The 103,367-nt window shown below is 41.0% G+C and overlaps 3 protein-coding genes across 4 annotated transcripts; 1 reads left to right on the top strand and 2 right to left on the bottom strand.

The window, feature by feature from the left end:
* Nucleotides 1–3,714: 3,714 nt before the first annotated feature.
* tln2a (talin 2a) lies at nucleotides 3,715–94,191 on the bottom strand. Of its 2 annotated transcripts, none has more exons than XM_058628756.1 (58): nucleotides 94,005–94,191; nucleotides 67,850–67,897; nucleotides 51,675–51,846; nucleotides 51,001–51,098; nucleotides 49,685–49,814; nucleotides 49,410–49,562; nucleotides 49,068–49,210; nucleotides 48,575–48,702; nucleotides 48,333–48,396; nucleotides 48,134–48,238; nucleotides 44,261–44,416; nucleotides 43,477–43,578; nucleotides 42,836–42,912; nucleotides 40,761–40,941; nucleotides 40,520–40,633; nucleotides 40,262–40,370; nucleotides 39,356–39,564; nucleotides 38,104–38,202; nucleotides 37,439–37,606; nucleotides 36,611–36,745; nucleotides 36,138–36,297; nucleotides 34,038–34,204; nucleotides 32,538–32,666; nucleotides 31,853–31,966; nucleotides 30,687–30,800; nucleotides 30,145–30,279; nucleotides 29,636–29,764; nucleotides 29,310–29,412; nucleotides 25,885–26,093; nucleotides 25,111–25,230; nucleotides 24,790–24,987; nucleotides 24,571–24,710; nucleotides 23,924–24,017; nucleotides 23,213–23,302; nucleotides 22,980–23,102; nucleotides 22,720–22,863; nucleotides 22,080–22,241; nucleotides 21,822–21,962; nucleotides 21,533–21,714; nucleotides 20,220–20,352; nucleotides 19,898–19,999; nucleotides 18,974–19,144; nucleotides 18,447–18,593; nucleotides 16,384–16,485; nucleotides 15,552–15,671; nucleotides 15,210–15,356; nucleotides 13,196–13,362; nucleotides 12,411–12,594; nucleotides 12,154–12,279; nucleotides 10,990–11,106; nucleotides 10,653–10,838; nucleotides 10,338–10,445; nucleotides 9,803–9,908; nucleotides 8,888–9,012; nucleotides 7,194–7,382; nucleotides 6,930–7,112; nucleotides 6,663–6,788; nucleotides 3,715–6,068 (listed from the first exon to the last, which is right to left on the bottom strand). In XM_058628756.1, the coding sequence occupies exons 3-58, from the start codon at nucleotides 51,808–51,810 to the stop codon at nucleotides 5,940–5,942; spliced, it is 7,629 nt and encodes a 2,542-aa protein (XP_058484739.1). In that variant the 5' UTR covers nucleotides 51,811–51,846; nucleotides 67,850–67,897; nucleotides 94,005–94,191; the 3' UTR covers nucleotides 3,715–5,939. The 2 variants fall into 2 exon arrangements, with proteins under 2 accessions (XP_058484739.1, XP_058484740.1); XM_058628757.1 differs by lacking the exon at nucleotides 94,005–94,191 and adding an exon at nucleotides 80,821–80,880.
* Nucleotides 94,192–96,839: 2,648 nt separating this feature from the next.
* On the bottom strand, nucleotides 96,840–98,948 carry ddx28 (DEAD (Asp-Glu-Ala-Asp) box polypeptide 28). Its single transcript, XM_058630413.1, has one exon. The coding sequence runs from the start codon at nucleotides 98,756–98,758 to the stop codon at nucleotides 97,022–97,024; it is 1,737 nt and encodes a 578-aa protein (XP_058486396.1). The 5' UTR covers nucleotides 98,759–98,948; the 3' UTR covers nucleotides 96,840–97,021.
* On the top strand, nucleotides 98,932–103,090 carry LOC131460111 (trichohyalin-like). Its single transcript, XM_058630414.1, has 3 exons — nucleotides 98,932–99,326; nucleotides 100,308–100,474; nucleotides 101,253–103,090. Exons 1-3 carry the CDS (start codon nucleotides 99,098–99,100, stop codon nucleotides 101,679–101,681), a joined length of 825 nt encoding a protein of 274 aa, XP_058486397.1. The 5' UTR covers nucleotides 98,932–99,097; the 3' UTR covers nucleotides 101,682–103,090.
* Nucleotides 103,091–103,367: the final 277 nt, after the last annotated feature.

The following is a 103,367-nucleotide window of genomic DNA, read 5'->3' as shown; positions in this document are numbered from 1 at the left end:
TCAGTTAATACATGCCTGAAGGTTACAGCTCAAATGGACCACAGTGGATATAGAGTGTCATGCACAGTGCAAGACACGGGAGCTTTCACATTTCAACAGGCCCCTCCATTTGTCTCTGTGATAGGGCCATTGGCACAAGCACAGCTGTCACACACAACCTCTGTTCATTGACTGGTGGATGGCTGAGTAATAATTGATTGTTAACTGTCCACTATTCCACAACAATTAATGTCTTTACATGTTGGGGAAATGAGACCTTAATGAGAAGTGGGTGTCACAGTGCTCACGTTTATAACAATAACTTGACTTGTAACCGGAGGGTCGCCGGTTCAAATCCCCACCCGGCCAAAATGGGCTGGGGTACCCCTGACCAAGGTACCCAACCCCCAATGCTCCCCAGGTGCTACTCAGTGTGGCAGCCCACTGCTCCTAATTCTAGGATGGGTCAAATGCAGAGGAATACTTTCCCTAAGGGGATAAATAAAATTCTTTAATCTATACTTTGAGTTTGATGTTAATCTCCAGTATTTCAGTTATTTTGCATCCTACTTTCATCTCTTGTCCCGTCACTTCTGCTTGAATATTTTTGGGTTCTTAGTGCAGGAAAAACCACCTGCTGGACTCAGTTCATGGCCCCTGTATATACCCCCACCCCCACCAAATCTTAGCCTTCTTTTCAGATTAGATCATTGTGGGATGGTGACTTTCAAACCCAAAATGACTTCACTTTTACTAAATTTGCTGAGCATTGATTAGATATGCCTACATCTTTAACTGATTCTGAAGGTCTAAATGCTTCCTGGTATGGACCGCTGAAGAGGAAACAACAGTATGACCTTGGATTGTTTTAGGGTGACATTTGACAAGTGCTACTTTTGAAATAACAATCAAAACTGCTTTATTATTTCTTGCATTTTGTATTCTTTTTCCCTCTGGTGGTCTAGCCTAAAACCCTTCATGTGGTGCTTTTAAAGCAGTCAGCTGTCACTGTGTTGTCATCCTGCCATGTGTTTTGTGGACTGTTTAGCAGCCAGCAAGGCATTCCTGTCATACACAGAGATCAGAGAGGCTCATGGAACAATCCATGTCACCCTAGCACCACGGATAGATAGAGAGATAAACATCATCGCGCTGTATCCGTCCAACAATAATGATTTATTAAGATTAGGTCAGGGATTTGAGGAATTTTAGTTGAGGTAAAGTGTTTGGGTTTTTTTTTACATTCTCGGGCATGAGCAGTTATTGTCCTGTAACAAAGACCACAGACAAGTTATCATGTATGCAGTGTCCTTCACACTACTCAAACAGGGAAAAGGTTAACTTCATCATGTTTCTCAATAAGCACTGTGCTTTCACTCTAGTACATGTTCTGTTCTGGTCGTGTCAATACTTTGATATTAAGGCATCATGGTATTTATATTCTGCGAATTATACATCTTGTGTTACCTGACTGGATTGTTTTGCAGCTGTTATAACACATTTGCCCAGGAAACATTTCCCTGTGGGAGCAATAAAATATATTTGATTTGACTATGTTGTTTTGACTTTGTCTGTCCTCTAAATTCTTTGGATCTTCAATCTTACATTACACCAGCCACACTAAGTAACTCTAAATTCACATTCTTTTACTGGCTGTTTCCGGGACTTGAGTGAATGTGTTAAAACAGGTAAATCATATAAAGTAGCTCATACCATTGAGGTATTAAACCTCTCATTGTTTCATATCCTCTTTATCACGCTCAAAAGAGGAAATCGACTTTTGAAGTCACAAGTCTGTTCATCAAGAAGTTCCTTGTATTTCACTAAAAAAAAAAAACAGCAATTAACATAAATCCTGACAAAAATATTTCAGTGTGAGGGTGAGATTATCCTGTTGAAGCATTGCTACAGACAGCTGTAATAATGTAAGCAACCCTCAGTATTCCCCAAATCCCTATCATGCTGGAGGTTATCACGGCGCTCTAACAATGATTCACATTTCATTAGGTGGCCATTGTCTGCCGTTGGCCGTGCACTCATCACTGTTTTATTGTTGTGAGAGAGACATAACTCCAGAGACAGTCACAGCTCCACATAATTTGTGCTTGAGAAATCATTACAGTGTTGTAATGCCAAAAGTATTCAGCAATTTCTTTGGCAGTTAAGTTGAACGTTAGTGTTAGACCACAGTCAAAAGCCAGTGCTGTTCCAGCACTTCATATAGAAGTGTTGAGACAGCTGGGTGAGCAGCTCCCAGACAAAAATGGGAGTACCGTGATGATTTCATTGTTTAAGTCTTGACTGGAATTTCTCACTTCCTCCTCAGTACTGCAAGTATGGTGGAGGAATAATGTCAGCGTTGCAACAAATCCTTCTGTGACAAACCTAATCTCATCATCACAGTGTGGTAATATCAAACCATGATAAATGCATTGGCCTCTGTGCACAATTCTTATATTATTAATCATTGCGGTTTTCAATAGCATAGCAAGAATCGCAATACTGGTTGTTTTTATTCAAAATAATTGTAACAAAATAAAATAGTGAGTGTAAAATAAAGTGGTAGAGAAGAAAGAAACAAACTGTCCCTGTGGCACCTACACAGGTCAAGGTCGGTCATTGTGCTTGAAGCCTCTTAGTCATCAGTAACTGTACCCGCTTTGTGACTTTTATTATAATTAGATTTAGGACATAAAAATAATGGATTGGCTGTCATTAAATGCAATGTTCTTGTCCTTTTAGCCAGGGTGCTGGTGCATGGGTGGCCCCTCAACCAACTCAGTCCAACTGTCCTCATGAGATGTAGATTCCAGGCACTTGTAAGAAACACATGTTGTAGTTAAACAATAAAAACCTTCTTCATGAGAAAATGTCAGGAAGTTAAAAGCAGCGCTGTGAGCAGCTGTGACACTGGCACATTGGCATCGCCTGCTCAAACTTTAGTGTCAGACAAATTTAGCACAGGTCTCGGTTCATAGCCTGTACTCAGTATAGCTTCAGGTTTAGCGCCGACTCAGAAATACCCTCCTGCCTTGACACTAAACTAAGGAGACCTTGTTCCTTTGCCAAAACTCACCTCTCTGTTATTCAATAGGACTGGAGAACTCACAGCAGTTCAGCATCCTGCATCCAGCGCTGCTGCTGAAACACAATCTCACTGATAAACACAAAGAACTACAGTAAATGTCTGCCATCTTGTGTTTGATCGTAACATTGTAAAAGTTTTGGAGTGTTTTCCAAAGTGATAGGAAGACTCTGGTGGAGAGTCTTGACAGGAGACCTGTATTTAGCTATAGAAGAAAATAATTAAAAAAAAGAGTTCAATCTAAGTAAAATATTGTGTCAGTAGTGATTTTACATCTAGAACTAGTTTGCCATCAGGATGACAAAATGTAAAATAACACCAAAGGTTTGCAGTTAAAATCCCAAGGAACCCTGGTATACTCCGTTATTGTGGTTACAGATAATAACCACAAATAATTAGTGTATCAACCATAAAGAATTAAATATGCCAGGTCTAGACAGCTAAAAAGCATCTTTCAAATTGTATATCATTTTTAAAGAAATACTCATATTTTCCCCAAATGCTAGTGGATCATTTACATTTCAGAAATTTCAAATCTTCTTTTTTTAATAAGCCAAAAACTGAGGATCGCAAAATGTAATTCACACTCAGTGGTGAAAAATGGTGTTTGCTTAAGAAATCACAAAAATAAGAAATCCAACACACTTCCATTGAAATGCTTTGCTTTCAGTGAATACAAAAAATAGTTTTATTGACGGCAGATAAATATCTTTCATACTGTATGTTATCGCTTATCTTAATTGTCCTAACTTCATTATTGTATTTCTGTTAAGGGGGCGAGAAACACACACGGAACACTTCAAATACTCCATATCGTTGAAATGCGCGACAACACCTTGCTATGGTGCCAGATGTATTGAAATGCTCTAATCACATTTATCTTATCACAGAGGTTTAAAAGTACAGGGAGGAAAAAAAAAAATGTCCATGACTTCATATCATACAATAAAGCAGTGAACAAATCTAAATCTGCAGGCTGTAGAAATTTAAAAGCACTGTGGTCCGTGCCCATGGTGTGCAGTACAAAAACGTGTTCATATATATGTAGACTATACTGAGAGTACACATTTTTGACAGGCAGTTCCTCTATCATACCTCAAAGGCCCGACATGTGGCAGAGAGAATAAGAAAAGATAAAGGGATGCAGTTGGTTCAGCACTTCAGAGGAACATTACGTTAACAAGGGGGACAACAAAAACCCACGGACATGAACCTACATTCCCAAACGAAACATCCTGTCCAGTACCTTCCTTTGACCAATGAGGTGAAGCAGACCAGACACTGTATGGGCTACAGACTAAGGCACTAATCATAAACACTACAGACTCAACTGATGAGCAGTGGATTAACCCCCCACCCCCGAATCCCACCTCACACCCCACCTTCCTTCAATTCGCACATTAAAAAAAAAAAAGATGCTCGACAACACATCTGAATTCAGTCCGTCTTTAGCTGCTTGTCGTGTTTTAGTGTCTGTATGTGGAGGTCAGACCCACTCAGTGCATCTTTCCAAACGTTTGCTCTTTCGCTGTATAAACAAGAGATGCCACTGAAGCACAAAGCCATGCATTTTCACAGCTACACATTATTTCTGTCCTGTGATGTTGAAACACAGCCCATATATTTGTCAGACATGGGAACCAAACGCACTACAATCAAACTCGGTAAACAAAAAAGGTTCTTCTATTGCAGCAGTTAGAATATTCATAAAGTCACACAGAGCACCATTAACTTCAGAGACGAAAGAAGAAAGGAGAAAGATTAACTGCAGTGTTTCTTCAATTCACTCCTTTCATCCTCAATTCTTCCTTAATTTCTTTGTGGGAATAACTTAATTGGCAAGTTATTTTCAGATTTACATAATTGGAGGTGAATTTGGCTATGATCAATCCATGGCAGTGGTTCAGTATTGCTGGAAAGTTTTAATTAATTTAATACATTTTGGAGGGTGTAAGGCAAATCAATACTGCCCCCTTAAGCTCAATCTGTGTTGTTGCATCACAATGAAAATCAATTTACTGTCTGAAGGTGAATACCCAGCATGATGAGGAATAAAATAAAGGCAGGATCGGGGGAAGATCATTTGTCTGTTATCCACCACAGACTCTGCTAGTGGTGGTAAATAAGTGAGGCTATTTCTGCCCCTGAAATATGCCTATCTGCTAAAAAATATACATGAACAATAAATATTCTTTCCACGGTAATGCGTTGTCCAGTGTTGAAAAGCATTCACATTTTAACGCAATTCTCCCAGAGGCTGTAAATGATGACTCGCATATTCATGGACATTAACAAAAGACGCTGAATTTGTTGCATCTTTAAAGAAAAAAAAATTGATTTTGCATGTGAAACCCATCAGTAAACGAAATCACCATTAACTAACTATCCAATATTGAAATGCACTCTCTGAGTGATGTTGCAGTTAAACGGCTGTGTGACTCAATCTGCATTACAATCAATTCATCATCTTAAAAAGTGTATGACCTTCAGCTGAACATGGTAAAACAAAACAATGGACAAACAAGTGTATGAGTTGCACCGTCATCAGCACGTCACATTCCGGTTTAGGTTACATAAGTTAAAGAAGTTATGCTTCTTGGGAGGACAAAACAAAAAACAGTTCTTCAGGCAAATCACCACAATCGTAACGTTGTTTTCAGAGTGTCGTCAGTTCCAGACAGTAGTCTTTAAAACCTCCTTGTAGAGGACTATGATCTTTCCATGTTATGTGGACATGATTTCTATCTGAAGGTGCTGTAGGCCACATATGTGTCCAAGTGTGCCATTAAAAGAACACAAATTTGCACACAGACGTATAAAATGTGCTCTTCACACTGCTTCAAGTGAATGCAGTGGGGATAGTGACGTTGAATCCTTAGTTGTTGTCCTCTCGTAGTTCAGTGGGCAGGAACTTGTACTGCTGCTGTCTGATCTGAGCCAGTTTCTTCCTGGCTTCGTCCAGCTCTCTTTCCTTCCTCAGCATCTCCTCCTGTGCTGCAATAATCTGGGCAAACAGACAAAGCACAATTTTCGTTTTCATACACCTAATATTCTTTGACTACTGTACATGTTTTCTGCTTCAAAACATGCTTTCTGGAGTCTTTTCATCTAAATATCTTTGTAAATGAGATGTTTTTCTCCACTTGGTCAAATGAAGAATACACTTTAAATCATTATGATGGTGCTGTGTATGTTTAATTCACATTCTATTACAGAGTCAGATTACATTTTTTTTTGTGAATTTGACTTATTATTTTTTCAATCACAATGTCCTCTATTATATTTTAGATCCACTCAGATGATTGAATAACACATTTATCTCTGGAAATTATTTAAAAACACTCATATTCTTCCCACAGATTACTGTACACAATTGCATTATAACAATTTGGGGGAAAAGCAATTAAAACTGCCATATTTGACAGTGGTGTTTAGAGTTAATCTAAAAGTTAGTTTGTCAAAGAAGTTTGAATATATGTAGAAAAAGAAAAAAGATGGTTTTACATGTTGACACCAATACATGTGGATGAACAACAGTAGTAAAAGAAACAAATCCACAGACTCTCTTCATGATAAATAAATTGTTCAACATTCATACCTGTGCTATTCCACCCACGAACTTTGTCTTGACCACCACGTTGTCTTCGTCTGCTTTGTCAAACGCTGCCTTCTGTGCTGCTCGCACCAAGTTGTCCGACGCCTTCTTCACAGCATTACCGGCAATCTGAGTGGAGCAAAGAGGAACACTGAGTAACACTGCAAACAAAAGCACCATGTGGACTTTTATTGAACACTAGTGAAGTTGTGAATCTAGATGTTATGAGGGTCAATGCTGGTCTTTTTCTGAATGAGACCAAAACTGTACCTGAAGTCTCCTCATGGCCTCCGAGTCCTGGTCAGCCTTCACCTTACAGGCCACCAGCAGCTGAGCAGTGGACGCCGCCACTTGCTTGGCTGAGGAGATGAGCTTCTCCTCGCTGGCGTGACCCTGCACTGATGCATTGGCTGCCTCACACAGGTTGCTGGTCGCTGCCGCTACCATGCGTGCCTGATGAAGAAATTTTGATTTTTAAGTGAAATTGAGGTACTTTTGTTTGCAAAATTGTGCCTCACTCTCTGTTATACTTACTGCTGAGATTAGTCCCTGTGACCACTGTCCATCATCCACAGCATTAGCAGTGATGGAGCCCACTTTGCCCTGAGCCACCAGCTCTCTCTGAGCAGCCGAGGCTGATTTGACCAAAGCACTGGTGGCTGCAGCGATGGACTTGGCTGCCTCCAGGATTTGCTCCTCAAAGTTCAGAGTCTCATCTGCCAGCTGGGGGGGACAGAAGACCAGTCAGTCAGACAATTGTAGTTTTCAGTGCAGCTAGGATTTTAAGTCAAACACAAGTTGGTAGGACCCTGGTCGACTCAATCTACTACATTTGTCACCAATCGCACAATAAATGTCACTGTAACTTCAGCCGAACAAACACATTTTACAACTTTGTCAGAGATAAACAACCTCAAACAACATCACACAGCCACAAACAGCAAAGCATCTGATTAGACTGCAACAACCGATGAGAAGCGAAAAACAAGACTCTGCACAAACATTATCTGTCAGTCCTGCATGTTCAATCATATTTACAATACCCACAGACAAAAACACACTTTTGCACACAAATACATTCACACCACAAGTCTGAAGACAGAGCGGGACACTGTAGGAATATGTTTGATATATAGTTGGGACTGAATAACAACCTAATATATCAAACATATCAGACAGAGCCCTGCAGAGAAGGCCTCCTGTGGTGGGGGCAGGCAGGGAGAGAGGGGAGGAGGGTTAACTGGGAACCAGGCGACAAACTTGGACAGGCTTTAGCTACAACTAGCACAGATGGATATGGTGTGAGCAGAAGGAAATGTGGCAAATGTGTTTGGTTTCATGGAAGATTGACAGACGGCTGGAGAAAATGCAAAAATGAGGAGTGAGTGTTCACCACCAAAACTGGCCACAGTGATAAAATCCAAAAAAAGGTCAAATGTAAAATGAGATTCACAGCTATAATGAGGAGAAAATGTAAAAACAGGGAGGAGACAGCAGGGGACCAACCTGTCTCAGAATGTCACGACAAATGGTGTGATGTGTTATTGTTAAATGGCACCAACAACCAATTTCAACTATTAACAGACACCATTAAAAAAAACAAAGACATGGACAAAGGCACATGACACCAGTAAAAGAAAATATTATATTATCTGCAAAGATTGTTTTGTTTTTTTATGACAGACATGTTAGTTGGTAAACACAGGTGTTACTAATTACACTGATGAGGGCTCTGGTCTCGCTTGGTACAGAGCCTTGATTAATGTGATTACTAACACCTGTGTTTACACCCTATTTTGTATGTCAACATTGGCCATTTCTAAAGGTATATATTAGATATAGAGAGCTGTATTCACTGTAAAATAAATAACTATATATAGAACTGTTAATTGTTGCAAATGCTTATTATTTGAGAATTACTTTCAACATAAAATATCAACCTTAGGTCTAAGATCTCAACCAACCTTACACTCTGAATGCAATGTATGACTTATTTTCAAGTCAGACTTTCAAATGCAAGGCTTTTATTTGTCATTCACTACTTTTTGAATAAGCTTCTATTCAAATTCTATGACATAGTCATAGCAAAACCAATCTTTGTAGTACTATTACTACTACAACTGCCTACGTTCTCTGCATTTATTTAACAAATGTAATGAGAACTTGTGTTTCATGATGAACACACCTCTGAATCACAGTTAAGGCCTTTCAAAAGTCGAGTCACCCACCTTGGGCTTGGCTCTGGGTTTGAGCTGCTCCAGCTTCTTTGCCGCTGCTTCGATGGACGCCGCCGCTCCGAGCAGCTCCGTTTCTGCAATCACTGTCGGGTCCTCGGGGTCCACCCACTCTGAACCTAAGCCACGTGTGCACATGAAACATTACAAATCACAATTCAAATGTAAAAACGGGATTTAAATAGATAAATAAATAAATAAACAAATCACAAAGCAGTGTGTCAACAGAACATGCCTCATGACAACAGAGTGACCAAACAGAGGAAAAAAGCCAAATATCAACACATCCCATGCATAGCTGATGAAGGCCACAAACTGCCACTCACTGCAGTGAACATGAGGTATTTATTAAAATGAGATGGCGCAAAAAAAAAAAAAAAAAGCGTGACAGATGGAGCTGACTATGTAGTTGAGAAGCAGCTGGATTTCAAAGTGAGATGAAATGAATCAGAGTTAGCGCTGCGGAGAGAAAGTGTTGAACAGCTCACAACTGGTGAGATCAGACACAGTAGAGAAAACAATGCTAACTTACCTCCGTCTGTGGCAAGAGAAGGAGGACAAGGAATATTACTATAGGTTTGTTTTAAAGGGATGTTTATATTTCTAAACGTGTAGTCACCTAAGTTTTTTGCTAGAAAATAAATAATAATCATGGAACAGGGAAATTGGCGGAGTTACAGCAGCAAAGACAGTGAAAAGTAAAAATAACAATCATACATTTTATCATCTAACAATATACAATATGGAAAAGGATATTCAATATTAGGATGATTAGCAGTACAGACAGTGAGTAACCAGAATATATTCAGCATGGGTTTATTGTTTACAATGTTAACATTTTTAAAAGAGAAGTTATGATGTACATTTGATGTGAAAGAGGTCAGTGTGTGTGTGTGTGTGTGTGTTCACCTTTCATGGCCTCTGCGCTCTGGATGAGCTCTGTAACGGCACCTGCCACCCGTTTAGAGCAGGCTGCCAGCTGCTGCTTCTGCTCTGCACTGGGCCTCTGCAGGACCTAAACACATTACAGCAATATATTTTGTCCTCTTACTTTCTTTCTTGAAACTCATGTTTAGCAGAAAATCATTCATACCCACAAACCCATCACATTTTATTATTAATAATAATAATAATAATAATAATAATAATAATAATAATAATAATGAACAAAATCAAGATACCAAACCCATCAGGTTGAAATAGGAATTGTATTATTCATAAGTTTTGTATTTTATTAAATTGCGCAAAACTAATGGTGAGGATCATACAATATACTGAGTTGAACCAATCAGATATAAAGTAAGATAATGTGTCTAGATCTGAATGAAGAAGGAAATCAGGTTGAAATCAACCATTATAGAAGCATGACGTTTTTAGACAACAAACATTTTTACTTGAATGCTGGCAAAACATGGACAACAAGAAAACAAATATCTCAACCCACCAGTAGGACTTGTTCTAGCAGATCGATGTATCCGGTTGTGCACTCTGATCCGTACATCAGCGCTCTGTGCTTCACCTCCTCACTGACCTCTGGGTGATATGCAGCTTGCTAAAAGACAGGAACACATACAATACACAACAGATTTAATGGAAATACATGATACTTACACTTTTATTACTTATACATAAGGAGACTATGAGTTTAATTCCAAAATGCGATGTTTGTTTTTATACACATAGTGTACAGTACATCATCAGTACAACATGAGAACATTATCCATATGATATTTTTTCTGTTATTTAAATGAAAAAGAACCTTGCAGGTGGTGAGCATGTCTGAGATGGCTTTGCGGCTCAGGTTGGCCGTATGGATGACATCCTCCTGTCGGGCAGAGTTCCCTGCAGCCACTGCTTTAGCTGTTGCCATTGTGATGCCTTTAGTCATGCGAATAAACTCCTCAGGTGTGGTGGTCTTGTTGGGAGCATCCCTGGATTGAAACACCTGGGGATGACAGTCAGAGGGCATCATTAATAGTAGTAAAATGACCAAATGGTTAAATCAGTCATGTATAATTGTTTGGATACTGGTAATGCTGCATTACTGTTGCCCAACATCCATTCATGCACATTCATAGCCGTCCACCTGTCCTTACCGCCAATTCCTGTTTGATACACTCGATTGTGGCCTCCAGGGCTCTGGTTCCGCGAGAGGCCTCGTCCTCCACAGCCTTAACCGTCTTCAGCAGAGACGTAACGTTGGTCACCATCACCTAGCAGAAACAGGGACAAGTCCAGGCCAAAAAAAATCTAATAAACATAAAATCATTCAAGTAGATTAGATCAAAAATAATGCACTTCATTCACTGAGAGTTTGCTTTTGCTGAAGCAAAAAAAGATCAGAAAGGACTGCACATCTAAGATGTGATGTGATTGCTGAAGCAGGAGAAAGGGTCAAGTTAAACAACAGATCAGGTCAGTCCTCAAGATGATGAACACAGGATTAAATATGAATCAAATATGAATATTAAACAGGCTACAAATACAAAACACATAATATACTTTGATACTACCTACACAGTTATTTAAATACCCCGTCAACATCTCTGATAGTGTCTTCTGTGTTTAAAGCATCACAACACAAGACCATTTAAGGGTGTACTTCATCTAAATAGAAGACAGGTGGCGCACAGCGACCACACAAAAAAAAGCTAAGAGCCTTTGTAGGACTGGTTTCACCTCAGGTTTTAAAAATCACATAAGAAGGACTGTGACGCACTGTGCAGCCACAGACTGTGAAAGACACTTTTTTAAAATAAAGAAACTTCACAGCTCGAGGTGATAATGAGCCGTTGACACCATCACCATGAAAATTTACACTACATAAAACAGCACACACATATACAGCTAATTTACTTTGGCTAGAAATATTCCCGTTTCCTCTTCTCCTGAACATCCATCTACTGGCTATTTATATAACCGAGACGCAGCGTTCAGTTTAAGTCATGTGAAGGCTGTTTCATAATGACACGACGGATGTTGTAGCTCATTAAAGACCCTGCCTCAGGAAGAGGAGGATATTTGCTGTGCATAAATACATAGATTCTATTTATGTTACACATTTTATATTTAAGATAACACTTGGAATGGGGGAAAACAATTAGCATAAATGATTTAGTTTCTTGACTGATTTCTTAAATATTAATATAACATGAAACTGAGCAGACTTACTACAAATCATAATCAACTGTATTTAAGTCAACGGAAGGCCTTTAAATTGAATTCAGGTTTCATGAAGAGCAGACTCGTGATCCCCTCACCTTGGCTGCACTCTTCAGCTGGTACATGGATGGATCATCTGCAGCTTTCCCGGCAGCACACTTGGTGGCACTGATGAGCTCGGCCAGCGCCTTGGCCACGTCTTTGACAGCATTTATCAGGACCACCTAAAAAATGGAAGCACAGAGAAGACACTCGAGACAAGACTCTAAACGTTGACGGGATTTCCAATTCTCCAATTTCCATATATTTTGGTGATAACAGGCACAGAGAATTACGGACAAAATATCCATCGAACCTGTGTCTCAGGGTCGTCCGAGCCAATGCTAGCAGCTCCGAGTTTGACCACGTCTGTGAGCTGGGTTATGGTTTTGGCAGAGGACTGGGCGGCATGCGCCAACTTGTCCTGTCCAGAAGCTGCACCAGACACCAGCATCTTTGTGTCCTCCACCAGGGCTTTGGCTGTCTTCAAAATGTTTTCTCTGAGAGGAGAAGATCAGGGAAGACACAGACTTTCAGTGACTGAACCTGACCTACCGTAGATCTCTTTTACTACCACATCAAAGCTCGAGTAAACACCACATGGAGCACAGGTGAGGTTATGCAACAACTTGACTAAATTTCAAGGGAGAGCCTGCAAAGGTTGCTGAATGACAATATTTGAAATATAAAGCACATTTCATACAGTGAGGTTCACTACAATTTCAATAACAAGCTTTATGATACACATCTTTTTGAACTTAATAAGGCCTGCACATTTTAACAATGTCAGATTTCACAGAAAAAAAATTAAAATAAATATTATTCCTAAACCTCCAAATCATTTACTTCCTTTGGAAAATCACACCTCAGAGTGAAGTTTTTAATCTTCAGAGCAACAACGCCTAAGAAAAAGTGGCACTTTACTCAATCTATCACAGCCTGCAGACGGTAATTTGTGGTTTCTACCCGCAGAGATTTCCTGTCTCTGTTCACCAGTAAATCAGTCATTCTGTCAGGTGTGGAAGATAAATAACTCAAGGGCAGAGTTTAGGCTCCAGTAGAAATTGTATGAATAGAAACATGTCATCAAACAGCTCTCACCTGTGGTCAGCGAAGGACTCGTCGTTCTCCGTGTTCAGTGTGCCGGCAGAGGCAAACATGATGGTGGTGTCCAGGTCAGCGATGATACCAGACACCGCACTGGCTGCCGTGATGCAAGCTTGTGTGCCCTTGTTGCCTGCCTGGAGAGCCGAGAGCACCAAGGACACCTGGAGACACACGCAGACACCACATCCCATTAACACATCAGTGAAGGTGTGCAGATATCTGAGGCACAAACTGGATGTTTCATTCCTGAACTAAATGTACATGTATTCTGAATGAGTTTGCATTGATTTCTGACTCTAAGTTAGAATGACTGTGTTTTGTTCCGTTGCAGCTGAAATGAACACACATGTGTTGGTCAGAGCGGAGCTGAAACAAAGCAACACACCGCTCCACATTGTGATGAATGTTTCCATTTCGCTTCGTTTGTGATAAACAGCTCCCTTGAAAGATCATAAATGTTGCATTCAAAGTAGACGCGGCAGTCGTAAGAGGATTTGAAAATCTGCTGTGGTTGCAAAATACTATGTCGGTGCAGAGCAGTGAGCAACATCACTCACTCAGTGGAATGAGTGAATGTCAAACTGGATTCAAATACATTTGTTTTCCGCACAGAGGCCCCAGAGGCAGCCAAAACTGAGCGAAGGCGACATGTTACATGGACGTTATTTTCATCATGACGTTCAACACGGGTGACACTAGCTTTCACATTAAAGCCATTGACTTCCCATAATTAAACTGCTGCCTCCAGAAGAATTGTTTACTTTCACAGGCCAAAATTGAACAGTGTTGCCAGAATGATTGGATATGATCCGCGCTCTAGTCAGGCATGAATTATTAAAACAGATTGGAGAATAATGGCATTTTGCCAAGAACTACAAATGAAAGATTCCACCTTTAAAGCATAAACGCAAGGGCTCTCTTCCAAAAAGAGTAAATAAACAGTGCTATAACTCATTACACAACTGAATTATAGCTCCCAAGTCCTCTTATACTACTGAAACTAGGACCCACTCAAAGTTAACTACACAGCTAGAGAAACTGTTCTTATTGTTACAGTGAAGACCAAAACTGAACAGACTTAAGTTTAACGTGGATAATCAAGGTTGAGAAGGAAAATCTCTCCAACTATGAGCTACAAGTTCTTGTTGTTGTTGTTTAAACTCAGCTGCACAAAAGTAGAATAAAGAAATTCAGAATATCAGAGAAAGTGGGCCTTAACCTATGCAACCAAGTTGGCTTGGTAAAGCCAGGTATAACTTATCTTGAGGTCGATCACAGATTTACTGATGTAAACAAGCAACAGATTAAATGGGAAACTTATGAAGAGGTGAAACACTCAATACGTAAAAACATACAATACAGCCACTTTTAATAAGCCTGGCAGATCATTGCAGACAGACTCAATGTAGTCCAAAAGAAATAATTACTCAATAATTTGCTCATTTGAGCAAAATAACTGTTTTTATAATGTTCTTCACTCAAAGCACCTTTGCAACCTCAGCCATTTCTAATCATCTCAACAGCATTTTGATCAAATCTATATAATCCATATAAGAGTAATAAGGACTATCACAATAACATTCAATCACATGCAATCATTGTAAAATGTTAATACAAAGATCATGGATAACTGTAAAACACGTTTGGTTCTGATCAGAGTGACGGCTCACTGAACAGACTAGGAACAGCAGGTTTAACAAATCTTTGTTCTGCATAGAATAAATTGCCATGGTGATTTATGAGCCACTACTTTTGCACAAACAACTTCAGGCTAAGTTCAGGCAGGATAAGCGACATATCCCTTATCCTAGTTTCGTGTAACAGAAAAAGGGAACACGAGTTGTTCCTTGTTTTGTTCTTATCCTGTCAAGCTTTGAGTTGCACTGCTATAAGGTGCAATAAATAATGTATGATCTAATGATTCATTGATTCATAATAATTCTTGTGACAAATTAGGAACATAAAACCATGCGCATTCTAATCCTGATGTCTGACGTCGGGATATTACCTTCTCTGTGACTGCACGGGCACAATCTATGAGTTCTCGTTTAGTGAAACTATCTGAGGGTGTGATCTGCAGAGCTCCAGCCTTCTGGACCAGGAAGATACAGCCATGGCCGAGCTCCTGCACTCGATTCTTGATTTGGAAACCGATCTGGATAACACGGAGGAAACGTGATTACAAGGTGAAACAGGAGAGGAAAAAGGTGATAACAGAATAAAACCATGTCCACTCCACCGCACGGATTCCACGTGAGATTACAGTTGACTTTTTTTTGAAAGTATGCATTTATAATTGGCAATGTTCTTTCATTATTGCTTCAGTGAGATTTACCAATGACCCACTCACCTCCTCTGGCTCAGCTGTGTGAGCAGCCAGTCGACCCTGGACGGCCAGCTGGCTGTAGTCCACGGTCACCTGGGAGGCCAACCCTCCCAGCTCATCTGGACATGTCACTGATTTGGTCATCTGAGGGACAAACACACACACACAGAATGTTAATCCACACTAAAACACAAAATTAAAGTCAATCTAGGGCACATTGTTATTGATACTGTGCTTTATGGCATTAATAAGCAATTGTATTCGATGATTGATCTAGATGTACCGTAACAGGATATTTTTTCTGGTTTTTAATACTCTTACCAAAATGGGAGTGGATAAATATGTTTGCTTTATGCAAATATGTTCATTATTATTACTAAAACACATCCCATCTCAATTGCCCTCTAACAAAATGACGTCTAAGGTAGAAACATCATTTAAAATCGACGGCCTGCAGCACGTTTTTTTCTTCCCTTATAAAGACTGTGGTGAAGTTACCACGAAGAAAATAGACTGCTAAATAGTCATTGTGTGAGATATTCAACTTGGGACCAACAATCACAGAACATGTGTATGTTAATTGCAACTGAAAAAACATTAGTGGTGTTAAAAGTGTGAACGCGTGTTAGCACATTATTATCGCGTTCATTTTGACAGCGCTAATATAAAACCTTATTTATGTTATTATGTTAAGAGGAGATAGTGTTAATTCACCGATCACACATTTTAAACACGACCAAACAAATCCTGTGTATAAAAAAATCAACCATCATAAGGTGGGTTATATTGCACATATTTAAACATAACACAGTTCTAAAATGGTTCAGTGGTATCAAATGCAAATTTGAGAATTTACCATTTCCTGAGCAGTGACAGCAATAGCCTTAGAGTGTTTCACCATACTGGTTTGGTAATCCACGAATGAACTCTCAGGTTCAGGCGGTGTACCTTCATCCAGCTGGAGGGAGACAGACAGACAGACAGACAGAAAGACAGGTTTTAGGTGAGGGTGTGATTTCATTGAACGTCTTCAAACATTATTTTTTTTTTGTAAGTTAGAAGACATGTTGAATCTAATCTACCCCTCAGTTTTAATAGATCTGCCACTTTTGTAGCTGTAAATCAATATTAACACCATTTATATTCAAACAAATACTCAGTGGTAATGCTAAACACTCATTATAAATGAAAATCCACCAAATCTACTCAGTAATTACAGCTTCAAAACAGCGGCGGCTACAAAAACATTTGCTTCGTCGTCGGCTTTCCGTGCATTTCTACTAAATTAGACTGTTCTCAACACATCCGAGTGGCGAGAAGAGCGGTGTGGGAAAAGCGTGCATATGGAAAGGCCTCACAATATTGCAAGTACATGATGTTCACTGATGTTCACCTTCTAATTTAAGTGTCTGGACTACGCATAGTTCTTTAATTAACCTTTGAAACCACAGTGTTGATCCAGTGGACCTCCTACGAGGATTATCTGTTTCTGTTTTTAACCTAATACTGTGCACACTGACAGACACATATACACTCAACCTGCAGACTTAAAATAAACCACTTTCATCATCAACTATTCATGAGACGCTACACAAATGTGAGTTGCTGTTCCTTCTGTAGAGCAAACACAGGAGGGTTTTTACTTTTTCCATAATTGTCACTAAAGGAGGCAAGGAGGAGGGATATAATTAGTTAATGCTTCTCTGTGCCTGTGCTTAAGATTAAGGGCTTTTGTTTTGTTTGCCAACCGTCTGGCTGGTAATTGGAAAGATAGTCCAAATTGCTGATCAGTGGATGAGAGGCACAGACGTCAATTTTCCTCTGCTTCAGTGGTTTGTGATTTACATTAAATTGGTAATCATTGCCTTTTTATGGGGTCTCGGAGACACTTTGTAATCTGGATTTTGCACACTGCAAAAGGGAAATTGTGGCTAAAAAACAATTTAAAAAAAATCCTAATTAAGAAATTATAGTTACATAAGTCTCTCAGTAAACCTGTACCATCAACCACAATGAGCCATATTATCTAGAATAACCACAGTTATTACAGAACCAAAACCCTGCCAAAGCAGACCTTCAGCAGAGTGATCCCAGAAAGTGGTCACACTCATCTCAGGATAAGGTTTAGAGACATGCAGCTTTATTGTCTTGTAAAACTAATAAAGACAGAATAGAGCCGTCGCCACGTGATAAATGACTGTAGCTGGGTCTGAAGGTCGTAGAATTAAACACAGACTATGTGACATCAATCAAAACAATACCAACAGATCTAGTTTGATGACAGGTATTGTTTGTGTTTTTGTGGCGGCAGAAGGCAGTTGTACAAGCCGTGATCAATTACTCACAAATACACACATTGATAAATGTTATAGCAGACACAGGTGGATTAAAAGGTGAGCAAAATGAAACAGTCTGCTACCTTGGACAGACATTTGACTGATCACTATGGATTTATAAAGCATTGGAAACATTGTGGCTAATGTAAGTACACTTCTTAATAAAATATATAACATTAGTTTGATCACTTTTTAATACTTTAACGCAGGAATCTCACATATATTATTAAGACACGGTGATATAGACACAAGAACACCTGTCTTGAGTCATTTTCATCTGTGCACAGACGGATGTTTCCTGTATCCTTTCCTCTGGAGAGACTATTTTAATCCTGCCTGACCTGGGAATAACCCAGAAAACTATGAGAACATGGGTGAGGAAAGGATGTCAGGTCTAATTTGCTCAGCTACTACTGATGAGGAATAAGAGTCAGCAGTGTCTGTCTGCAGCTATGGTAAACTCTTATTCAAAGACCTGAAACTAATCTAGGTCTTAAGCACGGAAGTAAAGTTAACAGGCATGTAGATTACTGTCCTTTATTCTTTCTAACCACCATTGTTACCCAAACATTGGATGAGTTACCTTGGCCATGGCGTCTGCAATGGACTCCACCATTCCTCCCACCATTCCCACTTCACTGGCAGCTTCATTCAGTGTCACCATGATATCATCAACTGCCTCCTTCATGAGCTGGGCTGCCTCGGCTATGGCATCATGGGTATGAGATGCCTGTGAGGTGCGACACGAGTCAGGATGAGCACACACATGTGTTTGTCCCTGCAACTAAATGAAGCCAATATCCTGCAGGCACACATGACATTTTCCCCACTGAATTATGGAATCAATGCCTACTTGATTAGGATTACACCAGCGGTTCTCAAACTTTTTTATTCCAAATAGCACTATTATCGACAAAGTTAAAATACAGTGGTGTAAATAGGCCGAGCAAAGTCTTTTCACAGGATTTATTCCCCATAAGATTATTTGCTTCTTCCTCACATATACTTCAGACACCAGTATAGTGAAATTTTCTTCCAAGTACCACCAGAGGAAGCTCCCACAGTTTGAGAACCATGGGATTAGACCATGACGTATAAAATGGAGCGTACCTTTGGGTTTCCTCCACCCTCCTTGGCAGCGTAGAGCATCTGCAGAGCAGACTCAGCCAGTGTCTTGGTTTGGTCCAGGAAAGTCATCTGCTGCTGGTGGTCCCTCAGTTTAGACGCCACGCCCACAGACGCTGCGATCAGTGGTTCAAAGTAACCAGCAAGTTGAGTCACCTGAGGGGGAAAAAGGTACGTCAGAGGAGAGTTGGCTTTGTTTACATACGGCACATGATTTGTTTACTTGCTTTGAATGTATTTTTTATGAAAAATGAAAAAAAATACTATATTAACAAAAGATTGGTGAATGTATCTATGTATAATTTAGTGTGGAATCAATACTCCAAGAATGAGTATTAGTATATTATCCATAAGTGATAAATATTAGATAAATCTCTCTCAATGAAATGAAGAAACACAACACGATACACTGGCTAATGTAGTACCAACATTTGGTTTAATATTCCCTTTCACAATTTGATGTTTGATAGAAATTTGTCCCAGTAAAATAATAGCATAATAACCTATAAACTACAAGATCTCCACGTTTCCCTTTGTTTAAGGATCTTTTTACAAAACTTATTATCAACCGGAAATTTCTTGAGAAGAATAAGTGCAATTTCAACAATATTATGCTTGAGTTTACCATTCACACATGTGCGGAACAACTTACAGATCACAGTGGATCTACAAAGACACGAAACATTTAGTCACAGGTATCTAAAACTGACAAATATAGTATTTCACATTAAATTAAATTTTAACAAATTCATCCTTTACTGGACTTAAATGTCACTATCAGATATCAACATTTAATGCTGTGATAAAAGAACATAGTTTTACCAGTGAATATTAATAATTGCTAAAAGTATCACTCTGTTGCTCCACAGTCACAGCATTAAAGTAATTAACTCCCTGCCCTATATACACCTTGTGTCCTAGTTGGGAAGCCTCGCCTCTGGCAGCAGTGGAAATGGGGTCAATTAGGTGGCCAATTTCTTGCACAGTGGACGTCAGCTGCTCTTGTAGTGCCTGAAGAACAAAGAGAAGTTTTTGTGTTGGAGAAAGAAGTGGCTTTTTATGAGTCAGAGGAACCCTTAAAAAACTAAATGACACATTAGTTAAAAGGATATAAAAATACAAGAAAATGGAAAGAAGGGAGAATAAAAAAAAAGGTGATAAATAATGAAACAAGAACAAACATCTGGACAGAAATGGAGTAGAAAGTAGAAATTGTCTGACGGTTGCTTACTTCCAGTGAAATGTCGTCCCTGCTGGCTAAGTTCTGGCTGACCACTGCCAGAGAGGCCTGTTCAATGTCCCGGATACATTTGTTGATGTTATCAATTGATGAGTCACACTCTCGCTGGCCTGGGGCCTTGTCCCTGAAAATAAAATGGGAACAGGAGAAGAGGAGAAACAGAAAAAGGGGAAAAATTGTTGGGAACAAAGTGAGAGAGAGTTGAAGAACGACATGATGACGGAGGAAGAAAGAAACAGATGGCGATGGAAAAAAAAGAAAAGAAAAGATACACACAGGAAGAGAGATGAGAAGAATAAATTTGAACCTAACTAAAGCTTATCGTGACGCAGACAGAAGCCAGGATGTCTCAAGCGTTTTTTCCTGCAATTTCCCTCATCTCATTGATGTTCAGGTCACATCTGCTGACATGTGGCCTGTAGGGTCTCATCTCTACAGAGGGACATCATGCCGAGAAGCCGAATTAGCTGTGAAGCCGCCGAGTGGTCTGTGGCAGTGGCCTCACGGGTTGAATAAGTTTAGTTAAACATCTATTTCTATGCACAGTGGCACTGAAAGAAAACCTCACCTGTGTGCGTAATGAGAGTGAAAGATTTTTACAGGACGGATTAACTGACACCGCAGTGTAACACTGACAACTATTAAAAGCCCAGGCCAAACTCCCACCTCTCAATTTGCAGTCTTAAGAGAAGAACGGTGATAAGGGCAATAGAACTGAGAGACATGAGAAGTCGGCTTCGTGTGAATGCTAATGTGCAGCGCAGAGCAGGAAACTTAGAATTCTGTGGGTTTGACACTGGGATTTGGCTCCTCGTGGACATCAGATCAAGGTCAGAAACAAAGGGTTTTTTACAAAAGGTATGACAACAAGTGTTTGTCACACCAAGGTGTTGAATGCGAGCAGAATAACTCAAGCACGGTGAAAATAAAGTGCTTTTTATTTCTGCTGACTCAGTGGTCACTGAGCTAGGGATGAACGCAGGGCCAAAATAACAAACGGGCTGGGTCAAATGAACAGGATCCAAATGAAATTGAGAAAATATTACCTGAATTGCAGGTAATATTGATTAACAGAATTTCCAAACTGGCAACTGCTACTTTAAGCTGTCTAGTAGAAAGATCACGATTCCAAAGGAGAAAACTACTTATAAAATTTCCATTATATGATATATTGCGATATGTATACAGATGGGAAAGAAAGCTGTATAACTAAAAAGATTTAATTCTCTTCTTAATGTGAAACTGCTCCTTTCAAAACCTTCGGTAACTTCATTTGAAATCTGAATAAAAGCTTAATCACTGACCGGATGGCCGTGATGAGGCTCTTGATGGAGTCGGAGACGGTGCGAGAGTGACCGGCCAGGACAGACCAGGTGGGCGGGTCTTTGGGGTTGATAACCAATGAGCGTGCAGTCTTGAGCAGGTAGGTGGAGCTATCAAGCATGGAATATGCTGACTGGAGGATGGGCTCCTGAGCAGCAGAGCCCTACAGAAAAAAAAAAAAAACCAGGATAAGTCATGTATGCACCGCACATTTATAAAGGACTTGTTTCTGTGGAATAATTGCTAAAATCATTACGCTGATGTCAATACCTCGGCGCTGATTTGAGCTGGGATGCTGGCAAACTCCGGGTTCGAAGCAAATGTTGTCAGGTTCTCCACAGCCTCGATTAGAGGATCCGTGGCAACCCGACACTTGTTCCTGTTCTCATCTGAGAAATCACCATCTAACGCCTAAACAGCGAGAGAGACAAGAGTATAAAAATAAAAAAGGTACACAAAATCTGCCCTCAAATGTGACTTAAGGTGAATCACTCAACCATCAATCCTTCAAAAACAAGGAAATCTTACCTTAATGGTTTTGACCAAGTTGGCAGTGCTGTTCGCCACCTCTTTGGCCGACTGCACAAAGTGCCTCTTGGCAACTGGGTTGGCCGCTCTGGAGGAAGCCAGGCGGCAGGCGTTGCACAGCGCTGAGGTGTGCTTAGCAACAATGGTGGCTGCAGACAGGACCTGCCACATTATGAACAAGAAAATGAGAAACTGAGGTTTCATTTCTATGCAAATACATTTTCATGTTCGACAAACGACTGCAAACATTCTGGAGAATATATTGGTGGACACATACACAACTGTTAGTCTTGGAGATTGCAGAGGAGCAATAAGGCGATTATGAAATTAACTCAAAAATTAGACTCTCACACCTGGAGTGAAAGCATCTGGCTATAAAACATTTCTACCTGGTGTTTGCAGACAGTATTCAACAGTTTTGAGAGCAATAATGTCAGCATGAGATAATGGATCAGGGATATTTATATTCACAGTGAACCCAACAAACCCTCTGTCAGCAAAAGAGAAGGAAATAACCACGGCCACATAAAAATACTCATCTGCAAAGAAGTCAGGAAACTGTTTAAACAATCGTGCTGCAAATCCATAACACTACACGATTGATAGCCTCACCAACAATAACGTTGACTTTATAGTGTACCTGGGAGGGACTGCTGTCTGGGTCAACAAGGTTCTGACAAGCCATCTGAATTGCCTGATTGGCTTTGGCAAACTGGATGGGATCCACCAGCCCCTCGTGCCCCGCCTGACTGTTTGGGTCAGACACACCCACCAGATAGGAAGCCTGAGATAAAAAGAACAACAACAACAATAATAATAATAATAATAATAATAATAATAATAACTTGCATTACTATAGGAACTACTGGGTAACTTTGTGCACAGGTTGATTGAGTGTACCTGTCCTGCAGCTTCAGTGAGGCCACACAGAGCCTTGGAGGCTGATCCCACACAGTCTCCAAAAGCAGGCACATCACCGGTCTTGCAGTTCTGGGAAATCCCTGCCATGGACTCTCCGAGGACCTGGACAGAGCGTGAGCAAAGCAAAGACAGAAGATGATAAGCTGCACAGGGTGTTTGATGCTCTGTGTTTTAAAACACTTGGTTGAAAAAAAAAAAAAAAAAAAGCCTACCTTGGAGTTCTCCATCACACTCTCAATGCAGTCAAAGTAGGAGAGGTCACTGACCGGCTCATTGGGGTTGTGCAGCATTCCTCTGACAGCCTGAGCGATGAGAGTGCAGTGAGAGTTTAACACGAGTATTTCCTGTCATTTCATTTGAAATTCTCTAAGATACTAAGAGATACTAAGAGGATCAGACACTGCATCCTTGCAAAAAGATGTTCAATAGATGTTCTGATTATGCGAAGAATTATGCATTTATTGTACACCTCTGCATGCGGCACATTGTGGACAAATTATAAATAATCCAGCATGCAGAGACGACAGGTGGCATATAATCATAAAATGATGCTCTCAGAATCTACTGAAGAGGCCAAGATGGTGCAGAGCCAGCGAGTCGTTTGTGTCAGTGCGAGTGAATGTTCTTCAAGCTGTTTTCAGGAATCTTCAGCTGATGACCAATCACTGTGGTCCAGTATCAGACTCATTGTTCGTTATCACTCACAGTTGTGGAGATATTAGTAGAGATATTAGTGTACTTTTTGGTATATTAATAGTTTTGGTTTATGAGTCAAGTCTAAATTGAATTTAATTGAAATTAGGTCTATTACAATCATTGTTTTTATTTGGATACAGACTGTGACCATAAACCTAAATATAAAAGTTGTCACTTTGCTGCTGAATGTTCCCGTTTCATTAGAAAGTGTCAGGGGTTTTGTTTACCTCCAGCTCTCTGAGAGCGTTGTCACACTCCTTCTGTCCAGGCGCCTGCTGTGTACACAGTGTAATCAGCTGGTTAATGCTGTCAGTCACTGCTCTGAAAGGAAGAAGCAAACAGAGACGTCACACACACACACACACAAATCTTCACATGTATCAATGTTTGAAATCCTATTATACTATTTTAGGTCTTTTTGAAGATATTGGGGATTCCTTTGCTATAATTACAATGTCTGAATGCAGGTGTGCTGATAACTTCACAACATGGTTGCCATATTCAAGTGCATTCAGTACAATGCATCACTTACTCCATAATGTTTTAAAACACTGGAAAGAGAGGAACAGACTATGGTATTACAATTAAATCTCATTTTTTTTCTTATATTTAATGGTAAACACCTGGCATTTCTAAGTATAATTTAAAAATAGCACGAGATACATGGAGTTGGCAGTTTATTAAGTACATTAAGCGGAAAGTAAAGTGGCGGAATATGTAATTCTTACCATTAATTCTGCGTTTATGAAGGTTCAGTTTGTTATATTTGCTCCTTTTGGAGGCTGCATTTTAAGGTGCCGTGAAATGTAATATTATTTTAATACAGTTGAAATAATTTCACTTAAATATAAACATTTAAGCGTAGGTGTGGTACCTCGCGGCAGCAGACAGCAGGTTCTTAGCGTTTGCCGCTGCGGGGTCGACGGACAGACTCTTAGCAGCCAGCAGCAGCTTGCTAGACGCCATGGAGATGTTCTTCAGATTACCAATCACCTGCACCTGGTCATCCTTTTTCTACAGAGGGTTCAATATAGCATAACACTTTAACATCGTCAAAGATACCGCTAAGATGTGAAAGAGCAGAGCTACAAACCTGAGTGTGCCCAGCCATCTCGATTCCAGCATCCAGGAACTCATCAAAGTCTTGACTGAACTTCCCAGAAGCCATTGCGAGGTGGTTGCTGGAGCCTCTGGAGGCGTGGACCACGTCGCCCGCTGACTGGTTCAGGCCTGCTGCTGTTTGGTTCAAATCACTCTGGGCCTCCTGGAACGACTTAGAGGCTGGAGGGATCTGAACGGAGCAGAGGAGAGGAGAGGAAGTTTCACGAGGGAAGGCGACAGAATCCGGTACCGCTTTTCGAACGGTGAAGATTTGGTAAATCAACATCCAATAATAACCATTATGCAAACTCACAGTTTCAATCAGCAGTTTCTTGCTGGCCTCCCCGATGCTTTTGAGAGCCATGTCCACATCTTTTTGGCCAGGCAAACAGTTGACGCAGTTATTCAGGGAATGAGACACAGCTTTGGCCACCTGGAACACACGACGTTTACCTTAGCCTGGCTCAGAAAGTGCCATCTATATATAAAATAGTGATGATCGAGGATATGGAGCATCAGATTTCACCAGTCTACTTGTTCTGACCAATAAGTTTCCCATTACAATTTTAGTTTCAGTTGAGTAGTTGTCTATTGTCAAGATGAAAACGCACCATCAAATACTTTTTATTTTTGTGTGAATTTCCCTACATTGCATTCCAGTATCATATCATTTATTCATTGTGAAGAGTGAAAAATGATGATGACAAGGCATAAATAAATAACATACTTGGCCCAGAAATATGGCTCCAGGCTTATTATAGGAGCCCCTTGCACTATTTGACAGGTGTTGATTTCATGTATTATTGAGCAGCACCGTTGCAAGATTTGGCATGAAAAGTAATTTATGCGCAACATCTATATAAAAACACATAGAAGTTTGAGTCATCGCAATAGTTCAGCATCTTAACCATTGATTTCTGTTTAAGGCTTTATTATGATTTAATGTTGTTGACACAGGTGCATTCACCTGACAGGAGAATGAAGGATATACTGAAGATGCCTCCCAGGCTGCAGCCAACAGTTTTGAAAAAGAAGAGACAAGCAGAGTTCACTCAATCCCCCCCCGAGCAATCATCAACAACCTCACCTGTGCGAGCCTTTGCTGGCTCTCGGCATCTCCAGGACAATCCAGCGCCTGCTTGGCCTCATGAATGAGAAGTGCTGATCCCTCCATGACATCACGAGCAGAGTCCAGCATGGCGGCTGCAGCCTTGGGGTCCGTGGTGGAAGCGGCGACACCGCGTGCCGCCTGCGCCAGTGTTTTCAGCGCCTGAGCCGTCTCCCTGGCGGCTATTCCTAAACAGAGGACCAGAGGTGGGACACAACTGTAGTCGCGCGCAATGACGTTTTCATTTTGGCACCCAATCGTGAGCGAGATTTGTTTCATTTACTGAAGGTAACTCCTCCGTCTTCGCAAATGAGTTACAACATGAACAGAACAAAATCAAAGGTTTGGCTCCCATTCAGGGATGAACACAATAAAAGCTTCATGAAAAAAATACATCAGATGATGGGATAAAAGCAGTGGAATTAAGTTATTTAATGTTGCCGGTAACAGGATGACTGGAGGAAAGTAGAACATGTTCCAGCTGATCAGAGCACTTTTCTCCACTTCTATTGGAAACCATGAACTTCTGGTGAAGGATTTTAGGAGATAATAAAAGCTCTCCACAGTAACTGTGGTGATCCTGTGTATTCCAAAAAGGGGCTCACACTGACTCATTCACCTTCCTTTGGTATACTATATCATGGCTGTCAATCAATTAAAAACAGACACAACAGGAAGAGAAAAATGAATATGGATTATGGATGCTACATATCCATCAACAGGACTGGAAGTCATAACTGCAACATGAACTCTGTGTTAGGAAAGCAGTGACCTCACTGGGCTCTTTAAAGTATTAGATTACAATTGTATGAAAATCTGCACTGTAACAAATTTCTGTAATTTCTACAGTAAAAAATTACAGAAGCTTGTTGTCCTATCCTTTTACAAGGTGTAACTGTAAATTGCAATGTATTATGGGTAAAAAATAATTACAGTAATTTAAAGCTGTAACACATTTTAAAATTACAGCATGGTTATGTTTTCACTTGGTTCTGACTGTAAATGATACATTTACAGTTAAACACTGTTAGGCTAATATTGGCAGTTTGCAAGAGGATAGGCATTTGATGGCGGGAGGAGGAGAGCGAACCCAGCCTTCATCCACTCAATAAAGAGTAAGTATTATGTTATTAGTCTAAACTATTAAAGAGAAACTAGGCAAGATTGTATGCATGGTTATGTTACATTTTACCCGAATTAAACAGTAATTATTTTAGTTTTTAACAATATGACTTTAGTAACCTTTTTTGAGGCTATGCCTTTCACCTGGCATATCATGGCTGGAAACCAACCTTGCTAGTTTCTCTTCAAAATGTGATTCAAGTAATAACATGCAATATGATTTAATCGTGTGTCAGCCTGGTTTGCACAACTAAAAATAAAGTTAGCTCAAGAATATTTTTCAGATTTTTAGAACGAGTGTAATCCCAGGCTCTGCAGTTTAATGGAAGGCTAAAATGTTAGGCTAACATGCCGCTAGCTAAGGTAGTTAGGTGCTACTGTATGTTGTCTAAACTCGGTGTGAGAAAGTTACGTGTGTCGCCGACAGGATCGAATCAACCTTGAAGTGAGGTGAGGAGAGAAAGCTGCAAAAACAACATTTTGGTAAGAATAATGTTTCCTTATTTATTTGTGTGACTAACAGCATTTGGCATCATTTTATTCGCCTTAGTTGATATATACGGGGTGTGGGACTCAAAACTGCACTGTTTTTTGAAGATGTTAACCAGCAAAAACCACAGAACAGCAAGATACACTAGAGTGTTGTAACTGCTGGATTGTATTATGAAGATTTGTGTGGTACAATTTAGTATTATGGGAATTATTATTACGATTCTTTGTCGCGAACTAGTTCTCCTCGTTCAGTTTATTAAAAGGACTTGCGAATCACGAATGAGCCATTCTCTGACTGCTTCGTCTGGTTCACTTCTGTAACTACTTTCAGACCAAGAATACATCAGATGTTTCAGTGCAGTAGGCTTTGGAGCAGTGTGTTATGTGCACAAAACATTTTTTTTTCACAGTAATATCGACCACTATCATCATTTATCTGGTGAAGGTAGTTAGTCAGAAACTTCCTATCGTTCACGAATCGTCCATGAACTCAGGGTGGCCGCAGGTCCTTAAAAAGTCGTAAATCAATTTTCCTAAAAATAAGGCCTTAAAAAGTATTAAATTGTCTTAAATTCAGATGGCATGGGTCTTAAATATTTGTGTGTCATGTCACCGCGAAAATGCAGTCAATCTGTTCTGCTATTTCGATTTTTTTTTTTCCGGTAGCCGCTGCGTTGTTCAGAGGCTGTAATGCTACGCACCGTTGGGTGACAAGTGAAAGACGAGACCCAATCACTACCGCTGATAGAGTCTGGGTCTCGTCTTAAACTCGTCACTAGCCTAGCCTGCACATCTTTTGATGACTTAAGCTAAAGCGGTGGTCGGGGAACGCAGGGGAGATCTATGGGTTTTGTCTTTTGTAAACAATGTATTTCATTAAGTGTCTTTTTCCTGATTTTGTGACTTCAGATGCTTCCTGGGGATCAACCCAACGTCTGGCACAAAGGCCACAAAGCGGATCAGTCCAAGAAGTGGGAAGGTGCAAGAGAAGTGGAACAGCAATGTCAACCTTCATGTCTCTGCACTTCTAAAAAGGTTAATGGACTTTGAATGGCTTTGAGCCCGTTTGCAAAAGAAACAATAATGGCACACTGTTTTGTATAAAAAAAACAAAAAAACAATGGTTCCAAGATGTGGTTATTTTTTACACATTTGACTTTGTTGCTGCAAATTACAGTAGTTAATTCAAAGTTACACTGTGTGGCTGCAAGTCTTGTGCAGTCTGGTGTATGTTTATGTGAGTTTGTTCATGTCTGTGTGAGTTTGAAAATATACACATCGGGTATTGAGTGTTAATAAATGTTTTGTATTGTTGCAGCACTGACTCTTGTTTTATTATTATTGTTAATAGCTGAAAATAATTACAATTACAAAAAAATGACAGTGCTTAATTTGCAAAACATGACAAGCAAACCTATATTAGCTGTAAAAACATTCTACAATAAAATAATGAATTATGAACAAGTAACAGCTATTTAGTGGCAAAAATAGTTGGCAGGTAACTCATGTAATTTGAATGGGATACAAGATAATATTGTAAATTAAAATACAATAAATGGTTGTTTATCATATAAAACAATACATTGTTGTGTTTTATATACGGCAAAAACCTGTAAAACGTATCCAGTAATATGTTGTAATTAATGTTTACAGTAATTAACAACACTTTTACAGCACTTTATTGGCAACTTTTTTGCCTGTTCTTTACTGTAAATTCTACAGGAAATTTGTTACAGTGTGTTTTTGTGCTTTTGTGCCATTAGTCCGTGCCGCACATGAGCGTTACAAACCTGTGTAGTGTTCATTTCCTTGTGCTGCACAGGTGAGCAGCTGAGCCATCGAGGATCCCACTGACTTGGACGTGCTGCCCAGATCCTGAGCACACTTCTCCAGCTAAGGCGGAGGCAAAGCACAGTAAAAAAAAAAAAAAAAAAAATAAATAAATAAAAATAAACCAGAGGATTCACTCACATGTCAATTAAAGCAGTGAGTAAATAAACATTCTGTGTCAGACAGGACACTAATAAGCTGTCCTACACTTTCACTACATTTTCCATGCAACGTTTGGAAGAATGAAACTTGGGTTGACCCTAATTGGGCATAAATAGCCTCTTACGGATTCTCCAGGTAGAGGTTTGAGTTGGGCATTCACAGCAGCCAGCTTGGCATCTTGCAGCTCACTTCTCAGGGTCTGGATGGCAGTGAGCGCAGAGTCGATTTCCATGGGGCCGCAAGCTTCATGTGCCTAGAATGTAAAACAAAGTAAGTCTAACTATTGTTTCAGTTTAAGCAGTTTACAAAAGTTATATAATGGTATGTGTGGTCTTTTAGAAGAAACATATTTCACTACTAGATATAGTTTCAAAGTCAGGTGATGTCACTTGGTTTAAAATACACACACAGAGGGATTTAAAAGCCTTGAAAACTGCAGTTTACGCCTCAGACACTAGTCTCGACAGTCACACTGTACTACACGTGGGTCAGGTGTCTTTATTTTGGTCCGTACCGTATCATTATATCATTACGCAAGCTTTTGTTTATGATTGAGAGAGGCACCGGGTCTCTGTGAGGCCATGCCATGTGTGTTTAGGTTGTAGTTGTCATGATTTTGTTTCTGCGCTCTACCTTCTGTGCAGACGTCCTCAGCTCAGCCAGGCAGGTAGCCAGATTCTTTGCACACTGACCAAGCTGCATGGCTGCAGCCTGATCCGTCACCGTGGGAACGGATGACTTGGCCGAGGTCACCATCTTACTGCCAGGCTGCAGAATGAAGAATAAAGAAGTGTTTAAAGCCAAAAAATAAAAAAATAAAAACATTTCCCTTTGAGGCATTTTGAAAATGTTGCTCTGAGCAACAACTGAATAACAGTGGACTAATTTAATAATATTTGCATATATAGAGCAATTAAAGCCTTACTGGGGTATTTAACATATATTATCACCACATCAGTGATTCTTTAACAGCTTGCTTCCACCAAAAAGAGGCTACAGGCCTATTTTAATGCCTCCACCTAATAGAGAACACTATTTATACTTCGCACAGCCTAGTTCCCAAAGCAGAATTGGAGTTACTCAGCTTCACGATGTGCATATAAAGTTTTTACAACCCGTTTTACAGATTAAGTGAGAAAAGATGAGTCCATGGTGTGAGCGAGTGTGTTGTGCACCTGCAGGAAGTTCTGACTGGCAATGATGAGGGCTAGCTGTGCACTGAGGTCCTCCGGTTTGGCCTGACTCCCACGTACGCCCTGGTTGAGCTGCGGCATGTGGTCCGCCACGGCCTGTACACAACAACACAGAATACAGATGCTCTTTAGTGTATATGCGAGATTCTAATACATATTTCAACAACAGTTTTCTATGAATTAAGCAGTTTGGATTAACAGTGGCATTAAATAACGGACAAACGGAGCCCTACAGTCCCAGAAAGTCTTATCATTTATCATTACTTATGTGAAAGGATGGCATATACGGTATTTATTGTAGCATCATGTAGACTCCTATAAAAGAGGTGCCAGCTCCTTTAATACAAAGTGAAATTCTGGTCATAGGACTCAACAGGGACACACGTGGATCCTGGCCATGGTGCAGTAGTGGGATTTTCCCTTATCATTTCCTGGACCCCATTCAGTGAGTCGGGAGTTAAAATAATAGCATATGTTATAGCAATGTAGCCACTAAAGGTTATAAACACAACTTATCCATGTGGTCAACAAGCTACAGTCATATCACTATGCCATGTTGCGATTGACTTTTTGGCTGTCTGTCATTTTGACGGATAGGATTGTAAAAAATCCGTTGTTGTCTATTTTTATCCATCATGTTAATTTAAAGTTTTCAGGCACAGAACTTTATTCAATGCTTTAATTTTTGACAGTGGAGGGAGGCCACGAAAACAACGCAGCGCGATGTCTCGGCAAAGAACGGCGCATACAGAATTAAGACAATCACAATGAAAAGTGGGTAAACAAGCAATGAAAGTGTACCCAGCTGACCATCTGTAGCCTGCCCTCAGTGCCCTAAATGAACTTTAAACCTTCCTCCTGCTCTGCTGGGACTTAAACATTGTGCTCGCTGTGCTCAGCGTTATCAAACACATCACGGGAGACTGCTGCAGAGGCCTCTATGATCAATCTGTCAAAATGACGGACAGCCTTCAAATGTTCCCGTCACGGTAGAAAAATATCCATCAATGACGGACAATGACTCCTGCGCACAAGATACAATATATAGACATGATACAATATAAAAAAAAAAATATCGGCCTATGGGACTTAAAGGAGCTCCGTAGTTCAGTGATTCTTTTAAAAAGAAAACAAGAGTAGATCCTCACCTTACAGCTCTGCACCAGCTGCTGATGAGCAGCGGTGTTCTTGTTAGACGCGGCAGCATTTTGAGCAGCGGCGATGGTTTGTGTGGCTGCAGCCGCGGCTTGTTTAGCAGCATTCTGAGGAACACAAAGTACATAAACACAGACGAACAATGGCGTTAAATGGTAAGTGTCCACTTACGGCAAAGGCTACATGTTCAAGACTCTACGAGCTGTGAAAGGAGAGTAATTTAACATTAGAATTATAATTGTGCGTTTTATTTTTGGCTAGGCATTTACGCATGTAGGGCACTTATTTGTACTCGTTTTACTCGACTATTCATATTTACATTTTCACGAACATTATAAAAACCTAATAAATCACTGTAGATAATAAGGTAAACTGGATATAACATTTAGTTAATTAACAATGAGCATGAGGCTGATATTTTACATATTCCAGGACCATTTTAAAAGATAGACACTACAAAAAGTGGCCTGACATTTAAGAATGAAACACATGCTGAATCCTAATCCTCACTAATCTTGCCTAGTAATGGTGATACGGTGTCCTGAAAACTGAAATGAAGATGGTGACATTTAGGATTGGCTTTGGTGGAAATGTCATTGGATCTTGTGTAAATATTTTTAATATTTTCTGAAGGTTTTTCCCCCAGATAAAAAGGTGGCTTTGGTCAGCATCACTCACCTCCAGTCTGTTGATCAGTTTCTTCTTGATGGCATTCTGAGCCGCAGCGTTGGTGGCCACACGCAGACCCTCCGCAGCCTCCCTCAGTCTCTGCTGCTGGTCCTCATTCTCCGGGTATGCTGCGGCCCCCTACAAATACACACACGGGGGTCATGAAAACACAAGGATCGGCAGGTACCCGTGCATACAGGTGAACTTTAGAGCTTAGTACATGTCAGCGATGACAGATGAGCACAGGTTTCCTGACTTTCTACAATCATCGCACCCCATTCTTGTGAAGCTGGGGACACACTACACAACTTCTGAAAAGATTTGGAGTAGACATGTCTACGTGAGTGGCGGTTTAAAATAGGTGATGTTTGACTGACTGCGACTGACAACCTAGGTAGCACACACTCATCACCTCACACACCTACTGATCGAAGCAGCTGTCAAACCCACTCACCTGCCAACAATGAACTCTGGATACTCAAACTGCACTCATATTTGAAAACGACGTAGACAAAATTGACTTCTCTCCACTCAAAAAAAAAAAAGAAGAAAAAAAACAAACATGTTTTTTTGTTGACTTAGCTCTCCTGTTTTCCAGCATCACAGAACTGGCGACTCATTTCACTGAGCACCTCCTCGTCCCCTGCTGCTGAGAGACAGCGAAGCCTGCTGCCATTAGGTTAATTAACTGGGAGGTTGGAAGCTACACACGCAGCTACACAAAGAGGTTGGTAGGTGTTCGACTCAAAATGAACGCCATTAATGTAGTGTTAAACCCCACGGCTACTACGGACAGGAATCACATTAACAGAGACCACTAACAACAAGGCAGACAAAAGGAAAATAAGATTTTTTTTAAGATGTTTTGTTGAGCTTTAAGTCACCACAGCTTTCACCCATCATTTGCCTGCTGGCAACTGCTGACACCTTTAAAATAGAATAACCAATTTGCATAATATTAAAATGAACTGCTTTGAAGAACCAAATGTGTAAAAAGATAGCGTCAAATAATTCATCACAGAAAAACAAGTCTGGCTAAAGCTCGTGTCTGGTTGAAGGAAATCCTTACCGGCCAAAGGCTCTGAAGTCAAAAAAATGCACCTAAAGCTGTAACGCATGTCCAAAACATAAACTGCACATGCTCAATTAATCAGTTTCCAAGGCAACGGCTGGTTGAAGCCTGTGCCTACACTGACAGATGAATATACAGCTGTGACAGCAAAATGCCTGGCATCAGGCTCGACTAAACAGCTGGAGGGCATCATTTAATTTTCAAGGTGGGAGTGGGGAGTTATTAATATCAATGTGTGATTCTGTAGACAGATAATGGAACTAATGTTGAGAGATTAACTGTTTGGATAGAAGAAGCAGCAAAGCTGAGCTGCTCCTTTCCGTTGAGACGGAAAAAGAAGACGGAATAGATCACAAATGCAAAAACTGTAGTTCAAAAAGCCTCTAAGTTGTTTTGTTTGTTGACAAGATAAACACAGGCGACTGCATGCCGTTTACCTTTGCTGCCTCCACCATCCTGGCAGTGGCGTCAGCAAGCAGTTTAGCAGCTGCCAGTAACTTCTTTGAATTTTCAACATCCACCTCGGCCTCAGCGTCGGACCTCATGGCGTTGACCAGATCGGAGGTTGCCTGAGCCAAAACGCGAGCCTGGCGGACCATCTCTCCTGAGAAGACACACGGTGGACGAGAGAGGACGGAGGTGAAGAAAGTGTGAAAAGGGGGAAAAAAACAAAGAGACGAGAGAATTATGAGTCGCATGTAAAGAAAATCCATTCTTCTTTCTTCAGTCAGCAATATAAGAAAGAAAGGAGAACATTTTTTTTTTTTATTATTATTATGAGCCATTGGCAGCACAATGATTTTAATTGATATTAATTCATTTCTATCAGTCGCAGAGAGTTTACTTGTGACAGTAATTTGACTCGAGTTGTAACTGAAGTTGAAAATAATTATGGGTTTCTTTGGTAGGGGTTACAGTGTCTGTATCATACATAGAAAATGTTTAATGGGGGAAAATGAAAAATGATTTAACAACCAAAACATAGTTGAATTTCTTACAAATGCTTTCCTGATCAGATCTGCATCTCAATGAAACCTGTTCAGAAGGGCTTGGATGTTACTATTTCACCAGCTTCTTTGATTCAGACTAACAGAGAAAGACAAGAACGATGGGAAAGAGACTGGCGTTTCTGTTCTCTCTGTTAAATCAAACCTGGACACACTGAGCCTCTTTAATTCATGGGAATGTGTCGGCTTCACTGCAGCGGACTGACTTATTTCTGTATCTGACAGCCGGGGGTGATGCGGCTCGACATATCTGACACCAGTTCAAAGGTCTGTTTTCTCGCCCCGACTGCATTAGTTCAGACCGCAGCAGAGCAAACAGTGATTCTGCTTGTCCATCAAGCCAATCAGTGCAGCCGAGCTGACCACCAGCAGTCTGCTCAAACTCACCACCACGCCAAGCTCTTTGAGATCAAACCTCAAGATCGATGGCTGGTTTTTAGGAGTGTGGTAGACAGATCTGATTCATGATTATCCTTTTACAATTTATTAATGAATAGCTCTTTAAGGAGTTTGCATGTAGTCCCTGTGTGTGTGTGTGTGTGTGTGGGGGGGGGTTTCTCCGGGTTCTCCGGTTTCCTCCCACAGTCCAGAAACACGAGGATTAGGACACTCGGAATTGACCCTAGGTTTGAGTGTGAGAGAGAATGGTTGTTTGTCTCTATGTGGCCTTGTGATGGACTGGCACCCTGCTGGGATTGGCACCAGTGCCCGCCGCAAATGTAAAGGATAAAAGGGTAGAAGACGAGTGAGTGAGTGAACAGCTCTTTGAGATTAACCATCTAGCCTTTGAGGAGGGTCCAACAAAAAAAAAATACACTACAACACATTGACAAAACGTCCAGCAAGTGACGCACAACCTGACATATTTACATAAAATGACATAAAGGCCCTAATTTCCTCCTCATCAAATGAAACACACTGGTTTGTTTAAAGTATACCACAGAAGCTGAAATGCTTTAAATAGAATACAAACAAAACGCTGTTTCAAAGTGCCCCAAAAATGAAGAAATGAGGGCAATCAATAGGAAACAATGGTAAATTACAGGTCACACAACATTAAGGAAAATTGAGCCACCGACTCCCTCATGAATTGCTTATTTTGGCTTCAGACAGCATCACCAGGGCAAGATGCACTGCAACCATATCCACATTGTTTTTGTACAGAGGGAAGCAGTGGAGACGAGTCATCCATGTTGATGTAGTAATATGGATGTGATTTAATGGTCCATGTGACCGCGCTCTGAAACAGCAAGCATGTGTACTCAAACACTGCCCGACTTCAGTAGGTTCCCTTCAGTTTGGCCAGATGACTTTATTTCATCAAATGTCTATTACATGCTAATTCCCTACATTATCTCCATTGGCTGCTGTAGGTACAACACTGAATGCCTTAACTGAAGTACTTATCTAATGACAGATAATTACAACTAAATTGGTCATTCATTAGCCCGTTTCATAACATACTGTACACACTACTTTCTGAATCAAAAGGTGTTTTCTTCTCCGTGTGACATCGTGTTTGGGCCTCACCTGCGTCTCCCATCGAGCTGAAGATATTCTCAGTGACCATCATGATGGTGTCTGTGGCCTGGTCGTAGCGTCCGATGGGCTCTCCTCTGGCGGTGTACTGACGGACGTGTTGCAGGAGGTCTCCCAGAGACTGACTCACCACACTGGCTGCAGCACTCACCTTCAACACACCAGAATCACATCATCAACATAAGTGCCGAGTCTCTTAAGCTTTATTATTCCACGCGACTGTGAAGAGGCGCAGCGGCCTCATCATCTTCAGTGCTTCTTAAGCCGGGTGTTAGCACACAAACTCAGCTGCTGAGGTTTAAATAGAAAAGAGACTGAGGATTACTATTCTAGGAAATTGTGTGATTGGCGTTTAGTCAGCGAAACCTGTGACACAACTTGTTTTCTGAGGCGAAATAAAAACAAATAAAAAGGAAAAAGAGGCCAGGTGTGCTCTCTTGTTTTTACACAGTAATGAGGCTGACCTGTTTAAGGAGCTCGCCATCCTCTGTGGCTGAGAGACAGGCCTGGACACAGCTTTCTACCGATCGATCCACAAGCTTTCCTGCTTCAATCAACTGCTCCTGGCAAACTGGAGAGCTGATGGTGGGACTCACGACCTACAACAAGAAAGGGAGGGGAGAAAGATTTATCACCAGCATTACGGAGAAAAAGAAAGCAAACTAATTATGCCAAAAAAAAAAACTATATTCAACTTACACACAGCCAGCGTCTTTTATGACTAAATCACATATCACAGAGAACAGATGAAAGCAGAAAGGAGGGAAGGATTTAAGATGGAGTCAGCAGATGCTTCTCATCACACTGACATGCAGAGAGGTGAGGAGTTATTTAGTGGATGGTGATATTCAGACTGGGAGCCAGGAGAGCATTTAAACTGATTAGAGGCACATGGTCGTACAACTATGAGTGCACAAATATGGTAGTGAGGGAGTATTTCAGAGCTCTTATGTTCATTCTGCTCGAAAATAAAGGTGTTTCATGTATTTGAAAAGTATAAATCTCTATTTAACAAAGCTCCCCAACAGTTTTAATATGAGAAATAAGATGAACCAGTAAATTAAGTAAGAACAGCTTTAACAGCTTCTCTAATAAGAACCTTACACCACTCTGAGGGTAACACTGAACTAAATGGAAAACATTGCACCACTTGTGCATCATTTCCAAGTATTTGCATTTAGTTTATTAAATCTGGGTGCATGTTGTACAAATACTGACACTATGAGAGTCACTGAACATCAGGCTTTTTGTAATCACAGTATAATAAATGTCCTGGATGTTTACTGCTGTACCTTTGCACATGCCACCAGCTGGGAGGTGGACAGTGCACACTGGGTGGCAGCTGCAATGACCCGGTTCTGAAGCACCGTGTCCTCGGCAACCTGAGCCACATTCTTGGCCTTGAGCACCAGCATGGCTGCAGCATTGGCCACTGCTTTGGCCAGATTCATCAGAATGTCCTGCACAACAGGAAGCAAGTGACATAAGAGCATGATTAATCATCAACAACTGAAAACATGGTCCTCCCTTTTACACAGGACCAACCACAGTGGGGTCAGTGGACCAAAGCTGCTTTGTTTATGATGAAATGATCATTAAAGAATAAATAAATGTTCTTAAAGTGTGTAAAGCGTTGGTGTAAAGGCAGTGTAATAGCTGATATGTAATATAATGGATGCACCTAATGCCTAAATAATATTTCATTATCCCAGTACTTGTTTTCATCTTAATATAATAAAACATAATATTATATTACAGTAACAGCCAAGTACGAGATCCAAGAAAGACACATTTAACAGCCAGAATCGTGTCCAAGCCAAATGAAAACATCTATTTAAGATATAAAAACGAGAATATATTCCCTAAATGTGTTCTTGATTAAGTGAGTGGCAGTTCCTGGGCACCGCGTTTCCTCTGAATGCAGTGATAATGATAAATGGGCTGAGTGCAGCGTTACCTGGAACCTTTCGTCTGTCTCATTCTCTCCAATCTGGCGCAGGAGGTCTCCACTGGCCTGGCCGATGCTGCCTGCTGCTGTCAGCACAGTCTGTCTGGGCTGTGAGCACAAATACACACACACACAAATATCAGAATTTGAAAAATGCATTTTGTCGCCTGCTTTGAAAAGTGCCTCATCCTGTATGTTGAGACAACAGAGCTGTAGCGATGACGTTTTTAAGAGTTGCAAATCAAACAGAATCAGGTTTATTGTCATTCTTCTGTGCACGCCACAGAAGTGCCAACAAAAAGAGGCGGTGCTTCACATACAGGGCAATAATAACAATAACAATGGCAAAAAAAAATTCATAACAAAACATCCCTGAGACGTTATCAAGTAGCAGCGGCATTTCCGAAATGCGGAGTGCATATTGTGTATGTCAAGTTAAAAATATAAATCAATAAAATCTCATTTATCCAGTACACTAAAAAAATAAAAACAGCCTCAGTTTTTCTTTCCATCTAACCGACAGGTCATATTTACAACAACCTGCATGAATAATTTACGTGCACATTGGTCCAAAAGCAACGTAGATCCGTGCATTATGTAGATCAGCACAACACTGTAGCCTACACTGCATTTCATTCTGAATAATTCTTCCACAAGAGGACAAAAACAAACCACTACAGTGTCCTCTACTGTATTTTGGAGCGGTTTCTATCAAGAAAAATCAATCATCCCGGCATCCGCCTGAGGTCTTTATTCAGACTGACCAGAACAATTGAGTTGGCAGTGGAGCGCATTGGTATAATTAGGTTTAATTAGCAGAACCAGGAGAGATGCTGTGTTATTAGGAGGCGAAGCATTGTCTCAGGGTAGAGCTGCTTTACAGAAGACTTAATTAACTTTTTCGGCTGTCAGTTTAGACGGAACAAAACCCTGTGGAGACGACGAAGCGCATTCAAAATCTGGCTTTTCAATTCGTGAGAATGGTGAAAGGGTTTGTTTTCTGCTCCGGCTGAAACTGAAATGGAAAGAGTTGTGCTGGAAATAAAGTTGCAATCGTCTTTCACACATCAACATGTCACACATGATGTCCTTCGTCATTCATTTCGGGAGCAAAATGAAGAGAAAAATAGAAAAAGAAACAATTTATCTGCATATTTTCTGTGCAGATCTGCATGAAACAAAACAAAACAAAACTCATGTCCAATTGTACAAAGGGTTGAATTGGATGTGTTTTGAAGAAGCTCATGGTTCCTCTGCTCACCTCTCCTGAGGCTGGCTCCACAGCCTTCAGCAGGTCAGACACGGCCCCTGCTAGTGTCCTGGCAGCCCTCATTAGGTCGTTTCCTCCTCCGAAGTCATCCTCCATCAGTGCAGCCAGCAGCTTAACACCCTTTGACATTTCCGTCAGGTTAGAGGAGATAGTGGTGATGGCGCAGCCCACCGCTGTGTAGTCCGTGTCAGTGGGATCACCTGAGTATAATGAGAAAGAACAGAAATTGCCTTTGAGAAGTGGAGAAAACAAACTTAACTTTTTTTTTCTCCCCCAGTGACTGACTCATGCAAAATGACTAATAACCAAGAATCAAAACTCGACAAAGATTAGAGGCTTTGCATAATCAAAGCATTGGAGAATAAACAGGAAAATAAACCAGAGATAAATTATTATCAGTGTAAATTGTAGATAAACTGGAAAACTAGTAGGCAAATTTGACATTTCACACATTTATAAAGAGGCTGGATGAAATAAAACTATAACACTTTTACAGGTTAAACTGTGACTTTAATGAGAACCGGTCACATGGAAAGGTTAAGCTCTAAAGTCCTAAAATTCACTCATAAAAAGCCTTAATACTTTCACAGGATTCATCATGGATGTCCAATTAATGAGTCATAGAGCCTAATGGGATAATTTATTACCACCTCGGTCATTCGTTTTTACCTGCATCTGTTTGTCTATGTGTTTGTGGAAAGTAGAACTCACATTTAAACTAAAATCTGAGGATGTAGGTTATGGCCCAAAAAAAGAAACTCATTTGGTGGAGATTTTGGACATGGATCTAGATTCAGGATTTGTTAACCTTGCAAGAAAGGGAAGTGTATCAACTCTAAGGGAAACTATGGGAGACCATGTTTTGTGCTCTCTGAGATTGTTGCCAGTGCCACTGACCAGCTGTGAGGTTGACCACAGAGGCTGTTCCTGCAGTGATGGCATCAACCTGGGAGTGGATCTCGTGTTTCGATTCATCCATCTTGTTCTGGATCCAGACCTTGGATGCCTGGGTACACAGAGAGAAGCAAACCACATCACCGTCACCATCGCACCGATGCAGCTGAACCATGGCAATGATTTCATCTTCTTATGGGGGATATCATGAGGAGATGTGATGGAAATAAATTGAAAGTGTGCATGTGCAATGTACGTTACCATGTCCTGTCCCAGCGGTGGCAGGTTGTCAACCTCTCCCAGGTCAATCTGGGCCTTCTGCACTGCTTGCATACTGGTGTTAATGGTTCCCATCAGAGCCTGTTGTGCTGAGCTCTACACACACAGGGACATGAACAGAGTGGAGCCTTGAATGTTTCTTTTGACAAACTTAGCAAATATACCATCATCTTTAGCATAGGAGCCACATGACGGGAAATCAACTGCTTCCTGCTGTAATTACCAGTGGTGGCATGTGCCCACGGTGCATCTGACCCATTGTGATCTGCTGCTGAGCAGGTGGCATTGAGCCCATGCTGAGCGACTCTGTGCCAATGGAGCCAGAGCGGATCACACCCGGCAGCGCCACTGAGCCATGCTCCACCCGGCCCACGCGGTTAAACTGCTGCTGGAGGATGGTGGACCTGCAGGTTCACCAGCGCACAGTTAATACTGGATCTAGCAGTTGAATCACCTGACGTCTAAAACATCATACTGTCTTATGGTAAATAACATACGGTGTAAACAATAGTTTTCTAATGTAAAAAACACTGGTACAACTCTTACAAAGAGAATATAATAAACATACACAGCTGTATGACAACAACAAAGCAGAAGCCAAAAACATGGTAAAGATGGGGATGAGTATTGGATTTTTATTATAAAAAGTCGATCAGTTTCTGTGGCTTTTTGTAATTCAGTATATTAAAAAGATACAAAAGTAATGTTTTACCAATGATTACATTTATAAAAACAAATCTTTCCACTCCAATAACTATTATCACGAGGTGGCAGCAGCAGCAGCCAGTATGTAGTCTGTGGACTGCATGTGTGTTTGCAAAAGTGATGAAATTTAAGAGATTTCTTGAATGCAACTTGAAGCTGTGCAACAACTATATGTGAGAGAAAATTGTAACATTTAGCCAACTTTAAGTTTAATCACTCACATATTCTTATAAACAGACCTGGTGTTCAATATAAATATCAACACCCATAACGTAAGATAAGACACAAACTAGGCGCCTTTCAAGGTTCCCTCCCTAGATACCAAGGCGCCAGGCATCTGGACCTGATACTCTATCTCAAGGCTTACTAACTATATGTATCAGACCTGGCACGCTGCTCGCCAGAATCTGCGATGATGCCTCACTGTTCAGATGTCAGGCATCGTCTCAGTTCTCCTTGGATCACGCACTGGAGTTTAGAATATTTTAATATAACAATTCAATATTTGAATAGTATTTTTGCTAGAAATGACCATCTCTACTGCATAGTAAAGACAAACATAACAGGGCGTCTGTGAGTTTGTGTTTACAAGAGACATTTAACGGCAAGCAGACTGTGGTTGTGTGAATATGTGACAATGGGCGACTAACAAAGCAGCCAGACACTGCTGAGTCTTCCCTCTGTGTACTTCTGGAATACAAAACTAAGCGACGTGTGTGTGTGTGTTTTTTCCACTGATAAAACCTTCCAGGGTTTAGTTTGCTATGTATTTAGAGTATCAAAGACTTTTTGCCTTCACACAAGACGAGATAAAACTAAAAGTGGAGAAAACAATAACAATTTCAGAGAATACTATAAGTTAAAAGAGAGAATGCAATATCAGTGGAGGCTATACGGGGAAACGGGGGGCTTCACTTACACGCTGCGGATAAATAAATGAACTCATACACAGGAAATGTTCCGATAGAGCCTTTCGCTTGTCCATCGCGGCAAAATTTCCTCACAAAATGATTATCTCTCAGGATAAAATCCAGCTAAGGAAGTGCTCGTGTGATGAAATGAGGTCCTGGAAGACGAATGTGTGAGCAGTGGTGAAGAGGAAATTGAACCAGGACCCAGACTGATATTATGATTGCAATAACTGTGTTTTTCTTCTGCTCCAGTCATTTTCATGCTGCAAATGTTATTGGATTGTAGCACAGTCAGCCACAAAAGGAATGGGATGGGATTATTCTTTAGGGCCACACAGTTCATGTTTCCCTGGCATAAAGAAGCTTATTTATTTTTTCTAGATTTTTCAATACAAAGATGACAACAGGCTGTTGGGGAAAATCACAAGTGTTAATCATCAAATTAATGAAGGCTGAGTTCCATTGAGCTTCCTTGGTTTCAGGGTGAATGCGGGTTCACTGTCACACTGTCCTGACTGTCCCTCAATAATAATAATAATGAGATCATTAACATCTGGATTTTTCCTGCTAAAACGTGTCAAAGTGGCTGTTAAGCAAAGAGCCCATTATCTGTGAAGGTGACCCGCTCTTCACAGAGTGAAATAAACTACAACAATAACATCAGTGATACTGCTTTTCATACTTTTTTGGGGACACGGATTCCTCAAGCATGGTTGACTCCTCATCCCCTTCTAATCCAAAACGGTCCTTGCTTTGCTTCTGCAGGAGAGAAGAAGAAAAAAAACACGGCAAATGTTTATTTCCAAGGAAACTAAGAGGGATTTCTGAGATGCTTCGTCATTGCGAAGTATAAATAATGTTGGTGTCAGTCATAAAAATTTAAAATAAATTTGGTTCCAGGGAGGAGAGGATATTAGTTTCGTCTTCACACAGAACTATCTTTGGGCTAAGGACATATCATATGAAGGTCATTAGAACTGAAATGTCATATGACAATAATATGAACTAAACCAGCAGAGTGCAAGACGTCGGTGTTTATTTATTAAGTTATTTATTAATACAAGTGTATTTACTGTATATTTTTATTTTACCTATTGAAAAACTGAAAAGTCAGTTGAACTTTTACACGTTTTAATGTCACTGGAGGTGATAGTTCATCATTATTGACTCATTATTAAAAGGTCAGCTGCTGTTCTCACAGTATAGACATGACCTGGATGCTTCTTGTAATTTAACTACATCTCCATGACGCACAGCCGGAGTCCATCAGATTTCTGCCTAGTTACGACTCATCAGAACTAAACACGGAGATAAATGGCTCACCTTTTTGAGGATGATGTCAATGTAACCAGCAATGAGCTGCGAGATCTGCTCCCCTTCAGTGGTTTGCACCGAATAGTAGCTCTCCTGATACTCCCCAAAGTCCTACACACACACACAGAGAGAGACAGACAGACAGACAGACAGTTCCATCTTAATCATACATTTCATACTGGACTGGGAGAAAAGTAGTGCCTGCAAACATAAACCGCATGAGGATTTACTCTGAGGGTTATAGTGGATCCATGGAGCCTGTTGGATTCAGATGAACACTACATACTGTGCTGTGCGACAGTGAAGTGCTGCGGCACACAGACAGTCAGACCTTTACAACATTCCCTGCAATGTTTTCCAGCTACATCCATGCACAGTATACTGTACCCCGTATCCAAATGAAAAAAATGACACAAGGTCACGTCATCATTTCTATGCATGTTTACGCAGACTGCACTCCTTACTCCAACATTCAACTCATCCACACTATGCAACCACCGTCTGTATTCAGTGGCAATAATCTATACCTTTATAATAAATAATAAATGTCAAAATGACCCCCGCCACCTTCCGACTGATCAAAACGTGCTGAACGTCCAGAAAAATATTTACAACTGTTTCAACACATGGTCGGCAAATCAAACTGTACACTGTGGAGAGCACTCTCCCTTAATTAACAGCACCAAACAGAGCATGTGCTAATTGAATTAGGCGACTGCGGGGGCTTCACTGCCTGTCCAACGTATTTACTACTTATGAAGTGAAATAGGAAGACATGCGTGACGCGTCTTACCAGGGTGAAGCTCTTGGGTGACGCTGCCCACCTCTTCACGGTGGTCAGCGGCCACTCCTGAACCACATCTTTGGTCTTCTCTTCCACTCTCATCACAGACTCTTTGGTGATGCCAAGGAGCCTTGGCACCAGCTTGTTCTTACTCTTCATCTTTTCCTGAAAAAGCAAAAAAAAAAAACAACACATAGTTGCTCCATGACTTCAGAGGACATGACAGAGACCATTAACATCCCAGAGAGTCATTATAACTTCATTTCTGTTCCCACATGGACGGCGATGTCACCATAATGTCTCTGTATTACAGATGTAGGTCCCCACAACAGGAGGAGTATCGGGGAAAGCGGTTTGGTTTTCGGAGTCTTAAGATGAATCTTTTATATGTGTGGAAGTCAAGGGCCTCAGTATGAGGAGAAAGCCATTTTGTTCCGCCATGTTATCAGTCAGCATGCATTTCTCGTTTTGAAGTGAAGCTGACCACACAAAACCTAAAGAAACGCACCCTTTCTGGTGTGCAAAGGCCACCATAGTTACCTGACGCGTTTGAAAAGGGGAGGGCCAAGTGAAGGAGTCCGCTGTTCACCATTAGGCGTCATTTTTTCTTAAGCAATGGACCATTAAAGTCACAAGTTGTCATCATAATCAGTTATTTCCTGTCGAATACTGAGTTTGGATCCAATATGATCTTTGCCTTTGCCAACAGCATGTGAATGGGTAAGAACTGTAGTGTAAAGCACTTGTTGTGGTCAGTATGACTAGAAAAAGCACTATATACAGTAACTATGGGCAGTAAATTGAAAGTTATGATCAACCACAAAGACACTAAACCCGTGATCCAAACAAGTCATTTAAAACGTCACTTTTATTCCCATCAGCAAAGCACTCAGTGAGAATTAATGTCCTTTAAATTTCACGCTCTTCTGCCAGCCGAGGGTATTTCTGGAACCACTGAGAACACGTTACAGATTCACTCATTTCACAGCATGTACATCTAAAGTTGCTGCCACAGTGATCGGCCAGGAAGGAAAAAAAACAAAACTTTTTTTCTTCTTGGTAAGTAATTAAAACGTGACGTCTTAATCACGCCTTCATCTGGCTGTCAACAACTCTCATCCTCCCCTGGTTTTACTCAAACGTCTCCATGCTCCAGCTGCTCTCTGACACACAGCCCGTTTCTTTCGTCTTCCCCTTGCGCGGCCTGAGCAAATGTTTCCAGAGGAGCAGCAGTTGTGGAGCAGATGGACAGAACGCGATGAGCTGTGACGTGAGGGCAAAGAGGTGAGTTGTGTAAAAAAGTCCCCGAAGGCCTGTAAACTCTCAAGGGCCTCCAGAGGTTTATGGGTTAGAACTATAGGCTGGCTTTTTTTCTTTTTCCATACATATTTTTGAGATGTTTCTGCTCCACGCGGTTACGCCGGAGGATCATGGAGAACGATAAAGGCGCCGCGCAGATAAGAAGTCAAAACTGATTGGGGAGAACTCAGATCTGAGGCTAAAGAGCGGAACCGTTTGGGTGTTATAGGCTTAACAGGGTACAAGACTAAAGGAAATTAGGAGTGACTTAACAGGTTGAGCTGTAATTTAATGAAGAACTTGTATTTCATAGACTTCACGATTGCTCTTATCCTGTGGTGGTGATGAAATCCACTGGTGAAAAGGTAAGAACTGCCAGGCAAAAGAGGCAATTACAGCAAAATGCAATGTGATGTTCTCCTTTCCTTTCCTATTTCAAGCTGATACCAAAAACCTGAGAAAGCACTCAGAGATCATAAACCTCCATCAAGTCCGCGCAGTTACCCAGTGTCAATACAGATCTCAAGCAACACCAAGATTTTTAATTATTAACAAAACTCTTTTAAATCCTGAAACTGAATCCTAATCACCATTTAAGTGATTTAATTAAAATCACATGGCTTCCTTTTCTGAGCCATAACCTACAAATCCCCATCAAAATCTGTCCTTTACTTTTTACAGACATGCTAATCACAAACAAACGGACAAATGCCTCCTTGACGGAAGTAATGATCTTATTTTCTGCAAAAGCTCAGCACCAAACTCAGAAAAACTGAAAGCAATTTATAGGAGCAGACAGGGAAGATTCCACCACTTTATGATGTGGATGCCCCTCTTGTCAAAAAATGTGGAATATAAGGAAAGAAAAAATAATATCTGTCACTAATGTCATAGAGCAGCTCCACAGATACTAGAAACTGGAAATCAGCAAATAGTTCCTGTCAGTCAGCACCACAGGCAGTGGAATTAATTTAGGAGACTCAGTGTCTCAGGTTTGTCTGTGAGACATCCACCACTTTGCCCTCATTCCCACCCCTTCACTCCCACTTGCTCTGAAATAACCCGCGCGCTGTGCTCGGCTGCACAGGCAACATTTGGTTTCCATCCAGGAGGGCAAAGGATTTCCTGTGGACGAGGTGATGTCACCGCAAATTAGTTGAGTCAGTGAAACAAGAGCTGTGAGAGACGTATGGCGGAAAAATGGACGTCTTCTGGGCGCACATTGAGAATTTATGACGGGACGAAATAGTCTTGTGAAAGGTGAGATCATTATAACTTATTTCAAATTATAATTTTATAAACGAACAAAGGAATCCTTTCAACTGCGGTGACCAACTTTTTTGCATCATGACAACATTTGTGCAACAAAAGCAGCAGACGGCAGTGAGGAAGCGAAGCATTATTCTGAAGATACGAGCACTGATTACTGATTCTTTGTGACCCAGTTTTTCAAAATTGTAACTGGAATTAAATATATCTGATATGTCACCATTTCTGGGTGTACCGATTGATGAAACCTTAATTTAGAAACCTCATATTAGGAGCATAACCACAAAAATCGCCATGGATGTTGGTATCAAAGGTAAATCCCATCATCCAATGGTTTATCCATACAATAGTTGTTACAATATTTAGGCACCGTTTCCTCATTATGCTGCCCTCAGTGTTTATCAAGCGAACTGTCTTTTCATTTCTACACAGTTCATGAAGTAAAAGCACTTTCCTCTTCCTTTCATCACATGTGCATTGAGCTACAAACGTCATATTTATTCCACCTGCTCCTCTTGCCGACAGACTGTCACATTCAAAGTCTGCCAGTGCAGTTTTGCAATTTGTCTTCACAGCAGTTTAAAAAGAACTGTGAACTCACTTATGCGCTTACAAATTAGGCTTTAAATAAATTGTTATAGATTGTTATCTTGTAGTTCTATCTGGAAAATTGCACTTAACAAGAGACATATGACTGTTTGATTTTGGTGCGTGACTGTCTGTGCCTAAAGATTTTATTTGTTTAGTTTAGTTTGTGTAAAATGCTCACGGGAGAACTCCAATATTCAAGCCCCTAGAGGGTTTTTAGACTTCTCAATATATATATTTTTTCTATGTGAAGATACAAATACAAAATAATACCACACATTGTTTTGTTAAGGCTTTATTATCTATCCATCTTTCTTTCAGTGACTCTTTTGGTTTTGCAGTAAGGCATTTTTTTTTTTATCATGCGTATAATAGAAACAGTGACTCTTGGTTTTTGGTGAAGCTTCTGATACAAATATTTTCCCCTCCTGCTGAGTTTTGCACTCGACCTCCTTTATCCGGTGAGCAGCGACTTCAGAGAACAGATTTCACACTTTGGAGATAAAAGGCTCCGACTGCAGTCCGACTAAGTCCAAAAGCTGCTTCCTTGTTTTGAAATTATAAAAAGAATTTTAAGAGAAAAGTACCTTCAGGCTTCTTCTTTTTTTCCCCCCCCACTCTGAGGGTGAATAATCTTTTCCTTTTCTTTGAATAACATTTTACAGTGATTCTCTACTATATTTTTTTTTTAAAGCAGAGACATAAATGCAAGATTTTTCCACTTACTTTGACCAGAAAAAAGGAGACGCCGTACGTCCGCAAAGACCTCGCAAGCTTGACATACTTGACTTTAGCTTCTATCTCTGTCATCTCCCCACAGTTTTTGTGGTCCTGCAGGCACAGTTACACAAACATTACACACAGTGAACAATTGCACAGCTTCCACATCAACACAAACTAACAGTGAATCAAAAGAACAATATACCTGGAATATCTTCTTCTCAGCTCCTCTCTGCTTGATGTATTCTTTGGGTAGAAACTCCTTCAAACTAAGATCGAAATGAAAAAGGAGATTAATTCAAAAGATGATTTTTGACTTTTTCTTTTTTTTTTTTTTCTGCAACCTTAGAGGTTGAAGAGGCGTAGAGGTTCTGTATATGCCTCGTGTTTTCAAATACACCTGGACTTTGCCACATGAAAGCATTGCTAAAGAGACAAGACACGTACTCCAGAAACCCAGGTTTGTGCTTGTGCTCTATGTGAGGTCCAAACTGGATCTGGGCCTGAATGCCTCCGAACTCACAGGCCTTGTCAAACGATACAGGGTGAGAACCATTCAAGATGTCATCTCGAGCCTGAAAGAGAAGAAAAAAAACAAAAACACTTAAAATGAACAGAAACAAGAAAGTGGACTAAAAATAATGGGACTAAAATCAAGATTGTAAAACTCTGTAAAAGGTTTGGTCGGAGACACAAATTCCAAAAAGACGAAGACATGGACGGTGAAGTCTATTTTCAGGTGTATAGTAACATTCTCATGTGGAGATTAGTGAGGGGAAACCTCAGGCTACAGTGTCCCGTCAGCTCTGTAATAATATATAATAATATCTGATCTAGTTTAAGGCACAAAAATGGCACCAATCTGCCTCTGTTGTCACAGTCACAGGTTTTACTAGACAGGGAATAAGGAGGAGGTTCTCCGAGTCAACGAGGGTCAGACCTGTACGTAAAGCAGATTGAGTTGGACCGGGTCCCGCGAGTCCACGTTCTGGTCCGAGTAGAAGAACTTGCGTCTGAGTAAAAGCGTCTCGCTCTCTTCCACGCCCTGCTCCCTGAATGTTCTGCTGTGGTCCAGCCAGTTCACTGTCGACACACAACAGCAGTTGTTGTTATACAAACATCAGGTTACGAATGGTTCGTATTCACTGCCCCAGAATGAGCCCTTTATCTAAAGAGGATTATAGGTTTCAACAACCCGTCCTTATCAAGCCAGCGGGTTATTTTAAAAGCCTCAACTACGGTCAGCTACAACCACGAAGGCAAATGCTGCTGTTGTACGCACGTTCATCATCCGTGTGCAGTTTGGCTTTCAGCTTCTCCATCTTCCTCTCGTCTCGCAGCAGCGTCCTGTCCTTCTTCAGCGTGCCCATCCCATCGTCCTTCTTCTCCTCCACCAACTCCTGGATGACGGAGTACTCTTCGTAGTTGGTGATACCTGGAGTCGCACAGGCACAGGAGTATTAACGCCCACGTGTCCTTCATGCGTTCATGCAGCAACACTTGGGTTTCGCTTTGACGTGTGTTTGCAATAACAAAAGGTGAAGAGAGACCATGCACCTATTCTACTGCATATAGTCACAAGAAGCTCTCCCACTGTTTTGGAATCGTCCACCATGATGGTTTTCACTGCCCCATCCAACATTTTGATTTTCTGTGGCCTCTGCTTCTTCTTGTATTCAAGGATATCCTGCTCACAAACAAACACAAATGAGAGGGAAAGGGTCAGTAAAGAAGGAATGTATTAAAATATAGAAATATAGACTTTGTGTAAGGGAACATTTGATTAATCCCTGGAAAAAAGTCTCACATATATTCAGTAGGGAAGAAAGAGAGAGAGAGAGAGAGACAGAGTATCCTGGTGAGAATATAGGGCAGAAAACCTCATTTAACGGCTGCCTCTCACAACCCGCTGCTCTCTACCAATCACAACAATGAGGAGAGATTTGGTTCAGAATAATTGGTCACGGTCACGCCTTCTACCTGGCATGCCTTTGGTGGAGTTTAAGAGGAGAAACCATTTGGGAGCTGCAAAACCCAAAAGCAGAGCTTTAGAGAGAGGGAAAGGCCTCCCGGGTACACGAGGAACCGGAGTCAGGGCTTCAACAGCAGGAATCACGACTCCAAAAACAAGCAGGCAGAGGATCCACAGCTGAACAGAGCCCTTCTTTAAACACACTTGTAAAACGCTCCCTTTGATGTTCCTGTTTTCTTCCCATCCAATTTTATCCTGCCCCCCCCTTTTTTTTTTCTCATTTCCTCACTCCGATGTGCTGGTTTCGTACTCCCGTGAGATTTGCATGTGAATGACACTGGACGTCACGTTTGTCCACGGCCTGTTTCCAGAGCCGCTTGGTTTTAATTGTCTTTGGCGGATGAATAAACACCTACAACTGAAATATTGTGTGAGAATTTTACTTCCTCCGCCACCATAAAAGCGTGTCATTAACTTCTCAAACAAAAATAGACCGTAATACTCGCCAGTAAACACTTCGCAAGAAGCACAGCTGGACTCGGGCGTTAAAGTTTATGCAACATCTGGTCACATGATTTGAACGTATACACATTTGAATTAAGTGTATGCGTGTGTGTGTGTGCATATAAGAAGCTCCTCTAAGTGCTGCTAATGAGTTCATCCAGGTCAATATAATTCATGAATGTCTTTCAAGGGTTTGTCACAAACAGCTCCCAAGGTAACTGCGTGTTCTGTTGATGTGTTTGTCCGTGTCAAAGCTTTACACATATCTCTCTCCAGGGTTTTTAGTCACAGTGTTACTCTTCAAGTGTTTAACCTTTGCCACACTATCTCTCCATGGCAACGGTCTTTCATTCACGGCACATTTGAATGTGCGGGTTAAACAGGGTGATGTATTTACCCCATTACGGAGCATGTAGTAGTCCAGTGTCCTTCCCGACTCCAGCCAGATGCCTTTTCTTGGGTCTTCATCAGACAGAAACAGACCGTAGTCTGAAGCTGGAGGAGTGAGGACAAGCGTCAGCACAGATACAGACACTACTGTGGTGAAAGTTGTTCCATGAGGAAAGACCAGACTACAGAATATCAGCTCCATAATAATCCTGCCCTAAAGAATGATATATATTCCACCATACCTCACAGAGGTGACACATTTTACACGGTGCTTTTGTGATGTTAGTAAATCGGAATGCTGAGGGCTCGTCCGGCCAAGAAATACTCTGTAGTCTGATCTTGGCACTACTTTATCATACAATATAACATGTTATAAAAGACAGAAAAGAAAGCATGTGTCGTGACAAGCAATACAAACATAGACTTCTTTACATTTTCTGAATTGAATTATCAAGTGAATAATAAGCATGACTTAGCAAAACGGTCACATTCTGACTAGCAGCTCTGGTTTTAGCCGGAACAAATAAAGTCACATTCTCAGTGATCAGTCACAGTGTAAACGAGCCGTAGACACTGTGGTGATCCAGCTCCAACCACAGCTACATCAATCCGATGGCTGTCACTCCACTATTTTTTTTTCCCCTTTTGCATCCCATCCTGCAGTTCCACAGTCATCCTCACCTTGTCCAGTCTGAGCCTCCGGGACTCGCTCTCTGATGATCCGACAGGCATCGTAAACGGCTGTCGAGGGCTCGAACTGCATCGTCTTTACAACGTTGCACTGGCGCACGCAGATTTTCAGCGACAACGCCACCATCTTTGCAGGTGGGGTGGACGGGGGCGGCAGCTACACCTGCACACAGACGGAGGACAGCTGAGTGGCACAAAATCTTATTTTATTTTTGTTATAAATGCAGAGAAAGAAATCATTTGTGCACAGTGAGGCCTTTGTTATATATAAACAAGAGTGGTTGACAAATGTATCCCTTTTTTTTTTTTGTTTTTCTTTAGAGGGTCCCATCTGGTCCCTGCTGGGGACAAAGAAAGTCTCTGAATATTGCTGAGGGAAAAAAAAACACTTAAAAACAAATAAGGCAAAAAGCACCTTACAACAGCTGGACAGGTGGAGAGTCGATTCTCCATGAAAGAGGACACGAAGCATTCAAATGCTGCATCCTAATCTGCAGCTTCACCCATGACAAACATCGACGAGAGCCAGAACAAACATTATAATCCCCACGTATACAACAAGCGGCAAGAAATGTCCAGCTACAGCGTACTCTGCATTCTCACACGAGCTATAAACTTAACCACAAACAAAAAACAGGTGAGCTGCCATTCATGGCACAAAATAATACAAATGATAACCAAATAAGCAGCTGCACGTGTTTGTTTAAGTGTAACAATGTGACATAGTTCACAGCATCAGCTGAATCTGCAGCTGATGTTCTCTATAGCAGAGTTTCAGCACTTTGTTCAACGGTTACCATTCGGGATCGTTGTCGTCTCGTGGCATTTTAAGTCGTCGCGAGCAGCTGTTTTGAGGAAAAGACCCCAATAAAACCCACTTCACCTGCAGCTGGAGACACAGCAGTGTAACTCTTTTCTCCCTGTGCAGCCATAGTGAGCGTGATAAAAGGAAGAGAAGGGCCTTATGCCTATCACTGACTTTTATCAGCACTTAATTCTATCTAAACTTATCCTAATTTGTAGAAATTCACATTTTTTAAATGCAAAAAAAAAGAAGAAGAATAAAATGTAAATGTAAATGTCCTTGAAAAACATCCAATTTGAAAATAGAGCAAGAAAAAGAGCTTTCTGAAGTCATGCGTGCCACACTTTTTGAGTTTAAGTAACCTCAAGGCTTCTGAAACACGAGGTCTGCACTTGCAGTAACTCTACCTCTATTTGACATCATCCCGTGTGTGTGCCAATGACAGCGTGAGTGCCTAAGGTACCACAGATTCATAACGCTGCCTTTTATTTAATTTTTTTTGGTAGTCACTTTCAGTCACACGAAGTTGGATAAAGCTGGTCTGGGGGCCAGATTAGGCTGTATTGCCCATTCAGATTAAGGACGAGAGATTAAGACACCTTTTTCCTCTTTTAAATTGTTATAAATCATGATTTATTCTAATTGATTGTGGGACAGTTCTGTTACCACAGAACTTAGAGATCTGAGACCCTCTAACAATAGGGAAATTAGTCTTGCGATGCCAGGTTGCCTTCTTTCTGATTGTTCTCTTACTTTTCACACTGAAATTCAATTTCACTTAGTCTTGAGGGAAAATCTCTACTTTAGACCGAAAACAAAAACATCTAGGAAAGGAAAGTTTGCAGATGTTATGGTTCAACACTGCTGTGATTCACTAAGACTCGAAAACAGAGGAAAAAAGGGAGAAGAAAGAGCTGACCTCCCTAACAGAGCAGCTCCTGTCTGGAGCCAACGCAGACACAGGTCTCCTCTGTGTCTGGGGAAAGACCAAAAGGTCAGAGTTCAAATGTGCGGGGCCGTGGCTGAAGTACACAGACGGCCCCTCATGTGCTCTGCTGGCTTCTGACCCCGACCGAGACCTTCAGAATCTTGTCCCTACGTGAGATGTGTTCACATACAGGAGTGAAGGTGTTAGTCTGGCACACCCTGCTCTGTGCTATCGTGGAGCTGAAATGTGTAATAATCCAGCCGGGAATAGACTACATAATGAAGGCAAAGGTAATGATTTTCCATGTCACATTCATTTTAAACAACAGAAACAACATTTTTAGGCAGGCTTTTGAAGACGGCACTAAAGCAGATGATATTAAAATCCACGTCTGATCTTATTCTGGATTGAATCACTGCCTCCTTTAGTGCATAACATTTCGGTGCAGCCTGTACATTTCTCAGTTATTGCTCAAGGCTCTGTCTCGGTCAAGCACTTCCATGAACCTCCCGCTGATAGAGGTTGGACAAAAGCCAAATACTTCCCTTACAATTGGCTTCAATTCACACCATCAGCTCCAAATAGAACTTTAAGCTCAAGTACTGCACAAAATCACATCCATTATGACGCTATGAGCATATTATTCTTATTGTTGATGTTCCGGTAATCACGTACTGTGAATAACTAAATTTGTCCCAATGAAAAGTTCCTTCCCAAAAGGAACAATCATGACTGTAAAGACTTTTAGAGGCCGACCCCCTCAGATGATAACTCAAATTAAAAACGACAAAAGCGACTTTGTGTGAACTCTGACAGCCCGACGGTGATTTATGAAGATATTTTTTTTAAATACTACAAGTTCTCCATCTGTACGAATCCAACAAAGCATCAGCATCCGTTTGAGGGTCACGGTTACAGACTTTCCTTTTCTTTCCTCTTCCTGTCTTGATTTAATCACAGACCGGAGCCTCCGCGATGCTTGTTCACCTCCGTGAAAACAAATTGCTCAAAACCACAGAAATAATGCGATGTTCATCTCTTAGTCCGCGACTCCTGTAGCATCGGCCGCAACAATCCAGATTAATGGGCAGACAATCAGCGGGAGGAAGTAACGAGATAAGAGGAAGCACAGAGAACAGAGCCAGATACAGTCATAACATGATGAAATGGTTATCAGTGGAAACACCAGCATTGTAGAAACTGGACTGTGAAGAAAAAAAGAAAAAAAAAGTTACGGCCGTGAAACTACAAACTGAAAAATCTCTTTTCATTGATTTCACCATCATGCTACATCATGCTTTATCATCTGTAATGTGAACAGCATCGTCTCAATCCACCAAACCCTGAGGTGCCTTTTCATTTCACTGTAATTGTATTTGTAATGTGAAACCAGCGGGTGGACTCAGCAGCGCTGGGGTTTAATGAATGTCTGACTTGTTTGGTGCAACAATGTCCCTCCATCACGCCTGCGTTAGAGTCAAAGTGAAAATAATACATTTGATCAGCAGACTTTAAAGCCTGCAGGAATATGAGGCCGACCATTCCAGCGCTCTCTCATTTTGTGTACGGCTGAACCGACAATCACTAATCCACTACTATATTAATTGCTCATTTTCTATTAATCAATATTTCGTCTTTTTTTTTGGATAAATAAAAAGGTTATGCAATTTGAGCTTTTTAAATGTCAACGTCATTTTGAGGTAATCAATATTATACACTTTTCTTTTACCTTTTACACTGAACCAAACAAATAGATCCATCGAGAAAATAATCAACAGATTAATCAATAATAAAAATAACTATTTGAATATTTTTTTAAACCTTACTCCTCTTTTGAAGCAGGCAACATAAGAGTGGCACAGAAGGGAAACAGGATGTATGGGCTTTAAAGGTTTTTCAACATTAAAAATGTGATATCAGAATATTATCTTATGTTTTTCCATTCGCACCACATACAGGCCCTATTTGCAATTTTTATGTCTTTTACTCCACAATTAGTTTCAGCCATCCAGCTTTCACAGCCCGCAACAAAAGCCTGTTTCGGGTTTACTTTTCCAAACCGTGCTGTGTCCAGCTGAAGTGTCCGGCGCTGTTTGGTGGAAATGCAACTTAATAGTCCAACACTCTGAAGCTCTTTCCAGATAAACCCTGATCCCCAAAGACTCACCAGAGGGGCTGCATGTGTCCCTCTGGAGATTCTCCTGCTGGCTCGTAAGTATAATCTCTGGTTAATGTCAGCAGTGAATGGGTGAATGTTCTGATTCTCACTTGGGACCTCCAGAGATTCTCCTGCATGTGAACGTATGCCACGCAGATTATATCCCCCGTGTTTGTCATAATGTGAACAACAACCTCCTTCTTTGTCATTCATATGCAGGTGTGTATAAAGTGAAGGCCAACCTTCACGACAAAGATCAATCACCTCACATTTAATCCTCTTTTGTTATTGGTTATGTCACATGACATGGGTTATTCATCTTTCCCTTAAACCCTGTTCACCTGTGTCAGGCGTAAATCCTCTGTGAATAATAGGTTTCTTCCCTGCACACAAACACCACATTCACAGAAGGGACTCACAGTCTGATTCACAGTTAAAGTCTTCAAAACAGACTTTGCTTTATTATGCGAAGGAAAAGTCTCTCCTCCGTCCTCCTAATCTGAATTAGCAACAGAATATTCTAACTTCTGTTTCCTGCTGTGAGAAAGGATTCATTGAGATCAAATGTGATCGTTCAGTCACCGAAACAAACAAGCGTAAGGCTGCAGTGTGCGTACAGCAGTCATAAGCTCAGTTTTAGTAGCCATGATGATCATGTGCCAACATCTCTAAACTTCCAACTTAACTTTGTTTTTTAAGTCTTCAGTTTAATATTTCATAGGTTATAGATTTAAAACTAGATGGAGCATTACCACATGAGATACTATCAAAATATAAACTGCTACATTCTAATTCAGGGGTGTAAAACGGAGCAATTTGAGCTCCAGTGGGCCGGACCAGTAAAACAATAGCATAGCAAAGTATCTTTTTTTTACAAAACATATTATGAACCTGAAATGTCTTGAGGTAAATAAGTGCAATTTCAACAATATTGAAAAAAAATACAGTATTTCACATTATTATTAGAAATTTTCACAAATTCATGGGCCAGTTCTGGCCCTCGGGCCGTATGTTTGACACCCCCGCTCTAATTCAAGGATGACAAATGAATGATATAAACTGTTTCTAACATTTACGTTGTGCATTTTCTGGGCACAGAATATAATACGAGCAAACGGAAACAGAACTTAATAGAATTAAATTGCAGCTTTCGCAATTCGCTAATTGTTCATTAAAATTGTTCAGCTCTACACTGATAGAAAAGTAAAAAAAATCCCTCCAATGGTCTGACCCATAAATTGAAGATGAAATATTTCCACAGTTGGTCACAAACACAACTCTGGAAAGTTTAATGCCTTGATGTTATGTTTGACAGTAACCAACAGTCATTCAATAAATATAAAAAAAGTCCTGGATTTTTGAGTCACTTAAGATTACAAGTTGATAAAAGTACTAACAAAGAGCTTCAGGGGGTTTAAACATGACAAACGGCACTCAGTCAATTTTATTATTTATACAAATAAAGTGTGGCAGAAACACCTTAACACCATAAGCAGCTTCGGTTCCATATGAAAAAAGGAAAAGCTACATTTACGGTAATGACTGCAGCTGGGTAATCTCATCTACGGGGACCGGCTGCTTCACTCTCATCTTCATCTCCCTCCGTTACTGGTATATTCATCAAGATTCTAGACACAGGCCCTGTCTGTTTGCCTGCATGTTTTATTTACCTGTCCGTCTCCTTTATGTGACCAAACAATTCATCCACCTGCTGCACCAGGATGTTGCCACCTGATTCACTTGTCTACATCCCAGCTTTGCTCCTCATCAATAGCATATCCTGCCTCAAAAGAGCAAGAAGAGATGGCCTCTTCTGGCCTCTCTTAGCAGTCGTGGTTTTTTTTTTGTATACACATTTGTCCAATATCACAAAAACCATGAAACGGAATAAAAGGAGTCCTTGGAAGCAAACAAGGAGGCTTCTAAGCCACAAATAACGCTCACACAGAGTGAGAACACACAAAGCCATAATCATTAATACACCGAACGCTCCCACACTGTAATATACAAGCTCAACACTCCCTCCCCCTCCTGACTTTAAACCCAACTGCACCAGTCACACCTACACTGCTTTGATCTACTGCAGCCTCAAATAAAGAATATTCAACAGAGCCATTTCTGTGCGATAGCAGAAACCCTTTATATTCAATGAGAGCGGAGACTGAGAGCCCTGGTTAAATACGACATCCATAGATCCCAGAGGGTGACTTTGGTAATCCTCTGACAGATGGATTCCCACAGAATGTACCACATATTCCACATTCCTACACACTTCTGCACTCTTTGTTTACACCTTGACAACTGTAGGAAGATATACAGTATATTGGGACTAACTTCAGTAAAATATACGACAAAAAACCCACAAAAAAAAAGCATAAAACAAATAATGTGCGTAATATAACGTTACTGACATTTCTGTAATACCTAGGGTGCCCTTTTGAAATGTTCCCTACAACAGATATAAATCTTCAGTAAAAACCAGAAAAAATAGCTTGTAAATGTATAAAAAAGAAAATCTTCTCTTGTGACCCATCTGTGGATTGCGACCCAGTGTTTGAGAATGACTAATTTAATACACACATTCATTAACCCCAGCGTAATAACTTTAACCTTCTAAGCCCATTCCTGTTAAACACCTTTAAAAAGCCTTTACTTTATGCAGTAATAATAGCGGTTAACATGCCAATACATCAACTGAGCAAGCGCACATTAAGTAGACATTTCTTCCATTATGTCTAATATATAACATGTTAGTGCCGACAATGATTACATTAGCATATCAACAAAAAAGTATGTTTGATTTCAATAAGCACTGGGTGCTGCATCGACGCAAACTCAGGTTCACTCTGTGGGCTTTTTATTCCACTTGCTATAGCAAGCGTAAAATACGCGAGCATAAAATTTAAGAACAAGAAACAAATCTGTCGGATACCCTGATGAATATATATATAAAAAAAAAAGAATAACTGATGCACAGAATAAGAGCCCCGCGTGGTTCAGCTGGAGCTGAATACATGCCGTTACAGGAGAAAGCTTTGCTTGTGAACAAAGTCTAACTCAGCGGCATTCAAGAAGCCAAGGCCTCGAGGTTCTTCTTGTCTACTTCATGTCAAATTGACCCTGCAAAGAAAGCACACAGTGAAGATGTAGTACATCTACTTCAAAGACGCTGCAGCGGTGAGGTCACTGGGAAAGATGATACTGTTGTTTTGCTCGACTCTCACAACCCAGTTGCCAGGAGCAGAAGTGACGTCGCCCTGAATGCTTCAATTTTGGAGGGATGTCACAGTCACTGAAGGGAAAACTGCACCTAAATCATACAACATATATGAATACGTACTTAACTGATTTCCCACTGTGGAGAGCCTTGATGAGTATAGACGGGGCTCTGTTTGACATACATGGGGCCTCACACACAGACGTGTTAAAGCTTCCTGGGCTTTGACGTTTGCAGATGCACAGATATCACACCTAAGGCAAAAACAGGCATCGCACAGGGAGCGGCAAACGCAGGTTTTCCCACCGTGTGTGCACAGGAGTCGATTTCATTAAGAGAAAACTGCCAGACAAAAGCTCACCAGATAAAAGGAAAATGAAAGTGGACAGTGGAACATGTAGCCATTGTTCAACGGATCAATGAGACTAGAGCAGTGCCTGCTGGGAATGCCTGGGCCCTATTACAGTAACACGCTCTCTAGTCCAATAGTAGAAGAGTCCACAACAGGCCAGTCCCACATGAATTCTGGGACATGGGCTATATTCAATATTTGACCGGAGCATATTGGTCGCCTGGTTTCGACACCAGGGCCAAACTGGGTCAACAAAAAGATGCTAATGAGGCCATCTGCTGTATAATCTACCACGGAGTAACCTTTGTCTAAAGCCCCTTTTTTCACCAAGTAGTACAGTTTGGTACGTTATGTTATGTTACACTATTATTAGCATTTCCATTGTCAAATGCTGCAAGGGCACTATAATAACCTATCTGTGTACTTTGGTACACCAAGCACAGTGGTCCAGCTCCTACAGGTGGAGCTAGAGACACATAGCTAGTCTTCTTCTTGTGATAAACAGCCACATGTCCAAAAGAAAGAACATAAAATCCTGGATGTCCTCAATTGTTCACAGTGTCACGTTCTTCATTTTCACGGAATTTGTTGGTGACCTACTTCTGTGTCTCCATCCAGCTCACACACCCCTTCCCGGAAAAGTAAGCCAGATCAGGGTTTACCACTCCAAACCGCACCGTGGCGAGCTGAACTGCACTGTCACACGTGGTGGAAAACAAGGTTTAATTTAGCAACTTGTTGCCTTTTTTTCCTGATTTCAAGTTTAAGCCTATTGTTCATGCATGGAAAACCACACGTGCAAGACTGGAGAACGCAAACCACAAACAACACAGTGTTGCCCCCATAGAGTCAACACACACTCCTATAATTCAAGAAAAACAATAAGTCCGAAAACAGACCAGAATCTAATCACATCTTCCTTCAGTCATACCAAACATCTGCAGAAAATGTAATCAAAATCCACCCTGTACTCCCTGCAGCCTTTGTTTTTTTTTTAGTTGTGTTGCTCACAAAGAGACAGACAGACATTATCAAAAGTAACAACACAACCTCATCATCAGATGACAGTGGCTTTCAGTGTGACACACGCTATTTCAAATACTATGATGCATAATAAAACAAGATGAAAAGTTTCAATCAGAAAAGTTATTTTAGCAAATGATGTTGCTCTGGATCCGACCGTGACTCGGGCTTCAAATGCACATTGTGCAGAGACGGATTTGTTCTGGGCAGATAATACACAGTACTATGAGCCCTCCATTTTGTACGCCACTAAATAATAATAATATTAATAATAATGATAATTAGTCCGGGAAATGCACCACTTTGTCGATACCGCTCTGCATGGAATACGGTTTATTTAGGTTCAGACATAATTAAGACTTCTTGCTTCTTTAGGGCCAGAGGATGTCCGTTGTCATAGTTGCAACAATAAACACACAAGCCCTGTTAATGAACAGCATCTCCAGCAGCGAGCAGTGGGAAAGGTCTAGGTTTACATAACTAAATGGAGAGTTTGGATAGAAGCAGTGGTGAGATCAGTGTCTTGGTGTTGTTTGAGTTTCCTCACAAGGGAGAAGATGAAGAGTGGGAGAACTTAAACTTCACTTTAGTCTGTTACAGTCACGCCATTGTCAAATGAGGTCACACAATGCTAATTACCCCCCCATCAGCTCCACATGACTCTCTCCGTGTTCCTCAGTATAATGGTGTTTAGACCTTGTGTTGCCGGGCAACTTTCCCGCACCGCAACCAGGAAGTGATTTGCTTTATGTCATGACAGACAGAGGCAACAGCAACATTACACAAGTAAAGTGAGAGCTACAAATAGGAGTGTGACTGAAAACTAGAACAAAAACAAATCAGGTATTTCAGCAGTTAGCACAGGTGTAAACACAATAATACACATTACAGATATAATAACAGAATAGACCGAGCCAGGGGAAAGAAAGGGAAATAATGTCGGTTTGTTTAAATGTACGTTTCGTGCCGTTTCCGTGTGCATATTTAGCGACGTTACACACCGCTGGTGACTTTTTTTAATTTAAATATCTGGCAAATTCTGTCATAAACTTAGATACTTTACGAGAAGGAAATGCACAATTCACGATGCACGAGTGAGATCCATCCAACTGTATTTACAGCTGACTGTGTGCGGAACAATCACTGTTCCGTTTTGTTTATTCAAGTAAAAATAGGTTTTGTTTTCTCCTCCGTTTATTTGACGATTCCTCTTTTTTTCACCCCCGTGTGTGTAATCTCTAAAGACAAGACGTGTTCTAGTGATATCTAGTGTCTTTTCAGACTGACTATTCATTGACAGTAGTTGGTAAAACTGACAATCTCCAAACACAAAACAATGAATGGCAGCGCAAGAGAGAGCTGGGAATATGACGTTTTCCTAAAGTAGCGTCTTTGCTGTCTACATGGAGGCCGGCGTTCCCACTCTGGGAGGCGTTTTCCAAAATTACCATTTCAGGTCCCCTAAAACGCCGCCTCCGTGTGAAAACCTCTCCGGCAAAAAAAGTACACCTATTAACCTAAACCCGTTGCCATGTGGACAGCCCCTCAGTCAGGTCTGATAGTATTGCTTGTTTTCAGATGAAGGACACAACATGCACACATTACTCTACCTCGGTCTGGTCTTTTGTGAACAGACCAAACAGAGATAGCGTAATATCAACAGCATTGACACACTGAAGCTTTCAAACACACCGCACTCTTGTTAGAACCCAGATGCCCAGATTCCCATTACTCTTCTCGAGTGGTCTTTCAAGTGTTTAACTTTACTTTACTAGTCAATATTTCCTTAAGTGAACAACCTCCCCAAAAATGCATAGATTCCTGACTACTAACATAATGCATCGGTTTATTTACCAGTTAGTCGTACATTGAGAACAAGTGAATAGACTTCTAACATAACCTCATCTCCGGATAAACCATTTTCGTATCACCACTCTTGTCAAAACCCATGCAAACGCGGGGTAAACAATCCCCTCCAGACTCGCCGCGTCAGTTCATCAGGCATAAATGGAACCGATCTAAAACACACAGTCTTAGTCGCACATGAGTGAGCTGGCTTAGTTCAAGGGGAGGTCATCATCAGCCAGGCCAGACAGGCTGGCAGTGGCAGCCAGGAGGTTAAAAGCATGCACTTATGACTCCACAGCCACAAGAATCCACGTGCGCACACACACACACACACACACACACACACATACTGTGTGTGGAAATGAGTAATGTCACTGCCTTCTCTAAGTGCATTCAAGCCAGTCAGTGACATTCTACTCCTGTTCATGGTGTGGCTCACACAGTGCGTACAGGCTGCTCAGGTCGACTCCAATTAACGCGTTGCCTTTAAATAATTTCTCAGGCTGATTAATATTGAGAGTCTTTCAGAGAACTTAGGGAGAGTTCAAATGGAAGGACGTGTTTCCATATTTTTTTGGCTTAAACTTATCATTATGGTGTTAAAAATTGCCTTCAAAGATATAAATGATCCTTTTATTTTCCCCTCCATCTTTTACTATACACCCGTTTCATAACATACAGAATTGCCCGACTTAAATAAACACTTATGGTCCGTCACTTGTATTTTTTTAATTTAAAACTTGTATTTTTTCCTACAAATATAATAAAAATTCGATCAAAACTGTCATATAAACTTGTGGATGAAACACAATCATTTTAGTGACTTGTATCAGCATTCATAGAGGTTCCAATAAAAAAAAAAAGTGCAAAAAGACAAATATATAATAAAATAATAATTGCCTGGTGCCAATCATTTGAAAATTGCAAAAAACAGGCAGATTATTAGAGTCTACGTAAAACCGAGAGCAAAATGAAGGAGAGAGAGACCAACAGAGCACTAAACAGCGAGAGAGTGAGGGAGAGAGAGAGAGACTGGCAAATAGTTGAGGTGAGCAGGTGATGCATTTGTCAGCAGCAGCAGCACAGGTGTCGAGTTTCATGCAGAGAAGAGAAGAGAAAGACAAACAGACCATCTCACTCTCTCTCGAGTTAAACACAGGGCTTATTGGTCATGCTTCATTCAATTTATGGTCACATGCCGATTAATTGTTATTACCTTGTTGTTGTCTTTTTATTTTTATTTTATTTAAGTGCACATAAAAGAGAACATAAAGCGAAGGGAAAAAACTGTCTTAAGTTAAGGCGACGTTTCCAAGAATGGAACGCTGAGAGAGGGACGGGTCTGGGATCAATTCATCCTCTGATCCACAAAAGGGGACATGGATGAATCCACATTACATTTCAGTTTTTTAAAATGACGTTTAAAACAGGCCAGATGTAAACACAGTTGTGGAGATGCTACATGAACAAAACCCAAACCAACAATGTCTCACAGATATGAACTTAGAGAAGCACTTAAATGTACAGTCCCTGCTTCTTCTTTTTTTTATGAGCCATCACTCAGACTTTTATCACAACCTTGAAAAGAACAGTGACTTTGTAAAGGATATGGATTCAATCTTACATACAGGTTGCCGTGGTTACAGAGGCTGGCGATGGCCTTACAAATATGTGATCCATTATAAAAAAAAAGGCATGGAATGAGAATACTAGTAGCTTTGCAGGTTGATATGTTGCAATGGCAAGTTTTTTTATTTATTCAAATAGTTCAGCAAAGCCTCTACAGCTACATTCAATAATGGAGCTTCAGGTTCACTGAACTCTTTTCCTGGCTGGGTTTGTAGTGCGTAGTTGTAGAGAGTGAAGTGGAGCAGCTTCCACTGCTGAGTTTTCCTGCAATATTGTGTTGCGGAACACACAGAAGACAATACAGACAGCATGTCAGTCATTCGTTTACAGGAGGAACAGCACAGATCCTGTAACTGCCCTCGTTCCATCACAAGGACATTTTAAGACGTCAGGCGTCAGTCATCAAATCAGACCACGATGCCAGTTACTCACCGTCACACATTTGTGCTACACTATATAAACCACCCTGTACATGAGGTTACGTCTGTCAACAACAACCGTCAGAATGTTTTGGGACACCTGAACTAATGAAACATAAACACTCTGAAAATGTACTTCCACATATTCCATCTTCTTTGGTCTGTTGTTAACAATTAAGGACGGTATCTTGCATATCGTGGGGTTCTCTGGCTCAAGGGACAGTTCTGGCTGTCAGACAAATACTTAGTCTGAGCCGTTCACTAATTCCCTTACCTTCCAAAGCAATATTTCCCATGGCTTGGATTCATTACAATGGCTATTTGGTAATTAACAGTAAACATCATGTTATTAATTGGTGCCGCTGTCACTGGGTTGCTGTACATATCATCATGGTGAAGCATGACAGCAGGGCCAAAGGGAGACCACGGAAATGACTAACCACAGATCATATGTCAAAGGGCTCTGAAGTCCGTCATTAAGAGCACATGTTCCTTCACTGAGGAAAATATCAAGCATCACTCGGTTTTATTCAATCCTGAGAAAATGCATAATAAAGACGTGTCATGAGAATCGAAGAAAGTAAAAATCCAGCCACGGTGATTTGAATACCAAGCAGGCCAGTGGGTGGACACCAAGTCCTGTTCTATTTGGCAGTGATGAAGGCAGGAGAGACCCCCCCCCCCACACACTGTCAGGAAAACAGGTGATTCACAAACTGTGCCAGCCAGCTGCTGCGGTTAATGCAAGTCAGTGCTTACCAGTAAAATGTCTACAAGTGGAAAGAATGCGGCGATAGTATGAAATATTTAGGACAAAATGATTTCAGCAGTTCCATTTTCAGCATTTTTCAAACTTAGAAAGATGCAAATAAATGAGCAGCATGTCACGCTGCAGACCCGAGCCATCACTTCCAACTAGGACGTGCATTTGTGATTGATAGGGAGGGATAGCTGTGAATGCCTGTTTCGATTGGCCCCAAATCTGTCTTTTGAAGCTCCCACTTTCTACAAGCTTGAGATAAGACGACTGCAGATGTTGGTACTTCCCAAAAATACCAGAGGCAGCAGTCTTCTGGGACTTATTATGCAAAGCTATGCAAAAATAAATGAGCTACACCATTATCTTCCATTTAAATCAGGTGTTCCGTGCTTATTGTTGTGTAAACCTTAGTGCAGCACCATCACACCAAGGAATCATGATTTGAATATTTGGATATATAATCTATCCTGGATATGCCTCGAAGAAAAGTGTCAAACATTAAAGTACTACATTAAAAGAATTACAAACATGTGACATTTGCTACAGCACAGCCAATTTTATTCCAGGAACAGCTGACGGACAAACCACATCCCCCCCCTCATGTCCAGGAACGGTTAACACGAACAGCCGAGTAACAGAGCTCGTTGTCATCAGCTCTGCTTACTACACGTAGTACATGACTGCTGATTACTGATTACACAATGCTGACTCAGTGTTTCCACAACATCTGGTCAGAAACAGATGTGACGCTGCCTTTACAGTCACCAGAGTGAGTAAAGCCTGTGTAAACCACAACATGTTCAACGCAGAGGAGAACTATACTCATTACATACATAGTGATTTAGAGGCACTTTTACATTGTGCAGTGGGCTTTAAGCCACAGCTCAAACTGCAACTAAGGACATTTAAAGTTTGGTTTCATACATCGTTGTGTGTCACAAACGTCCATCAAGACCACGTGAAGTAAAATGACAACAATGCTGTTGGGCTGTTGAGTGGGATTGACACTGGCTCAGATCCAAAGTCATAAACTCTCCGTTAGGAAGGTCTTAACCTCTTTGCCCACCTTTATCAATTCCTCTGCCAAGTCTCACTAGAAGGTGAATTGAATGAATTGATCTTGTTTACAAGTTCAGAGTACAAGAACAGACATGACCAATAAAAATCCCAATAAAAAAAAAAACTACTCAAGGATAAGCTCAGCGGAAATGTTTGGGTTTTAAAACATCAACCTTACAACAGTAATCTATGGCTTATAAATGTATGAGGGTCAGGATACACTCGCAGGACCAACACTCAGAGACAAACGACCACTCACGCTCACATTCACACCTGTCCAATTAACCTCTGCCTGTTGTTTAGACTGTGAGAGGAAACCGGAGAAGACCTGCCAGGCAACAGGGCTAGACACTACTCCACCATGTGGCCCGTTCTAAGATGGATGCAGCATAATGGTACGTATAATTTCTGCTCACAAAGACCAAATGGAGGCAAAATAACAACATCAACAACAATAAAAATCACCTAAACATATGCACTGCAGCTTTAACCAGAGGCATAATAAATGAACTTGCAAGTCTTGAAGTATTTAAATGAGATTCAAAATAAAACCAAGCACAAATAGCAACAAAGAGATGCTCCATATTGACAACACTGTGCCAGCAATTGAGTCCACAGGTTTGTCCGATCATCCAGTTCATGACTGAACAGCTGAGGCCCAGATGAAAAGGACAAATACAGCAGCAAAGCAAAAAAGAAGGTGAAACAACTAAGACTGGGATAGAATACTAAAAAAAAATACTACTTCTTGTTCTACAGAAACACCATGAGTTATGTGTTTCCCACTGGCAGCAGAAACTATATTCCACCCCATTATACTTTAACTGTATACTTTATAAGCTTTAGACTCGAGATCTGGCTGTGAGACAAGTAAATTCATTCATTGTTGGAAAAGTCCGGCACTTTGAGGTGGACCAGAGTTCGGTTGTGCATTCACACCTCCCCCAAACGAACCAGACTTTCCGAGCAAATAAACTACGGTTAGTAAGGATTAAGAATACACCCTTAATTGCAAAATAAAGAATAAATCATGAGCAATTGTGACATCACCCATAAGAGTCTGAAGTCCTGTTTTGAAGCCTCCAGAATCACATCAGTGCCATGTTGTTGTTTTGCAACAGGAAATTCATGAGCTGCTCAGAAAAATGTTTACTGACGTAGTAAATTATTTACCCACAGACCTACACTTAAATGGAAAACTATTTGCATCCTGCAGTCACCCCAATTCGCTATTTATGTATGTATGTATGTATGTATGTATGTATGTATGTATGTATGTATGTATATATATATATATATATATATATATATATATATACATATATATACATATATATACACACACACATACATACATACATGTTTTATGATAGGTCCAGAAAAACAGAGGGAGAGAGAGATAATAAGGCTGCTGCTGTAATTAAGAGAAGAGAAGAACTGCAGCATGAAAACTAGGATGAAGAAAGCTTCCTGGGATTAATTCTCCGACCTGCTTCCAGGCGTCTCCCTGGCAGCAGCAAACCGCTCCTTATAATGACAAACATGTTGCACACATGACAGAACGTACAATTAAGACTTCCACTGACATTTATGCATCTACGCCTGTGGAGGCTCGGTACAGTGTAAATGGAAAGCCAACGGCCAGGAGTAATGACATGATGTATGCAGATGTCAGTGACGTCGGAGATTCAGTGATTTCCAAGCGAATCTGTGTGTCAACACCGTCTTCAACATCATCACAGTCGACGTGCAAAGTTTCCGCAAATACTCAAAAGGTGTGATTTCATTTTTCAGCGCGTGCTGCTGCACACCATCTGTAGCAATGAAAGTGCAAACATGCAAGTGTCACATCTTTCCCGAGAGAGAGAGAGAGAGGGAGAGAGCGCCTGCAATGAATTTCACATTTTCCATCCAGTCCAAGAGTCAACGTGTGTCAATATGTCCGCGTGTGTGTCGTTAGTGTCTTACCTTATTGCTGAGAGAAATGCAGCCTTTGATGTCTGCTGGTCTTCACAGCTGAAAAGACAAAAGACAAGTGGTGGAGATTTAAAGGACAGAATATGAAAAGTCAATAAAAAGGAGGTTTAATTCCCTCTTAATGCAAAAACAGCTCTGCAGAGAGATGAAGGCACAAAATGTTCAGCACTACATGTTTAGGTATGTGCATCAGGCTATGGTGGGAGAAATTAAGCTATGCAAAATAGCTATTAGCTTGTTGTGGAGACAAGACACAGTTTGTTAAGTGGGTGAATGCGAATTTTGAAAGTCGCCTTTATCAGTTCATTCCAACCTGGTGCTAAAATAAAGAGCAGTTCTGAGCCCATATGACACAGGAGTAGAAATACTGTTTATCTAAACAGACATATTTGATATATAATTGTGGTATATCACACTGTGATTGCATTAATCAATAATTCAACACATAATACATGGACAACATGTCACGTTTCAAAATAGTATTGGTATTGATTTATGAAGAACACGATACCTACAAGTAATATCAGTCTACAGTGTGTGTAAAATATAATGTGTTGTTAAATGAGATATAATTGGTGATTAAATCATAAAATGTGACATAGTTAACAACATAGAGTTGTTAGACTTGATTTTTTATAGTTCTCCACATCATTGGCTTTGGCAATACTGCATTACAGTACAGTAACAATATGGTAATAGGCTAATACAATCCTTATTCTGATGCAATTTCCAGCTTTGTAATAACAATGGTAAAGTGACATAATATTACGTGCACCGTGGACAACCTCATGGTTGGGTTGTCACTTCTAAATGTTTTGTACCACAAAACAGCTGCACAATATGGTAAAAAAAAAAAAAAAAGCATATCACAATTATTTTCACAAATATTGCAATTGTGATGTGATTCCCAATTGGTATGTCTGGTTATATTTGCATCTTAACTGCCATTTTTGCAAAAAATATTGTTATATGTTGAGTAAAGTGCTATATAAATAATTTTTGGTGTTGTTATATAAATCCTGATACATTTTGTGGCATTTCTCTAATCTGTTGAGCAAGATATATATATATATATACATATATATATATATATACACACATAGGGAATTTATATTCTATTCATTTCAAAATATAAAACAGGAGGGTGGACAAACGGGACATTATAATGGTTGAAAAGTCTTATCCTGGCAAAGTAAAGTGTCTTAAGATAATGTGTGGTTTGATTTGATGCAACACAAATAAAATCAATTTGATTTTGTCTGGTCCATGCTCTTTAAAAGGTTGTCTCGAGCCACATGTCTGCATTCTAATGAATGAAACAACAACAATAAAACACCATCAGCCACATCTATAAGAAAAACATCATGGAGCACATGTGATGCGGTAAAGCAGAGCGCAGTCTAGAGTCAGGTTGTCGCGTTTACGGCTTCCAAATATTCTGTAACAGAATAATCATTTGGAGGACAAGCAGAATATTTCCCAACAAGTAGTGTGGGTTTGTACCGCTGTCCAGGCCGTACTCATGCAGCCACATTTAATGACACGCACCGCTGCAGCTCTGCTGACAAGCTGGAGCCTGATAGGAGACAAGTGTGAAACACACTCAATGTGGATCATTGGAGGGAGAGGCGTCACACCGCAGGAACTCCCCATCATGCAGGTCCTCTGCCTGCCCGGGAGATTTCCCCTCACACATCAATGAAAGTTTCAGGGAAAATATCAGATTGCAATTTTTCCCCGACAGATATTTTGACCTCAATTTCATAAAGTCAAGCTTTAATTCAATATTCACCAAGTGTGGATGTAAAACAAATGGTCAAGCATTACCACGCAACGCCATTAAAATATGAACTACTTGTTTTCATCACGTACGGCTCACATTCAACATTTGCATTAGAAGAATGAAACTGCAGCCATAGTGATTTGCTTTGTTTTACTTTGAAAGACTGCAGCAGGAGAGAGCAATGTAACAATAGCGGGCTGAATCCAAACTGCTGCATTCTGATTAGAGAAAATACTGGCCAGAGCCACTAAAAGATGCTCGAATGATCTCTATCTGGCTTCCGATTACCTGCTTACTCATCCGACTCCCTCTGAGCTCAGCGTCACTTCAGCTTCAGCTCAGGCACCGAACAGCGACAACCTGTCCCCCGAGCCTCGCTGACACGCTGACACTGGCAGGTGAGCGAGAAAAGGTTTTAGGTTTCTTACTGGGAGGCACTATTCAGATTCCACTAAGGAGGTCAGAAATGTTAGACTCCACTAATAGACCATTATGTCATTGGAGAGCAATGATTAGGGTTGTGGTTGTAATTCTGCTTCCATGCTCTTATCACTTCAATCCACAGTTGCATGTCCTCGTGTGCAGAGGTGTTTACAGTTGGGTAATTTAATTAAAGTTTTTACACTTGAGGGTGGTGGAAAAGTTGCAATGGAAACTGTTCATGCAAATAAAACATTTAGAAATCACTAGGGATGGGAATCGGTATTTATATGTAAAAAAGTAAAATCTGATAAAATCCTATACCTCACTATGCAGACTGTAAAAATGTGAATAAAAATCTGCAAAAGCATTTTTGCTGAGTCATGCTTGGGTTATTTATTTCTTCTTTTTTGGAGAAGAATTTTTGTTACACAGTTGGAGAAATAACTCAGCTTCATAGTTCATAAATGGTCTAAAATGACTGTATCGGTCTAATATCGGTGGATAATTGTTTGTGACATCGCTATCGGACACAAAAAAAAGTGGTCACACAAAATCACATGACTGAAAACTTCTCTCTTACTTCCACATTTTGCTGAACTGGAAGAATAGTGAAACGCGTGGATGAAGCAGGTGAGAAGGAACATGCAGGTTAATGAGAAAACCACTATAATACTTTAACTATAGCGGTAATGAAATATGAACATATGAGCAGCTGTTGGCGCTCCTAATTTACGCTAACAAGCGGCATCCCGTCATCCTCCTATGTGGACTGTTGACATGAAGCCGAGACACAGTAGCACTTGAAATAATGTAAGAGTGGGGTTGCACCAAGTCTTTACCCTCCAGGCAAACAAATGTGAGAACCCAGATTACACAAAACCCCATTGAAAAGAGAGAAACCTTATCTGATACAACTTAAGTGACAAATGCATTCCTGTAATTCTTCCATCTGTGCCCGAGGCCACTGCTCAGAGCAAAGTTCCTCAGGGGTGAAAACAGTGAGACACACCAGTCGACAACATGTATATTAGCATTTCATTAATTTCATAACATTTTTTCAAAGCAACAAAAATGGTAAATACGGCTGGTTCTCTCTCAGAGGCACAGGGGGCACATCGCCACTGGTGATCTTTAGAAGCACAATATGCCATTGGAGACTCCATTGTTCATCCATCCTGCAGTTTCATTAATCACACAATGCAGAGGAGGACAGAGTGGGACAGAGTGGGACAGGTCAGACAATGTGGTGCCTGGGAAACACCTAAGTCCGGCCCCAAAAATTAAGCTTTAATAACTTTGCCCACTATGGCACCATCAACACAGCTGGATTAGACAAAGGTCAAAGTGGCAACTCATATTATTTACCGAAGGCATGTGCGTCGGTGCTTGACGGAGGGAGGAGTGTGTGCATCTGAGCACATTAAACATCAAACTTTAAGCCACCCCATCAAGCCGGAGCATAAATTTAAATTCATTACATTAACCCTATTTATCACACAGTGGATGCCGCACTAAAACGAATGGTGGCTGAGTATGTCGTCTTCGCTGCAGGCCACTTCAAAGATCAATGGCAACTGTTCGCCGAGAGGAAGGCATTACTCATTCCTATCTTTTTTTTTTTTTCTCCTGAAGAAATTGGAGAAAATACTTGTATATAAACTTACTCCTCTTAAAAGGAATAGTTACAATTTATTTTATATATACATTCACCAGCCACTTTATGGGAGGTACACCTGTTCGAACACAAATATCGAATTAGTCAGTTACACGGCAGTGCATTTATGGCGCGTTTGCACTAGCGTTGACTCGGCACGGCGCGGTTATTTTGCTTTTCCATTAGCGATAGTACCTGGTACTTTTTTTTAGTACCTGCTCAGGCGAGGTCCTGATGGCTGGTGTATTCAGAAACCCTGCTACTGTATTTAAGTGAGTCTGTGCTCCGGTCATGACAATTTTTTTTAATGAACTGATTCTAATGATTCAGTACATCGAAAACAACTGCTTTACAACTCACTAGTTTGTGTGTGTGTGTGTCGTGTATAAGTCACAACAGCTTTATGCAGCCGCTGTGATGACCTTGCCCATATAATTTTAATGGAAAACCAACCACACTGTGCAGGGTCGAGGTGGAGGAATGCACACGTCAAGAGTTGAAGCAAATGGGCTACAGGAGCAGAAGACATTATTAGATGTCCTAATAAAGTGGGCGGTAAGTGTATAGTCCCTCCTAATGTGCAATTAGACTCATTGTTATCTAAAATCTTGTCAGATCCAACATTCATAGAACAATGGGCTCAGTGCAGTCGATCTTCTGAAAAGCAACTGTAGCATTAAGGACAATACAGTGATTTTATTGCCACAACATCAGCAAAATTCAACAAAGAGGCAAAAAAAAAAAGAAGTGACAGAAAAACAAACTTTGAGAAAGGGACTTAAGGGCCCGACTCATGCTAATCTCAGCCTTGCAGCGCAGACTGACCAAAGCCCACTAACTCTCTGTTATCTCCCGCCGCTCTCATATATAAGCAGCAGGCCCAGATATGCAATTAGCTAAATGGGTCCAGGGGATCTAGGCATAATTACTCCAGGCGGGGGAAGTTCTTTGAGTGTTAGGGGATTCATTACCCACTGCCCACTCATGGAGACACCTGTCCACAATGGCACTCCTCATAGAGTTTATTACCCTCTGGAAAATTCAGACTCGCAGAGAAGTAATGACAAAAACTAATGAATGTTAGCATGTATGCCAGAGACAGAAGTCAAAGAAATCTGGAACACAAGAGAAATATAAAGCATTCTCATTGTTTAACATTTCAATGCAGACAGAGCTGGAGATTAAACAATGTAGACTCAATGGCATGTTTTAACCAGAATACACTACTGCACTGCACCAAACAGTGATAATGCCTGCATCTATATAAACATGGACCATCTGCTCTTGCTGTGTTTATGAGTCGAAGACTTAGTGTGAAATATATTTGCTGCAGCCGTACAGACAATGAGGAACTCAGTATTGAAGCAGTGATCCCATCCTGCATCACAAACCAGCACAATTATTCAGTCATCATATGTTAATATGTGTCATTGCATTAACAGCAGAAGCTTTTAACAACTAAAAGTCCCAAAATTCCAATAATTATCAAACGTTGGCTGCAGCTTTATCCATATTTTTGTTTCCTCCAATAGATTAACAATACAACCCTTTATTAGGGCTGAAACTATTATCATCTAATCTAATCAACTAATCTTAAACCCAGAGTGGAGTAATCAAATATCATTTAACCCTTTAACACCTAAATGTCTAACCATAAAAAGGACCCCTGAATGTACATTATTCCCAGAATAACCTTTACAATTTACTGCATCTTAAAGTAGTGTATTAACAATTTAAAAAGAAGAAAAACAAAACAGTTTATTTAGAAAAACACTGGCGACACCAGATTTTGCGCGTTAAATTCTCTCCTCTCTGGCGACAAAGACACTGATTTTTCGGCTTCCTGAAAGAGTGCGAGTGAAATTACCATAATAACCACATGTTGGCTTTGTTGTGCAGCTCAGTCTCAGCAATCGAAAAACGTTGGAATTTGTCCGATAGCACAAAGCTTCGCATAACTGCGGTACTGCAAAGTGCGCTTGTGCAAACGTGGCGTCAGTGATACGCTTGGCGTTAATATCAAATGTCATCTTGCTTGAAAAATAAAATTAATAAATTGATCATTCAAATTGTTTATATTTACATTTATCTAAAAATGATGCATTTTCCTTTCATTAAGTCTCGTTTCCCTTTCATAGTTGGGGGTAAGGGGTGGGGGGTTGGAGGACATCTGGACAACAGCTGTTGCTCTGCATCACAGTTGAGCATGAGCGCATGCAGTCACACACACACACACACACACACACACACACACACACACACACACACACACACACACACACGCACACAGTTAAAGGGTTAGATAGATATATTATTTTTTCTGGTCAAGGTATATGGACAATCAAACACCACACAGCCACGCAAAAATGGACATGATGTATACACACAGACACGCACACACACACACACACACACACACACAGCAGACGCAGCCCCTCTCGTCTCTCTTCTATACAAGGCAAATATTCCGACCCTCTCTTGGGAGGGCAGAGATTCTCAATGATTAGTCCTGCCCTTCCACAGAAGGGGGAGGTTACACAGCTCCTAATTCAATTACACAGACCCTCATCTCTGTTTCGGACCCGGTCTCAGTTCCATGAATGGTGTGAGGCAGGCAAGTCTAACAATGTGCTTAGGTTTGTGATTTACATGTGGTTTACAGTTGTTTTAGCTTGTGAGCGGGAACACATACATGAGTGAACATGTGTGTGTGTGTGTGTGTGTGAGACACTGGACACGAGAATGGGAGAAGTTTCTCTGACAAGAACATAAAAGGTGAAGACAGTAATTATTAGGGGGGCAAGTAAAATATCTATAAAATGTTACAATATTTCATGGTATGGTACTGTATAGATTATTTGAAGCGCGAAATATTCCTGACAGTGGTATTGTGTAGTTGTCGGCACAGCTTCTGCTTCCCCCCCCTAAATATAACCTTGTTGTTTGACAGCTGACTAGGAAAAAAAATCACAATAGTACACCAATATATCACATTACATACTGTGTATATATAGTATTGCCAGAGTTTTGCTAATCCAAAGCCTTCATATTTATTCCAGATTAGCAGCAAGTGTGTGCAGTCTGTTGCTATTTAAGCAAAATTCCGTTTTATGTAAATGTTACTTTCTTTCATACTATGAAATCATGAAAAATATAGGCCAGTGATACCCGTTTTTTAAGAATTTAAGAAATACTTAATCTGTGGCTTTGAATTTACTTTTTTCTTTTCTTTTATCTGACCTAGTATAACATGTATAGCAATATTGTGACACTGAAGTCTAATATTTCAGTATTTGCACCCAATGTTAAAGGAATACTTCACCGATTTGCATTTAGTTTTGTATTACTAGAATAGGGGTACTACCACTAAGTAGATAGTAGTTAAGTAGGGTCCTACCTTAAAGTATTTTAAAAAAAATTGTGCTTCCCAACCTCAGTTTCCCCTGAGAAATATCTTTATTGTTTTTTTTTTGTTACGTGCTCACCAGTGACACTTGGTCCTGTTAGCGTGACTGTTAGCAAAGATGACGGACACTGTTTACATTCTGGGAATGAGGTCCCACCCCCTAAAAAGTCTAAAAAGTGCGGAATTAGCGTTGCAGTTTCAATCGTCAGACCAAGACCAAGTGTCACTGGTGGGCACAAAAACCACATGCATGTGTTGAACGATATGCAAGTGCAGAAAAAAAGTGGACAGATTATTATTCGGCACTGAATTTTTATTTCCCCATGTTCACATGAAAACAATAATATATATGTATATGGGAATTATTGAGTCAGGACTTAAGGTTTGGACCTCAGAGGATTTTCGGATTTCTTAAGTTTGGGAATAGCTGCTACAGGCAGACACAAACACTGAATGCTAAAGGATCAAAAATGCAAAATTAACATTTGTGACCTCTTTCTGAAGCCTACATTCTGCATCAATGGTCCAAGAAAATTGTGTTTACAATGTTCATTTCATCAAACACAAAAGAAAATGACCATCATCAGTCCCCTGATAATAAAGATAATTGATGAACTGTTTGAAGAGTTTATAATGTTAGAATGGACAACTTAACATTTTGAGACAGCTGACCATTTTATGACCCATTATGGCCCGAGTTTGCAGATGACATGATTTACTCGCTGTGTATTATTACCCATTTCCTGTGAGTTACTCATTAACAACCATGCAGCCCGCTAAGTAATGCTGCGCTGCAGAATTAGCAGAAGACATGTGACTCCACAGGCAGGTCATGTCCTTCACCACCATCACAAGAGCAGAGGAGAGGAAGGGAGGTCTCATTCTCAGAAATGATGCCACAAAGCAGACAAAGTTTAAACGACAATCAAAGGCCTTTTTCATAACAAAACTTCTAGTTTTGGGTCCACATCACAAAAAGGACTAGAACATTCTACTATACGGCATTTGTTACAACCCTATAAAGCCCCACTCATTCATAAATCAAGTGATTCAAACTGTGTGCATACAATGAGACATAAGTCAGGTTGAAAATGCAAGCTACACTAACAACTGAAGCAGTATCGTTCTTTTGTTGTTGTTGTTGTTGTTTTTCAGGGTTAGTTTCCGTATCTAAAATATTGAAAAATAAAACAATGTAATCATGTTTGTATAAAAGGATTTGCAGAGTAGAAGTCCTGCTTCAGAGTTCACTGTTATTATACCATTTACCAACTGTGCAGGGACCTGAAGAGCAAACAGCTTAACATGGGGATAGATGAGGTAACGTACAGTCTTCTGGCTTCATATTTGGCAACAACACACGGTTTTATAAAACACAGCCTTGTAAAATACACCCCAGAAATATTAGAAAGAGATATGGCACAACAGTTACTGAGATTTAGTGAAAGTGGTGGTGATTTATTTATTTTTTGGTTTTTTTAGAAAAGTACTACCACTAAACCATTTCATTAAAAAGAAGAATTTAAACATTCAGAGAAAAAAAAACAAATACTATTGATCAAGTGACCTTTCGTGCTGGCCCACACATCTGTCAGTGTCCTCACTCCCCACAAATGGCTCATTAAAAATGCACATGCCGCCTCAGAAGTGAACACAGCATTTACAAGACACAGTAAATCATCAAAGCCCACTTTAAAAAGGCAGCTTCTTGGTCGAGCAGTCCTGCAGATTAGGATGCAGCGGCCCTCTTCATGAGCTACCAACCTAATCTTCTCTTGCATCTCAGCCGTGGAGATACGGCAGTCCTTTAATCCGCTCATTGGGTGAACAGCTGCAAGCAGACATTTAACTGTCTGCCGCCCCGGCCGCTTTGGCCTTCAAAACCCAATTTAGTCAACAGAGAAGTGGATGGACACACATTTTTATTAGGATTTGCCCTGCAATTTCCTACGTTTTCATTAGCTGCCTTTCCAGTCAAGGTTTCCTTCATGTATAAGTGCCTCTCTGCGTGCGATACCTTTCCCTGCGAGTCGACATGAAAACAATTACAGGCTGGTAAGACAAGTGGTAGACAGGGAAACTGATATTGCACTGGAAAGGTCCTGGAGCATCACTGTCAGGCGAAGAAGAAATGATCGTCTTCATCCGGGTCTTGTTTTCCCACTAATGGCGTAAGACCACAAAGTGAATGCCTATAAAATTCATTTCGACTGGTCAAAAAAAACATTTAAACCATAATACTATAATATGGGACATTCCACCTACAAGCCACCTACTCCAAGACCAATATTTCTATGCCCTCTATAAGCTTGAGCTTGCCTCCTCCCTCTATTGTTGTCAGAAGACAGGGGCCACTCCCTATTCACCTAATACACATTAAATGCTCTGTATTGTTTACAGAGTCTGATGGCAGTGGCAGGCACACGAGTTAGTAAACACACGTTGTTGTTTACAGATCACACTCTGTGACAACAGATAGCCAGTGCAGATAACTTAAACTGTGCCTCAGCTGCAGGTCATTTAAATGGCAAATAATGGCTCAACTTTGCATTTAGAGACACAGAGTCACATTTCACAGCTGTGCATTGCATCATTTTATATGTATATCGAACAAATCCCTATATAAAAAGTCTCCAGTTTCTGTAAGGGAATCCATTTTCCCACTAGTGTTGGGTATTGACCCCTCCTTTCAGCTCTAAACATAAAACATGAATACAATCATTCTAGGTCAAACGCAGTGGATCCTCCCACAGATTTAGTGAGGTTAAGTAACATGACTTTCTACAACCCCTTTTTGCGCTCAAATAGCAAGTATAACCAGGAGTTAGGCTACTATGAAAATATCATCATCCATGACTGAACACCACCATAGCGCTCAGAAATGATGGTATGGTGGTTATAATTTTCTGTTACTTTGGTGTCTCTTTAAATCAATCCAATTGATCAAATAAATAACAGTAAGTATACATCGAAGTGTTGTGCCAGAAATGGCACATTGGTGGCAGAAGTAGAACAGAGAAAGGAGACATTAGCATGTTCATCCAGATCTCACATCCTCACTAATCCAAGCCGAAGCCAATAAAAAAAACCCATGTGCATCTCAGAGTCATTTGACCCGAGAGTGTATGCTGATGAAAAACATTGCCACTGGTAGAAGAAAAGAAAAAAGAACATTAAAAAACTGGGATTAAATTGGATTTTTCAATTTTCAATTATGTCTCATGCTGTGTCCTTGTAGGCAAGTGACAGTGAAACTTAGTGTGAGCCAGATGTAGGCAGGTGACCCATTTCCATGTGACAAATCATCCACAGAATCTAAGAAATCTAAGAAATCTAATGTCAGTGTGACTACTCTGTCAACCTTCCTTTCCTCCATTTACGAGGTGCATATGCTGCCGATTTACCAACCTGTGTCACTTCTCCCCTGTGAATGTGTTGCAGCTGAGGTGTTGACATGCTTGCTTTCCACCGGTGTTGGGAGGGGATCGGGGTGAGTGGCGAAACAGAGATAACGGGGAGGGAAACTAAGCAGGGGATTGATTTGAGTTGTAAAAAAGAAAAAAAAAAAAAAAGGAAAAGCGAGTGAGATAAAGATAGAAAACTGCTGTTGGACTGGGCTGAAGGATTTTTTTGTTATGATTGGGGAACTACTCGTGATTCCTGCCATGTCAGCATGGTGCGGCTTATTTTTAGCAGAAAACTCCACAATCGCAACAATAACAGGGAGGGGAGGATGGAATAATTCAATGCATGCTGCAGAATGCATTGAAAAATTATCTTTTTCTTGATGATGTAATGGGGTGAAACTATTGTTAAACCAACACCAAAACCATATAAATGTAATATAATATAGACATCCAAAAACTTATTTTTAGGATGAAGGAACTGCCTTTGCTTCAAGTGGAGACTGCTTAACTTACATTTCTTTTCAAATGACAAAATTCTTGATTTTTATAATTTACTACACCATGTAGGATGAGATCATTCTATTTAAATCCAGGAGAGGATCATTTGTAAGTGACCCATTTTAATGTATTCTGAATGCATCCCATGACCATGAGTTAGGCTACTTAATTAGCACTAGGTGGATAACAATGCTGAGACTGCAGTCACACTTAAACCAGTAGTGCGGAAACACCGAATCTGGAGAATCATTACACTGTTGACATTAACACTAATCCCCTACCACAGCATGCCAAGTACTACCTCTGCACCCACAATCATTAAAAGCAGGAAAACACGCGTCATGTGTGTCACATAAAGGCTGCCTTCATGGAGCATTGTGGGTACGAGGACAGTTGTGGAATGTGTGGCAGCACAGGAATGCCAGGTTACACAGGAGTGTTCACCTGCAGGAAAGTAAAAATTGGCAGATTGGCATCACAGCTAACAAAACTCCCATCAAGGAACAAGCTGCACTTTTCCATCAGGGAAAGAGATCAAAAAACAAAAATCCCATTTGCCACCTGCAACTGCCATTTAAATCCCCTATTGTCCAAGCAGTGCATGTTGCCAATTTAAAAACACCACCAGGTTTCTGTATGAACATTTGCTTCAGAGCAGCCGGCAATACATTTACCACTTGGTGTTTCAAGACAGTCTTGTAGCTAATTGAGAGAGTGTTTCTGACTACAACTGACAAAACAGGGACATCAGTCACCAAAGGAGAGACACAACTCAATCGTGTTGTCAAGAAGAAGGCAAAAGGGTTAGGTTGGAAGGGTTGGAAGCCCTCCTTGCCCCCCTGGGGGTGTTTTCTGCACTGGGAAGATAAGTAACACAACTGAGGACAAGGCTGGCATTCTACCCCAAGTCCAAAAGACAAAACGCCCGAGTCCATCTAAAGCGAGGAATCCGACACTGCAGCATTTGTGTCTTTGCCAGCAAGAGAACAAGCTCCCCATAGACATGCTGATATGAAACATGGTGCCCACCAACTTTATGCTCAGAGGATTACTGTAATCATTTCTCTTTTCCAAATTGGCAAAGTAGAAAACACTGACAGTGGATTATCACAAATTCAAACTACGATTAGAAGTAATTTTATAACTGTTTGCCGAAGCAGCCTCAGTAAATAAGCATAATTATGAAGCATCATATCCCTGATTGGCATTAGTCCTACTCACTGCAATGCACCAGTTAGTTTAAAGTGAAGTTGCGTCCAGCAGCAGGGAGTTCTAATGGCAATTATATTAAGCTGACAACCAAACATAGTAGAACCTGCACCACTGACTGTCGTTGCCCAAATAACAGCTGTATCTGAGCCTTTCAGTCACAATTTAAAAGAGTTCGCCCCTGCTGCTAAAACATAAGAGACCCAGGGTCAGTAGTACAGTCTAGGATTAGTATATAAACTGTCTTCTTAGCTTTCAAACTCCCAATTTAACTTTCTCCAATAACAATATATCAAAAGATCAATACATATCATTTAGGGCTGGGTGACGTGGTCAAAAACATGACAACATCATCAGTTGACGGTGATACTTAACACGGTAAGATAGTTAAGGAATGAGTTTTGTTTCTGAAAGAAAGTTGACGATGAATAATTACTCATGCTCCGTCATTGGACATCTGCAAATATCCAACCCTCAACATTTAATCTCAATCCTAACATGTTCTGTCTTTACTGGACCTTGTAGGGGAGTCGGGGGACGAAATACTGAAGCTGAGGTGAGAAGTGAACAGCCAGGACACACCTGCCAAACTGGGAGTTGAACAATAGCGGAGGATCCATCTGCAGCAGGTGGATGGCCCGTCTCCAACAATTTCCATGGCTCATAACTCGTCTGACAATGTCCACCACACAGGGTCAGTTGGACGCAGCTAATGCAACCACCGTATCCCTGTGGTTAGTGCTGCAACAGCGAGCCCTGCCCATAGCACATAGCACATAGCACAAATAAAAGGCTATTTTTGGCCCCTTGATTAACACCGAGCTTTCCACGTGTAATGTAAACCAGCTGCCACACTCACAACACCACCATAAAAAAGGAGCCATGTTTACAGGTCTTGCATAGCAGAGTACACTGTGTTTGAGTGGTCTTTCGTCTTCTCCTCTCCGTCCCCAGTTTCTACTCCGAGGCCTGGCAACACTCCCATGCACTCTCCCTTAACTAATAAACAAAGGATGGTTTCCCTTATATAGCTCTATTTGAACTCTGCGAGCAATATCAGAGGCTCGCAGAGAGGTGGGGGTGCAGAGCAGAAGTTTGTTCCAGGCAGAGAGGTTTGAGCCGAGGGCGAGGAACTCTGACAGTATGATTGTGTAACAGTCACACATTAACTGCCACATAAAGGGCTATTTCTGGTGCCCGTGATTTTTGCCGTGTCAGGTAGGATGTGTTTGAAAACTGCAGTATACAGGATATCTGAACTAAAGCACAGGGCCACAGGAAATGAAGTCTCTGGTTGGGGGTCAAAAACAGACCAAACATCGTCAAAACTAGGATATTATCGGCAAAATATCAGTAACAGCGGCCAAGATTGCCCGATATGCCTAATGACTATAACAGCGCATATAATTGGCTGCTACCTCCTACCAACTATTTAGTTTATTTATTTTGCACAACATAAAATATTATGCAGAAATATCATGAGAATTTCATTACAGAAGAGATTCAAAGATCTCTGCAGTTGGCGCGCAGGAATGAACGCATATCGGAAATTGGCCAAGGCATTTCCAATATATCGGCATTTCAGTTATTGGCAAAAGGTCCAAAATCGTACATTGCATCGTACATCAAAACCAGATGAAGCTGACCAAAGTGCTGTGCAAAGGATATAAAAACTACAAACCAAAAGCACAGAGATATAGCATGATGTGTTTCCCCTACATTCATTCAGCAATTAATCGAAATCGCATTAAGGCTTGCTGCAATTTCAAACCGCAGGAGGTGCAATATTTCTTAAAGCCAAAATGTGCGAAGAATTAACATTTTAGATTAAATATTGCTCTGGCCAATACACATCTTATTCTTAAGTCTGAAGAAAACATCTTTGCTTCTCACAGATCTGCACAAATATCACACAGTAATCATTTTAAATATGTAACTGAAATGAAAATGAGAACAATTATGTAAAAGGCACCATTCCCTCTCGTACTGTGAATCATATCGCAACAGCAATCTGAGTCAAAACAATCGCAATTAGATATTTATTCAAAATGGTTCAGCCCAAGCTGCTGTAGTTAAAAATTTGGCACGATCATTAACACCAATGTGCCACTAATGATTATCATTCAAAACTTGCACAAGTGGGCACCAAAAACCTGCTAATTAAGACACAAAATGAATCATTCAAAACTATTTTCACTTGAATGAAAATGATGGGCCGCACTGTCATAGCTTCCTCAGAGACACATGCACGACAGCACCACTACTAAAAAGAAATTCTAGGGGAAAGAGTTAACACAGAATTTCAGCGTATCATGAAATGGAACAACACAAACAATCAATATGTTGACGGAAAACACAGAGATTTGTGAAAAGAGGACCATCCAACCTGCTAAAACTGTGTGTTACTGCACTTTGTACCCCGACACACTGTACGGTAAAGGAGAAAGCTCCGAATGAAAACACATGACCTATAAATAGAAATGCATGAAAAAAAGAGAATGAGAATGATCAGTTATCTCGTCTGTATTGTCTTCAAATCTAATAATGACAACAACCATGTCAGAGAACAACACATTTTATACTTCCATTCCTAAGCTACAATAGTGACATACACAACAATTAAATGAATAAGAATCACAAAATGTCACCTCTGCATGCACTTTGTGAAGCTGTGTTGTAACCTTCCCACTAATTTTGTTCACAAAGATCAGTTTACTGGTCATGAGGTGTTAAAAAAAACAACTATTTTTATGACACATGATATTTCACAGTCTACAAAAATAACTTCGGGTTAAATGAGCCTGGGCTAAGGTTTTTAACAGAAGGTTTAAAAGTTCAAATAAGAGAGGGTGTAGCTAAGGAGGGACAGTGTGCTGGTCTGCATGACATAAAATAATAAAATATTCTATTTAAGTCACTGTTCAAGTCGAGACTCAGTACGAATTGAGTGCATTTGTTGCACTAGGGAGCAAGGAGAACTTAAACCTGTTGCTTTTAACATTGGGGTACCTGTACCTGGTCAAGATCGACTGCACTTTTCAGACTGAGCAGGAAGTAAAGTTTTTGCAAGGCCTTTTTGCAGATTGCAGACATATTAAAGTCAGGATTCACATTTTTGTCAATCACTGTTTCCAGGTATTTATAGCACTCCACTGTCTCAACAAATGAGCCCTTAATAATAGTTGGTGAGGTTGAGAGGGAGGTTTTTCTGAGGTCGATGGACCCCCTTCTGCAGCTCTATTGGAGTAAATTTCTCAATAAACAAGACTGGGAAAAAGTCTGGTCCTCACCCCAAAAAGTTCCTTTCAAGAAATAAAATTAAAGTCTCATTAAAGTAGCTCCATAGCTTTTACTGCACAAAACTACTTTTACAGTTTAAGTCTGACATTGTTTCACAATTATTCTGGCCTTGTGGATTCACACATCAGCTTTGGAAATGCATTAACTCCTTTACAGTTAGCAATGTTTTCTGACCCAACTCTTTACACTCGACTGTTATGATTACTTGAAGGACAATGATGCATTTTTTTCCCCTCATCAATCTTGCAGTAAAAAGTAATTTCACATTCATAAATGCAAATTCTCAGAAATGGAGCAGTGCGTTTCAACAATTAACCACGTACAAAAACAAAAAGTAGCATAAACTACTAATATACTGGATGTATATCATTTTTCTCCCACCAGGAGACTATACTCCTCCTGAAATAAAGTTTTAACTTAACAGCAAGACTTCTCCTCATAACCAATATTGTAATAAAACGAGTCTAATTAAGCGTCGGTGAAGTATTCCTTTAAGGGGAATACATACAATATTGCAACTGCCGTCTTCGCCCAGCGTTTGTTGAAACACCCTCATACATCACACCGGGACAATTTCAGGTGCTCGGTGCTAGCAGGGTGGCCTTATACAGTGGGGTAACTCCCCAAGTTAGCTGCCAAACATTTGCAGCAAGAATTTATCCTTATGGGAAAACCAAGAATAGCTGTCCTGGGGCTGCAGGAGGGCAGAGGAGAGGGCGGGGGTGGGTGGGGTGGGGGGGGTATACATTTCCAGCACTGCCAGAGCGTTCACTCACGCCCAATCAGCAAAGCTCTGAGCAGCTCCACAGTCACTTCCTGGGGAATTCCAATACAGGATTATTTTCACAAACCACAACGTCACAGAGACAAAAATAATTTGATGAGTGATACAAATGTTGAAATTTGTCAACAAACAACAAACCTGTTGAGTAATGAGCACATGACTTTGGAAATAGAAGTCGGGGAGCGTCAAATATTTGAAAACACAAAGAGGTTTCAAGACTTTTGGCTGCAGATTCAGTAGTCACGTTATCCCTGTTTTCTCTCACATTAAAAAGAGAAATATCAACAATTTAGATTACACACTTGCCACTTCCCTTGCACTCCAAGTAAAAATTGCAAGAAACATGAATAAGTTGCTATAAATAACAAAAAAATGTGTAGAGTTCATGGATCACATGCCGTCTGCAGCCTCTTTAAACAATGTCTGGGGAAGCAAACCAGCTATCTCCATGTAAAAGGCGTGCTCCTGTACCCTTAAAGCTACAGCGCGTAAACTTTGGTGACGTTATTACTCTCTGTTTAGTCTTCATGGACATCATCCCGTCAAACCACTGAATCTCTTTTGTGTGAGATTCTTTGTGTTTTCATATTTCAAGGTGCTGCTTTTGCCTGGCTATGGCAAGATAAAAAAAAAATAATAATAAAAAAAACTAAAAACGTTTACAATTACAGAGTGTCATACAGTATTGTGTTCAATCGATGGGGTCTACACTCAGTGTTCACAGTGCTGAGTGCTTAGGTCCAACAGACATCTGACGAGGTTACATTTCTGCCATGGTGACTTAAGAGTCTCGAGGTGGCAGCCATGGCAGCAGGGATTTCTGTCACAGATACAGTCCAGTAATAGCTCAAGAGCTCAGCTGTAACCTGAAACATATTTCAGAACAGATACTCTTTCCGCCAAGGGGTTTTACATGGTGGTAAGCCGTGGCCAAATTCCCTCAAATTACAAGCAGGGGTTTTAAAACGGCACCTGGATCTGTCCCAAAAAAAACTAACCATCAAGTGATCTTTCCATTTAAATTGATTTTTTTTTTTTTTTTATAAATAACAAAGTCAACAGTTATCACATCCCACGAGTGCAATAATAGAAAATATTGCAAGGAATCAATATATCAATGTCAACAATGATGTACAAATTCTAATAACCAGAAAAATGAAGGGCAGGTTTAAAATCATAAATAGCCATTTTAGCTTGTGTTAAAATATTTATAGCCAAAAACGCTGTAACATATCCCATGCCGAGCAGTTTCAGGTAGCAAATCATAAATAGCTGGTATTAAATACCAAATGACAGACGTAAACAAGACCACTTCACATAATTTCATCACAGAGATCAAGTTTTATGTCATAGTTTAAACCGACATTAACGAAATGATAAATCAGTAACATTATATTTCACACACACTAACAAATCCTGCCCATCCATCACAGCTCCTGTGTCCTCATTAAGCATGCGCTCGTATTAATGTGCAGAAATTACACACAGGTCTAAATCCATATTGAAACAGTAGACCTGAAAATATCCATAAGACATTATTTCTGCACCACTAATGAACATCGATTCAAAAGGCCTGTTTAGTAGTCGGCAGAAAGCCCCATCAATATATATCCACCGTGGGGGCTAATGCTGCTCCAGACTGATCGGCATGGCCACAAATTTGTATTTTTAAACCTGACAGAGGACCTCCATCAACCACAGCACACACACAGAGGCTGCTGCAGGGCAACACTTGCTCAGACAGGCTGCTCCTCCTGAAACATACTTTATGTTTAATTATAGACTAGGGCGGAAAAAAAAGAATCAGATCTATAATCGATCCTTGACTCACACGGAGTATTTCAAACCAATCAGTTAGCAAATGCCTCTTGTGCTGAACAAGTTCTTCATATTGCTGGATTGCATTGGCTTCTATTCTGTGATGTAATGTGCATTGGATGGTGGACTGAGTGGGAGGCAGGCAAACCAGAACTCAGTGGGAGGTGGGAAAAGTGGAAAGTAGATATGAGGTGCCAGGAAAGCAGCTTCAGTTACATCCGTCCAACAGTGAACAGGCATTTAAAACATTTGAAAACTCACACATGGAATTATTGCCACTGCTGGACTGACATTTGTCATAATCGGCTGCATTCCGATTTGAACTCAAAGTCAGTTTCTTCACGTTTGACTGACTTTGCCGTCCGATCGGTTGTAATTTTGAGCATGACACGACTGAAATCTATTACACCTCAATGTCATGTGGGCTGAATACATATAGCTAATTATAGAAAGCTACTTTAAAATGGAGAAGACAAAAAGGAGAGTCCAGAGTGATTCAATGTTTATTCTGGGGAGACAGAGCCTCCTCCCTCTGGAACTCATCTGTGATTGTTCTGACCTCTCATTTAAATCACTCCTCAAAACTCACCTTTTCAACATTGCTTTAAATGTTTTAACTTATTTGTATGTGGGGAGGGGTTCCCCCTTTTTCTTCATTAATTATCTTGTTTGTTATTGCGATTTTAATGTAAAGCAACTTTAAGTTCCTGAAAAGTGTTATATAAATAGCATTTATTATTTCCGTCTGATAAAATCTCAGACTAAGGTTGCATCCACACTACTAGGTTTTCATTTGGAACTGACAATTCAAAGCTGATGGTTGAGTCGTGGCAGATAAGAACCACTCAGGATGTGAATGTGGGTAATTGCATCATAATTTCTAAAAATCTCAATTTCTGTCTGTCCAGACTAAAAAAACAGCCACATAGTTTTCAAACTAAAACAAAGACAATAGCATTTTCCCACCCGAGTCTCTAAATAACCTAGATATTGTGGACAACTGCCACATCTGGAGCAGAATTTGTGCCTTTTTGAAAAGAAAAACAGAGAGTTGAAATACCAGCCACAGACAGCCCTCTTTTTCTCACAGGGAGACCTGTGTGGAATCTTGTGATTTAGGTCTTATGTTTAAAGTTACACATGCCTTGGCTTGGTCGCAGTGAAGTGTCAAATTCTGTGATAATGTCAACGTGAACTAGGCCAGATATTCTTACTTCTCCATTCATAGCCCCTCCTCTCACACTGCACAACTCTTTGTACTAAACACAACACTTTGCAACAGTGTGACTGTGGCTCAACTCTGTAAGACCGTTCAATTGGAACTGCAACTAACGATTATTTTCATAATCAATTAATCAAATTAAGTTTTTTTTCCTCAATTAATCGAGTAATCGTTTGGTCCATAAAATGTCAGAAAATGTTTAAAAAAAATGTTGATCAGTGTTTGTCAAACCTGGAAATGTCTTGTTTTTGTCCACTAATCAAAATCACTTTTAATGATTTCTTTGTTATATGGAGCAAAGAAACCAGAAAATATTCACATTTAAGAAGCTGAAACAACCAGAAATCTGGTTTTAATAATCAATCATCAAATTAGTTGACGATTCATTTAGTAATCGAGTAACTGTTTCACATTTTTTGCCACACTTCAAGACTTCAGTCTCTGAATATTTGGTAAAAAACCGTTGGTTAACACAGTAAAAAAACGAAAGAAGTGATTCAATACAACAGAACCGAACACAAAACAACTGCATCTATTTACAGTGTGACCACATAAACTCACGTTGTAGGTGTGGAATGTGAGTTCATGATGGGAAAGGCTGAAAACTGTCACCAACAGTTATTAGCAGAAAGTAAACAGTGAAGTAAACAAATGTTGCAGAAAAATGCTGACTTTATATAACAGACATGAGGTTTACGCCATCAAATCTTGCAAATTACACACATTTGGGATTTTACATTATCAATGAGGATTGGGAAAGTTGGGTTTATGTTGAACAAAACATGGAGAAATTCCAACACTTGGGGAAATATTTAATCATGATATGATGTGAGAAGTTGTTAGCGTACTCGGAGGGCACAGAGTTCACAGAGGAGAAGAGAGGAGGCAGAGTGCCATAAACAGGTGCACACACACACAAGAAACTGATATATACAATGCTTCTAAATATGAAACGTGCTAATCATAGTCCTCTGGGTGAACCCGCTTATGAGGCTTTAACAGCAAAATACTTCATCTTAATTTCCTGATCAAGAGCAGCTCGAATGTGACGTGGCAAACAAACGTCTGGCAATTTAAGTTCACGATTCAGCCTCCAGAGATCTATCCTGAAACTGAATGTTCAAGTGTTTTTCCCCATGATGATCGATAGTAGCGTTACTACTTATGACCATTATTTCTCAATTCAAAAAAAGAATGCAACACTTACTTTTGCCAATTTTGGCAACTCAACACCAACGCTTGGTTGCAAACACTTCCAATCACTTGTTTCAGACGGACATGCAGAGTAGACGCGGGTCATTTACCAAGTTGGTGCTCGAATAACAACGGATTAATCGCATTTCAAAAGCCTCATTCCCACTAAGCAGTACAGGGCAGCTCGCCACAGTGCAGTTGGGACCCGCCATGAATGTGTGTGGGCCAAATACACAAGTTACATAGCTATTTACGCAGCTGTGTCAGTTACGCAAATGACGTTGCACAGGCTCACCAACACATTCTACAAGAAGAATAACACAGTAAACAAAGAACAACAATGGAGGACCTCCAGCATCCTGTGTTCCTTCTTCCTGACATGTGGCTGATAATCACAGAAAACAAGCTTTGTTTGAGAGAAGACGGCAGGCTGCACGGAAAAACACCGCCATTTTTTTCCGCCATCATATCCGAGTGGTGATTCTCTGTTGACAGATCAATGGACATCAGAGGCGGACCACTTTGCTCGGTACCAACAGAAGGGTGCCAAAAACTGGGATGGTACAGATCGGTTATTTTGGTATCCTTCTCACCATTCTCACCAACGGAAAAGCAAGTGATCTGCACGCCTTGGTGGAAACGGGGCTAAAGAAAATATAAACCAAATAATCTGAGCATTCATTTTATTTCCTAGCAGGGTCATGGTACTGTACTGCCCCCCCTCGTCCTCCATTTGCCCAGTCCATTAACATTGTAGCCCTTGTGATTAAAGTGTCATCACTCATTACTTCCTCTCTGTGGTCAAAAGTGACAGCAGACGCCCATTTCCATGCCGGACAAAGGGACAGATTAATAAATTAGTCATGAGTAAGACCCCTCAAATACTGTACGAGAGTGTACTTGATGGACTTCACAAGCCAGGAGCACATGGCCATTGAATGTTACTATAACTATCACAGCTTGGTCTATGATTCATGCTGCTTCTCCTTTCCTGCCTCTGCTTTCAGCACCAAATGACTGAACAGCTACACGATAGGAGAAAGAATGTGTCGATCACTCTGCTTTAAGAATATTAGTTACAAACTACTAAAGAGCATAATGGCTGTATCAACTCATGCTATTATGACGTAAAAAATCTTTTGATTGTAGATTTATCACTGGTGGTGGAAGAGCTGCAGACCAAGTAGCAACAATAGGTAGTAACTTCTTATTATGGCCCCCTTTACTCCATTAAAATGTGTTTTCTGTGATTGGATAGCAATCAGATAGCGGCTGACCAAATACAGGTGTAAATATAACCACTATATGACCACTTCAGGGGGTGGTCGGAGACGCATTGGCCACATTGAACAGAAGTGTAAATGCATCAAGTCTCTGATGCCCCTGTTCCACTTGTCTTAAGTTAACATGCAGTGGACATTGTTGTTGCTATGGCAGTGCACAGGATGTGACACCATAGTCTCCTGCTGCAAATCTTTTCAGAAGAAGAGAGGGATGTGACTTAAGGGGGTGATCGGATAGCAATCGGATCTTTATGAGGACACCGGAGACACAGGTGTAAATGCATGTGGCGAAGCGCTATCTGATCACAGAAACACTTTCAAATGCCATATGTAAAGGTGGCATGTTTGGCTTGAGAAAACAACATTTTTACAGAGATGAAACAGAAGCATAACCCATCAGTGAAAGAGAATATGAGCCTGGTTCATTACATGAGAGCTGCCATTTTAGAAGAATAGATTTTAGCCGTGGGCAACTTGAGGAAATGTGATGACATTCTCTAGGCCGCTGTAATTTTCTGTCTCCCCTATATTGACTATAGATTTTTTTTAACTAGTGGAAAATGAATTTATGAATAACTGCCGAGCATCCTCACAAGAAATGCCACCTTAACTGCCAGATATGCATCTTAATATACAGGAGTGATGTTAGACACTCCCTAAGGGATGAGTAACAAACACAGCACTCATTCCTGAGGCATTACACACACACACACACACACACACACACACACACACACACACACACACACACACACACACACACACACACACACACACACACACACACACACACACACACACACACACACACACACACACACACACACACACACACACACACACACACACACACACACACACACACACACACACACAGGACTCAGCAGCCTTTAAGGTCATGTGTCTTTTCCTGACAAGACAAGGTCTAGGCAGCTGGAGGGGGGGAGTGGGGAACAGCAGGGGAGTTGCAACAGGCAGACATTAGCAGGCCTGGGGCCCCAAGCTGAAGTCCCCAAGATTACATTAGTCAACAGCGAAGATAATTTGGTCAGGAGCCCCTTAAATTCTATAATCAGCTAGGAGACTGCAACAGCAGCATGGGTGGAAACCCCCATCGAAACTCCATGCCACTACTTGCTGCCAAAAGCTTCACAGGCCCAACTGAGACCTGGTATTAAAGGTCCAGTATGTAAGAATTAGTGACATCTACGGGTGAGGCCTTATTCACAAGGAAACTGAACGTTCCCAAAACAATCTTATCTTTTCCACACAAAAACACCCCGGAAACCAACTCTAAATGCTGTAGTACATATGCCAGGCATATACTGTGCGTGAAGCTGCTACAGAAATACACACAAATAAGAGGAGACATAAGGATCTCAATGCTCCCAAAACTTCTGGTTAGCAGATTCTCCAGAACAACCTCAATATAATTTCCATGTGATTGTCACTGCTTATTTTAGGCTAGTGTTAGGGGATGTGATAAAAACTGGGACAAATTAGTTCTTAAACAGATAAGATTTGCAGTGACGAACTCTGTATTATCTGCTTCAACAGGTGACCTCCACAAAGCAAGGAGGAAAGGATCTTTATTGTCATTATACAACCAAAATTGCACGTACGTAATTACGAGGTCAGATAAAGGGATGATCAGAGCCGCTGTGACAACGGGCCAACCTGACCAAATGGGTCTTACAATCATACATGTTTTGATGGAGGGAGGAAGCAGGAGAGCCCAGAGGAAACCCACGCAGACACAGGGAGAACATGTAAACTCCACACAGAAAGGTTCCAGACCAGGAATCAAACCCGAATCAAGAATCAAACCTTCTCGCTGTGAGGCAACCGTACTAACCACTACCAGTGCCAACAACAGTGCCACGTACGACCGTTCATAGCCGGCATTAAGGTGCATCCACTCCGCATCTCCTGCGACCACTCCTGCAGGTGTGGGATCATGGGAATTATCGCATTTCGCCACCAAAGGTCTCCCCATGAAGCACAAGCGCCTTAATGGCAGAACTAACAGCAAATGGCAACGTGTAGTCATGATCCTTTAGTCACTGCGTTTACATGTATGTTAAAAGTGTGATTTTAGTCAGACTAAGACAATAACTTGGTTCATGTAAACACATTAGTCCGACTAAAATTGAGCTGATCTTAGTCAGACTAACACACCTGGATAATGTGATTCATAGTCTGATTACTCCTGCATGTATACGGACTGGAGTCTGACTCCCTGGTCTTTGACCCAGAAGTAGGAGACAACATATGAACTGCGGCGGCGTCTTTCCTCGGACAACAACGAAACCACCAAGCCATGCTGGTCTAATGTGTGTCAACACGAACGTGTACAGCAGGAACGAAACATACAGAACCACAGCACAGCGGTTTGTTTTTCTGCGACATAAAAGGTCAACAGGAAACGGATTCAATACGCACTAGCTTATAGAGATATACAGCGCCACCTACGGAGGCGGAGTCAGACGTACACAGCCAATACATCGATTTTCTCCTCCGTCTTAGTTGTACTACAGCCATCGCTCGATTAAACTGTGCATGTTATCGTACTGAGTGACAAATAGAACCGAATATTTCCTTCGTCACTCTGACATCCCATACGAAGTTTGCCACAGAAGTTAGAGTAGAAACGGATAAAGCGGATGATGTTATTAAAGGCAAAACAGTCTGTAACACTGAACAGAAACACGTACAAGCACTGGAAACGTTTCACAGTGTTTCAATGGTTAACGTAGTCTCACCCTTTTGATATTTTAATTGAGAAATGGTACATATTATATCTTTTAATCAAAACCAGACGTGTGTGAGTAAGCGAGAGGGAAGAGGAGGGGGGGTACTTTCGCTCATGAAACTGCCCAAGAGGAAACATGCTTATCTAACATCTCTTGCCTCACTGGTGGCCCCATCTCATATCACTGATCATACCCAACACACACATTGCACATTACTAGTATGGAGGGCATCTATCCGTGTGCACAAACTTGGCACGTGAGTAAGTGATTAATGCAGCCAGGTATTAACTGATCAGCTGTAAGGAGGAGGAGGAGGAGGAGGAGGAGGAGGACACTGTTGTGGGCATGATTGATTTGTGTTTTTCCTTCTCCCTCCGCTGACAATGAACAGTGACATGAAGTGATGGCAGAGCCTGTGCTGCTGCCGTTTCTGTGAAGGGGTGTGGCAGCAGCGGTGCCGACACAGGCAGCCATCCTCACACACTTCATACACACACACACACACACATACATACATACAGTGTAGCCCGCTGCCGCAGTGTGTAACCATGTATTACTCTGCGTGTACTGTGTGGCCCCACCACGGCGCGTTTTTGTTTTCTTTAATTGCCACCCCACGCTGCTCTCATTATCACCTTGACCGCGATAAGCACGCTGTGGACCACAGAATGGCAACCACACGCACCCACTATTACTATGTATGCGTCGTGGGCAAACACGCTGCTTGGAGCTGGGAATAAAACACGGGGTTAACCCACCACCCCCCCCAGCAGCAGCAGCCTGTGGGATGATTAGCCTAACAGTGGCGGGGCTGTAATGAGTGGGGTCGTCGTGGGTTCTTTAACACACCGACCCTTTATGTGCGTTTTGACTCGAGGGCGTGAGACATGGCAGCGTGAAAAAACGGGAGGATAAAAGTTGGGAACAATTGCCCGTGGCAGCTTTGACTGAGATGGTCACGTAACATGGCGGAGTCATGTCTCACATACACACACACACATGCATGCATACACCGGCCAGTGCAGTCAGTGTAACTTTGGTTACTCTTCATAGACACCCTCGACAAAAAACACCCACCGCTGTCCACGCGCTTAATCTCGCGGTTTCATTCGAATAATTAAATATATACTGTTCAGTGCACGCGACCTGCTTCCCCTCTCCCGGTGCAGCCCTTTAAAGTCCAAACCGAGCCGACCGATGCCACCGGAGAGGTCCACAATCAAAGTTTGAGGGATTCAAACGACACACAACTTATCTACGATCCATTCAAAGCTCCGAGGAGGAGGCGAGAGGATTCACATCCCCACACACACACACAACAAGACACACCGTGCATTTTGTTATAAAGCTTTGTGGGAGAGACAGATTCCTGTGTCTGCAGCAGAATAAGCTGATTACGGCTGTGGACCTACCTTCAGAACCTATGCTGCATTTCATGCAAGTGGGAAGATGCACGCTGGCCGACTGTAGCGCTCCTCAGCAGCACTCGGAGATTCTCTAAATCCTCCTCCGCCTCCGCGTTCAGGGAAATTTCCAAGGAGCCGGGGACTCAGCGTGTGAGTGTGTGTGTGGACGCAGCAAGACACAGCACTGTGTGCCTCTATGTGTGTGTAAATGAGGGGGGGTAATCCAACAGTGGAAAAAAAAGAGGAAATGCGTCACTATTAATGGACCACATGCTTTGTAGTCCATTTGAACCATCTCCATGTCAACGGGAACTACAACTGGGCAAGCATTACCTGAGACACTCATTGATATTTTCTACATTCCATAGTTAGGATTTAATAGGATTTAATAGGATTTAATCAACACCCCACCTAGACAGACATGTAGCAGCATGTTTGATTTGATTTAATAACCAGGCACCAGAGGTGGATATTGAATCACATCACACCCAGGCACCAACAGATACGCTGATAAAGCCTATAGTATTTTACACTAACTCTACTTTTTTTGGAATGAATGTTGACATCTTTTATATGTTTCATGTAATGAGTTGGAATACAGTCAAATAAACAGTCAAACCAGATGGGTCGTTTGATTATTTGCTGCCATTCCAAAATTAAAGTGGTTAAAGAACAGCATCCTCACTAAACTTTGACATATACAAGTCTGTGATGATCTTTCAACACACGTGATCATTAACTATGGTGAGAATAATTGATTTGATTTCATGTTCATGTAAATGAGGTCTTATTGACCGGAAATTCCAAATGGTATAAAGAAATAGTGTTAATGTGTTTGAATGAAGTTGCTGTTTCCACTTTATATTCTTTAAATGACAGTCTAACCAGGTGGGGTCATTTTTGACCCCAGACGACAAAAGGTGTATTGTATTTTGTTAGTGGTTTTTAATTTGGGGAAGCTATTTGAAAATACCACAGTATAATGAATAAATGAATAAAGATCTTTATGATTTAACTGTGGCTGATGAGGAAAATAAATAAATAACAGGACTCAGAGAGTGCAAACCTTCATACAGCTCAGATCCTTACAGGGTCATACTAAAAGAGTGATCACTAAAATGTAAAATGTAAGCCATCATTTCTTTTTTGAGTTATGTTGCTCACAGACAGACAAAGGTAGCAAACAATAAGACGTCCTTGGTGGATGCGGTAAAATAAAATACTCATGCAAAGCATCTAACCATCACCACCTGCTCAAACATTTAGAACTGGAAAATTGTAATTGTTTTTCTAAAGTCTGGTCAAAGAGGAGCCAGTCACCTCAAACCACCCATTTAAATTTTTCTCACCCACTTAACCCAAGTTCCATTTCCCTAAAGCATCTTAAAGGATTAGTCGAGCAGTTTAGTATGAAGCCTCCTCCTTCTGACATGTTAAAATTCTTAAAATTAAAAAAAATCTTACAATTACATCTACAACCTGCGAATATGCAAACATTGTTTTAGCAGATACATTTTCTACCGCTGTGCATACGGAACATCATTCTGCACAAACAAGATCCAAAAACCAAGCAAAGCTAAATAATAAGAACATAATGCCACAACACTACATTTCCCATGATTATTATTTTTCATTGGTGAGGTTGAACCTTTAAGGCAAACATGTATGGTTTTAGATCAACTTAAAATGGCATTAGATAATGTATATAATTATTTATTCTATGGACATTCAGGTTAAAAGGGGCATAAATATAAGTTAAGGCATTGGTTGAAGTGAACACTAGGTTGTTGTCATGGAACAGATGGGTTAATTCTGAATTCTGAACCTGGAGATGGAGGCAAAACCTGAAGTTTTTTTGGCCCGAGCTGAGGGAGAACAATCACAGCTGAATTCCACACATTCTGATCTGAAACCCCTTGTTACCGACAGAGCTGTTAACACCATCCTCCCGCCTGAGCTCTCTCGGCCCATCTCATCTCCACACTTCCAACACTTTCTGGCATAAATCATCATCGGGCCTGTTACACAACTGGATGGCGGACAGTTTTGAGGAAGACATGCCTACTTAAAGGTTTGATGTCATCTGTCCATCATGTCATCTGACATCAACTAAAGAGTATTACCTTTGAAATAAGATCCCACAAGTTTTTTTTTCACTCTGGCAGATTGTCACTTAAACACTTTTCCTTTCAACAAGCACCCACAGAGGCAAAGAAGGAATCCTTTCAAGTGCAGCAGATGCACCACATCAAGTTGTATACCATGTGCATTGAGAATGGATGCATGGCAACAGCTAGGCTGTATAGACTGAGCAATGATTATCCACTCCACGTTTGAGAAATAACAGCAGGTGTTTGTTTTTATTTTTTTTGACAATTTGGAAAATATTAGTGACCATGTGCCAATTTAATCGTTTTAAACACAAAGCCCAGTGACATGTTTTAACCCACTTGAGCTAATGAAGTGCTGCTCGTAAGCTAGAAATCAACCAAACACCTCCACCTTGTGGCAAAACATACACACTACATATTACTGGGTGGAAAAGGTCAAGATGAAAAAAACATTTAGGACTCCCACAGTCCAAAAGATATAATATGGGGATAAGGTAAATTGGACACTCTAAATTGAACATAGGTGTGTGAGATTGGATGGTTGTTTGTCTGCTTTCCAGTTTCCATCCATTTATCAGTGCAATTTGACAATGTTGGAGATAGTGACCGTAGCTTAATTTGTAAGAATTTTACTTTACTAATTTCATGAACAATTTATTTCAACTCATATCAACACCTACAATATATATATATATATATATATATATATATATATATAAATATAAGATCACATTTTTCTATGAAGAAAATGGCTGTTACATGGAAAATATTCTCTGAGCCTTAAAATTCAATGGCTGGGGTAAGTAAAACAAATAAACAAAAGCAACAAATATATTCATTAAGCTTTTACTTTGAATTTGAAGCATTTCAACACCAAAATGTACACACATTTATTAAATTAGAGCATTTTCTTTAATTGACTTCAGTTAATCTTTCTACTCCCGTGTCTGTCTCTGCTACTTTGGGTTTTGGCTCACGTATATTAGATTCCATCCCTGGTAAACTAGCTCTTCGACGTGCAGCGGTTTCTAACTTCTGCACCTGCTCCACATCCCAGGGGTGTGTGACGAAGCTAAGCACCTCCCCATTCTCCATCCCACCCGCTCTCCCTACTCTCCCTGCCCTGTGGATGTAGTCAGTGTGTGATTCTGGAAAGTCATAGTTAACAACCAAACGCACACCGGATGTGTCCAAGCCTCTGGAGGCAATGTCGGTGCATATCAGCACATCCACCACACCCTTTTGGAAGGAGTGGAAGATTCCAGCCCGTACAGGAGCAGGCATCTCTCCTTGAAGACGTGCATTCCGAACCCCCATCTCGTCCAGCCCATACCCCAACCAGTTGACTGTGGCAGACTTGTTGCAGAACACCAGAACAGCACCTCCCCCTTTTTCTTGTTGGAGCATTTTCATGGCTTGGTGGAGCTCCAGGATTTTGTCAGCACCTTTCACTTTCAGGAAGGTCTGTTTGACATGCGGCATGAGAAAGTGCAGCATCTTACTCTTAATGACAACGATGCTGCTATGATCTGTCACCTTGCTGAGCACTTCCCCAACACCACCAGGAAAGGTGGCCCCCACCACCAGCAGCTGGGCTCTGTGGCCAGGTCCCCGGGTTTGATTGGGATTGTGGGCGATGTTTGTGTGGCTCAGGATACTTTCCAGCATGCCTGAAAAGCTAGGATCAAACAAAGTGTCAGCCTCATCTACGACAAAGAAGCTCAGCTCACTCAAGTCCAGACAGCGTCGATGCAGGGCCTTGACCAGAGCACCTGGTGTAGCCACTAAAATATCTGGGTTATTCCTCTTGAACACCATCTTGATGTGTCCTACACCTCGCCCACCACCAACGTTCTTTACCTGCATCCCAAACGGTTCACACAGTGTCCGACACACTGATGTCACTTGCTCAGCCAGCTCTCTGGAAGGCACAAGAACCAAAGCGTGAATTTTGTGTGAGCCACTTGAGTACATCTGTGATTCCTTATCGCCCTGCAGTCTGTGAACAATCGGCAGGAGGTAACTCAGAGTCTTTCCACTGCCCGTCTCTGCAGCACAAAGTATATTGTGACCCTTCATGATCTTTGGAACAGTCTGCAATTGCACAGTGGTCGGATGCTTGATGTCAACACTGTCCAAAGCTTGTACCAGCTCCTTGCAGATATGGAGCTTATTGAAGGTCACGGTTTTCTGCTCTGCCTCCTCTTCGTGGTTCGCAGTTACACATGGTGCAACAGACTTGGTGTTGTTGATGGTGAAGTAGTCACCGAACGATTTGTGGTGTTTCCACCCTTTCGAGCAGAGACGGGGCTGCTCGAACTTCCCGGGTATGTATCCCGCAGACTGATTCAGATCAGGATTCCTGCTCTGGATCAGGAGCTTCCCAGCTCGGATGGTGTTGATCTTGTTTTTACCTCGTGTCTGCTTCAGGGTTTCCACGCGCTTCTGCATGTGCAGAGGAACACGGATAACCGTGGTGCTGTCATTTGGCGTCGACGCTGTTTTGTGACAAAACCGAGTCTGGGTGACTGAAGTGTCGACAGCACCGAGTGACGACGATATCTGGACAAGCTGAGGACGGTGAATCCTGCCTGAGCACAGCGCTCTGGCCACAATCCAAGAAAAATAGCCGACCTTCACAGCCTGCATTTTGTCTCTTCACTGGCTCTACAACAACCGATAAGAACACGCTTTTAAGACTACCTTAAAAAGGCGATAACATTTAAAATAGCCGTAAAACTGTTCAGCATTCCGGCTTGCTCGTCAGCAAAGACGCCATGCTTACACGGCGCGTGTCGATGACGTCACGAGAGCGTCGGGCTGTGACGTACATAGAGGTTGCCTTCGGACAAAGAATCTCCAGCCTGCAAGTAAAATTATCAAAATAAAACAGAGTCGGCGACCACTCCAGCCAATCAGAGACCAGGACCCGTTGGAGGCGGCAGGTGGAAACCTGGAAACAGCAGCGGGGCCCCGGAGAGAAGGAGCATGAGGAGGAAACGGAGCAAACCGACGTCAACAGTCATGGCAGAAATCAGGGACAGTAATGCTATGAGAAAAGTTCCGCGGTCGTGCTGGAGTGAAGAAGCCGAGGAGGGTTTCGTCGTCCTCTGGCAGCAGCACCCGTGTCTCTTTGACGTCTCCAGCTCACACTTTCACAACAAAGACCAGAAAGAGAAAGCATGGAGAGATATCGCCGACTGTCTTCAACAGCCTGGTACGTCCATTCACTGTGAACGCAGTGTTATGACGAGAGACACCGACACGGTCCCTCGCTCCTGTGGTGAACGGAAGAAAGCGTCAGTACCGTTAAAGCCTGCATGTCAGCGGTACCGTAAAATAACGGTTATTGCTGTTAAAAAAAAATAACTTAGGTTTTTACAAATGTGGTCGCGTAAGATACAGAGTATCAACGTTATAGTCACTGAGCGCCTTGTGGTTTCCTTGATAGCCAGACACGCCCCCCAACAAATGAATGGGCTTTAATTTAGAATAAAACAGTAAAAGCCCAACAGATCAGAAGTGTCTCCCCGGCACCTCAACACTCACTACAACACTCACTACTCAAAACTGTCCAACCACATTATGTAAATAGTGAATGCATTTTCACAACTATTTTAAATGTCAGCTTGTTTATGAATCCATTCTCTGAACCATAACTGTCACACACCCATAAGTCCTTGCATCCCAGCCCTCACATGACACAATCTATGGATCCACCTTCTACCCCTTATGCTCCACATGAGGGTCACTGGTGCCAATCCCAGCTGACATAAAAACAGGGTACACCCTGGACAGGTCACCAGTCCATCACAAGGCCACACAGAGACAAACAACCATCCACTCTCCAATTAGCCTAATTCCCAAATCTGCATGTTTTTAGCCTGTGGGAGGAACCCAGAGAAAATCCATGCACACAGGGCAAACTTGGATGCTACAATATATTATAATATAATATATTATAATGCACCTGTTTTGGTCTACGCTGTCTTAGATCTATGTTTGAAGCATTTACGTGCTTTATACAGCCTTTTCCAGCTGGAACCAGCTTGTAAACTACTCAATCCCCACACCGAAGTCCATAGAAGAAAATAAAATAAGCAATTGTGTTGAAGGCTAAACGGTTGAGCATGAACTATTATTCACATTGCATTAACTTTGTTTTTGTTTGGGTTTTTTTGTTAAATTTGTTTTACAGTTGAGGAGGTGAAGACCAGAGCAGCATCTCTACGTACCCAGTTCTCCAGGCTGATAAAGCCAAGGCCAGGGAATGAGGCCAAACCTCTGACCCCGAGGCAACAGTGGCTCCTTAGGGTCATGGACTTCATCAAACCATATATTGTACACCGTCCATGTGAGATCACTGTAAGTTATAGACTTTGATGCTGTTTGAGAATACACACACGTGTGTCTGTTGTCTGTGTCTGTGTCTGTCTCTAGGCATGTGTGACAGGTAGAAAGGAGAAGAAATCAACAGGAGATGAGTAAATCAAAGCAATACTCGCGCTGCTGTAATATTAAATACTATTTACTACCATTAGGAAAACGAATAATGTGATGATCAGCGTCAATAATGTGGCTATAAATAAATCAAAAATACTGTGAAACTGTAGCAAGTTAGAGACATCAACTGAGGAGTGTACCGAGTTGCATTCACACAAGGTTTGATTCATTCAGCCACCCCCTGTTTTCACTCTCTCTTTCTCGCTACTTGTTACTTTCACTGACGCACACATCTGCTAAGTCAGACTTGTTATAAACGCAATTTTGTCCTCAAGTGCAGACATGATGTCAGTTTGTATTTGCATGTCAAGTGGGAAACTTAGATCTGATCACAAGTGATCACCGAGGTTATAATAAATAGGTTTGGATTGTTCATTAGTTTTAGTTTGTATTTAGTTTTAAAATTAGTTTAATTAGTTTTTAGAGCTGGTTTGCTAGTTTCATTAATTCCAGATTACAACAATAAGCACAGGGAACTATAAGGTATTGTAAATGTAGTTTGATGTTTGAGATATTGCTTTTATGCAAAATACTATAGAGTTGAAATAAGTAGAAGGCTGCATGAAGTGAAAAAGTAAGTCAACACTGTCAAAGTGGCCAAATGTGTGATGTCCACTGAACCATTTCACCTCTCTTCCAGCTTGACATGCCACTGCGTGACCTGGATGACTCAGAAGAGCAGGAGGATCATTCGGACTCATTGGAGTTTTCCCCATTTACAAAACCAGAAACACAAGCACCCAGTACATCAGCCAGTAAGAGTAAGCATGAGCCGGACTGGCTCGCCTTCCTCAGAGAGTTCCAGGAGAGAGAGGAGGAGAGGGAAAAACGAGCAGAGGAAAGGGAGGACAGGCGACAGCGAGAGTTCCTGGAGAGAGAAGAGAGAAGGGAGAGAGAGAGGAGAGAGGAAGAGAGGAAGCACAATGAGAGGAGGGACCGAGAGTGGAGAGAGTGGATGGAGAGCTTATTGAAAGAGGAACGGCGAGAAAGAGACGAGAGAGAGAAGGAGAGTCGAGCCAGGGAGGACAGATTAATGAAGATGATCGAGTTGTTTTTGATGAAAAAATAAAACATTTATATATATATATGTACATATGTATATATGTATATACATATGTATGTATACATATATATCTTTATATATATTAATATACATATGTGTATTTATATGTATATATTTAGCTCTCAGGAGTATCATCATTATTTTATAGCATTGCGTTTTTCTGTTGGGTTACAAAAAAGAAATAAGGGCTAATGTATGAGTGATCACTCCAACAGGTAGCATTGAGATAATATCCCTCCATGTTTTCATTTAGAACCTGAAGGTGGCGCTACACCCCTTTTATTTTAACAATCAGGCTACGGTATAATGCATATGTTAAGCGTAAAACTTAAAGGGGGGCCAATAGGGGAAGCCGACATTAACACCCAGAAAGCCGCCCCTTGTGGTCACAGTTTCAAACTTGAAGAAAGGAAGTGGAGCAGTTTTCAGTTGAAGTACTTTGGCAAAGACTGTGCAGGTGGTACATTGCCAACATGACACTCATCTCACTGCCACATGTGGTGGCTGAGAGCTGCGGAACCAGGCAGCTGCTGGAACCCAAGCCCAGTTTCTTCTCGCTCCTTCCTGCTGCGGAAGCAGATGAAGCACCTGAAACCACCACGTTTGTCCTTTGCAAGTCACCACATCATGATGTGGTGACTGTGGAGAACGTCACTATTCTCTGTTCGCAAAACAATATAGGATATACGACAGAGCCAACCAGTGCACAAGCACAAGGGCCTCAAATGCCTTCCCTTATCCATGGTCCTTATTATGAGGCTCTCCATCGTGGGCCTTTTGAACATGTTTAACATGTTTAATCCAAAGTGAAGGCAAATACTGCAACTATGAAAGTCCATGGCACTGATTTAACCTATGGTTGAGAAAATAACAACCTGTGCAAAACCTATTTATTAATACAATTAAAAGAGAACATGTTTTAAATGTTGCAGATCATGTGTCAAAGGTCTTTTTTGTTTTCATCTATTTGGTAAAAGTTTCATCCTAGAGAGTTGTCCATGTTACGAATATCAGTTAAGACAGAACAGTTTATCCTTACATTTATTTCTAGAGCCTTTGTATTAGACTGTGTAGGTCGGTGTTGCCGATAAACTGTCTCGCTATAATTAGAATACATTTTAGGCTTAGTGTCCTTGTATAACCTGATCCCTGTGTTTATTTCACTTGTGCATTCTGTGCCTGTTATGGTAAATCAATCAGCTGAGTAGGGCTGACAGTGTGCTACTGTCAGAGACTGTAATAAATGAAGAGAAGGATGAGAACGAGCACAGTCAGTGACACAGCAGTCATTGTCAATAACAGTCTGTGGGATTTCTCCAGTTCTGCGAGACACTGCAAGGCATTAAGATATATGTTGCAATTAAAAATGGTCTTTGCTTGTTATCATGAGGCTTATTCCTGCACTTTATGAAGTACTACTGAAAGGCAGACAGGCAAACCTTTTTTTACACCTCTGCTGGAGTTCACAGGGGGATAATCCCATGTTGCCGCTTTGCCACTGAAAAGTATAAACCAATAAAAAGGAAACTAATCTCACAGGCATGCATCCAGAGAGAGAGGCTCCAAAGGGGGGGACACACAAGTTTCTGCAGTTTGCTCCGTTACTCTCCCGGGAATGTTTTCAATCTTTTGTTTTGGTTCACACTTTTTAATTTGCCCATCATATTATTCACCATAAAGGTCAGTTGTGTC

This window comes from Solea solea, chromosome 5, assembly GCF_958295425.1.
Source record: "Solea solea chromosome 5, fSolSol10.1, whole genome shotgun sequence".
NCBI classification, from domain to species: domain Eukaryota; kingdom Metazoa; phylum Chordata; class Actinopteri; order Pleuronectiformes; family Soleidae; genus Solea; species Solea solea.
This window is presented reverse-complemented; position numbering and strand designations above follow the sequence as displayed.

Bases quoted from the DNA above. Each gene is read 5' to 3' on its own strand.
- tln2a (XM_058628756.1), bottom strand. From the start codon at position 51,810: ATGGTGGCGTTGTCGCTGAAAATCTGCGTGCGCCAGTGCAACGTTGTA. The intron at 40,634-40,760 runs GTAATTACAGCA...CTGTGTGTGTAG, and splicing joins GTGGGCACATGCCACCACTG to AGCTCAGCACAACAGGCTCT. The intron at 10,839-10,989 runs GTAAGGACAGGT...TGTCATCCCCAG, and splicing joins GTATCAAACAGGAATTGGCG to GTGTTTCAATCCAGGGATGC.
- ddx28 (XM_058630413.1), bottom strand. From the start codon at position 98,758: ATGCAGGCTGTGAAGGTCGGCTATTTTTCTTGGATTGTGGCCAGAGCG.
- LOC131460111 (XM_058630414.1), top strand. From the start codon at position 99,098: ATGAGGAGGAAACGGAGCAAACCGACGTCAACAGTCATGGCAGAAATC. The intron at 99,327-100,307 runs GTACGTCCATTC...TTTGTTTTACAG, and splicing joins CGACTGTCTTCAACAGCCTG to TTGAGGAGGTGAAGACCAGA. The intron at 100,475-101,252 runs GTAAGTTATAGA...CCTCTCTTCCAG, and splicing joins ACCGTCCATGTGAGATCACT to CTTGACATGCCACTGCGTGA.